At 44.5% G+C, this 144179-nt stretch overlaps 1 protein-coding gene across 1 annotated transcript; it reads left to right on the top strand.

Annotated features, from left to right (window-relative positions):
* The first annotated feature begins 56109 nt into the window (after positions 1 to 56109).
* On the top strand, positions 56110 to 90808 carry LOC308467752 (magnesium transporter NIPA2-like). Its single transcript, XM_080989462.1, has 5 exons — positions 56110 to 56449; positions 87423 to 87479; positions 89253 to 89343; positions 89447 to 89607; positions 90138 to 90808. The coding sequence occupies exons 2-5, from the start codon at positions 87455 to 87457 to the stop codon at positions 90773 to 90775; spliced, it is 915 nt and encodes a 304-aa protein (XP_080845588.1). The 5' UTR covers positions 56110 to 56449; positions 87423 to 87454; the 3' UTR covers positions 90776 to 90808.
* Positions 90809 to 144179: the final 53371 nt, after the last annotated feature.

Here is a 144179-nt window from a genome sequence, read left to right as displayed (position 1 = left end):
TCTGATAATTTGTTTTATGATTTAAAGTCACAGGCACCCGAGGGGAGGTTAGATTCTCTTGAGTTTTCTGCCCGTGAGCTTAGCCAGCAGGCATCTTTTCAGTCTGACAATGATGATTTACAACCTGAAACTAGTATTTCACTTAGTCCCATTAAGTCTGAGGAGTCTGACTCTCCTTCCGGACTGAGACGTTCAGATAGAAAGAGGCAGAAGCCACAACGTTTTGCAGATGAAAATTTTAATACTGTGTATGCCAATAAGGCGGTTTTGGACCAAAAAGCTACAATGATGTTCGGAATTTACCTAAGCACCAAGCTGCAAATTGGTATAAAGCTATGAACTCTGAAATAGCTTCTTTAAAAGAGCATAACACTTGGTCTCTTGTACCACAAACCCCAGATATGAGACTTCTTGATTCAAAATGGGTTTATAGAGTTAAAATGAATGACAAAAATGAAGTTGTAAGGTACATGGCAAGATTAGTTGCTAGGGGTTTTCAACAAATTCCAGGCGAAGATTATGATTTGTGCTATTCACCAAGTGTAAAATATGAAACAGTTAAGCTTTTGTTAAAAGATGCATCACAACGTGGACATTCTGTTTATCACCTAGATATAAAAACTGCAGATTTGTTTGCAGATTTAAAAGAACAAATTTTTATGGGTGTTCCTGAAGGCATAGACGCCGCTGAAGGTTTGGTATGCAAATTAAATAAATCCCTTTATGGTCTGCACCAAAGTGGAAGGAATTGGCACCAAACTTTAGCAAAAGAATTGCTGGATATTGGTTTTTCCACAAGGAAAGGCAGACAATTGTGTGTTTATAAAGGAAAGGGCGAACTCTGTAACAAAAATATGTGTGTATCTAGATGACGTGCTAATTTCTACAAAAACTAAACAGGAATATGAACAGGTAGTATCACAGTTACAGAAGAAATTTGATGTGGTGGAATTAGGCATAGCTAAAAATTACTTATCCATGCAAATTGAGAAAGGCAAAAATTGATCTTTTCTGGTTCATCAAACTGCAAAAATTGATGATCTTGTTGAAATGCTATGTTTAGAAAATGCAAATGGGAAGGAAACGCCTATGGTGTGTGGTTTCACCTTTACAGGTGAAGATAATCCATTTCCTAACAAAACTTTGTATCGTTCTGCTATAGGCAAGCTAAATTTTATTCAAAGAATCTCAAGACCAGATATAACTTATGCCTTTCACTTTGTGGCAAAATTTGTGGAAAAGCCCACTACGCAATGTTTTTCTGCTCTTAAGAGAGTGGTAATGTACCTTAAACATACCAAACATTATAGATTGCAGTTTACATCAAGTATTGACAAAGGTTTTGAAATTTTCTGCGATGCATCTCATGCAGTGGAACAAAATAATTGCAGGGGGGTGTCTGGTATGGTGTTTTGTTATAACGGTTGTCCTTTTGAATGGAAGTCCCAGACACAAACCATTATTTGTCTCTCCACAACAGAGAGTGAATTATGTGCATGCGTTCAGGCCACTCGTGATGTAGAATGGTATCTGCAACTATTTGCAGACCTACAGATGCAAGTAACACTACCAGTAAAAGTTTACCTTGATTCCCAGAGTGGACTCGCTATCCTATGTTCAGAAACCAATACGCAGCGCACTAGAGTCTTAAGATTACGTTTGCAGTTTGTAAAGAAACTAATTGCTGATGAAATGATTGTATTTCAATATGTTCCTGGTGACAATCAAATTGCAGACATTTTTACTAAAGCTCTTCCAAAGGTTACACATGAAAGACATGTACAAAATATGCTTTATGTTTTTGTTCCACAATGATGAACCGCAGGGGAAATGTTGAATGGTTTCTTTAAATGTAAAGGTTCATCATTGTTCCACCTGATGTGTATGTCTTTAAGGGGCCAGAGCAAGGGCCAGAGCAAGATAACGAGACCCAGCTTTACAGCTGTGAAACATAGCAGGTGCTGCTGAGTTGTATTGATTAAGCTGTGTTGGCAATTGGGTGTAGTATATAAGGAGCAGCACCTAGCTCTCCCATTACCCTGGGGGATGGGTCGGGTCATGTTTGTTTGTTTGTTGATGTATTTAGTGTATAAGGAGTTTTTGTTTTTGTAATTAAAACCTTGTTTAAGTTATTTTTGAGTCCCTTTTTAATGCATGGTCTCCCCAGCAAGCTCTCTGCAGCGCTACCATACTGCAAATAGCCAACAGTCCATTTAATAATCATGACGATCCATGAGGATAAAAGTATTTAATATAGTGTTTGTTCCTTGGCTGTCTTTTCTCTGATTTAACAGTTTGCCATACAGTCTTTCTTGAATCTTGATATTAGTTGACAGTATGTAAGCAGTTTCATATTTTTTTCTCCTCTTTAATACTTTGGCATGTATTTGATCTGTTCTTGAAGATGAACCATATTTTGGTACAATATATAGTCATACATTCTCCTCTCGGCTTTAATAATAATGTTCCAGTGGTGACATTAACAGTTCTGGTAAGGGGCTTTTTGTGGTGCAGGCTGTGGCCATGGACATGATGTGTGATTTGACGGTGAGTTTAGGGTGACCGAATGCAAAAACCCTGTGGATCCATGAGATCACATAACATGTCCATGGCCACAGCCTGCACCACAAAAATCATGAATCCACAGCTTCCTGGAGACACCGTGGCCCAAAAATGTGGTTCCAAACCATGGATCCTCATGGAGCCTCAGGGCTTTTGCGTTTGATTTTTGTGGTGCAAGCTGTGCCCATGGACATGATGTGTGATTTGATGTTGAGTTTGGGGTGACCCAGGCCAAAACCCTGAGGATCCATGGTTTGGAACCATGTTTTTAGGCCAATTCTGAACTAGTTCTTCTAACAGTGACAAGTTGGCACAATTCAGGGGAAAGAGGAGCCTTATGGAGGCAGCCCAGCTTCCCTTCTCTCCCATTGAGGCATCTGGGAAGGAGGCTTCCAGGTGACCATTGGGGGAGAGTGGGCTTGGTGGAGCTTACATTTTAGCATGTAAGGGGAATATGAATTATGATGATAGTTTACATTTATGTGTGGGGTATAAAAAGTGGACAGAGAAACACTTTTCTCCCTTTGTCATAACTCCAGATCTTGTGGAAATCAGATCAACCAGAAGGTTGGAAGATTTAGGATAGGCAAAAGAAATGGCTTCTTAACAAAGGACATGAACTCCAGTATTTGCCCCCACAAGAGCCACTGATGGCGTTGAAAGAGGATGAGGCACATTCCTGGAGGATGGGGATTTGGGGGAACTTTGCCCAGGCCCCTTCCCTCCATGTCCGCTTCTGAGAACAGATTGTTTTGGAGGAAAGGGTTGGTGCTGTTACACTTTTATGATTTGTAAATCTAAAACTAAATATGAAGAAGTATTAAAAAATATAAATCTAAACTCTACTAGAGTTTAAATTACTGTTTAAACATTGTTCTCTATGCTTTTAGTTCTTTCTGTCTGATCTGCGTTGACTCCTGGTGTTGGAAAAGGGGACATATAAATATCTGAAATTCTGCGAGTTAAATGTCAAAAGCATTGTTGAAAATAAATATTGTTGCCTCTCTCCTAAAAGTAGCCTCCTGAGGTGATGGTTTCTGGGGTGCCTCCCTGGGCAGAGCATTTCTTAGGTGGGAGCCACCACTAAAAGTCCCATGCTTGTGTTGCCACCCTCTGCACCTCGCTTGGAGGAACGCATAGTGAGAAGGACCTCAGGTGCAGGTTGTGGGCAGATTCCTGAAGGAAGAGAAGACAAGGGAATCAAAGACCAAAACTACCGTAACTGGTTGTCAGTGAAGTCATTTCACATTAGGTTTTATATGCACAGAGCATCATGCACCAACTGGGAATCTGGCTCTCAGTTTCTGCAGCACCTGCGGTTTCTGAGGCTTCTTCACAAAGTGCTCCACGTATAATGCATTGCAGAAATCTAGCCAAGAGGTTGGTAAAAGAACATGAGGTCTCTTGTGGGCATGTGCTTGTCATTGTCATTGTCTGACTACAGCACAATGTATCACCCCTTATACAAGAGTACTACTGAAGCTTCCATGACTTTGACTTTGAGACTCAGTTTGCAAAGCCTTGAATACAGCCCAGAATAACTAAGGAGACAGTACAAGAATACTTGGCTAGTTTAGATGTAATTCAAGTCTCCAGGGCCAGATGAACTGCATCCAAGAGTATTAAAAGAACTGGCAGATGTGATCTCAGAACCACTAGCAGTCATCTTTGAGAATTCCTGGAGAACAGGCAAAGTCCCGGCAGACTGGAGGAGGGCAAATGTTGTCCCTATTTTCAAAAAGGGGAAAAGAGAGGACCCAAATAATTACCGCCCAGTCAGTCTGGCATCAATACCAGGGAAGATTGTGGAGCAGATCATTAAGCAAACAGTCTGTGAGCACCTAGAAAGGAATGCTGTGATCACCAATAGTTAGCATGGATTTCTGAAAAAGAAGTCCTGTCAGACTAACCTGATCTCATTTTTTGACAGAATTACAAGCCTGGTAGATGAAGGGAACGCAGTGGATGTAGCCTACCTTGATTTCAGCAAGGCATTTGACAAGGTGCCCCATGATATTCTTGTAAAGAAGCTGGTAAAATGCGGTCTTGACTATGCTATCACTCAGTGGATTTGTAACTGGCTGACTGACCGAACCCAAAGGGTGCTCATCAATGGTTCCTCTTCATCCTGGAGAAGAGTGACTAATGGGGTACCACAAGGTTCTGTCTTGGGCCCGGTCTTATTCAACATCTTTATCAACGACTTGGATGATGGACTCAAGGGCATCCTGATCAAATTTGCAGATGACACCAAACTGGGAGGGGTGGCTAACACCCCAGAGGACAGGATCACACTTCAAAACGACCTTGACAGATTAGAGAACTGGGCCAAAACAAACAAGATGAATTTTAACAGGGAGAAATGTAAAGTATTGCACTTGGGCAAAAAAAATGAGAGGCACAAATACAAGATGGGGGACACCTGGCTTGAGAGCAGTACATGTGAAAAGGATCTAGGAGTCTTGGTTGACCACAAACTTGACATGAGTCAACAGTGTGACACGGCAGCTAAAAAAGCCAATGCAATTCTGGGCTGCATCAATAGGAGTATAGCATCTAGATCGGGGGCCACCAGGTGGCGCGTTGGAAGATGGCTGACAATAACATCTCTCTGACCCATACGAGGTACTAAGGGGCTGCTATGGGAAGTATGCAGCCTTCCTAACCCCCCCCCCCAGGATGCGGGGGGACACTGTCCTGCCAGCTGTGTTCACAATGCACCCCCTGATACGAGTGATGGGGGTGCTGAACACTTGGCACAGGCCCTCGGTGAAGTCAGATCTTCCTGACGCCGATTCCAATCAGCGCATGCTGGTTGCTTCAGCTCAGAATTATAATTGGAAACATACAATTGGAAATGAAGCACATACATCAAGTAAAGCTCGACTGATAAGACTCCTGATTAATGGATCTCTGCGACCAGGAGTGACGGACGGATAAGTAAATCTTCTGATGAATTACCATAAGGAGACTGTATGTTTGGAACGAAGGGGGGGTGGAGGAAAAAACTTTTTTTTTTCTGCATGATGTGACACTAATAACCCTTCACCCCAGATAGAAACAAGATTGTCGCGTTTTTATGAATCATAAGCAAGATTTTAAGAACTATGTGGGATGGAGTATAACAGGAAAGAAGACTGGAGAACGGTGAGAAAAGAGGAAAATTTTTATGACGCAGTTTAAAAATGGCGTCTCACCAAGACAGGCTTGTCGGAGGAAGGAGGACTGGGGGAGGAGAATCAGGTTTGCTCGAATGAGAAGGAATGCTGGAATGCAAGTTTGACCTGACAGAACCCCCATTTGATTTATTTGGTACAGAACCTGACAGAACCCCCATTTGATTTATTTGGTAAGCCTGAGAAAAATAAAGGACAGATCGGAGATTAATTTTGTTTATGGAAGCGTTGTACAGAGGCTGTGCCTGATCGATAAGATTTTTGGAAGAGTACAAAATCCACATAGAATGCCAGCTTTTAACCTGCCTGTGAAAATCATCAGAGATCGCAAAGAAAGGAATTTATGATAACGACAAGAAAAAGGAAGTAATAAAGGACTATCCAGATCAAACTGGACAGAACTGTCTAATTAAAGCAGTAAGATAAGTGATGCTGTTTTGGACTCGAGCTGAGCTTGATGTATGGGTACCCCCAACAAAATTTAAAATTTGGCTGTATAATTTGGAATTAATGTGATATGGATAATGTGATGTGATTGGCCTGTTAATAAAAAAATTTTTTTTTTAAAAAAGGAGTATAGCATCTAGATCAAGGGAAGTAACAGTGCCACTGTATTCTGCTCTGGTCAGACCTCACCTGGAGTACTGTGTCCAGTTCTGGGCACCACAGTTCAAGAAGGACACTGACAAACTGGAACGTGTCCAGAGGAGGGCAGCCAAAATGGTCAAAGGCCTGGAAACGATGCCTTATGAGGAACGGCTAAGGGAGCTGGGCATGTTTAGCCTGGAGAAGAGGAGGTTAAGGGGTGATATGATAGCCATGTTCAAATATATAAAAGGATGTCACATAGAGGAGGGAGAAAGGTTGTTTTCTGCTGCTCCAGAGAAGCGGACACGGAGCAATGGATCCAAACTACAAGAAAGAAGATTCCACCTAAACATAGGAAGAACTTCCTGACAGTAAGAGCTGTTCGACAGTGGAATTTGCTGCCAAGGAGTGTGGTGGAGTCTCCTTCTTTGGAGGTCTTTAAGCAGAGGCTTGACAACCATATGTCAGGAGTGCTCTGATGGTGTTTCCTGCTTGGCAGGGGGTTGGACTCGATGGCCCTTGTGGTCTCTTCCAACTCTGATTCTATGATTCTACACAACACACAGGGATACTTAACAGTAGTGGCACTTTGCACTACTGGGAGCTGCCTCTGTGTCTTTTTTCTTTTCTTTGGCTGCCACGCTGCTGGGTGAATCAGGTGTTTGGTTAAAGGAACTGCTTGCCCACCAGGTTTCTCTTATGCACAGCAACCCAGCAACGCAGGTCATGTGGGCGGGGAGGGGGGGTTGCAGTGATTTTTAGGAAGTCATTAGTCTGCACCAGGCGTCCTATTGGAAAGACCCAGTTCTCTGAGTGCATGTTCTGGAAGTTGGGCAATAGGGGCAGTATAGGATTCCTATTGGTGTACCAACCTCCCCGCTACACCAAGGATTCCCTGCCCGAGCTGCTTCAGGTTGTGGCGGATATGCTCCTGGAGACACCTAGCTTGGTTGTCCTGGGGGATTTTAACATCCATGCCGACACGACCTTACAAGGGGCAGCTCGGGATTTCGTGGAAAGCATGAATAAGTTTGGCCCAACTCATAGCCACGGACATGCCTTAAACTTGGTGTTTACCTCTACAGATGGTGATCTTACACTAAGTAAAAGCGAAACGAAAGAAGTGCCATGGTCAGATCACTTCCTGGTGCAACTGGACTTATCTGCAACCCTTCCCCTCTGCAGGGAGGTGGGACCGATTCGGATGGTCCGCCCCCGCCACTTAATGGATCCAATTGGCTTCCAGAGAGTGGTAGGGGATGCTTTAGCCCATGTTGATGGCCTTTCAGCTGATTCCCTGGTGGCCCGCTGGAATGCGGAGTTAACCAGGGCTATTGACTGTCTGGCTCCGAAGCGCCCTCTCCGATTGCATGGAGCCCAGACAGCCCCGTGGTTTTCCCCGGAGCTGAGGGCGATGAAACAATCGTTGAGATGGCTAGAGCGCCGGTGGCAAAAAACTCATTCTGAATCAGACCGGACCTTCTTCGCCGCCTCCATTGCATCTGCAGAAAACAGCAGGAGGAGACTTTTTCAGGTGGTTCGCAATCTATCGGAACCACCTGCACCACCGGGGCCTGGTAGGGACCCCAAGATCTCCTGCAATGCTTTTGCAAAGTTTTTTGCAGATAAAGTCGCTCAGATTCAGAAGGAGGTAGACTCCACCGTGGGAGCAGGGCCAGGGCAGGAGACTGCTAGAGTCCTGTCTAGTCAAATTGCGTGGGATCAGTTCCAATCTGTTACCTCCGAGGATGTGGACAGGCTGCTTGGACAAGTGAAACCGACCACCTGTCTCCTTGATCCTTGCCCATCCTGGCTGATAAAAGCGAGCCGGGAAGGGCTGGGCTATGGGCTCTGTGGGATGGTGAATGCTTCCCTCTGTGAGGGAGCCTTCCCAGACCCGCTGAAAGAGGCGGTTATTAAACCGCTTCTTTAAAAAACATCTTAAGACCTGGCCAATTTGGCCAACTATCGCCCAGTCTCAAATCTACCATTCTTGGGCAAGGTGATTGAGCGGGTTCTTCCGTGAGCTGTCCGTTCCAAGGTCGCCTGCACATTCCCTGAGGACTGACTTTGCTGCTCGTCTTCATATACCTGATCGACTGTAATGAGGGAGAGATCCTCAAATGGAGTCTGCTCTTCGTCTTCCATGCTAAGGGAGAGGACCTCAAAGCGATTGTGTATTTCTAAACAATCAGAGCGAACCCTGGGCCTCCTACTTCTTTGAGTCACGTTTCTCCATATATCTGGCTCCTGTGTTGGTGAACTAGCCTCCTCCTCAGGGGAGTCCCCTGTCTCCTCCTTGGTGGAGACGGTGTGCTCTGTTGCTTCCAAGAAGAGCTTCAGCTCTCTAATTCTTTGGAGCGTAGCTACACGTTCCTCCAGTTGCTGGACTTTGTCTTCTAAGAGGGCAATCAACATGCAATTGCTGCAGGTAAAGCTGCCTGCAATCTTTGGCAAGATGGCAAACATTGTGCAGGAACCGCAGGCGACTGCAGCTGTTCCCTCCATCTTGAGAATGTGTCGTTGGGGGTGGCTACAGCGATCCTCCATCATAAAAAGCGTGAAGACAGGACAAATAACTCCCCCCCCAAAAGAACAAAACAAAAAACAAAAAAAACCTAGGTCTCCCCCAACAAACGTTTGAGACTAGCTCCCCTAAATCTAAAAGATGGATCAAACTGCGCGCGCCGCTAGAAAACCCTTTTTGCTCCTTCTTCAGCTGCTGCCCTGCAAGCTCTGACTGCTGTGGTGATATAACTAAATAGTTCGACTGATGATTTCACAGTACAGTAGCTGAAGGAGGCATTCCCAACAGCATAGTTTTGGGGCCCAATGCAAATTTAGGGCATTTTTTTACATTTTTTCATTTCGAAATGAACTTTCCTCCAAAACTTTTTGGTCTTTTCACAGGTCCACCATAAATGGAAGAAGATTCCTCAAGGTCTATCACATTTCCAGCAATGTCCATTCATTGCATTATTCATCTTCTGTATATTTTTAAAAGTTATATACCATTGAAAGAACATTTTTGTACAGTCTTACCTCATGTTACAGCCGCTTCAGGTTACGTGTTTTTGGGTTGCGGACCGCGGGAATCCTGGAAGTACCGGAACGGGTTACTTCCCGGTTTCGCCGCTTTCACATGCGCAGAAGCGCCAAATTGCGCCGGTGCCTGTGCAGACGTGGCGCTTCAGGTTGCGAACGCTGTGGGTTGCAGATGTGCCTCTGTCATGGGTTATGTCTGCAACCCGAGGTTCCACTGTACCAATTTTGTTTTAGGGCTTAACTTGCAGTAAATTTTATTCCTTTATTCATAATTGTTCTCACTGTTCCACTGTGAACTGCGTGGTTGCTGAACAACTCCAGGCACGCCTGGAGGATGCAGACCATTTGGATCGCTTCCAATCGGGATTCAGGCCTCACCATGGGACTGAAACTGCCTTGGTCGCGCTGGTTGATGATCTCCGGCGAGCTAGGGACAAAGGTGAGAGTTGTTTCCTGGTTCTGCTGGATCTCTCAGCGGCCTTTGATACAATCGACCATAACATCCTTCTGGACCGTCTAGAGGGGCTGGGAGCTGGGGGCACTGTAATACAGTGGTTTCGCTCCTTCCTCCTGGGCCATGTTCAGAAAGTGGTGGTGGGGGATGAGTGTTCAGACCCCTGGGCCCTCACTTGTGGGGTGCCTCAGGGTTCCGTCCTCTCCCCCATGCTTTTTAACATCTATATGAAGCCGCTGGGAGAGATCATCAGGGGGTTTGGACTGGGTGTCCATCAATATGCAGATGATACCCAGCTCTACCTCTCTTTCAAATCAGAACCAGTGAAGGCGGTGAAGGTCCTGTGTGAGTGCCTGGAGGCGGTTGGAGGATGGATGGCGGCTAATGGATTGAAGTTGAATCCTGACAAGACAGAAGTATTGTTTTTGGGGGACAGGGGGTGGGTGGGTGTGGGGGATTCCCTGGTCCTGAATGGGGTAACTGTGCCCCTGAAGGACCAGGTGTGCAGCCTGGGAGTCATTTTGGACTCACAGCTGTCCATGGAGGTGCAGGTTAACTCTGTCCAGGGCAGCTGTCTACCATCTCCACCTGGTACGCAGGCTGAGACCCTACCTGCCCGTGGACTGTATCGCCAGAGTGGTGCATGCTCTAGTTATCTCCTGCTTGGACTACTGCAACACGCTCTACGTGGGGCTACCTTTGAAGGTGACCCGGAAACTGCAATTAATCCAGAATGCGGCAGCCAGACTGGTGACTGGGAGTGGCCGCCGGGACCACATAACACCGGTTCTGAGAGATCTGCATTGGCTCCCAGTATGTTTCCGAGCACGATTCAAAGTGCTGGTGTTGACCTTTAAAGCCCTAAATGGCCTCGGTCCTGTATACCTGAAGGAGCGTCTCCACCCCCATCGTTCAGCCCGGACACTGAGATCCAGCGCCGAGGGCCTTCTGGCGGTTCCCTCATTGCGAGAAGTGAGGCTACAGGGAACCAGACAGAGGGTCTTCTTGGTAGTGGCGCCCACCCTGTGGAACACCCTCCCATCAGATGTCAAAGAGATAAACAACTACCTGACATTCAGAAGACATCTTAAGGCAGTCCTGTTCAGGCAAGTTTTTAATATTTAACGCTGTACTGTTTTTAACACTTGATTGGGAGCAGCCCAGAGTGGCTGGGGAAACTCAGCCAGATGGGCAGGGTATAAATAATAAAATTATTATTATTATTATTATTATTATTATTATTATTATTATTTTTGTCTCGAAAGACCCCCTTTTCCCCTCTCGCCCCACAAGGCAGCAGCAGGAGGGCCCCTCTTCTCCTTCCCTCAGTCAGGAGAAGCTTCCCCTCTCCTTCTCCTTCCCCTTTTTTGGAGCAGGAATTCAGCAGAGCCCAGCCAGACCTGAGAAGTAACGGGGGGGGGGGGGGCAGATTTTTTCCAGAAGAACTGAAAGAAGGGTCTGTGTAAAAACAGGCATAGGATCTGTCAAGCTCAAATTAATGTGCAAGGAATAATAAGGAGCTCAAAGGGAAGTGAGGCTACTTTCCCATGTTGTTGTTGTTTAGTCGTTTAGTCATGTCCGACTCTTCGTGACCCCATGGACCAGAGCACGCCAGGCACTCCTGTCTTCCACTGCCTCCCGCAGTTTGGTCAAACTCATGCTGGTAGCTTCGAGAACACTGTCCAACCATCTCGTCCTCTGTTGTCCCCTTCACCTTGTGCCCTCAATCTTTCCCAACATCAGGGTCTTTTCCAGGGAGTCTTCTCTTCTCATACAACTAACTTAAAGGAATGCTATTTCTGTTTATTGTTTCTGAAGCCCTTTCCAAAGAATCATAAGATGGGTGAGTGTGGGTGGGTGAGTATATAGATATCTGGAAGGGACCCCAAGGGTCATCCAGTCCAACCTGCTACAAGGCAGGAATTTGCAGGTGTCCCTTATGGGGATTAACCTCACAACCTTTGAGTCCACAGCACAGCTAGATGTTGCACTCTTAAATGGCACTTTTAAAGCTATTTAGGTATGGCTGAGGGATCCACACCTCTCCTGCAGCTGCAAGTTACGCCATGAAGCACACCTTGCCATACCCTTTTGCTGACTGGAAACAGAGGAAGTGCTGCTTACAGCCTCTCCAGGAGCATTTCAACAGTCAGGAGGGAGGCCTGAAGTCTTCGGGGTGATTGTACATATGCTAACAACAACATTTATACCTCCAGGCAAAGGAAAAAACATGAGCCTACTCTGAAGGCTCATGAATGTAGAAAGTACTTTTCTTTAGAGCACCTCTCTTAACACTGAAAGCTGCTGCTTTCTTAATTATATTTAGTGGTAGTATGGCTGTATTGCTTTTTGTAACATAAAATCATTCAATAAAAAATGATTTAAAAAAACAACAACAACAACATTGAAAGCTGCTGCAAGTGTCCAAAACTGGTGTGAAGTTGCTGGTTTGTAAATATTAATTATTCCTTCTTTATAAATCTTAATTACTCAAATGGCTTTTAGTGCTGGCCACTACAGCAGGGGCTGATCCCCATTTATTCTTGTGGTGTTCAATTCAGAGTCTCTGTTAAAAAAATTAAAGAGAAAGGGTGGAGGGTTGCCATTAAGGCTGGGGGGAGGGAGCAAACTGGGTCTTATAGACTCAAACTGGGTTTTTTGGATGCTTCATTAGACAAATCAGCCAGCTCATTCACTCATTCTAATTCACTTGGCATTCAATTATTTGCTTGCAAATTAATTATCTTTTTAAATTTATGCCTTTTCTAAAACATTTATCTTAAGATGTAACGTGCAAGTGTACCACTTTTGGATGCTAATTGTTTTGTCTCCGCTTGGATTATGTGGATAAATCGATACGTGAAAGAATCCGTACCTCGAGTAATTACCTGGTTAAAGCAATGGTTCATCTGAAGAAATTAAGTTTTCAGCACATTTAGATAGGCTAACAAGAAAAGGGAAAAGGAGACAAACCTTACCAACATGGGTGAAGCCAGGAGGTGCTGCCCCACCCCAATCAAATAAATAAAAATACTTTACTGTATTTTTACTGTACTGTGCTGTACTGTACTGGTTAGGGGGGACGAGGCCAAGCCCCACTTGGGTGGGTGTGATATATCAGGAGTGGGGTTGTTTAAAAATGTTCTAAAGTGTTATATGTTAATTTGTATTTCTATCTTTTCCCCTTTTACCTTTATGCCTGCATCTGACTTTTTCTCCACCTCCTCTTCTCCCTTCATCAGGCAAAGCTTCCTCCTCCTCCTCCTGTTCAGAGCAGGAATTCAGCAGAGCCCATACAGACCTAAGAAATATCAGTAGGGTTGATTATTTTCACAAGGGAAAGAGGGGGTCCATGTAAAAGCAGACATATACAGTCATACCTCGGGTTGCGTTTTTTCAGGTTGCTGACCGCCGAAACCCGGAAGTAGTGGAATGCGTTACTTCCGGGTTTCGGCGGTCGCGCATGCGCAGAAGTGCTAAATCACACTTTGTGCGTGCACAGAAGCGTCAAATCGCAACCCACATGTGTGTGCACACAGACGTGGGTTGCGGATGCTGCGGGTTGTGAACGTGCATCCCGCACAGATCACGTTCGCAACCCGAGTGTCCACTGTGATATGTCAAGCACAGATTGCAGTGCAAGAAATAATAAAGTGGGAAAGGAGCCTGCCTTCCCTATGAGCCATCATACGACTAACTCAAAGAAATGTCCCCCCCCCCCCCCGTTTATGTGAAATAAACTGGACGTTCGGCACGCTTCCACTGTGCCTCTGGACTTCTCCCAGCTGCTAGCAGAGTATCGCGTCAAGCGGTGTGTGCCCTGTGTGGGTGCAAAAATAACAGTCCATACACAGCTTCTTCCTAAATCTAAGAAGCTTTATTTACAGGAAAGAAATAAATCATTCCGGGAGAACAAGCCGGCATGGCAGCCTCCCTCTCAGTGTTAGGATTTTTATCCACCAATGCTGCTCTAGTAGTGGCACAATGTTGTTATCATGTGAGTGTCTGAGAGCGTGAGACAGGAAGTTTCAGTACTGGTTCTCCACAGTTTCCCCATCAATGCCAACACAGATGCAGATTCTGACATTGAGAGTGACACTGAAAGCACCACTGAGAGTTCTAGTACAGATGACATAGTCATTGAGAGAGGTACACAAGCAATGTCCAGGCCATCATCTGAGGCTGAACTGGAATTGCCAGAGCCACTGTTTACTGTTGGTCGTGGTTCTCCCAAAAGCCCCAAGGAAGAACCTGCCAGCAAGGAGGATCTGCACCTGATACACAGATCTGAGAGAGTCACAAAGGGAATTCCACCCAAGAGGTACTCTCAGGAGTTTGCTAACACAGCTGTTGCATGCATAGCTGTGGCTAGCAGCTCAAACCAGGTTTCAGACACTGAGGTCTTGAGTGAGGTACAAGGTTTGTCCACAGGAGAGACAAAGCCACACCTGAAGGTTGCAAGAGTCAACACTGTTTCCTCAGACCAAGATAGAGCAAAAGCTCTAGTCCCATGGAAGACGGGTAATCAGAGTTTTGAACTAGTCAATCCAGTTGCAGATAGTTCCAAAACTGGAACTGGTACAACAGGGGTATACTATGTGTATGACAACTGTTTGTCTATGTCTCTTGATGCTGCACTAGTTTTCGCAGCAAGGGTTACATAAAAATGGGGGAGTGATGTTAGGATTTTTACCCACCTATGCTGCTCCAGTAGTGGCACAATGTTGTTGATAACATGTGAGTGTCTGAGAGCGTGAGACAGGAAGTTTCAGTACTGTTGGAGTATTGTTGGAGTTTAGTTTCACTTCTGTGTGCAATGCTTTTCGGTATTGCTGCTGAGAGAGCACAGACATGCTTATAGATTCTTTGTATATAGACTGTAAAATAAAGTAGTTTAGAACTACTGATTGACTCTTTCTTCTGCAGTGATACGCCAGAAGACAAGTGTGCTCCTCTCAGGAGGGAGGGGTCGCTTATCACCGGTCTCTCTGGACTGAGGGAGATTTACAGCCAGAGAGTGACCATTGGAGAGACTTGGGAAGTTGGTGGCTTTCCCGGGCGTTTTTCCCGACACTCGGAGTAAAACGAAAGTAACTGCCTCACATAACAAAAAACATTCCCCGTATGTGGACACCCCCCCCAGAGGACAGGACGTCATGCAGAGCTATTAACCCTGTAAGCTCTGATTATCCTCACACCCCCTCTCGTCCTGTACACTGGGGTGACTGTAGGTACAACCACTTACCCCAAACACAACCCTTCACAGAACTCCCCATGTCGCTGGAAGCTCACAGGTTTTATGAACCCATCTGCCAGATTTTTCTGGCTTGGACAGTACTTCAGCTTCAACAAGCCTGTCTGGACACTCTGACACACATTCTGGAAATGTATGTCTAAATATTTGGTTCTGGACTGTCCAGACTCTGCCAACTTCAAACAGGATTGATTGTCCTCCCAAGCAGTGATGGGCAAACAATAATCCCCACAGATCTCTTGGACCAAACACCTGTAGAACTCTAGCTCTCTACATAGTTCTGACAACACACTGAACTCAGCTTCAGTAGAGGAAAGAGCAATAAGATTTTGCTTATGGGACTTCCACCCAACTAGAGATTCCCAAACTTCTGCTCTTATGCTTCTGGCAAGTACCTCCAGTACCAGGATGAACAACAATGGTGATAATGGACATCCTTGTCTAGTTCCTTTTTGTATCTTACCTTCATCTGTTATCACCTGATTTATAATTAATTTTGCTTTTTGCTCTGAATAAATTGCTAATATTCCTTTAAAAAAATTAAGACCACATTTAATTTATTCGAGTAACTTTGTCATGAATTTCCAAGAGACGTTGTCAAAAGCTTTTTCAGCATCAATAAACATCATTGCTGCTTTCTTTTCATTTTTAACCTCCAGGTATTCTTTTATATTAAGAATATTCATTATATTCTCCTTCATTTGTCTACCTGGAAGAAATCCTGCCTGATCTTGATGTATATACTCATTTAGTAATTTTTTTCAATCTATTAGCTAACATGTTTGCAAACAATTTGTAATCGTTGTTTAACAAATAGGCCTGTAATTTTTAATTTGCAACAAGTCTGCATCTTGTTTTGGGATTACTGTAATGTAGGCCTCTTTCCATGTTTCTGGGATTTCACCTGTGGTCAATATCTCTGTTGGGTGTAGTGAAGGGTTAACCTTCTGTGTCTCGAGGCTGAGAGGAGGCGCTTACAAGGGAAGTAAGCCAGGACGTGACGAAAGCAGCTTGGAATGCTGTGAGCTGAGTGAAAAGTGAAAGCAGCTTTGCTACGCAGCTGCTGAGAGAGACAGGTCGCAAAATGCAACTTGAATCAGATGGACTGTAAATATGCTATTTCTGAGCAAATAAAGTGCTACTAGGAAAGAAGAAACGTGTGGGACGTCTTTTACTGCCCTTTCTACACAAACTGCTGTGCAATTCTGCTAATTGCTTTACGACCTGCAGAGGTGCAGGGAAGTGTGCCGGACCACAACAATAAAGCAATAAATCTTATCCTAACATGGTTATGGGTCAACGTGAAGCGTGTGAGGAAGGGCTTTGAAGTTTTATCTGCTGATCGTTAGCTTGATCGACTGCCGGAGACTTCAAAGAGGCAGATCGGAGGAGGCTGACGGGAGAGTGGGAGCCAAGAGCCATGACGTCCGGAGTGCCCAGTTTGGCTGAGTGAGTACCTTTTGGGAAAAGCCAACAGAAGGGAGGCAATGGCTCAGCCCCAGGGACAAGTCTTTGAGAGTTTCAATATCCCCTTTGAGAGACTCAATGGGAGTAATTGGGAGGATTGGCTGCAGTGGAGCTTTCAAGTGGAGCTTTTGCTGGTGGGGGAGCAGCTGTGGAATGTAATTCACCCCACACAGAATGCAGCTGGGAAAGCAGAGGCTAATAGGGCTGCAGAGCAAAGTGAAGTGGAGAAGCGTGTGCTTGCTTTTTTGGCAGAAAGTGTGGATGCTCATCTGGTGCCTGTTGTCCTGGGTGCAAGAAAGCCAGAGGCCGCTTGGCTAGCACTCCAAGAAGCTTGTGGAGCTGGAGTGGGAAGCAAGGGCCGAAAAGGGACTGTTGTTGTTGTTGCTAGCACTGCTGCTTGTGCTTTTGCTGAGCCTGGGAGCTGTGTGGATGCTGCAACGTGTCTGTGTGAGGAACCTGAAGAGAGGCCAAGTGTTGGGAGCCCTCCACCCTTCAGAGGGGGTGCAGAAAAACGTTCTGAAGACCCCATGAGCAGTGGGGGGGCAGTGAGCAGTGAAAGCTCAGAGACGCCTCTTTCTCCAAAAGCTGCCAAGAGTTGTTTACGTCGTGAGTCGGAGCCTGGGAAGCTGAAAAGGGCTAGAGGCTTCAAGGTCAGCCACCTGCAGCAAGTAGAGATAAGCGCTTCAGAGTTGTGTGGGAACGCCGAGACAAGTCCAGTCTCCATGGCAACTGAGAGAGTTGCATCTACGGAAGCTGTGAAGGTCGTGGGCAAGTCTTCCTGCCGGGGGGAGTCTGTTGCCGTGACAACCAGAGAGGACATCTGCAGAAGCCCCAAGGAGGGGGGTAGTGAGGAGATTGTTGCCCTGGCGACCCAGGAATGTAAACAACAAGACTTTCTCACTATAATCATAGACTCTGGTGCCTCAAATTCATTAGTGCCATCTGCTGATCTTTTGAGGAATTGCAGGACAGTAAAAACTGAGAAGTATGTTACATTTGCAGGTGGAAGCAGAAAAAAGCTGACAGAGACAGGACTGTTCTTCTGTCCTTTTCTTAAGCATGAAGTCAAAGCTTATGCAGTGCCCGGTTTAACTAACTGTTTGTTAAGTGTGCATGATCTATTGATTGATAATTTTCAAGTTTCTTTTTCAGGTGACAAATGTGAATTTTCCAAGGATGGGAAACACGTGTACACAGTGCAGTCTAAAGATAATTTGTTTGCTGTAAATGTGCCTTTTTCCACAGGAGAGGATGATACCGAAGATGCGAAGGGCCAATGTGTGAATGTAGCACCTCACAATGGTTGTTTACATATTTGGCACAGACGCTCCGCTCATTTAAATTGGAAATTTCTCCAAAAAGCACCAGAGCTGACACAAGGGTGCAAATTTAATATTTGTGACAAATTTCTAGATTGCAATGCATGTAAACAGGCGAAAGTTGTGACATGCTCATATCCAAAGTCAGAGAGGCAGACCACTCAACCCTTTGAATTAATTCATGCAGATTTGTGTGGACCCATGTCTGTTGAGTCACTGGGAGGTTCGAAGTATTCTTTGCTTTTGATTGATGATTTTTCGAGGTCTGCTTGGACCTTCTCTCTGAAAACGAAAGGGGAGGCGGCTAAAATGATCAGGGATTGGATCACCGCAGTTGAGGTAACCTTTTCCACCAAAGTTCGTGGTTTTCAAAGTGACAGAGGTGCTGAATTCACTGGTTCTGCTTTACAGGATTTCTTTAGGGAGAAGGGGATTAGCCACAGACTGACCGCTCCTTACTCTCTGCAACAGAATGGGCTGGCAGAGAGAAAGAACAGGACGGTGCAGGAAGCTGTGTCTGCGATCCTGTGGGACGCAGGGCTACCCCAGAAGTTTTGGTCGGAGGCCTGGAGATATGTGGTCCATACCGAGAACAGAGTGTACAACTCTAGTGTAGGAAATACACCGTATTTCTTACTTCATGGAGAGAAGCCCAAGGTACACTACCTTCGTGTGTTTGGTTGTGAGGCTTGGGTGCTTATTCCAAAGGCTCTACGCAAGAAAGGTGAGCCAAGATCTAAAAGGATGATCTTTGTAGGGTAGGAGCCTGGCTCAAAGGCCTGGAGGTTTGCATACCCAAGTGGAGACCAGTCTAGGTTGGTTATCAGCAATAGCGCTGAGTTCTGTGAGCAAGCTGGTTGGAAGCGTCTGCACGCTAATCCAGACGTGCTTCCACAGCAGTTCTATGACTCAGACGAGGAGGAGGAGGAACTTGGAGCTGGGGACCACGGTCCAGAGGGACAGAGTCCAAGGCAGGGACAGCTCAGGATCCCTCAGAGGGGGGAACCTAAAACACCTCCTCAGGCAAGTGTCAAGTTTGAGCCAAAGAGTGAGCCTTCTTCACCTGCTGGACCAGCTGTAAGGCCCAAGAGGCACAGCAGGTCAGAGGGGGAAGACACTGAAGTTGAGGATGATTCAGCTGGACCCAGTGAAGCGGCAGGGTCACCAGGAGTCACACTGAGGAGATCAGCGAGGACAAGGAGGCCTCCTGATCGGTACGGCGCTTCAGGCGTCTGGGTAGGTTCTGCAAGATGTGAACCTGAATCCTTCGAGGATATTCAGAGTTTACCTGAGGAAGAAGCAGGCAAGTGGCACAGGGCAATGGACAAAGAGATGAAGTCCATGAAAGATCTAGGTGTGTTCTCACTCACAGAGTTGCCACCGGGAAGCAGGCTGTGAGTTCCAGATGGGTTTACCGCTTGAAACCCACTGGTGCTGGAGAGCTGCAGTATAAAGCCAGGTTAGTTGCTCGAGGATTTACTCAGAGGAAGGGAATACACTTCACGGAGGTGTATTCGCCAACGTCACGAGCGGAGACTCTGAGAACGCTTTTAGCTTGTGCAGCACAGAGAGGCTGGAAGGTAAACCACTTTGATGTGGATGTTGCCTACCTTAACTCAGATCTCCAGGAGGAGCTGTACATGATTCCTCCTCCGGGGTTTGAGAACTCAAGGCAGGATGTTGTGTGGAGATTGCACAAATCCATCTATGGATTACGTCAATCTGCTAGAAACTGGAACATGTGCCTGAATGAAGCTTTGGAGAAGCTAGGTTTCAGGAAGAGTCTTGCTGACAGTTGCCTGTTCTTTAGAGGATCAGGAGACTCACAGGAACTGGTGCTGATTTGGGTTGATGACGTGCTTTTCGTCTCAGAAACAGATGAACAGGCGGAGAAGTTTGCCAAAAAGCTAGGTAAACGATTCAAGCTTAAACAGCTTGGTGCTGTCAAAACCTATCTAGGTGTCAATGTTGAGCGTGCACAGGATGGAAGTTTTTTGCTCAGCCAGAGAGGTAAAATTGAGCAACTGCTTCAGAAAATGAGGATGAGTGATTGTGCAGGAGTGAGAAGTCCTATGGAGACTAGTTTTGTGAAGGACAGCCAGCAAGCAGAACGCGCTGCGTTCGAAAATACTGAAGTGTTTCAGTCAGCCCTAGGGAGTTTGTTGTACTTGTCCCAATGGAGTAGACCTGATATAGCGTTTGCTGTCAATCTGCTCAGCAGGGAAGCATCAAACCCTAGTGTGCAAGCCTGGAATGGTATCAAGAGAGTTCTGAGGTATTTGCAGGAGACCAAAGACTTTTGTCTTAGGTTGCCAGCACAAGGAGAAGTGAAACTGACTTGCTTTGTGGACTCAGATTGGGCTAATCTTGAGGATCGCAAATCTGTGTCTGGCCTAGTGGTGAAGTTTGGGAACTCAGTAGTTGGATGGAGGTCCAAGAAGCAAAGTCTGATAGCGCTCTCATCCACTGAGGCTGAGTTCAGTGCTCTTTCAGAGGTGTGCAGAGAAGTAGAGTTCTATGCTTGTTTGGTGCAGGAACTCTGCGAAGTGGATTGTCTGCCGATACGTGTTTTCGAGGACAATCAACCATGCCTGCGTTTGGCAGAGTCAGGTCAGTTCAAGGCCAGAACGAAACACCTAGACATTCGCTTTCGGAACGTGTGCCAGAGTGTTCAGGAGGGATTAGTTGCGCTGAAGTATTGTCCCTCTGCCAAGAACCTAGCTGATGGGTTCACGAAGCCACTCACCTTCCAAAGACATGGGGAGTTTTGTGAAGGTCTGGGTTTGGGACGACCAAGGGTCGATTCTCCCCTCAGGCGCGAGACAAGAGGGGGTGTTGGGTGTAGTGAAGGGTTAACCTTCTGTGTCTCGAGGCTGAGAGGAGGCGCTTACAAGGGAAGTAAGCCAGGACGTGACGAAAGCAGCTTGGAATGCTGTGAGCTGAGTGAAAAGTGAAAGCAGCTTTGCTACGCAGCTGCTGAGAGAGACAGGTCGCAAAATGCAACTTGAATCAGATGGACTGTAAATATGCTATTTCTGAGCAAATAAAGTGCTACTAGGAAAGAAGAAACGTGTGGGACGTCTTTTACTGCCCTTTCTACACAAACTGCTGTGCAATTCTGCTAATTGCTTTACGACCTGCAGAGGTGCAGGGAAGTGTGCCGGACCACAACAATAAAGCAATAAATCTTATCCTAACAATCTCATTCATGACATCTTTCAAGGGATTCACTAGTTGTTCACTTAATTTTTTGTAATATTTTGCCGTAAGTCCATCCAGGCTTGGTGACTTGCCATTTTTTGACCATTTTATTGCCTCTAGCAGTTCTTGCACTGTTATTTGGATATTTAGAATCTTCATTTGTTCTTCTTTTATATTTGGTATATTACTACTTCTGATATACTCTTCTGTCTTGAAGCTTTTTTCTTTCCCTTGCCTGTACAAATCTGAAAAATATTTTACAAATCCTACTCTTATTTCTTTCAACTTATCTGTGATCTTTCCATTTAAAATGATTTTATTTATGGAGTTCTTCTGTTCACTTTTTTTTAACTGCCAGGCTAGCAGTTTTCCTGGTTTGTTTGCATGCTCAAAATATTTTTGTTTCACTCTTTTTATTTTCCAGCTGATTTCCTCATTGACTATCATTGAATATTGAGTTTGTAAAGTTTTTATTGCCTGTTTCACTGCCTCTTTATTTGCTTTGTTTGATAGTTCTTTCTCCTTTTCTGTAATCTCATCTAAAATCTCCTTTTTCTTTTTCTTTCAGTTTCCGTTTATATGAGTTTTGTTGTATAAAGAGTCCTCTCATTACCACTTTACTTGCGTCCCAGACCGTCTGTAATTTTATCTGTCCTTGACTGTTTATGTGCTGGGCTAACCAAGAGGCAAGGTCCAAGTCCAGTCCGAGGTCGAAGGTGCAGTATGGAGGCAGTCCATAAAAGTTGAAGCTGGATGCAGGGCAGGTAGTCAGGTGAGGTCAGGAGCTCCAGCAGGATAGCAGGACAGGGTTCAGGCAGGAACTGTCAACCAACAAAGTTGCTCCCACAACTTGGGACTGGGGCTGGTTGGCTTTTATCCGCCCAGAGGCATAGGGTGGCTCCAATCCTCAGGTGACTCACCTCTCCTGGCCTGGAGGCGAGCACTCCTCCTGTGGGAACTTAGTTCCCGCCGACTCTCTGCCCTGAGTCTCTGCAGCTCAGGAGAAGCTGGAGGGTTACCGGACCCAGAGGCAACCTCAGCTTCCCCTGACAGGGCTGAGAGTGGAGCACCTGCAGGCAATGGGTCCTCCACCCCCTCAGGAGCCAGAGCAGACTCAGCTGGTGCCTGCACCTGAGGATCCAGCACAGGTGAGGACCCTTCAGGCTCATGCCCCAGTCCCGGCTCAGCTGGTTCTGGAGGCATGGAATCCTGTGCAGGCTAGGATTCCTCAGGTTCAGCATCCAAATCCGAATCCCAGGACATCACACCATCCCCCCTCCCAGCCCCCCCCCCAACCGAGGGTCCTGACCCGGCTTGCTGGGGTACGCCGCATGGAAATCACGGAGGCAGGCAGGCGCGTGGACATTGGCCACTGGTTCCAATGAACGATCCTCGGGCCCATACCCCTTCGTCGATGAGGTATTGGAGCTTCCCCTGGCGGTATCGTGAGTCGAGAATGCGCTCCACCTCATACTCAGACTCCCCCTGAACCAAAACTGGCTGCGGTCGTGGTCAGTTAGGGTGGAACTCGTCGGGCGGGGCAACCGGTAGGGACCAGTGGAATACCAGGTGAACCTTCAGGGTTGAGGGTAACTGGAGACGGAATGCCACAGGCGAGACCTGGTCCACGATAGGAAACGGGCCAGTGTAGCGGGCATCCAGCTTCTGCGAAGGTCGAGAGGAGTGAAGGTGGCGAGTAGAGAGCCATATCATAGAATCATAGAATAGAATCATAGAGTTGGAAGAGACCACAAGGGCCATCGAGTCCAACCCCCCCCTGCCAAGCAGGAAACACCATCAGAGCACTCCTGACATATGGTTGTCAAGCCTCTGCTTAAAGACCTCCAAAGAAGGAGACTCCACCACACTCCTTGGCAGCAAATTCCACTGTCGAATAGCTCTTACTGTCAGGAAGTTCATTTGCTCCAAATTCTTCAGGTCGGGCATTGTTTTCTTTATCAGAGAAGACTGAGGCAAAGAAGGCATTGAGGAGTTCAGCCCTTTCTGTGTCCCCTGTTTGCATTTCACCATCTTCTCCTCTGAGTGACCCCACTGTTTCTTTGTTCTTCCTTTTGCTACGAACATACCCATAAAAGCCTTTTTTGTTGCTTTTAACCTCTCTAGCAAGCCTGAGTTCATTCTGTGCTTTAGCTTTTCTGACTTTGTGTCTACACGTGCTGGCTATTTGTTTGAATTCCTCTTTGGTGGTTTCCCCCCTTTTCCATTTTTTGTACACATCCTTTTTTAATCTCAACTCAGTTAAAAGTTCTTTAGATAGCCACCCTGGCTTCTTTAGGCACCTTCCATGTTTCCGTCTCATTGGTATTGCCTGAAGTTGTGCTTTTAGTATCTCCCTCTTAACAAACTCCCAGCCATCATGAACTCCCTTTCCTTTTAGTATTACTGTCCATGGGATCTCACCCAGCACTTCCCTAAGTTTTATGAAGTCAGCTTTCTTAAAGTCAAGAAATTGAGTCCTAGTATGCTTGGCTGCTCTTTTCCGCTCTATAGTAAACTTCAGAAGAGCATGATCACTCGCGCCTAATGATCCTTCCACTTCTACCCCACTAACCAGGTCATCAACATTGGTTAGGACCCGATCGAAAATGGCTGTTTCTCTTGTTGCTTCTCCCACTTTCTGGACAATGAAGTTGTCTGCAAGGCCAGTGAGGAATCTGTTTGACCTTATGCTCTTGGCTGAGTTTGACATCCAACAAATATCCGGGTAATTGAAGTCCCCCATTACTACCATCTCCCTTCCTTTTGCATGCTTGGCCATCTGTTCCAGGAAGGCATCATCTATGTCCTCCGTTTGGCTTGGGGATCTATAGTAAACTCCCACAATGAGGTCACTGTTATTCTTCTCTCCCTTAATTTTGACCCAAATGCTCTCACTTTGGCTTTGAGGTTCTAAATCTTGGATCTCTTCACAGGTATACACATCCCTGACATATAACGCCACTCCTCCTCCTTTCTTGTCTGGTCTGTTTCTCTGAAATAGATTGTATCCCTCCATTATTACATTCCAATCGTGGGACTTATCCCACCAGGTTTCAGTGATGCCCATTATGTCATATTTAGTTTGCTGTACCAAGAGCTCAAGCTCATCTTGTTTATTTCCCATGCTTTGTGCATTAGTGTACAGACATTGAAGTCCATTAATCATTCCCCCGTATCTCTTATTTAAGGATTTTTTCCTCCCACCACTAGGTCTGCGTGCTGTTTGCTCCATTTGGTCTATGACATTTGGATGATCATCTTCATCAATTGATAGACTCCTACCTTCAGGAGCACTGTCTCCCTCCCCCACATTAGTCAGTTTAAAGCCCTCCTGATGAGGTTTCTGAGATTTTTGGCAAAAACATTCCTCCCAACCATTGTGAGGTGCAGCCCATCGCTTGCCAGAATTCCATCTTCAAGAAACTGCAGTCTGTGATCTAAGAATCCAAACCGTTCCTGTTTACACCATTTGCGAAGCCAGCTGTTCACTTCCACTATTTTTCCCTCTCTCCCTGGGCCACGTCGTTCAACTGGGAGGACAGATGAGATCACAATTTGTGCATTTAATTGCTTCAATTTCCTGCCCAGAGCCTCGTAGTCTCTTTTGATCTTCTGGAGCCTATTGCTTGCAGTGTCATTGGTTCCCACATGAACCAAGAGGAAGGGGTATTTGTCAGTGGGTTTCATGATTCCTTGCAGTCGTTCAGTTACATCTTGGATCTTAGCCCCGGGGAGACAGCACACTTCCCGAGACATCTTGTCAGGCCCACAGATCACTGCTTCTGTTCCCCTCAGTAGGGAATCCCCTATCACCACTACACGCCTCCTCTTAGGTTTGGTCGGGGTTCTTCCGTGAGCTGTCCGTTCCAAGGTCGCCTGCACATTCCTTGAGGACTGACTTTGCTGCTCGTCTTCATATACCTGATCGACTGTAATGAGGGAGAGATCCTCAAATGGAGTCTGCTCTTCGTCTTCCATGCTAAGGGAGAGGACCTCAAAGCGATTGTGTATTTCTAAACAATCAGAGCGAACCCTGGGCCTCCTACTTCTTTGAGTCACGTTTCTCCATATATCTGGCTCCTGTGTTGGTGAACTAGCCTCCTCCTCAGGGGAGTCCCCTGTCTCCTCCTTGGTGGAGACGGTGTGCTCTGTTGCTTCCAAGAAGAGCTTCAGCTCTCTAATTCTTTGGAGCGTAGCTACACGTTCCTCCAGTTGCTGGACTTTGTCTTCTAAGAGGGCAATCAACATGCAATTGCTGCAGGTAAAGCTGCCTGCAATCTTTGGCAAGATGGCAAACATTGTGCAGGAACCGCAGGCGACTGCAGCTGTTCCCTCCATCTTGAGAATGTGTCGTTGGGGGTGGCTACAGCGATCCTCCATCATAAAAAGCGTGAAGACAGGACAAATAACTCCCCCCCCAAAAGAACAAAACAAAAAACAAAAAAAACCTAGGTCTCCCCCAACAAACGTTTGAGACTAGCTCCCCTAAATCTAAAAGATGGATCAAACTGCGCGCGCCGCTAGAAAACCCTTTTTGCTCCTTCTTCAGCTGCTGCCCTGCAAGCTCTGACTGCTGTGGTGATATAACTAAATAGTTCGACTGATGATTTCACAGTACAGTAGCTGAAGGAGGCATTCCCAACAGCATAGTTTTGGGGCCCAATGCAAATTTAGGGCATTTTTTTACATTTTTTCATTTCGAAATGAACTTTCCTCCAAAACTTTTTGGTCTTTTCACAGGTCCACCATAAATGGAAGAAGATTCCTCAAGGTCTATCACATTTCCAGCAATGTCCATTCATTGCATTATTCATCTTCTGTATATTTTTAAAAGTTATATACCATTGAAAGAACATTTTTGTACAGTCTTACCTCATGTTACAGCCGCTTCAGGTTACGTGTTTTTGGGTTGCGGACCGCGGGAATCCTGGAAGTACCGGAACGGGTTACTTCCCGGTTTCGCCGCTTTCACATGCGCAGAAGCGCCAAATTGCGCCGGTGCCTGTGCAGACGTGGCGCTTCAGGTTGCGAACGCTGTGGGTTGCAGATGTGCCTCGGTCATGGGTTATGTCTGCAACCCGAGGTTCCACTGTACCAATTTTGTTTTAGGGCTTAACTTGCAGTAAATTTTATTCCTTTATTCATAATTGTTCTCACTGTTCCACTGTGAACTGCGTGGTTGCTGAACAACTCCAGGCACGCCTGGAGGATGCAGACCATTTGGATCGCTTCCAATCGGGATTCAGGCCTCACCATGGGACTGAAACTGCCTTGGTCGCGCTGGTTGATGATCTCCGGCGAGCTAGGGACAAAGGTGAGAGTTGTTTCCTGGTTCTGCTGGATCTCTCAGCGGCCTTTGATACAATCGACCATAACATCCTTCTGGACCGTCTAGAGGGGCTGGGAGCTGGGGGCACTGTAATACAGTGGTTTCGCTCCTTCCTCCTGGGCCATGTTCAGAAAGTGGTGGTGGGGGATGAGTGTTCAGACCCCTGGGCCCTCACTTGTGGGGTGCCTCAGGGTTCCGTCCTCTCCCCCATGCTTTTTAACATCTATATGAAGCCGCTGGGAGAGATCATCAGGGGGTTTGGACTGGGTGTCCATCAATATGCAGATGATACCCAGCTCTACCTCTCTTTCAAATCAGAACCAGTGAAGGCGGTGAAGGTCCTGTGTGAGTGCCTGGAGGCGGTTGGAGGATGGATGGCGGCTAATGGATTGAAGTTGAATCCTGACAAGACAGAAGTATTGTTTTTGGGGGACAGGGGGCGGGCTGGTGTGGAGGACTCCCTGGTCCTGAATAGGGTAACTATGCCCCTGAAGGACCAGATGCGCAGCCTGGGAGTCATTTTGGACTCACAGCTGTCCATGGAGGCGCAGGTCAATTCTGTATCCAGGGCAGCTGTCTACCAACTCCACCTGGTACGCAGGCTGAGACCCTACCTGCCCGCGGACTGTCTCACCAGAGTGGTGCATGCTCTAGTTATCTCCAGCTTGGACTACTGCAATGAGCTCTACGTGGGGCTACCTTTGAAGGTGACTCGGAAACTACAAGTAATCCAGAATGCGGCAGCTAGACTGGTGACTGGGGGCGGCCGCCGAGACCACATAACACCGGTCTTGAAAGACCTACATTGGCTCCCAGTACGTTTCCGAGCACAATTCAAAGTGCTGGTGTTGACCTTTAAAGCCCTAAACGGCCTCGGCCCAGTATACCTGAAGGAGCGTCTCCACCCCCATCGTTCTGCCCGGATGCTGAGGTCCAGCGCCGAGGGCCTTCTGGCTGTTCCCTCATTGCGAGAAGCAAAGCTACAGGGAACCAGGCAGAGGGCCTTCTCGGTAGTGGCGCCCGCCCTGTGGAACGCCCTCCCATCAGATGTCAAAGCGATAAATAACTACCTGACATTTAGAAAACATCTTAAGGCAGCCCTGTTCAGGGAAGTTTTTAATCTGTGATATTTTACTGTATTTTTGGTTTCTATGGAAGCCGCCCAGAGTGGCTGGGGAAACCCAGCCAGATGGGCGGGGTACAAATAATAAATTATTATTATTACTATTATTATTATTATTATAATTAAAATTTTTGCATCCATTTTGTCATATAAGGTTTTGCTTGTTCGGGCTTGGTGTCATATTTGAGTAATAGTTTATAAATTTTACCCAAAAGGTAAAACTCTGTTATGATGGACTCAAATTCTGTCTTTTCACTGATTTAAATGTTTGCCATACAGTCTTTCTTGAATCTGGATATTAGTTTCACTGAAGGGGCGCTGCGCAGAGAGGAAAAACTGTGCAGCGCCTCTCCAGCGAAGCAAAGCCTGGAGAGCAAGAGGGATTGGTGTGCACCGACCCCTCTCGTTCTCCAGGCTTCAGCGAAAGCAACGCGTAGCCTCAGGAGCGTGGAGGGAGCGCTCCCTCTGTGCTTCGGAGGCTTCGTGTTGCTATCGCTGAAGCCAAGGAGCCTGCATTCGCTCCATAGGACGCACACACATTTCCCCTTAATTTTGGAGGGTAAAAAGTGTGTCCTATAGAGCGAAAAATACGGTAGACATATATTCACTTATTGGCTCTAATAATAATATTGCAGTGGTGACATTAACAGTGCAGGTAAGGGCATTTTTGTGATTTTTGTAGTGCAACTCATGATTTTTGTGGTGCAGGCTGTGCCCCTGGACATGATGTGTGATTTGACAGTGAGTTTGGGGTGGCCCAATGCAAAAAGCATTAGGATCCATGAGGATCCGTGCATCAAAACCACGTTTTTGGGCCATGGTATGACCAGGAACCCGTGGATCCGAGTTTTTTGCGGTGCAAGCTGTGCCCCATGGCATGAAGTGTGATTTGACAGCGACTTTGGGTTGGCCCAATGCAAAAAGGGTGAAGATCCATGAGGATCCGTGGTTTGGAACCACGTTTTTGGGCCACGGTATGGCCAGGAAGCCGTGGATCCGTGATTTTTGTGGTGGATGCTGTGCCCCTGGCCATGATGTTTGATCTGATGGTGACTTTGGGCTGGTCTTGTGCAAAAATCATGAGGATCCATGAGGATCCGTGTTTTTTAACCATGTTTTTGCGCCCCTGCGCCCCCCCCGAAACAGTGGATGCGTGATTTTTTTGATGCTGCCTACAGAGTAAGACATGGTCTACAGTATCATGGTGGTTTTATTTAATTTGAATGAAAAAATCATATGAATTCACGAGGATCCGTCTAGATCCGCCTTTTACCTTTTTCCCACTGCAAATAACAAGGCCAGTGGAAGTGATGGTATTCCAGCTGAACTATTTAAAATTTTAAAAGATGATGCTGTTAAGGTGCTACACTCAATATGCCAGCAAGTTTGGAAAACTCAGCAGTGGCCAAAGGATTGGAAAAGATCAGTCTACATCCCAATCCCAAAGAAGGGCAGTGCCAAAGAATGCTCCAACTACCGCACAATTGCACTCATTTCACACACTAGCAAGGTTATGCTTAAAATTCTACAAGGAAGGCTCAAGCAGTATGTGGACTGAGAAATCCCAGAAGTGCAAGCTGGATTTAGAAGAGGCAGAGGAACCAGAGACCAAATTGCAAACATGCGCTGGATTATGGAGAAAGCTAGAGAGTTCCAGAAAGACATCTACTTCTGCTTCATTGACTATGCAAAAGCCTTTGACTGTGTCGACCACAGCAAACTATGGCAAGTTCTTAAAGAAATGGGAGTGCCTGATCACTTCATCTGTCTGCTGAGAAATCTCTACGTGGGACAAGAAGCTACAGTTAGAACTGGATATGGAACAACTGATTGGTTCAAAATTGGGAAAGGAGTACGACAGGGCTATATATCGTCTCCCTGCTTATTTAACTTATATGCAGAATTCATCATGCGAAAGGCTGGGCTGGATGAATCCCTAGCCAGAATTAAGATTGCCGGAAGAAATATCAACATCCTCAGATATGCAGATGACACAACTTTGATGGCAGAAAGTGAGGAGGAATTAAAGAACCTTTTAATTAGGGTGAAAGAGGAGAGCGCAAAATATGGTCTGAAGCTCAACATCAAAAAAACGAAGATCAGGGCCACTGGTCCCGTCACCTCCTGGCAAATAGAAGGGGAAGTGAAATATACTCAGAGTCGCAAAGTGATTTCATGCTCTTTATTCAGCTCATAGTGGTGAGGAGGAATGAATGAATGTCCCCTCACAGTATCTGCTTTATATACATTATTTACACAATGGGCTGCACATGATTGGCTAATTCTGGAATTCTACTGTAAGCCAATCAGGTTGTGGATTCACTTCTATCTGGAGCAGGATTGGGTGGTTCCTGCCAACCAATCATACTGCTGCATTGTTCTAGGACCAATCAGACTGCTGCATTCTGAATCCTATTGTTCTAGGACCAATCAGACTGCTGCCTTTTGGATCCTATTGTTCTAGGACCAATCAGACTGCTACAGTTTGGATCCTATTCAACTCAGTACATAACAGGAAGAAATGGAGGCAGGTAGAGATTTTACTTTCTTGGGCTCCATGATCACTGCAGATGGTGAAAGCAGCCACGAAATTAAAAGACGCCTGCTTCTTGGGAGAAAAGCAATGACAAACCTAGACAGCATCTTCAAAAGCCGAGACATCACCTTGGCAACAAAGGGTTACTCTGCCTACAGAGTAAGACATGGTCTACAGTATCATGGTGGTTTTAATTAATTTGAATGAAAAAATTATATGAATTCATGAGGACCCGTTTAAAATCAGCTGGATCTGCCTTTTATCCTTTTCCATAAAGGATTAAAGGGGGTTACTTTGTTTGGGCGGAAAAGCAGTCACTCCCCTGCTGTTTCCCCAGTCAAGTAACACCCGCCCCTAATTTTTTTTTTTTGGGGGGGGGGGGAATTACAGGTAAAGTAAGATTATAAGGGACCAAGGCCACTCCGGATTTATTAAAACGGATTTTTGAAAGGAAGCTTTCCGCGGTTCCCCTAAGAGCGAGGGGGCCCCCCCTAGGCCTGAGGTGAGCAGGGAGGTAGAGGCCTGCCTAAGGGTGGCGGGTGGGGTGGCGCGCGCCGGTACCTGTTGCTGCCGTCGCTCTCTTCCCTCTCAGCAGCAGCGGCCGGCCGGCCTCCCTCAGTGTCCCTCTCTCCGCCCCGTGGCCGCTTGTTCCGCTTCCGAGGCTTCCGGGGCGGGGAAGGGGTGGCCGGCTTTGGCGTACAGGGCGGTGGCTTGCCGGTGAGTGACGCGGGAAGCGGGAGTGGGCGAGGCGCGCCTCGGGGTGGGGGTAGGCCTCTCCTGAGCACTGCTGTTCCCAAGCCCAGCTCATCGAGGCCTCCGCCGGCCCCAGATCCTTCCCTAGACCCTTCCTCCCTTTCATTTCTCTGGACTTTTCGTCTTTCTCTCTCTCCGCGCCATCTCACCCCCAAAAGACCCCCCCACCCCCAAGGGGGGGAAAAACCACCTTCAAGGCTCCCCATACCCTCGCACCAGCACCTCCGATGAAAATAGGAGCGCCCCGCTATCCCATGATGATGATCACTAGGGACGTCGTAAGGAAAAGCGGGACATTCTGGGCTCAAATCCAGAAACCAGGATGGTTTCTTTGTAAATCTGGGGCTGTCCTTTGAAAATAGGGACACTCGGAGAGTCTGGAAGCCTGCACCCTAAACAGCACCCCAAGACTCGTTCCTTACTCTTCTCCAGGCCCACTGCTATCCCCTGTCTGCTTCAACCCCCCCCCCCAATAACCCTAATGAGCACCTTCAAGAACACATGGAAAGAGATAACCCAGTACTAAAGCAGCCCCCACAACCCAGGTCCCCCCCCCCTTTCTTTTCTTGCAGCTCGGAATTCTTCCTTCCCCCACTTTGCAGTGGACCCAAGCCCCAGGCAGCCTCCTGACAAGGAGGTGTAGGAAAGAACCCCCCCCCCCGCAAGAGTTGCTCTTTTTCTCCAAACCCACAGTTATTTTCTACCGCACCACTTTAGTTTCGTCGATGCCCCCAACCCTAAATGGCACCCCCAAGGAAGCATTGGAAAGAGATTCCCCAACCCTGCAACAGTTCTCCTTCCTTTCTATCTCTCTCTCTCCCTCCCCCACCCCAAACTCATAACTCTTCCTTGATCATCCACACCTGTTGCCTCCACATTTGAGAGCTGTTTTTTCCACCCGGCAGAACGTGGGGTGCATGGTTAAGCCATGGTACTCACTTCTACAGGAGGCTGAAATGGCCACCAAACTGGATGGCTTTAAAAGAGGATTAGACAAATTCATGGAGGGCATGACTATTCATGGATGCTAGCCATGATGGCAATGCTTGATATTTCCAAAACTGGAGGCGGTATTGCTTCTGAATGCCAATTGCTGGAAACTGCAGGAGGGGAGATGTGCTCTCATGCTTGGGTCCTGCTTGTGGGTTTCACACAATATAAATTGAAGCAGAGTTTGTGTACTAATTAAAAATAAAATAAAATGAAGAACTTAAAAGAGGCTTTCTGCAACAGACCAAAAGCCCATCTAATCCTCCATCCTGTTCTCAGTAGTAGCCATCCAGATGCCTGTGGGGAAACCTGCAAGCAGGACCATCAACTGTGGTGAGGACTGCAGGGCCTGCTCCCTTCCAAGGCCTTTTCCAGCTGGCCCAGGGGGCGGGGCCCAGGCCTTCGCACTCCCAGCTACAAAAGGACTCCTGTGGCAGTGTCTAGAGAGTGGGGCTGGACTCATTTGGAACAAACTCTTGGGGAAGTGTGGGGTTGTTCTGCTATTGCTTCCCTGTTCCAAGTGTCTAATGTGTTTTAAAATGTCCTTAAGCAGTGCTCAAATCTCCTGGTAGACAGCTATGTTGACCCTGGAATTAATGAAGCACAGTGGACCAACACCAGCTGATGACATGGCAGTCCTCGTTTTGCTGATTTCATTTAATATTCTAATTTTCTGAGATTGTTAATTTGGGGTTTTCATCAGCTATACACCATAAACACAATTATAACAAATAAAGGCTTGATATATATCGCTTTGCATGTCATGAGTCTATCTCATATGTTAGTTTCACCTTTTAAGTTGAATTACTGAAATAAATGAACTTTTCCACAATATACTAATTTTTTGAGTTTCACCTGTAGAAGCTTTGTGTGTATATGATAAAGAAATATATAGTAGAAGAAATCTTGTCTGTCTGATCTAGAAATGAAATCATATTTCAAAATAATTTTGCTTTAAATGTTTATAATCATATATGGTATTTCTCCAATAGCAAACTACCTAAAATTGGAAATAATATTTAGTACACTAACCTTTGTTTAACTCTTGATAAATGTCAGCTTGCTGAGTTATTTTGTACCATTGTGATTCAATGTTATACAGGTGAAACTTGGAAAATTAGAATATCATGGAAAAGTTCATGGAATATCATGGAAAAGTTCATTTGTTTCAGTAATTCAACTTAAAAGGTGAAATTAATATATGAGAAAATCTCCTGGTAGACGGCTGCGTTGACCCTGGAGTTAATGAATTACAGTGGACCAACACCAGCTGATGACATGGCTCCCCAAATCTCTTTTCTGATGAGAGCAGCTTTTGCATCTCATTTGGAAACCAAGGACCCAGAGTCTGGAAGAAGAATGAGGAGGAACACAATGCCAGATGCTTGAAGTCCAGTGTGAAGTTTCCACATTTTTTGTTGATTTGGGGAGCCATGTCATCAGCTGGTGTTGTTCTACTGTGCTTCATTAAGTCCAGGGTCAACACAGCCGTCTACCAGGAGATTTTGGAGCACTTCATGCTTCCTTCCGCAGACGAACTTTATGGGGATGCTGACTTCATTTTCCAGCAGGACTTTGGCACCTGCCCACACTGCCAAAAGTACCAAAACCTGGTTCAATGCCCATGGGATTACTCTGCTTGATTGGCCAGCAAACTCGCCTGACCTGAACTCCATAGAGAATCTATGGGGCATTGCCAAGAGAAGGATGAGAGACATGAGACCGAGCAATGCGGAAGAGCTGAAGGCTGCTATTGAAGCATCCTGGTCTTCCATAACACCTCAGCAGTGCCACAGGCTGATTGCATCCATGCTATGCCGCATTGAGGCAGTAATTGATGCAAAAGGGGCCCAGACCAAGTACTGAGTACATATGCATGCTTCTGCTTCTGAGAGGTCCAATATTGCTCTATTTGCAGTCCTTGTTTTGCTGATTTCATTTAATATTCTAATTTTCTGAAATTGTTAATTTGGGGTTTTCTTCAGCTGTACGCCATAATATCACAATTAGAACAAATAAAGGCTTGACATATCTCGCTTTGCATGTCATGAGTCTGTCTCATATATTAGTTTCACATTTTAAGTTGAATTACTGAAATAAATGAACTTTTCCATGATGTTCTAATTTTCCGAGTTTCACCTGTATTTGTGCTCAGTACTTTGTAGGATTTGATAATCTGCGAACTGTCATATTCCACAGGTTGGTATAACACAGCAAAATCCAAACACATAGTTTTCATCATCATGGCAGGGATGGTCCTTTCCCATAGAATTCTTATTCATGGAGTTGGTTTTTATATCCTGCTTTTCTCTACTTTAAGGAGTCTCAAAGCGGCTAAAAATCGCCTTTCCCTTCCACCCCCACAACAGACACCTTGTAAAGTAGATCGAGCTGAGAGAGTTCAGAGAGAAGTGTGACTGGCCCAAGGTCACCCAGCAGACTGCATGTGGAGGAGCGGGGAAGCGAACCCAGCTCACCAGATTAGAGTCCACCGCTCTTAACCACTACACCACAGAAACGTACCTCTTAAAACCCTGGAGCAAGCTGTTCAGTTCAGCCTCATAGTGATACTGATTTGTGGAGGGAAGGTTGGTGATGAGCAAGTTTGGTTCCCATTTCCCAACACAGAGACCATAGAGCAGTTTCTTTTGGGGGCTGAACCTGCAGAGTGTTTCTGTTCAGAATTTCCGTGGCAGAATTTGGCTAAGTGCCTTTATAAACATTCAGCTTCTCAAATCGAACCCCATCATGAAACTTTCCGGTGTAGCTGTTGGAGGTGGAGGGCAGAGAAGGTGCTAGTCCTTACCTCCCTCCTCCCAGCCCCATGATCCGTTGCCCAATGGGCTGAATTTCAGGGCTTTTGCATGTAAAGGGCAAGCTTGTTCTTTACTTGTTTAGATCTTTAAACTTGGGAACAGATATTTGGCTCCATGACCAAAATGACCAAAATGGTCAGCTTCTAGAGGACTGGAAAGATCATGATTGTACTTCCCCTACCCTCAGCCCTAACCCCGTTGAGTATTTTTTGTTATGAGACTGAGCGTTTGGGGCTGATGCTGTAGCATTCTTGTCTGGGGGCTTGGTGGAAAAACAGAAAAGTGACCCTCACCTAACTCTCCAATGCCCTTCAACAAGAGTGCTGTAGGAAATATTGCCAAGCCCAAAGGGAGGCAAGCATTTGCTTCAGTTCACCCTGTTAATGGGGGAGGAAAAGCTATGCCTGTGTCATTCTCAATCAGTCTGCTTTCAGGACTGATTTTAGAACCCTCTTACATCAGGCCACATGGTCACTGGAGGTGGCCCCATCATGCAGAATTGACTATCCACACAGGGACCATCCTTTTTCTTTTATTCTTATACTGGATTTTAAGTTGCAGTAACTTCTTTTAAAGCAGCTGTCAGTATATCACACTGTATTCCACTTGCCTTCCAAAGGAACACGTGGCTCTTCCCATGTAGTGGGTTAGGTTGAGACTGCTGAGCCAAAGTGATCAGTAATTTTTACGGTAATTACAATCCTGCTTTCCCTTTTACCAGCTTACCTTGACTTCAATAAGGCCTTTGAAAAGGTCCCCCGTGATATTATTGCAAAAAAGCTAGTAAAATGTGGGCTAGAGAAAGCTACTGTTAGGTGGATTTGTAATTGGTTGACGGACTGAACCCAAAGAGTGCTCATCAGTGGCTCATCTTCATCCTGGAAAAAAATGACGAGTGGGGTTCCACAAGATTCTGTCCTGGGCCTGTTATTCAATATTTTTATAAATGATTTGGATGATGGAATAGATGGCATGCTAATCAAATTTGCAGATGACACCAAACTGGGAGGGGTTGCTAATACCCCAGAGGACAGGGTCAGAATTCAAAATGACCTGAATAGCCTAGAGAGCTGGGCCAAAACCGGGACTTCCGGAGGCGGCGCGAAACAGCAATGGCGGTCCTCTTCGGTCTCTGAAGAGGGGCTCCGCAGAAAAGGGTCGTCCGCTGCGGCACAGCGGTGACCCATCAAGAAAAACCACGGGCAGAGTGAGCCCGTGGCCGTGGGACTCGGCGGGCACCAGGAGCGACCCCAAAAGCGAAGAAGGAACCCTGTAAGGGGCTCCGGAAACGTGGAAGGGGGAGCGGTGCTGTGAGTTCATCGCTCTTTCTGCGGGAGCGAAGCCGCGCGGCTGCTGCTGATGAGCGCCGACCTTTCTTCTTGAAACATCAGGCTCTAAACTACCTACTCGTGAGTAAGGATCAATCATTTTGGGACTAAAAACTTTAAATTTGGCTGAAAGCGGGAGACGATAAACAGGAAGTCCGTCTTCCGGCAGTGCTTTAAAGATCAAAGGCAAAGAGTTTAACAAGCGGGAAGCAGTTTTAAAAGATTATAAATTTGGGACTATCGTGTGCTGACAGAATTGGCTTACAAAAGGAAAAAGTAAAGACTTTTATTTCAAAGTGCATTGGATTTTAAATGGGACTTTCCTCCCCTTTATGGATTATAAAGAATTAAGAACCAAACCTCGGACTGACAGGAGAAAAAGAGAGCTGTCATTGCGGAAACTGTATTTAAAATAGAAACTGTTACAGTTGAGTGTTACTGGCAAGATACAATTAAAGAAACTGTTATTGGCACCTTTTTTCTGAGACTTTGTGGCAGCCTGGGAAGTGCTCTGTAAGTTAAAAAAGTTTATGAAGGACTTTTGGTAAATTAAATTGTTTGGGGCTGCAGGGACTTTAATGGCGGATAAATTTCTTTCCTTTCTATGAACTACAGTAATACTCCCCCTAGTGGAGTTCTGGATTTACAAGTGCCTGGGAACAAATTTTATTTTGACTATCTGCTGCTTTGTTATTTACACTTTGGAACTGTCCTTCCCATGGGACAATATACAATTTGACCTTGACTCATAGACAGGTGTGGAATGAGTGGCCAACCGAAAACAAGATCTGTTAAAACGAAAGCAAGACAAGCCCAACTTGTGCAAACAACTTTGACTACTCAGTCACGTAGATCATCTGTCCCAGCTGTTTTGGGAGTACAAGAAAAGGAAACTGCACAGCCTGCATCAGAGGATATGGCGGAAGGAGGATCGGATACCTTCTTAAAACAAATGCTAGAACAATTTGCAATATTGAACAAGAAGGTGGATGACCAATCGGCAAAAATAGACCAAGCCACATCCTCTATTACTAAATTGTCTGACCAAGTTGCACAACATACACAAGTTATTGGGAATCTTAAGGAAGCAACTGTGGAAAATCGGAGACTGGCTGAAGCAGCCAATGAAAAAGCAGAACAAGCAAACCAGAAAGTTGAGGCTATTAAAGGGGAGGTAAGGCCACTACACAAGCACATTAGTGACCAGCAGGCCTACCTGTCTATGGTGGAATTGAGAAACCGGGAAAATAATCTGAGATTAAGAGCTATCCCAGAGCTTGAACAGGAAGATTTAATTGGTTATCTGACAGCAGAATTCTCTAAGTTCTGGGGTATAGAAGAGGACAAAGACTTCAAGATTACAACTGCGTTTAGATTGGGAAGAGTCGTGAGGAGGGACAGGCCCAGAGACTGTTTGATTATTTTGAGATCCAAGCAGGAGAGAGATAAAATACTAGGCCTCCATTTTAAGAAATCACTTGATATTCAAGGCAAAAGAGCAGAATTTTATAGAGATATTCCTAAACAACTTTTGGACCTCAGAGCCACATATACAGACCTAGCAAGACTACTGAGAGGAAACGCGATTCCGTATAGGTGGGAGTTCCCCCAAGGCTTATCTTTTAATTTTAAAGGAAAGAAAGTTAAAATTAAAACAACAGAAGATAACCAGAAGTTCCTGCACGACCACGGAGAAGACCTTCAGAAGGGAGCAGTAGCCTCTTGGCCACCGCCACTGCCTGGAATAGCACCGACACCTACACCCTCGGGTTCAGAAGAAAAGGAAGACACCCCACTATAGGAACAACAGATTGATTCAGAATGTCCCTGCAGCTGTACAGTTGGAATATAAATGGCGGGAATTCCCCGGAAAAAAGACGAAGGATTTTCCATATCTTGAAAAAAGAACAATTGGATATTATTTGCTTGCAGGAAACGCATGTGACTAGACTCCACAGGAAAGTGCTAATCAACAAAAGACTAGGCCAAGAATTTATTTCATCAGATAGAGTTAAAAAAAGAGGCGTGGTAATCTACGCAAAGGAGAACTTGTCACCGAAATTTTTATTTAAAGATGAGCAAGGAAGAATTTTGGCAATTGAAATACAAACACAGGGAGAAAAATTTTTGATTTTAGGAATTTATGCACCAAATGAGGGGAAATCGGAATTTTACAAGAAGCTGCATGAGATAATGCTGGACTATCTGGATTATACCAACATCATAATGATGGGCGATATGAATGGGGTGGTTTCTACTCACATGGATAAGTCACAAAATCAAAATTTAACCAAAGACGGCAGACTACCTAAAACCTTTTTTGAACTAACTGACAACATGGACTTGATTGACATTTGGAGGACAAGGAACCCCTTAGGTAAAGAAGGAACATTCTTTTCTGAGGCCCACCTGTCATGGACAAGAATCGACCAAATATGGACAACTAGAGGGCTGGCACCCAAGATCAGAAAAGTGGAAATCTGCCCAAAGACTTGCTCCGACCATAACGCTTTGAAAGTGGAATTGAGACTTACTCCAACCGGTTCTTTCAGATGGAAAATGAATGACACCCTATTAAGAGATCAGGAGATTGTGAAGAAGGCCCAAAAAACTTTAAAGGATTATTTTGAAATCAATTTGAACACCTCGGTGGAAAAGAGAACAATCTGGGACGCAAGTAAAGCAGTAATGAGAGGGTTTCTGATACAACAGAACACAATTAGGAAAAAACTTTGGAATGGAAAAAAGGACAGGATATTAGAGAAGATAAGAGAAGGAGAGAAAAAACTGAGACTAAAACCAAAATCAAAAGAGGTTTTAAGAGAAATCAAATTCCACCAAGCTCAATATGCGAAATTGATAAACCAAGAAGTGGAATGGAAAATTAAACAAATGAAACAAAGATCATTTGAATCGGCGAATAAATGTGGAAAACTGCTAGCATGGCAGTTGAAAAAGAGACAAAAATTGAACTTTGTTACTAATCTAGAGGTGGAAGGGAGAAATATTCAGAAACCAGAAGAAATTAGAAAGTGTTTCCAGAAATACTTCAAAAAACTTTATACACAAGGGCCTCAGGAAGTGTCTGAGATAGACCAATTTTTAAAAGTTAATGGTCTACCAAAACTATCTCAGGAGAAGAGGACAATCTTGAATTATAGAATAACACAACAGGAAATAGAGGGTGCCATTCAGAATATGCAACTAGGCAAATCTCCAGGCCCAGATGGACTTACCTCCAAGTACTATAAGACACTAAAAGACTACTTGATACAACCACTAATGGAGGTTTGTAACCAGATTATGGAGGGGAGGAGGGCACCGGAAACGTGGAAAGAAGCCTTCATCACATTGATACCTAAACTGGAATCTGAAAAGACTCAGCTTAAGAACTACCGTCCCATCTCACTCCTAAATGTGGATTACAAAATTTTTGCTGATATTTTGGCAAGTAGACTTAAAAAAATACTTAATGAAGTAATTCACAAGGACCAGGCAGGCTTTCTCCCAGGGAGACATCTGTTTGATAATACCAGGAACATTATTGATATTTTGGAACTTTTACAAACTAATATCAATACGAAAGCTGTGTTAATTTTTATCGACGCGGAGAAGGCCTTTGATAACATTTCTTGGATGTTTATGAAGAGAAACTTGGAAGGGATGGGAGTGGGACAGGGGTTTGAAAATGGAATAGAAGCAATTTATTCTGAGCAAAAAGCTAAGCTGATAGTGAACAATGTGGTGACAGATGAGTTCAAAATTGAAAAAGGGACACGACAAGGGTGCCCCCTATCCCCTCTTTTATTTATTTCAGTCCTGGAGGTGCTATTGAACATGATTAGGGAGGGCCGGTCGATACAAGGAATACAGGTCGGAGTGAAACAATATAAACTGAAAGCTTTTGCAGATGATTTGGTTTTAACATTACAGGAGCCAGAATCTAGTACAAAAAGAGTATTAGAACTGATTCATGAGTTTGGTCGGGTGGCGGGATTTAAGTTGAATAAGCAAAAAACCAAGGTTTTGGGAAAAAACTTGACATCTTCAGAAATAGATGGGTTTCAGAAGGAGACAGAACTAAGTGTGGTAAAAAAAGTGAAATACCTAGGGGTTCACTTGTCTGCTAAAAATTTGAATTTATTTAAAGACAATTATGAAAAATGTTGGTCGGGAATCAAAAAAGATTTGGAAATTTGGTCAAGATTGAAACTTTCCTTGTTGGGTCGAATTGCAGCTATAAAAATGAATGTATTGCCGAAAATGTTATTTCTGTTTCAAACCCTACAGATTGTGGACAGAGTGGAATGTTTTGGAAAGTGGCAGAAGGATATATCCAAGTTTGTTTGGCAGGGCAAAAAGCCCCGGATAAAGTTTAAAATACTAACTGATTCGAAAGAAAGAGGGGGGTTTGCCCTGCCGGACCTGAGATTATATTATGAAGCTGCGGCCTTCTGCTGGATGAAGGATTGGTTACTTCTTGAGAACACTGATGTCCTAGATCTGGAAGGGTTTGATAATGCTTTTGGTTGGCATGCATATTTGTGGTACGACAAGGCAAAGGTTCATAAAATGTTCAAAAATCATATTGTCAGAAAATCAATATTTATGGTCTGGACAAAATACAAGGACTTATTAGAAGGTAAGACTCCGAGGTGGCTATCACCAGCAGAGGCCAAGGCCTGGAAAAAACCCAATATGGAGGTTGGTTGGCCGAAATATGGGGAAATTATAGAAAAAGTAGGAGAAACTTGGAGGCTGCAGAGTTATGAAAAATTAAAGAATAAGGTGCAAAATTGGTTTCACTATGCTCAAATTCAAGAGGTTTTTAAGTTGGACAAAAAAACAGGTTTCCAGGTGGAAAAATCGAAACTAGAGACAGAATTGTTGGAACCAAAGACCAAGGTACTTTCGAGAATGTATAACTTGCTGCTTAAATGGAACACTCAGGATGAGACAGTCAAATCAGCAATGATAAAATGGGCTCAGGACATTGGGTACAACATTATGTTTGAAGACTGGGAAAGGTTATGGACCACTGGCGTGAAATTCACGGCATGTAATGCCTTGAAAGAGAATATTATGAAAATGATATACAGGTGGTACATGACCCCAGTCAAGTTGGCTAAGATATATCATTTGTCTGATAATAAATGTTGGAAATGTAAGGAGGCTGAAGGGACATTCTTTCACCTCTGGTGGACTTGCCCAAAAGTGAAGGCCTTCTGGGAAAGGATCTATAATGAGTTAAAAAAGGTGTTTAAGTACACCTTTCCCAAGAAACCAGAGGCCTTCCTCCTGGGCATTGTCTGCCAGAAGGTGTTAAAGAAGGATAGAACTTTTTTTATGTATGCAACTACAGCAGCAAGAATTCTCATCGCAAAATACTGGAAGACTCAAGATTTACCCACACTGGAAGAGTGGCAGACGCAATTGATGGACTACATGGAACTGGCCGAAATGACTGTCAGGATCCGAGATTTGGGAGAAGAAGCAATGGAGGAGGATTGGAAAAAATTTAAAGATTATTTACAAAAATTTTATAAGTTATATGAATGTTAAGAATTCACATGATTAGGGAAATTCAGCTCCAGCAATAAGATTAAGGTATGGTAAATTAAGTTATATTAATGAAAGGACTAATGTTTAAAAGAATATTATATATGTTATTAGTGTAAATTGACAATAAGTATTTTAAACGTAAATTACAAGTATTTGAAAGAACAAAAGAATACACGAAATAAGGTTATAATTTGCTGAAAAATTTTATTGTAAAGAACGCACGGTGAGGGAGACGTTGGTTATGGAAAAATGCTTTGAAAAGATGATTTTCTTTTTCTTTCTTTTTTCTCTTCTGTTATTTCTTTGTATATCTGATTTTGTATTTCTATCTGGAAAAAATGTAATAAAAAATATTTAAAAAAAAAAAAGAGAGAGCTGGGCCAAAACCAACAAAATGGAGTTCAATGGGGAGAAATGTAAGGTACTACACCTGGGTAGAAAAAATGAAATGCACAGGCGGGGGACACTTGGCTTGACAACAGTACCTGTGAAAGGGATCTGGGAGTCTTAGTCGACCACAAGCTGAACATGAGTCCACAGTGTGATATGGCAGCTAAGAAAGCCAATGCGATTCTGGGCTGCATCTATAGGAGTATAGTGTCTAGATCAAGCGAAGGAATGCTACCACACTATTCTGGTTGGACAGACCACATCTGAAATACTGTGTCCAGTTCTGGGCACCACAGTTGAAGAAGGATATTGTCAAGCTGGAGCATGTCCAGAGGAGGGTGACCAAAATGTAAAAGGTCTGGAATCCAAGCCCTATGAGGAGAGACTTAGGGAGCTGGATTTGTTTAGTCTAGAGAAAAGAAGATTAAGGAGTGACATGATAGCCATGTTTAAATATTTGAAGGGATACATGTCATGTTGAAGAGGGAGCAAGCTTGTTTTCTGCTATTCTAGAGACTAGGATGCAGAATAATGGATTCAAACTATGGGAAAAGAGATTCCACCTAAACATTAAGAAGAACTTTCTGACAGTAAGGGCTGTTGGACAGTGGAATACTCCACCTTGGAGAGTTGTGGAGTCTCCTTCTTTGGAGGTTTTTAAGTGGAGGCTGGCTGGCCATCTGTCAGGAGTGCTTTGCTTGTGTGTTGCAGCATGGCAGGGCGTTGGACTAGATGGCCCTTGTGGTCTCTTCCAGCTCTATGATTTTATGATTCTATGACACTAGCTAGTACACTACACTGTTCCATTAGATAGATATTGTTGCTATTTTTTTAAGCTAAAGGTTATGTATAGCTGGCATCTATTAGTCTTTGAGCCAGCGTGATGTAGTGGTTAAGATTGATGGACTCATAATCTGGTGAGCCGGGTTCGCTTCCCTGCTCCTCCACATGCAGTCTCAAAGCATCTCACAATCTCCTTTCCTTTCCTCCCCCACAACAGACACCCTGTGTGGTGGGTGGGGCTGAGAGACTTCAGAGAGAACTGTGACTAGCCCAAGGTCACCCAGCAGCTGCATGTAGAGGAGCGGGGAAGTGAACCCAGCTCACCAGATTATGAGTCCACTGCTCATAACCACCACACCACAGCTGAAGTGCCTTTTCCAGTTGTCAATAATGCCCTGTTGTTATCATTTTTGAAACATTAGTGTTATGATGGCACCTAAAGCCTGAAATATCTTCCTAAAAGATAGGAAAGGTTGCTAGGAAAAGTTTAGGAAATGTTTAGGAAACTGTTTAGGAAAATGTTTAGGAAAAGTTGTTATGAAAGGAGGAATGAAGAATGTAAATTCAGCATATAATTCTCTGCATTATGCTTTCAGGTCTCCATATGATGAGCATGTGGACAGACAGAGGAGAAGGCGGCATGAGGCTGATAGTTAATTGCAGATCAACCTCTGCAAAAGAAAGTTGTGCATATTTTATCTTTGTGACTGTTAAATAAATGTTTAAATTATAGTTTTTTAATATCCAACCCAAGCTCTGATTTTCTCAGTTCTCCCTTCACCTGTGTGTATCCTGCTAGTTCTATCCATTTCGCCTTTCTCTTGACACAAATGTATATAAAATTATACAGGAAAATGTTAAATGATTGGTTTTAATGCAGTGTCTGTCTCTACCTTTCTGCGCAATTGCTCAATAATGTCACTAAGAAAGCTCTATATATTGGAATGGTCTCTTATTGGAAAAATTTCCCAAAGTTAATTCTAAAGGGGTGCATAAGACCAGTGGGCCAGAATTTTTGTCCCAATAATATTATTATTTTTTTCCTGTGGCCATCACTAAATCTTCATGCAGTTAACTCCACAGTTTAATCTCTCATGGAGTAAAGTGGTACTTCCTTTCGCTGGGTGCCCCTGAGGTCAGTATTATGGGAGAGGGATGAAAAGTTCTCTCTATCCACTTTATCTTCTTAAATTTTTAAACCTCTATCATGTCTGCTCCCCACTTAGTCACCTTTTATAGACTGAACATTTCCAAACTCTTCAGCTTTTTCTCAAAGGAAAAGCACTGTTACCCCTTAATCGTTTGGTTGCCCAATTCTAGCTGTTAAGAGCGATCTGGTTGCCACATCTATCACCCTTTTGATCACCAGGGTTGATTTGGCTGATCAGACTGCCAAGGAATGTGTCTGCTATCTCCATCACCTTGCATCCCTCCCTATGCCACACACTCCATGGAAGAGAATGACCATCCCACACAGAGCGAGAACACCCTCTTCTGCACTTTTCCCAGCTATGCCAAAACTGTACACGGTATTCCAAATGAATGAATGAATTTATTAATACGGTCACAGACCAGCGTCAACACACACAATATCACAGATCATTTAAAAAAAAAAATCAGAAATACAGAGGACAATATGAATATAACAAGGATTTAAATATAAAAAATTAAAGTTAATTATTAGCGTGCCCCCTGTAATTAACATTTGGGGGTTTGGTCATTATGGGATACCACTTGCTTCCTGCGATTAATTGCAGACGCACAGAATTTGGCTACATTTAATGTAGTCTTGGGATTCTTGTCCTCTAACAGTAATTTTAAACTATGGTGTTCCGATTCTTTCCTGGACTTTTGCAAAACAGGTGTAATAAAAGTCAAACGTATATCCTCATAAAGACGACAACGTAATAGTACATGTGAAGCAGTTTCAACTTCCAACGAGCCACAAGGGCAGACCCGTGCTGTGTATGGTTTACCCTCAAATCTGCCCTGAAGTAAGGCAGAAGGGAGAACGTTGAATCTGGCGAGGGTAAAAGACCGTCTGTATTTGGGTACCTGAAGACCTGACAGATAGTTAGCTGGAGAGAAACCTCTCCCATGGTCCCTTATTGCTGGATGATTGATCATTTCGCTCATGTGGCATTGTAATTCTACGTCCCAGATACGCTGGCGAATTATAGTCCTAGCTTTCTCGAAGCCTGTCGCTATCAGGGTCTGCTGTGGGATCCCCAAGCCTTTAAGCTTTTCCAGCAGTGTAGCTTTCCATTTGGATTGGTAGGTATCTAATAAGGTTAAAGGTGCCAGCCCAACCGGGAAGAAAATAAGCTTTAGCCAATAATGGATCTTCAATATCCATATCCGAGTACTGATAGGAATTTGCCCAACCTCCAAACGGACCGCTATGTTGGATACGCAAGAGGGGATCCCCAGCAGGCAGCGGAAAAACTTAGTTTGGAATGCCTCTAAGAGAGTAAGGTTTTTAAAGCTGCAGATCTGGGATCCATATAACAATTGTGATAGTATTTTGGCAGCAAAAACCTGGGAGGCTGCCGGTATGTGTTGGCCCCCTTTCCCATAGAAGAATCTTATTAACGCTTTGGTAGATCTTTCTGCATTTGCAATAGTATTATTAATCTGAAAGCGCCAGGAGCCCCTTTCCTGGAAGGTTACACCCAGGTATTTAAAGGTTGCTGCCTGTTCTATTGAGCGATTGTCTATTCTCCATTTGTGCCTCCTCCTTTTTTTAGAGAACACCATGACTTTGGATTTGTTGTAGTTAATTGTTAGTTGTTCGATGCTGCAGTATTTGGTAAGAGATCTCAAAAGTTTTCTTAATCCAACACAAGAAAAAGAAATTAAAACTGTGTCATCCGCATATAAAAGGACTGGGAGGGGCGTACCAGCCAATTTGGGGGGGATGGGCATTTTCTTTCTCCATATTTCCTACTAGCGAGTTGATATAGAAGTTAAATAAAGTAGGCGCAAGGACACACCCTTGCCTGACCCCCTGATGGATTTGGATTTCCTTGGATAGGTGGCCCTGTCGGTCACACCTTACCCGGATCCGTGTATTTTCATATAGACTGTGGATGAGATACAGTAGGCGTTTGTTTATATTTGCGGCGCTTAGCTTTCCCCAAAGCCTGTCCCTCGGTATTAAATCAAAAGCAGATTTGAAATCTATAAAGGCCACGTATAGGGAACCTCCTTTTCTTGATGTATATTTCTCCGCAAGATGTTGGAGAACAAGGCCCTGGTCTAAGGTTGACCGATTTGCCCTAAAACCAGCCTGTGCTTCTGAAAGAATGTGGTCTTGTTCCAACCAGTCCACTAATTTGCCGCATAGGTGGGCAGCGTACAATTTGCTAATGATACTTAGGAGGCTGATTGGCCTGTAATTAGCCGGATCTGATCGGCTCCCTTTCTTGAATAAAGGGATGATGATTGCTAATCCCCAGTCCTCAGGGATAGTGGCCGATTGATCTATGCTGGTAAATAGGGCAGCTAGCACAGGGGCCCACCATTCAACATTAGCCTTAAGGAGTTCCAGTGTAATGTTGTCTACGCATTACAATGTAATGTTGGTAATAACAAGGTTGTGTTGGGATACTGCCAGGGAGACAGTCCATCATGACCCCACGTCGTCTCCGTTGCGATCCATCGACCTCCCGTAGACACGCAGTATCATTCAATTAGCGACACGAGCTCCAGAAATAGCTTGCCACATTCCAGAGCTGATGCACGCTCCATCAGCAGAGTTCGCATAGCGAAAGATGCACTCAAGAGAGCATATTTACAACTTTATTCAGCGTTGGTCAGAACAAAGAGAAAACATGACTGCCTGCTTCAGTGTCTCAGACACACAGAGAGAAACGAAAGCAATAGACAAAACAAACTTCCTGTGAACAGGAAATACGCAGACTTTGTGACTCACAAAGCCTGCTCCCTTTTAAGCTGGAATGGAAATATCGTAACAGGTTGTGCGCTGCACATATCGTCAAAAGTAAGATTCTGTTCTGGTTGCTGTTGCCAACTCCTTCTTTCCAAATAGTCCCAGGCCACACATCAAAATCTCACCCAACTCTTGCATTAAAATCACCCAGGAGGATAATTTTATCTTCCTTAGGAATCTCTGATAGGATGGTATCCAGCTGAGAGTAATTTTTTTCTTTAATGTCTTCATCGGCATCCAGTGTTGGTGCATAAGCGCTTATAATAGTAGCCTGTTGGTTTTTTGTGAGCTTTATTTGAAGGGTTGAGTGTCGCTCATTAATGCCAGTAGGGACTTCTGACAGGAGCTTCACAAGGTCATTTTTGATAGTGAAGCCTACCCCATGTATCCAATGTTCTTGTTCAGATAGACCTTTCCAGAAGAATGTGTAGCCTCCTTTTTCTTCCTTCAGTTGTCCCTCACCTGCTCTTTGAGAGTCTTGAAGCGCTGCAATATCGATGTTAAAACGTCGCAGCTCTCTTGCAATGATGGCAGTTCTGCATTTAGGACGTTTGCTGTCTGTGTTATCTGACAAAGTCCATATATTCCATGTTCCAAAGTTCAATTGTCTTTTACAGCCCCTGGGTGGTGACCCCACTGGGCATGGTAATCCAGTCAGGGGAAAAGGGAGGCAGACTATGCTTAGGGCACCTTTTCTAGCCCCTCCCCCTTTTGGGGGTGAGCAGAGTGGTGTTGGCTATTTGCAGTATAGTAACGCTGCAGAGAGCTTGCTGGGGAGACCATGCATTAAAAAGGGACTCAAAAAGTACTTAAAGGAGGTTTTAATAAAAACAAAAACTCCATTTACACTAAATACATCAACAAACCAGACCCAACCACCAACCCATCCCCCAGGGTAAGGGGAGAGCTAGATGCTGCTTCTTATATACTACACCCAATTGCTGACACAGCTTAATCAATACAACTCAGCAGCACCTGCTATGTTTCACAGCTGTAAAGCTGGGTCTCGTTATTTTGCTCTGGCCCTTGCTCTGGCCCCTTAAAGACATACACATCAGGTGGAACAATGATGAACCTTTACATTTAAAGAAACCATTCAACAAGTGGATCCTAAAAAGGGCTGCTCAGTCATGGATACAGCTGCTGAGTTGCTCAACTGCCTCGTTCCTTGAGTCAGAACTACTAAATCTGTATCCACCGCCCATGTGCCGGTTCATGACTAGGGGCTTCCAGATTTCATGATCCTGCCCCTGTAACCATTTGCCGATCGCCATGGGACTATTGAGGTTTGGGTTGGGTTTTTGGAAGATGCCTGTGCGTGAATTTGTTTTATGTGTGTAGATCAGTGCATGCTGACCAACGCACAGTCTTCGCAGTAAGGCTCTGTTCCGATGGCATGAGTAGTCACGACAAACTGGTAGATCCTATCTGCTGCAGCCTTCATCCTTCTTCACAGCCGTTGTAACATACCGCTTGTTATCATCCGCCTGTTCTGCCGTTGATGACTTCTTGGAACATTCTTTGTCTAGCTCCTTCCCTGTTATGTACTAAGCTTGGATCCTAGGACAATAGGCAAGTAGGATCCTAGAATGCAACAACTGATTGGCTTGCAGGAAAAGACCAATCAGGCTCCAGGATCAAAGCAGAATCAGAAAATCACACGGGACTCATTGTGTAAATAATGTATATAAAAGCCTGAGGTTTGGGGGGCAATTCAATCACTGTTTTACAAGCTGCAATAAAGAGCATGAAATCACTACAGGACTCCAAGTATATTTCATTCCCTTTGACCTTACTGCCTTGGGTGACCCTGCTGAGAGTACGAGATTCCCAACGGCTTCACTCACAAGGTTCATAGGAATGTGCAAGCTCACTCACCATGACAAGGTGATGATCCAGCGAGTGAGAGAACTGACTTAGATTGCACTGAGCCCTAGTCTCATTCGACAAAGCGTTCCACCCAAAAGGCTCTGGCTCTGGTTGAGGACAGCTGGATATGTTTTGGGCCAGGGAACACCAGTAGGTTGCTGTAAGATGAGCATCACGCTCTTTGGGGGGTGTATTGAAAGATACGGTAATTCCCACAGATAAGAAAGGTCACAGGCAGTTTAGGGCTTTAAAGGTTAGCACCAAAACCTTGAACCTGATTCGATACTCCATCTGGAGCCAGTCCAGCTGATGAACAACCAGCTGAATGTGGGATCTCCACAAAGTCCCAGGAATAATAATAATAATAATAATAATAATAATAATAATAATAATTATTTACCGTATTTTTCGCACCATAGGACGCAGTTTTTCCGTCTTAAAAACTAAGGGGAAAAGTCTGTGCATCCTATGGAGTGAATGCAGGGGGGGAGGCAGGCAGGAAAAGCCCCCAAGAGCCACACACAAGCTTCGTGCGGCTCTTGTGGGCTTTTCCCCAGGAGGGAGAAGCGACTGACATGGTCAGTCAGTCCCTTCTCCCTCCTCTAGAAAAGCTTTGCACAATCTCTCCAGCCACGGGGAGGCTGTGCAAGGCTAAAGAGGAAGCCCGGGCAGCAAGCGCGATCCATCCCGCTTGCTGCCCGGGCTTCCTCTTTAGCCTTGCGCGCCTCTTCAGCCGCGGGAGGCTTAGCAAGGCTAAAGAGGAAGCCAGGGCAGCGAGCGCGATCCATCCCCTCGCTGCCCGGGCTTCCTCCTTAGCCTTGCGTGCCTCTCCAGCCGCGGGAGGCTGCACAAGGCTAAAGAAGCCAACTTTTAAAAAATCTCTCAATCTCTACCTCTTTTTCTTTTTTCGTCCTTTCTCCACCCCCTTCTTTTCCTCTGGATCAGTGTTTTTATCTAGATTAACGTTTTAGTTTGGAGGGGGGGATATTATAAAAAAGGAAACTTTGCAGCTTTTATTTTAGTATACAATAAAAACAGATTAAACAAAACACAAAAGAAGGAAATAGCACAGAAGAAGAAGAGAAAAGGGAAAGCCATTTACCAGAGGTAGATCTTAACCCTTGCCTCACCTGGGAGCTTCTCTGGGCAGGAATTCCCTTGGCTTAAGTGGGGTGGGGGGAGAAGAAGAAGAAGAAGAGTTTGGATTTGATATCCCGCCTTTCACTCCCTTTAAGGAGTCTCAAAGCGGCTAACATTCTCCTTTCCCTTCCTCCCTCACAACAAACACTCTGTGAGGTGAGCGGGGCTGAGAGACTTCAAAGAAGTGTGACTGGCCCAAGGTCACCCAGCAGCTGCACGTGGAGGAGCGGAGACGCGAACCCGGTTTCCCAGATTACGAGACTACCACTCTTAACCACTACACCACACTGGCAGGTAGGGGGGTACCTATCTAGACACTGAAGCCACATGTCTCTCCAATGAAAATTGGGAGTGGGCATTGTGTGAAGTGGCTGTGGATCTCCTGCCGCAGACGTGTAGGACTGTATAGAGTTGGGAGGGCCACCCGAGGGTCATCCAGCCCAGCCCCCTCACAATGTAGGAATTACAGCTAAAGAACGCCAGGCATATGGTCCCCCAACTGCTGCTTAAAAGCCTCCAGTGGTGGAGACCCCCAACACCTTCCAAGGTCATAGAATTGCAGGGTTGGAAGGGAACCCCAGGAGTCATCTAGTCCAGCCCCGGTGGACAGCGGGCACGATCCATCCTGTTGCGCAAGGCTAAAGATGCTGCTCAAGGCTAAAGAGGAAGCCAAGGCAGTGAGCGGGATGGATCGCGCTCGCTGCCTTGTCTTCTTCTTTAGCTGCGCTGGAGGGGTTGCGCGGCTATGGATCCCGCTCGCTGTCTTGGCTTCTTTGCTCTTTGGGGCTGGGGGGGGGGGAACCCAGGCTTCCCCCGCAGCCCCGAGAAGCTCTGGGAGAAGCGGACAGGCTGCACGCAGCCTGTCCCTTGCTCTTTGGGGCTGGGGGGGGGGAATAATATTTTCCCCCTTGATTTCCCCCTCTAAAAACTAGGTGCGTCCTGTGGTCCGGTGCGTCCAATAGCGCAAAAAATACGGTATTATTTATACCCCACCCATCTGGCTGGGTTTTCCCAGCCACTCTGGGCGGCTTCCAACAAAAGATTAAAAATACATTAAAATATAGAAATTTAAATAATAATCATCAGGCCAATGGCCCACCTGGTCCAGCATCCTGTTCTTGAAGCTGCTGACCAGATGCCCCAATACAGGCCTAGGCAAACTCGGCCCTCCAGATGCCCCGGGACCACAACTCCCACCATCCCTAGCCAACAGGACCAGTGGTCAGGGATGACGGGAGCTGCAGTCCCAAAACATGCCTGCCCCAATGCAGATAATTACAATGAATCTGCATTTTAGACCATTTGGAGTTTCTGGAGCAGTTTCAAGGGTAGCCCTGTCTGTCTGTCTGTCTGTCTGTCTGTCTGTCTATCTATCTATCTATCTGTCTATCTATTTGTGGCATTTATACCCTGCCTTCCCCAGCTCAGGTGTAGAGCAAGTTAAAGTAGTCTAGTCTGCAGGTGACTGCTGCATGGATCACCATGGCTAGGTTGGAAAGTGACAGGTACGGTACCAATCGCCTAACCTGGCATAGATTAAAAAATGCCAGTTTGGCTATATTTGTGACCAATGCCTCCATAGAGACAGAAGTGTCCAGGATCACACTGGGACTCCTGATGGCGGCTACAGGTGACTATTGCGCCCCATGAAGAGCTGGGAGCTGGCAAACCGAACCGAAATCATTCCAGCCCAGCCATTGGACCCCCCTCTTTAATGGATAGAGATTCAGCCGACTCTGTTTCCTCCAACCCATCACACCCACCTAAAAATTGGCCAACATATCCAGGGTAGCATCTGGCCAGGGCCATGAGGCAGTAGATCCATGATGTTTGTGGTCAGATCTGTGGTTTGAATAAACGGTGAATTTGGGGTTCCCCAGTGCAAAAACACTGAGCATCCATGAGGATCCGTGCTTCGGAACCACAGTTTTGGGCTATGGAGTGGCCAGGAAGCCGTGGATCCGAGGTTTTATTTGCTGCAGGCTGTGTCCCTGGCTATGATGTGTGATTTGACAGTGAATTTGGGTTGGCCCAATGCAAAAAGTGTGAGGATCCATGAGGCTCCGTGCTTCAAAACCATGGCCCAGTTGGTTGGTTTCACACGTGCAAGCAGCCTGTCCACATCCTCGGGTAACGGATTAAAATTGATCCCATGCAACTTGACCAGACAGGGCTCTAGCACTCTCCCGCCACAGCCCTGCTTCTATGGTGGTGTCTACCTCCTTCCGAATCTAAGCGACTTTATCTGCAAAAAAACTTTGCAAAATCATTGCAGGAGATTTTGGGGTCTTTACAAGAGTCTCCTGCTACTATTTTCTGCAGATGCAATAGAGGCGGTGAAGAAAGTCTTCTTCGCTGACGCTGTCACCACTTGGTAGGCTCGACGTTCAGCTCTAACCCATGAGTTTTCTGCCACCGGTGCTCTAGCCGTCTCAGCGACTGTTTCCTCGCCCTCAGCTCCAGAGAAAACCACGGGGCTGTCCAGGCTCCATGCAATCGGAGAAGGCGCATCGGAGCCAGACAGTCGATAGCCATGGTTAACTCCACATTCCAGTGGGCCACCAGGGAATCAGCTGGAACCCATTTGGATCCATTAAGTGGCGGGGGCAGAGCATCCAAATCAGTCCCACCTCTCTGCAGAGGGGAAGGGTTGCGGAGAAGTCCACTTGCACCAGGAAGTGATCTGACCATGGCACTTCTTTTGTTTCACTTTTACTTAGTGTCAGATCACCCACGTCACTAGAGGTGAAAACCAGGTCTAAGGCATGTCCATGACTATGAGTTGGGCCAAACTTATTCAGGGACAGCTCCATGGAGGCCATGCTTTCCATGAAGTCCCGAGCAGCCCCTTGTAAGGTCGTGTTGGCATGGAGGTTAAAATCCCCATGGACAACCAAACTAGGTGTCTCCAGGAGAACATCCGCCACGACCTGAAGCAGCTCGGGCAAGGAATCCTTGGTGCAGCGGGGAGGTCAGTACACCAAAAGGAATCCTGTACTGCCCCTGCTGCCCAACTTCCAGAACATGCATTCAGAGAACTGGGTCTTCCCAGTAGGACGCCTGATGCAAGCTAGTGACTTCCTAAAAATCACTGCAAACCCCTCCCCCCGCCCACATGACCTGGGTTGCTATATGTAAGAGAAACCTGGTGGACAAGCAGCAGCTAGGACAGGCCCATCTGCTTCATCCAACCAAGTCTCTGTTACACATGCCAGGTCAAATCCTCCATCCACGATCAAGTCATGGATGGCAGTGGTCTTATGAGTCATTGACCTAGCATTGCACAGCAACAACTTCAGGTCATGTGGGTTTCCCTTGTTGAGCACAAATATAACATTGAATCACAATGGTACAAAATAACTCAGCAAGCTGACATTTATCAAGAGTTAAACAAAGATTAGTGTACTAAATATTATTTCCAATTCTAGGTAGTTTGCTATTGGAGAAATACCATATATGATTATAAACATCTGAAACAAAAATTATTTAAAAATATGATTTCCTTTCTAGATCAGACAGACAAGATTTCTTCTACTATATATTTCTTTCTTTATCATATACACACAAAGCTTCTATTTTTAAACAGGAAATATTTTTGTAACTAAGGTCTATTATACAAATCCATACAGATGTTCATTTTGTTACAGTTCTGTTAAGTTGTATACAAATTATAAAGATGAGTCATTTATTTACTAATTTGGCGAGTTTTGCCATTACTGCATATTCTGATAGTTTCTCTTTCCATGCATCTATTTCAGGACATATGTCAGATTTCCATATGTTAGCCAACACCACTCTGACTGCTGTGGTCATATAACTAAATCGTTCCACTGATGATTTCACAATACAGTAGCTGAAGGAGTCGTTCCCAATGGCATAGTTTTGGGATCCAATGCAAATGTAGGGTGTTTTTTTTACATTTTTTGCATTTCAAAATGAATTTTCCTCCAAAACTTTTTGGTCTTTTCACAGGTCCACCATAAATGGAAGAAGGTTCCTTGAGGTCTATGACATTTCCAGCAATGTCCATTCATTTCATTATTCATCTTCTGTATATCTTTCAAAGTTATATACCATTGAAAGAACATTTTTGTACAGTCATACATCATGTTACGGCCACTTCAGGTTACGTGTTTTTGGGGTGTGGACCACAGGAAACCTGCAAGTACCGGAACGGGTTACTTCCGGGTTTCGCCGCTCACGCATGTGCAGAAGCGCCAAATTGCGCCAGCGCCTGCGCAGACACAGCGCTTCAACATGCGAACGCTGTGGGTTGCGGACGTGCCTCCATCACGGGTTATGTCTGCAACCCGAGGTTCCACTGTACCAATTTTGTTTTAGGGCTTAACTTGCAGTAAATTTTATTCCTTTATTCATAATTGCTCTCATTGTTCCACTGTAAACTGCTCTTAAAATTTTTGCATCCATTTTGTCATATAAGGTTTTGCTTGTTCGGGCTCGGTGTCATATTTGAGTAATAGTTTGTAAATTTTACCCAAAAGGTAAAACTCTGTTATGATGGACTCAAATTCTGTCTTTTCACTGATTTAACTGTTTGCCATACAGTCTTTTTTGAATCTGGATATTAGTTGACAGTATGTAAGCAGTTTCTTATTTTTTCTCCTCTTTCATACTTCAGCATGTATTTGATCTGTTCTTGAAGATGAACCATATCTTGGTACAATATATAGTCATACATTCTCCTATCGGATCTAATAATAATGTTCCAGTGGTGACATTAACAGTGCAGGTAAGGGCATTTTTGTGATTTTTGTAGTGCAAAAATCCTCATGATTTTTGTGTGTGATTTGATGGTGAGTTTGGGTTGGTCAAATGTGAAAAGTGTGAGGATCCATGAGGATCCGTGCTTCAAAACCACGTTTTTGGGCCATGGAGTGGCCAGGAAGCCATGGATCTGTGATTTTTCTGATGCAGGCTGTGCCCCTGGCTATGATGTGTGATTTGACAGTGAGTTTGGCTTGGCCAAATGTGAAACGTGTGAGGATCTGTGCTTCAAAACCACCTTTTTGGGCCATGGAGTGGCCAGGAAGCCGTGGATCTGAGTTTTTTGTGGTGCAGGCTGTGCCCCTGGCTATGATGTGTGATTTGACAGTGAGTTTGGCTTGGCCAAATGTGAAACGTGTGAGAATCTGTGCTTCAAAACCACGTTTTTGGGCCAGGGTGTCACCAGGAAGCCGTGGATCCGTGATTTTTGTGGTGCATCCTGTGACCATGGCCATGATATTTGATCTGATGGTGACTTTGGGCTGATCTAGTGCAAAAACCATGAGGATCCATTAGGATCCATATTTTTTAACCATGTTTTTGCACCAATGCGGCACCACGAAACAGTGGATGCGTGATTTGTTTGGTTCTGCCTACAGACTAAGATGTAGTCTAGAGCATCATGGTGTTTTCATTTTGTTTCAATATAAAAATCATGAATTCATGAGGATCCATGCCTCGGATCCATGTTTTTGTGGTGCTGCAGCACAGCAAAGTGTTGGATCCACGTTTTTTATTGTCTAGTCTGTAGGCGTGCCTTGCAGGTGTGTTTTGACACTGGATTTGTTGGAGTTATTTTTTAAAAAGGGGAGGATCCATGAGGATCCGTGTAGATCCGCCTTTAACCCAGACCCATGTTTTATGTTAGCTTGCTGGTTTGTGGTTGGCAGGTGCTGGCTCGTGTATCTAAAGTAAAATTTGCCGCCTGTCTACTCCGGAGCTTTCAAGGCAGCCTACAAAACAGCTAAGAGTATATGGGTATATGGAGACTTACTGGCATTTTGTATTTTTTGTGTTTAATTGCAAATACGCAGGTTGAGTTTAGGGGCTGAACACTCGCCATAAAGTTTGCTGCTCCAGGCAACCTGTTTATTGAACATTCATCCTGATTGGTTTGTGGAGATGTTATTTAATGTCCAGTTTTTTCTGCTGCCGCCGCCCCCAGATTTCCAGTGCATTTATATCCCAAAAGTCCCAGGCTTGGGGTTTTTTGTTTTAAGTGGGTGTCAAATCAACTTTTAATTGTGCACCCCGAATTTTTTAATATGCATTTGACGCAACTCCAGATTTCCAGAGAGACACAGCCAACACCCAAAATTCTGCTAGCTTACAAATGCCCCAAAGTCAGCTGAGTCTTGGCCTCACAGACACCTAAATATTACAACATCACCTCGAAGGGAGAGGGGGATAAATATAGGTCCTTTTTCAGGTATTCACTTGCCATTCAAAAGACTTATGGAAGATCATTAACAAGTAGTTCCCACAACACCTGTAGTACAAGAGAGGTAAATAGTCCCCATAAGGTTATGATTATACCAGTGTACCCGTAGAGTATTTGAGGCCTGAAGGAGAAAAAAATCATTTTTTTCCTTCTGTCAAAAGAAGCAAAGGGAAGCTAGTTATGTTTACCCTATTAGTGAACATCGGGCCACTTCACAGAAAAATCACTTCTACTTAAAGGACACTGTGTCCATTGGAAGCATGTAGGTAGAACATGAGTTGCTTGTATGACAGAATGCTTATTTAGTGAACCTTTCATAGGACGTAACCTGCCAGTGTTGCATCACTGTATTTTTGGCTTCCTGCTATTGCAGACTCAACATGGCTGTTCTTCTGGAACAGACATTTACACTCTGATCTTTCTCTCTCAAAACTTGAGGTGATTGAAATGGAGGACTCGATGGGGCGTTATGACTTCTACAGCGGACTGGGCTTGGCTCTCAGCTCTAGCCTGTTCATTGGAGGAAGTTTTATCCTAAAGAAGAAGGGACTTCTCAAGCTCAGTAGCAGAGGTGCTCTCAGAGCAGGTAATAATATTGAATAGGAGCTCACAGAGTTACCATGCCATCTGTTGTGGATGGGAAAAATCCCAGAAACCAGGCTGTCCATGAATGAATGGATTTTATTATTTTGGTCACAGACCAGTTCCAGTCCACATACAATATCAAGGAAGTCATAAAACACGATAGGGATACATTTGAATTTGCAATTAGGTATAACAGGGACGCGGGTGGCGCTGTGGGTAAAACCTCAGTGCCTAGGGCTTGCCGATCGTATGGTCGGCGGTTCGAATCCCCGCGGCGGGGTGAGCTCCCGTCTTTCGGTCCCTGCTCCTGCCCACCTAGCAGTTCGAAAGCACCCCTAAGTGCAAGTAGATAAATAGGTACCGCTTTATAGCGGGAAGGTAAACGGCGTTTCCGTGTGCTGCGCTGGTGCTGGCTCGCCAGAGCAGCTTCATCACGCTTGCCACGTGACCCGGAAGTGTCTCCGGACAGCGCTGTCCCCCGGCCTCTTAAGTGAGATGGGCGCACAACCCTAGAGTCGGACACGACTGGCCCGTACGGGCAGGGGTACCTTTACCTATAACAGGGACAATACAGATATGGCAACAGTTTAAAAATATATAAATTAAAACTTAGTCACTAACATACAACCTGAAATTATCATTTAAAACCTTAATAATGATGATAACACAGCTTGTTCCCTAAGTTTTATGGCAATCGCACAGAATTTGGCTACTCTTAACGTGATCTCAGGATCCTTGTCCTCTACCAGGGATTTTAGACACTGACGTTCGGATTCATTTGGAGATTTTTGCATAGCAGGGGTAATAAATACGGAGCATATATCCCCATAGAAATGGCAGCGTAACAAGGCATGAGAGACAGTTTCTACCTCCATCAAGCCGCAGGCACAGACTCGTTCAGCGTATGGTTTACCCTCAAATCTGCCCTGCAATAAGGCAGATGGCAGCACGTTGAATCTAGCGAGGGTAAATGACCATCTGTATTTAGGTATTTGTAATTTTGACAAATAATTTGCCAGGGTAAATCCTCTCCCATTATCTTTTATTGCTGGGTGTTTATTCATCTCACTCACGTGGCATTTCAGTTCCACATCCCAAATTCGTTGGTGGATTATTGCTCTAGCTTTCGCATAACCTACAGCTATCAGAGCCTGTGGGGAAAACCCCAAGCCTCTTAGCTTTTCATGCAGTGTAGCTTTCCATTTAGATTGGTAGGAATCCAGTAGGGTTAAGGGTGCCAACCCAACAGGGAAAAAGATAAGTTTTAACCAATAATGGATCTTCAGAATCCATATCTGAGCGCTAACAGGGATTTGCCCAACCTCCAGGTGGACAGCTATGTTAGACACACAAGAAGGGATCCCTAGCAGGCAGCAATAGAACTCAGTTTGGAATGATTCTAAGGAAGCAAGGTTTAAGAAGCTGCAGATCTGAGAGCCATATGTCAGTTGTGTTAATATTTTTGCAGCAAAGACCTGGGAGGCTGCCGGAATATATTGGCCCCCTTTTCCATAGAAAAACCTTATAATAGCTTTGGTAGATCTTTGGGCATTTGCAATTGTCAGGGATGATTGGTGGGTGCTAGAAGAGATAAGAGCCCGGGACTCCAGCCAGCTTTCCAGGATTTATTAGGTCTATTTTACTATTTACACTACAGAGCTCTCAAAAGCATGTCTGGCTCATTCGGTCTCAGTTGCCGAGACTGACCCCTCCTTTCGTTTTCTCCAGCATAACCATTTCCGGAGCCCTCCCCTCTTCCTTCCTCTTTTACATGAAGAGCTAAACCCCAGAAGTTGCTCCCCCCTCCCTGATTCATTGCTTCCTGACAACCCTTCGTCATCCTCCCCCTCTGACAAGGTGCAGCTGCTTACGATTGGAGGCTTCTCTCTGTATTTCCCCAGCTTTCCCCCCTTCTCAGCCCCCAGTTCCCTGACAGCAATAGTATTTTTAACCTGATAATGCCACAAACCCTTTTCCTGGAAGGTTATACCCAGGTATTTAAAAGATGAAACCTGTTCAATCAGATCAGAAAGTCGGCGGTTCGAATCCCTGTGAGCTCCTGTTGCTCGGTCCCTGCTCCTGCCAACCTAGCAGTTCGAAAGCATGTCAAAGTGCAAGTAGCATGTCAAAGTGCAAGTAGATAAATAGGTACCGCTCCGGTGGGAAGGTAAACGGCATTTCCGTGCGCTGCTTTGGTTCGCCAGAGGCAGGTTTGTCATGTTGGCCACATGACCTGGAAGCTGTATGCCAGCTCCCTCGGCCAATAAAGCGATATGAGCGCCACAACCCCAGAGTCGGTCATGACTGGACCTAATGTTCAGGGGTCCCTTTACCTTTACCTGTTCAATAGGTCGATTGTCAATTCTCCATTTGTGTCTCATTCTTTTTTTAGAGAACACCATAACTTTGGATTTGCTATAGTTAATTGTTAATTGTTCGGCATTACAATAAACAGTGAAAAAATCTTAGAAGTTTTCTTAGGCCTATACAGGAGAAGGAAATTAGAACTGTGTCATCCTCATATAAGAGAACCGGGAGGGGTGTACCAGCCAATTTCTTTCTCCATGTTTCCTACTAAGGAGTTAATATAGAAGCTGAATAAAGTAGGCGCAAGGATGCAGCCTTGTTTAACACCATGGTAGATTTGGATTTCCTTAGATAAATGGCCCTGTCTGTCACACCTAACCTGTACCCGAGTGTTTTCGTATAAACTGCGGATGAGACACAGTAGACGTCTGTCTATGTTTGAGGCGCTTAGTGTTTCCCAAAGCCTATCTCGTGATATTAAATCGAAGGCAGATTTAAAGTCTATGAAAGCTGTGTAGAGAGATCCTCCTTTTCTTGAGGTATATTTTTCCGCAAGATGTTGAAGTACTAGGCCTTGGACTAAAGTTGACCGGTTTGCCCTGAAACCAGCTTGTGCTTCTGTAAGGACATGTTCTCGCTCCATCCAATCCTCAAGTTTATTACATAAGTGGGCAGCATATAGTTTACTGATAATGCTTAGGAGACTAATTGGCCTGTAATTAGCAGGGTCCGATCTGCTCCCTTTCTTGTGTAATGGGATGATGATTGCTAGTCCCCAATCCTCTGGGATGGTAGCCGATTGATCTATGCTGGTGAACAAGGCAGCAAGCAGTGGGGCCCACCAATCAACATTGGCCTTAAGAAGCTCAGGTGAAATATTGTCTGCACCAAGAGCTTTGCCAGGTTTAAGAGATTGAATGAGCCTGCGAGCTTCTTCAGTTGACACCAGGGGCCACTCAGCACCAGTATCACTCAGAGTTAGGGACAGAGCCTGTAGATGTTGGTTAGTTGTGTATAAGGATTGGAAGTATGACTCCCAAACCCCAACAGAGATGGTATATTCCACTTCGGAAGGGGAATCTTGCCATCCTTTTGCAACTATTTCCCAAAAGGTGACTGATTCTCTCCTTTGAGGGGCCTCTATTAAACATTGCCACTCTCCCCTTTGGGCCTGAAGCTTTTTCTCTTTAATCAAAGCTTTATAATTTCGTTTAGCTTCAAACCACTCTGCAGGGAGTGAGGGTAGATTGGCAGACCTATAGTTCCTGTATTTTCCCAACAAAGAGCGCTTCATAGCGAGGCATTCCTGATCAAACCAGGGTTTAGATTTGTTGGAGTGTAATGGCCATCGCATTGCCTTTTGGGGGGTCAAATAGGGTTGAAGAAGTGAAATCAAATCCTGAAACAAGTTTTTTCTAGTTTCAGGGCATGAGGAGTTTAAGAGGTTGTCTCTCCTAATGAGGAATATATCTGAGCGTAACCTCCCAGATACTTCCTCATCCAGTTCATCAGACTTTCTAATGCGTTAGAACCTCAACTCCATGTCAGTGGACCTGGGGAATTCAAGTTTGTCGGTACAAAATAGATCCTTTCTTGCATCGAGTAGGAGACAGAGAGGTAAGTGGTCGCTATCGACCAGCTCCTCCACTTTGCACTCAAGAGCTCTATTCAGAAGGTTATATGACACCATAATATAGTCAATTATAGAGGCTCCTACATTTGATATGAACGTGAATTCCCCAATCTTCTCCCCTTTGGCGCGACCATTCAATATGACCAGGTCCAGCTTGTTAGACAAGCGCAATAGGCACAGGCCTGCATAGTTGCAACCCTTATGTTTTGAGTGCCTGATTGGTATAGAATGGGCTTCCTCTAAGATGGGTGGCGATTCGTGGAAGTGAGCATATAAATCATTGTCAGACTGGCCAATTCTAGCATTTAAGTTGCCTGCCACTATCACTGAGGCTACAGGGAACTGATATTGGCAAAACCTATTGGTGTTTTGCAACTTTCTGACTAGTTGCAGGACCTTAACCAGACCTAGCAGAGCAAACGCAGAATCCACTGAAGCAATTGGTGACTTGGCTGCAGACAGGATAGACGAAGCAGGAATCAGGAACTTGTAGTTAGGTGTTTATTATATACAGTGGACTATTTACAGGAACAGAACACGGATCTTTAGCTTGCTCTCTCATACACGACTCACAACTCCTACAATGACACACAGAACTCTGAACCTCTGAACTAACACATTCCAGTTAGTAGGCCATTAATTATCACTCCTTTGAGAGAGCTTGACCAATCATGGAGCTGTCTCCATGTCTCTGTTATCACCAAGCAGACTTCCTCCTTCACATGACCTTTTGGCTGTCTGCCAAACCTTAATTGACTCTGTGTGAGTAGCTGCACGTACACAGTTTCCCAACAACTGATTCATCATTTTGTCAGTGTACGATTCCAGCCTGGACCAGATGTTTTTTATCAGAAAACAGACCACCTTTTACTCGGCCCCCTTGCTTGGTGATCCTGAGAGGCAGAACGAGGAAAAATTGTTGACATCTATTTCGCTTGTACTCCATGTCTCCTGTAAAAATACAATGTCATAACCTTGAATGAATTTAACAAAGGACGGGTCAGATGCCTTTTTAGGCCAGCCTGCGATATTCCATGTTAGAAGGCTAAAGTCGGCTTTGGCTTTGCTGAAGTCTAGAGAGAAGAAGAGAGCCAGTGTGGTGTAGTGGTTAAGAGCGGTAGTCTTGCAATCTGGTGAACCGGGTTCGCGTCCCCGCTCCTCCACATGCAGCTGCTGGGTGACCTTGGGCTAGTCACGCTTCTTTGAAGTCTCTCAGCCCCACTCACCTCACAGAGTGTTTGTTGTGGGGGAGGAAGGGAAAGGAGATTGTTAGCCGCTTTGAGACTCCTTAGGGTAGTGATAAAGTGGGATATCAAATCCAAACTCTTCTTCTTCTTCTTTGTCAGTTGTCTTCTGGATAACTTTTGGAGTTTGCCATTTTTTGTGGCAACTGACTGTCATTTGTTCTGGTGGTATCCTTACACGGGGAGCTGCCCAGGCATTCAATGATTTTGGACGGTGGATGTAAGATGCTCACATTAGTAGTCATAGGACCTTTGTTTTGCGAGGCCTCCTCCGGAGGATGTTCTGTCTGCTTGAAACCTACTTCCTCCTCATCTAGATATCTCATTTTAGTTCAAAAGCCCAGAGAGATCTCCTTGGGGGTGGTTTTTCTTTTAGGGGGCGATATACTGCCCTCCCTTATGTGTTGTGCTTTCATAATTAAAGGCGGGTTTATCTCTGCCTTTACCTGGAGGTTATGTGGATAACAATCTGCTGAGTTATATTCCTGTGTAGGAATCATTTTGGAGGAAATCTGGCCCTTTTTCAGGTCATCCTCCTTGGAATCATTATATGCGTCTTTCCCAGCCAGTCTGTTTCTTAATGTCTTTCTAGAATTTCAGCTTGGATTGAGGACGGAAATGACCAGAATTGACTTATTAGAGTGTTTTCTTCTGTAGAGAAATTGTCCTTTCGCTCGCTCACAGGGCATTGCAAATCATGTAAGGGTATGCTTTTCCTTTTTAATTTTGGGGTCTCTTGTTTATGATGATCAGACCAGACCTTTTGGGGTTGGCTCTCCTTTTTGGATTTTTCCTGGTCCTCTTCTACCATTGGCTTATCACACTTGGCATCAAATGGTACCCTATTTTCAAAGAATCTTAGTATTGCTATCCTTTCCTTTAAGAATAAATGTCTTGATCTGTGGATAAGTTTGGCCAAATTTTGATCTTGAAAGGTGATCATTGCTCATACAGAGTAACCATCATAATGTAAGTACTCTATAGAAACAATATTGTTTGGCTTTACTACTCCTGGTAACGTATCATTCAGGATGTTCAGGAAATGCAATATGCGATCTATCCGTGAGAGGAAGCCCTTCAGTTTTGGGTAGTTAACATATACAAGTTTTTGAGGGATTAGTATCAGATTCCAACCTTTTTTCTAGATTGGAACTTGCCAGTCCTGTAGTATGTCACCATCAATATTGTGGGCCATGTCCTCTTTAATACCCGTATTTCTAATTGGTTTCCTTCCAGGGCTCTGAGATGTTACTTCTGTTATTACGTTTGTTTCAGGGCTCTGATTCGGGATTTCCTCCTCAGGTGTTAACTGGGGTTTTGCCTTGTTTAATCCCAACTTTGTCTTTCTCTTTACTGCCCCGTGGGGCAGATTTATTTAAGCCTGGTGTAGAGGATGGTGGAAGTAGGTTGTAAAGTTTCTGCCACTGTTTTTTGCGAGTGCGATGGGTTATCTTTGATTTCCTTAGTGTTTTGATATTTTTGCTTTTCTTTTTTTTTTTTTGCTTCTGGTTTATGTCTTTGTGACTTCTTGCTGGTTATTGGGTGATTCATATGTGCTGGTTCGGGTAGGTTGCTCATTTGGTCAGTGTCATTTGGCTCTGTGCCTCTTTCTTGAGGTGTAAAATTTTCCACTAGAGTCAGAAGTAGCCCATTTGTTACTGTTATAAATTTTTTCATGCTGGAGGGTCCGTGCATATCAAGTGGAACTGGTCCTGAAGATAGCCGTCTCTCTCCTCTGTTTGAGTACATTTGGAAGTAACCAGTTGGTTTTTTCCAAGCTCAGAAGGTGGCCTCTGGGTTATATTTGCCTTATAGGATTTCTCAGCTAAGGTCAGTTCTTGAGCCAGGCTTGTTGGGTAGTTAATATTTTCGGAATCTTGTCGGAGCCCTTTAAGATGAGTTGACCAGTCCAGAACAGTGGAAGGAGGAGGAATGGCCTCATTTAGAATTAATTCATTCAGCTCCCTCTTACTCTCCTCCTTTTGGAGAAAATAATGTGTGATTTTGCTCTGTCTCCTTCGGGGTTCTGGGAAGCTGATTAACGTATCTGGCATGATTCCCAGATCTTTGCAGTTCTTTCTAGTAAGTACCATAATAATTATGATTATTTGTTGGCAGTTTTCAGAAATCAATTATCTCCAAATGTGGCGGCCTTGAATTTACGAGTCCGGTGTCAGTGCCATCCAGTAGAAGGGAGCATTTTGGAGACTCTCTGCAGCTGCCACCTGGGGTCGCTCGTCAACAGTTCTGATAATCAAGATGTTTCTCTTCTTCAATTTATAACTAGTATCTTGCAAACTTTGGCTTGACCTTGTGTTTGGCTCTGCCTAGCAAAGTGCTCAGCCCAGCCCAGCCCAGCTTCATGCAGTCTCAGTTTAGGGGAATTAGGAGAATAAAACAATGAGATAAAACATTAAATTAAAATAACAAAATGAAGCACTAAAATGAGTTAAGAAATAGACTTCTGGGTTGGCGCCTCCAGGCAATGGCAGAGTTCCTCCGATCGGGAGGAATTTGCTCCGCGGAAATTAGGGTCTGACCGCCACGGCGAAGGCGGAGACCCACTGAAATCACAGGCGGGAGAAGCCTGTGAACTTGGGATTCGGCTGGCACCCTTTGCGCCTCCCCTACTCGTGGGGAAACCCTGATTTGGGGATCCGGAGCAAAGTGGGGTGAGTGGCGCGGTGCTTCGAATTGACTGCTTCTTTCACGGAGTGAAGCCGCATCGCTGTTGCCGGAGAGCGCTGACTTTTTCCTGTGGACAATTGGATTTTAAACAACTACCCGTGAGTAGAACGGAAAATTAGATCCTTAAATTCATTAATTTGGCATCGAAATGGGAAGGTTCTAAACAGGAAGTCCGCCTTCCTTTTTTGTAAACAGATTGAAGCAAAGAAGGTGCAAGTTAAAGCCTTGGAAAGTTTATTTTTGTAAAGGATTAAATCTCCATCAGTTAAAACTATTAAACTCCTCTTGGAAGCAGGAGAAGAGGGGGGAAATTTTGGACCTAGTGAGCCTGCAGGAGAGAGTGAAAAACCAAATTACCACTGCTCTGAACCTGGAAACGGGCTGCCAGAAAGAGTGACGTTTTTTGACAGCTAGCAATAAGAGAAATATATTGTTTCCATTGTACTCATCTGCGTTTAAAAAGTAGGAAAAGAAACTATCTTTATAACTTCCGGAGGTGGCGCCATCGGTTAATGGCGGATTCCCTCTAACTCGGAGGGAACCCGCTCCACGGAAATAGGGTCAAATTCCGCTTCGGCGCAGCGGGGACCCCTGAAATCACAGGCGGGTGAAGCCTGTGAACTTGGGACTCGGCGGGCACTGTTTGCGCCCCCCCAATCCATGAAGGAACCCGGCAACGGGCTCCGGAACGGAATGGGGGAAGTAGCGCTGTGCTGTGAGTCGTCTGCTTCTTCTGTGGAGTGAAGCCACGTAGCTGTTGCCGGAGAGCGCTGCCTTTCTTCCTTGAAAATCTGGCTTTGAAAACAACGATCCGTGAGTAGGATTTCTACGTAATTAAGGAACTGTACAAAATCTGAAAGAATTTGGCCGAAGCGGAGAGGTATAAAAGGGAAGTCTGCCTCCCGCTTGTGTAGATAAAACAAAGCATTGAACTTGAAAGCGGAAGCTTTAAAAGACGCATAAAAGGACTACAATCCAACCATCTAACCAGGACTTTCCCCCCCTCAACTTGAGGGAAGAGGGGGGGAAGCTTTGAATGTTATTTCTTTAAGAAGAAGTGAGAAAGAGGAGATAAAAACCACCACTCAAACCCCCTGGAACGGGTTCCCAGTGACAGTAAAAAGTTGGAGAAAAGGTACTGTCTTTGAACATATTTTGACAGCTAGTCCTGCATTTGAAATACAAATTGGATACAATATTGCTGACAGGTACCTCCTGGTCTCAAAGTAACTGTTTAAGATAGACTGTTATCTTTCTGGTGAATTGGGGGGACTTAAGGAAGAAGTAAATTATTTAAGAACTTTATGACTGTTACAGTGTCCCCCTAGTGGAATTTGGAACTTGTTACAACTAGTTACAATTGCAGCTGGCCTGAGGAATTTCTCACACTGCCTTCTTGGAACTTTCCACTTCAAAACAATTTTGAATCTAACCGTGTGACTGACCTTGAGTTTTATCTAGAGGGGTATGGCAGATGGAAAAGAGAAGCTAGAGTCGTTACAAGCAACAAGGTCGGGCAGATGATTGCGAACAGACGGTGGACTGCAAAGGAGAACCTTGACTTCTGGCCCCTCTGGGGTTCCAATAGCAGCCTCATCGGCACAACCTAAAACTAAAGGTATGGCAAGTGACGATGCCTTTGCTCAGGTTTTGGCTAAAATTAATGAATCTTTGGATAGAATAAGCAAACAAGTAGCAGAGGCATCAGATAAGATTGATCAAAATACAACAAGTATTAATCAAAATACAGTAAGTTTAAATAATTTGGGACAGAAAGTAAATACTAATACAGAGACTATTCAGAAACTATTAGAGGAATCGGCCTCAACACGTCAGATTGCCGAAGAGGCTAAAGAAATTGCTACAGCTACTGTTGCAGAGGTTCAAGAGAAGATACCACCGTTACATAAACAACTTGAAGACCATAAGTTAACTCTGTCTATGATTGAGTTGAAGGAGAAACAAGTGAACTTAAGGGTCAGAGCCGTACCTGAAGTGGAGAAAGACAATTTAGTTGATTTTCTTACACAGGAATTCTTAGATTTTTGGAATTCAGAATTGGTAAAAGACAGTTTCAAAATAGTGAATGCTTTTAGACTTGGAAAAGGAGGAGGAAAGAAGGTGAGAGATTGTTAAAATAGAAAAAGGGACACGACAAGGTTGCCCAATTTCCCCACTTCTTTTCATTTCGGTCCTGGAGGTTTTGCTGAACATGATTAGAAGGGACCAGTTGGTTAAAGGTATACAGGTCGGAGCTAAACAGTACAAATTGAGAGCATTTGCAGATGATTTAGTATTGACGTTACAGGAGCCAGAATCTAGTACTAAAAGGGTTTTAGAATTGATTCAAGAATTTGGCCAAGTTGCAGGATTTAAATTGAACGAGTTAAAAACTAAGGTTTTAGAGAAAAATCTAACACCAATGGAGAGAGAGAGGTTTCAGAATGCGACAGGTTTAACATGACAGCAAAAAATGGGAATTTATTTAAAGATAACTATGAAAAATGTTGGGCTGAAGTGAAAAAAGATTTAGAAATTTGGTCAATAGATAATACTTTATTCGGCTATAAGCCCACAAGGTAAAACAAATCAATAGATAAAAATCAATAGATAAAATCAATAGCATTTTACAATCTAAAATATCAACTAAAATATTTCAACGCATAATCTCTAAATGTACCGTGTTATGGCCTTGAAGATAAAGATGGTGCATAGAGTTTACTGAATTTTTAATAGTCATGCAGCATTCCATGAAGTCTTTTATATGACAGAACTGAGATCAGGAATCTAGCAACCTGTAAAGTTCTATAAGAGTCAATGTCCTGGAGTAGATAAGCTAGATGTAATTCAGGTGGTTTAGCAGCAATTTCCAGAATGATTGAACTCAGGATCCTTGATCGGGGAACATTGTATAAGGGGCAATTAAACAAGATATGATAAAGGGATTCTATCGATTTGTTGTCACATGCGCACAAAACAGAGATTTTACCGTTAGAAAATCTATTGCTCAGCACATTTGAGGGGAACACATTAAATCTGGCTCTAACAAATGCGAATCTATGCGACGCAGCCGATAAAGTAGACAGATATCGAGGTATCTGGGACATAGATGTAATGCCCTGATATATCGGGGAACATGTACCTCCACCTGTGGTAAGATTTTGTTGTAAATCTACCTCCTCCAGTCTTTGTTTGATGACCTTTTTAGCTGTAATTAGATCTAAATTAAGTATATCGGAAGGAGAGATTCCATAAGACAACAGTTTGGAATGGATTTTTGTTGCCCATGGGCTGGTGAATTCATCTCTCCAAAGGCACTGAATAAGATGGTAGTTTGGCAATTTATGCCAAAGGGACAGCCAATAATTAAAGGCATGTCTCCACATCAGAATCTCAAGGGAGGGGGTCTTAAGTTCTAAGCGAATGGCAGAGTTGCTTACACAGGAGGGTAGTTTCAAAAGGCGTCTTAGAAAAAGATTTTGCAATGTCACCAGAGGCAAGAGGTTTACAAAGGCGCCCCATAAAGGGACCGCATAGGCCATAGTTGCAACCACTTTTGCACTATAAACTTTTAAGGCGGATGGAACATGCATAGCCCCCTCAGTAAAGAAGAAGCGTAGTAGAGCGTAGATAAGGGCTTTCACCTTGTTTTGTAAATATGTGATATGCGCTTTCCATCCCATATTATACTGGAAGTAAATTCCTAGATATTGAAATTTGTAAACTTGTTCAATTGGCTTCCCCTCAAGTTCCCATCTATACAGTTTACGACTCCTGGAAAAAATTAGGACTTTAGATTTGGAATGGTTAATAGTAAGTAAATTTGTTTGGCAATATGATGCAAAAATCTTAAGGGCCCTCCTCAAACCGATTCGAGAATAAGAGAGGATCACCGCATCGTCAGCGTACAATAATAAGGGGCAGCGATAGTCTGCAAGCCTGGGTGCATGAATGGAGGTTTGGGCCTCAGCTAGGGGCGTCCTCATGTCACTAATATAAAGGTTAAAAAGATAGGGGGCAAGGATACACCCTTGTCGTACCCCCTTGTTTATTGGAACTGAGTTTGTGAGATCGCCCTCAGGTGTTAACCTCACCCTAGCGGCCGTCCCTTCATGTAATTTAATCAATAGCCACAACAGCCTTTTTTCTATGCCCCACTTTGCCAGTTTTTCCCATAACAGCTCTCTAGAGATACTGTCAAAAGCCGCCTTCAGGTCTATAAAAGCGGCACATAGAAGACCATGAGTAGGGGAAGAATACTTCCGCGCCAAATGATATAGAATTATAGCATGGTCAATAGAAGCGCAATTTGGTCTAAACCCGACCTGTTCATGGCCTATCAGATTGGAATCTTCGGCCCATTGGGTTAGTCTGGTTAGCAAGAAGCGAGTGTAGATTTTTCCGATGATTGATAATAAACTGATATTACGATAGTTTCCTGGGTCCTCTGGTGGTCCTTTTTTATATATAGGAATTATGATGGACTCCTTCCATGATGTAGGTATCTGGCCCGTGGCATTGATTGCATCAAAGATTTTTGCAAGAATTTTAGCCCACCATATTGGGTGTTGTTTAATAGCTTCCGCCGGGATCAGATCGGGCCCTGGGGCTTTATCAGTTTTCAGTTTAGCAATTAAATCTACTATTTCCTCCGGGTCAGTATCTGGCCATATGGGCAAGTGACTTGAGAGAGTATCAGATTGGATGTTAGAGATGTCTGTCTGGGAGAAATATTTTCTTAGAAATTGTTCCCATGTCGGGGCTGGGATAATCGTCAATGGGTATTTCCTCGATCTTTTGTTGATTAAATTCCAAAAACCGCGAGAGCTGCGAAGCTTAGAGGCAGCAATCAGCGCTTGCCAACGTCTTAGCTGCCACTCGTGCTTGGCTGACTTCTGTGCCTGTTTGTAAGCAATTTTGGCCTGCAAGTACTCTGGGGGGAGAGTTTCAGCTCCAGAGGCTTTATATCTGTCGTAGATACAACAGAGAGAGAGTCTAGCTTGCTTACATTTGGCATCAAACCAAGGTGCACCGAACCTGGGTTGATCTCGGTTAGCCAGGTGAGCCGGCATCGTAAAGAAGCTAGTTAAATCTGCAGAGAAGTGGAAGAACCACTCCAGTATCCTATTTGGTTCAGACAGCTCCGCCAATGAAACAATAAGGGATTCGGAGCTATTCCTCTGGAAGAATTCTGCATATTTTTGGGCCTGTTTCATGGACCATTTAATGCCTCTTACTTGAGCTGTGGCATTTAAACCTACATGAATTGGGTGTGTTCCGCTAACCGGGTGCCAGTCAAGCGTTAGCTTGGCCGCTAGAGGTAGGTGATCACTGGATTGTACATTATCTACTTTGAGATAAAAGAAGTTTGAAAATAGGTCTTCTGAGACTAGAAGATAATCTAGGACACTATTTGATGTTGTGCCCAAATGAGTGAATTCACCTGGCACGTCCGGAGGGCAGTTGCCATTTAGAATGTTCAAATTCATACGAATGGCCAATTGATAAAGAAGGACTCCCGCCTCATTCACTCTGTTGTCCTTAGATCTTCTTGATGTGAAAGAGATTAAATCAGATTTTGGGTAGGGGGGAGATACCCACCACTTGGCCTTAATTATCCCATTCCAGTTGGCAGCTGTACGTGCATTGAAGTCACCACCCATTATCGATGGAATATTAGGGTACTTAACATAGCATGCCAATAAATGATCTTCCAGAGAATCCCATCTATAATGAAGGTCTGATATCAGACCACCTGGAGGAAGATAAACATTGGTGATTAATAGTGAGAATTTTTCACTTGAAATCAGACCAGTAAAAGCAAAAGGAGGAAAGGTATGAACTAGCGAGAGTTTAGCTCTCATTTTAAGCGATATGGCGATTGCAAGACCGCCTCTGGACCGGCCACCTTTCTGGGAGGGGATAGCTGGAAGTGATATCAGTTCAAAGCCATTTATATCTATTTTATCTTCTTCCCATGTTTCTTGCAAAAGGATTATCTGGAAAGAGTTTATATAGGACAGAAATTCGGGATCTAATCTTTTCCTTTTCCAGCCAGCAATGTTCCAACTTAGGACTGCTAGCTGGGGACTTCTATGTTGTTCTTTTAACAGTCAAAACGGAGGGGGGGCAGACTCTCTGTTAAAGACAGAAGATGTAACAAAAAAGTCAGTTATTTTACTTTGGGAAGATGGTAACTGTGAGGCGCCCTGCAAATTAAAGTTTTTAACAATTTGGTTCGACTGTTGGCACACCGTGGATGATCCACTGAAAGTAGATCTCTGAACAGGAAGTCTCTTCATTTCGAAATTCTTGGTACAACTTGACAGAGAAATACCCAGGTAGGGGGAAATTGAGTCCGTCGGGGTAAACCCTCTCGCAGATTTATCATCCGACATTCGGATTATTTTATTGATGCGTCCCATCGGGTCTTCAATCGTTTCTGACGGCGGGTCCCGAGGTGTAACATTCGCAGTTTCCTTTGAAGGAGGTAATTGAGGGGGCATCACGGGGGTGGAAATTGCGGAAGACTCTCTCAGGGGCATCACTTGTGGACTACTTCTATATCTGGACGAAACTGGAGAAGATTCTAGCTCTGGCATAGATGAGTGAGTTAAAGAGGGATTTGAGTCAAGCAGGGAAATCAGAATTTCGTCCTTAGGTATGTTGGTTGATGAATATAGATGAAGGTTCAGTGAGGATGGCAGAGCCTGGTCGTCTCGTGATGTAGCGCACGCTGCAGAAGCAACTTGAAGATTTGAGTCTTGTCGGATGGTTTTTGAATTCAGAGTGGGGCTGAGCTGAAGAAGGTCAACCACTTCTGTCCGGTGAGCCCAAGTGGGATTATTTGAGACATTGTTAGTATCTTCCCCTCTATGTTGGACTTGCAAAAGCTGAGATTTAAGCGTGTCAAATCTTTGCATCATCACCGACTGTTCTTTCGGAGGGAGGGCTCTGAATGAATCAATAAGTTCCCTTTCGTCGAGGGCAGTCTGCAGATTATCATCCTCATATATAGCAGTTTGAGAGGGTATCGAGTTTGGTCGCGGATGGCACGCTGCAGAGTCATCGCGGTTGGGCCTGACAGTATTTTGAAGTAAGGCAGAGTCTCTTGTCCTAATGTCCTCACCGCCAGGGCACCTATTTAGAAGGGGTTTGATCTTGCTGTCTGTAAAAACCCTCGTTGCTACAATGTCGGCCATGGACAAAAGCGTTTTCCTCCTAACAATAATAGATGGTATCTTTTCAGAGTGGAACGCAAGTATCACCTTCAAGAAGTTGGTCTGCCGGGGAAGGGGCATCACAGCATATAGGTCAATCTGATGTTTCTTAATTTTTAAAAGTTTGCTTAAGCAGTCTTTAGCTCCTTCTAGCGTTGACCATCTTCCTATTTCCGACCTGACAGAAAGGCAACTTTTCTTGGGTTGCAAAGTTAACATCTGATTGTTCAGTTGGGAATTTAAGACATATTTAGTTTTAGTCTCCAGTATTTTATCTGAATGGGGGTGAGGCAATAAGTTTTTGACCTCACAAACTGAAGATTGTGTTGTTGATTCAAGTTTTCCGATTTTCAGCAGGATATTGGATAATTGTGAAGATACCTCGTCCAGCCTTTTAAAAATACAGTGAAGGGTCTTAATTACTAAGTGTAACTGCTCACAACTGGGGAACTCCCCCATAACAGATGCCAAACCATCTTCCTGCGATGAGAGTTTTTCTTTCGTATTCTCCTTTACAGGCTTTACATTTGAAACATTTTGAGTCATCGGAATCGGAGTAGCTTCTAAATCAATTAGAGGTTGGAAGCGATTTTGGGTTTCCACAGCAAAGCATTGCTCGGCATGGTCACTCCCTCCTCCATTCCGGTGTGGCACCAACCTTGATAGTTTTGGTTTAGGGGATGATAGGGGCTCGTCAAAGTCTCTCAAGCGTTTTTTCTGACCCATGCTTTCCTCAGGCCAGAGATTATACGATTCTTAAAATAACATAACACTTGACACGCAATTAAGATAATGGCGTTCTCAACTCCTTTAGCAGCTAAAGCCAGCCCGCTGATACGAGAGAAACAAAGAGCAGCTTGCAGCAGTCTGGAGCAGGGCCAAATCTCTCAAAGAGTTTCCATAGTATGCGGCTGCAGCAATTATAAAATACTTCAAAAACTGACTGAGTCAGTTGAGATAAAAGTATAAAAGATTAAAAGAAGATTAAAAGAAGTCCGAAGAGCACCGGTAAGCGCGTCTTACCTCGGCGCCATGTTGGCTCCTCCTCCAAAATTTGGTCAAATTTGAAGCTTTCACTGCTGGGCCGTATTGCTGCGATAAAAATGAATGTATTGCCTAGAATGTTGTTTTTGTTTCAAACTTTGCAAATTGTGGACAAAATGGATTGTTTCAAGAGGTGGCGGAAAGATATTTCTAGATTTGTCTGGCAGGGCAAGAAGCCCAGAATAAAATTGAAAATACTAACGGATGCAAAGGAAAGAGGTGGATTTGCCCTGCCAGACCTTAAACTTTATTATGAATCAGCAGCTTTTTGCTGGCTGAAAGAATGGCTGCTTCTTGAAAACACTGATATTTTGGATTTAGAAGGTTTCAACAATGTATTTGGATGGCATGCATATCTGTGGTATGATAAGGTCAAAGCACATAAAGCATTTAAAAATCACATTGTCAGGAAAGCATTGTTTAATGTTTGGATAAGATACAAGGATTTATTAGAAAACAAAACTCCAAGGTGGCTGTCACCAATGGAAGCGAAAGCCTTGAAAAAGCTCAATATGGAGGTCAAATGGCCGAAATATTGGGAAATTTTGGAACAAGATGGAGATAGACTGAAATTGCAGAGTTTTGAAAAATTAAAAAACAAAGTGCGAGACTGGCTTCATTATTTTCAGATAATGGAGGCATTTAATTTGGACAAGAACTATTTCTTGGAGTTAAGAATAGGACTGGGATAAATTGTGTTCGCTGAGCCCGTATTTTATACAGTCTGTATATGATGTTTGTTTGTTAGTGTGTGGTGTGCTATGCCTAATAAAGGATGATGATTGATTGATTGATTGATTGATTGATTGAATTTGGACAAGAAAATTGGCTTCCAGGTGGAAAAATCAAAATTAGAAACTGAACTGTTAGAACCCAAAACTAAGAATTTGTCAAAGATGTATAACTTGCTGTTGAAATGGAACACTCAGGATGAAACGGTGAAATCTGTTATGATTAAATGGGCACAAGACGTTGGACACAACATTATGTTTGCTGACTGGGAGCAGTTATGGACCACAGGTATGAAATTTACGGCATGTAATGCCTTAAGAGAGAATATTATGAAAATGATATACAGGTGGTACATAACCCCAGTCAAGCTTGCAAAAATCTACCATTTGCCCGATTATAAATGTTGGAAATGTAAAGAAACTGAAGGTACATTTTTTCACCTTTGGTGGACGTGCCCAAAGATTAAGGCTTTCTGGGAAATGATATATAATGAATTAAAAAAGGTATTTAAAAATACCTTCTTGAAGAAACCAGAGGCCTTTCTCCTGGGCATAGTCGGCCAATCGGTGTTAAAAAAGGATAGAACTTTCTTTATGTACGCAACAACAGCAGCAAGAATACTCATAGCAAAGTATTGGAAGACACAAGAGCTACCCACACTGGAGGAATGGCAAATGAAACTGATGGACTATATGGAACTGGCGGAAATGACTGGTAGAATCCGTGACCAGGGAGAAGAGTCGGTGGAAGAAGATTGGAAGAAATTTAAAGATTACCTACAGAAACATTGCAAAATTAAAGAATGTTAGAGTGATGATGGATTGAAACTAAGTGGTTTCTAGCTGCACAGGTGTTAAAGTTATATACAGACTAAGATTAAGGATTAGGCATAAAAAGGTTAAACGGAAAATTGGCTATTAATAGATAAGAATTTAATGTTATACCATATTAAGATTAAGGATTGGGATTAAAAAAGAGGGAAAGAAATTGCTGGACAAACAAATTGAACTGGAATACAAAAGAGGGAGGTATGAGGAGGTCCAGAAAATAAGTAAATTCAAAAGTGGTGATGAAAAGATGGTATTGTTTTTAACTGTTTTTTCTTTTGTCTTTTTTTTTTTTGTATTTTGTATTGTCTATTTTTGTATTGTGTATTTTTCTTTTTACTTTTAAATTCTTTTTTACTGATGTGTCTTTTTTTTATTGGAAACTTTAATAAATATCATTTGGGGGGGGGGAAAGAAACTATCTTTATAGTTTAAACTGTGTTTGAAAGGATTGATACAAGTGGAGACTGTTTCCCTCTAGAGGGAGCTTTTGAAACTGTTACAAGAGTGGAGCTGGGATTTTTCCAGTTGCAAGATAAGAACTGTGTGAAATAGAGATTGACCTTCGACTTTAAGAATGTTGACAGAAGGAGCCTTAGTGACTGTATTATGTAAGATAAGCTATTCGTTGGAACAGCTCCACAAGAAGACGGACGCTATGAATACCAAACTTGAGAACTTGGGACAAAAAGTGACTAATTTGGAACAAAAAGTGACCATTAATAAAGAAATTGTTCAGGATTTGACACAGGAACCTACCTTGACAGGACAAACTGGGGAGAAGATGTTGGGTGTAGTGAAGGGTTAACTTTCTGTGTCTCGAGGCTGAGAGGAGGCGCTTACAAGGGAATTAAGCCAGGACGTGACGAAAGCAGCTTAGCTACGCAGCTGCAAACAGGGAGAAGATGCAGCTTGAATCAGATGGTGTTTATGAATTATAAATATGCTACTTTTGAGCAAATAAAGTGATATTAGGAGAGAAGAAACGTGTGGGACTTGTTTTACTGCCCTTTCAACACGGACGCTGTGCAATTCTGCTAATTGCTTTACGACCTGCAGAGGCGTGCAGGGGAAGCGTGCCGGACGCCGAAAAATAAAGCAATAAATCTACCTAACAAGGTTATGGGTCAACGTGAAGCATGTGAGAAAGGGCTTTGAAGCTTTATTTGCTGATCGTCAGTTTGATCGACTGCCGGAGACTTCAGAGGGCAGATCGGAGGAGGCTGACGGAGTGGGAGCTGAGAGCCATGACGTCCGGAGTTCCCAGTTTGGCTGCTGAGTGAGTACCTTTGGAAAAAGCCAACAGAAGGGAGGCAATGGCTCAGCCCTGTGAACATGGCTTTGAGTTTAAACTGCCATGTCAGAAACTGACTAGCCAAAATTGGCTGCAGTGGAGCTTTCAAGTAGAGCTTTTGCTAGTTGGGGAGCAGCTGTGGAATGTAATTCACCCCACACAGAATGCAGCTGGGAAAGCAGAGGCTAAGAGGGCTGCAGAGCAAAGTGAAGTTGAGAAGCGTGTGCTTGCTTTTTTGGCAGAAAGTGTGGATGCTCATCTGGTGCCTGTTGTCCTGAGTGCATGAAGGCCAGAGGCCGCTTGGCTAGCACTCCAAGAAGCTTGTGGAGCTGGAGTGGGAAGCAAGGGCCGAGAAGTGGCTGTATCCGAAAGGGAGAGGCAAGATGGCGCCGGCCACATTCTTGAGAGTCGATACACAGCTGGGAGGAGCTGGGAGCCCCCACAGGGGGGCGAAGGGACTGTTGCTGTTGTTGTTGCTAGCAATGCTGCTTGTGCTTTTGCTGAGCCTGGGAGCTGTGTGGATGCTGCAACATGTCTGTGTGAGAAACCTGGAGAGAGGCCAAGTGTTGGGAGCCCTTCACCCATCAGAGGGGGTGCAGGAAAACGTCCTGGAGGCCCCGTGAGCAGTGGGGGGGCAGTGAGCAGTGAAAGCTCAGAGACGCCTCATTTTCCAAAAGCTGCCAAGAGTTGTTTACGTTGTGAGTCGGAGCCTGGGAAGCTGAAAAGAGCTAGAGGCTTCAAGGTCGGCCACCTGCAGCAAGTAGAGATAAGAGCTTCAGAGTTGTGTGGGAACGTCGAGACAAGTCCAGTCTCCATGGCAACTGAGAGAGTTGCATCTACGGAAGCTGTGAAGGTCGTGGGCAAGTCTTCCTGCCGGGGGGAGTCTGTTGCCGTGACAACCAGAGAGGACATCTGCAGAAGCCCCAAGAAGGGGGGTAGTGAGGAGATTGTTGCCCTGGCGACCCAGGAATGTAAACAACAAGACTTTCTCACTGTAATAATAGACTCTGGTGCCTCAAATTCGTTGGTACCATCTCCTGATCTTTTGAGGAATTGCAGGACAGTAAAAACTGAGAAATATGTTACGATTGCAGATGGAAGCAGAAAAAGGCTAACAGAGACAGGACTGTTCTTCTGTCCTTTTCTTAAGCATGAAGTCAAAGCTTATGCAGTGCCCGGTTTAACTAACTGTTTGTTAAGTGTGCATGAGCTACTTATCGATGGTTTTCAAATTTCTTTTGCAGGTGACAAATGTGAATTCTCCAAGGATGGGAAACACGTGTACACAGTGCAGTCTAAAGATAATTTGTTTGCGACTTCCGGTTAGCGCCAGCAGCAATGGCTGACCTCCTTTGATTTTCGGAGGGGGTAGCTCAGTGGGAGATCGGGTCCTGTGCGCTCCGGCGAAGCGGGGACCCTTAGAAATCGCAGGCGCGGACGCCTGCGAACGTGGAGGCTCGGCGGGCACCTTGGAGCGCCCCCCCAACCCGAAAGGAAGCCTTTTTTTGAGGCTTCAGAAGGGAGCGGGGGAGAAGCGCGGTGCTGCGAGCGGATCGCTGCTTTCACTGAGCGAAGCCGTGTTGCCGTTGCTGGAAAGCGCTGACTTATTCCTGGGACATTTGGACTCAAAATTTAACCGTGAGTAGAAGAATTGGATAAAAGAGCATTATTTGGATTAATTGGACTACTTGCGTAAAAGCGGAAAAGTTTTAAGCCGTTTAAAAACGTCTGAATTGGCTACCGCGGTGGAAGCGTAAACAGGAAGTCCGCTTCCCTGCACTGTATGTGGAATAAAGCATAGAGATTTGGAGCTAAACGTGGGAAAATTGAACTGAAATAAGTGTTTCTTTCTGACCTGAGAACTTTAGAGGGATCTACCCTTTGGAGGGATAAGGGAAAGACTCTTGATTCTACCGGATTGCTTAAATTTAAGGATTTAAAGAGTGACCTGTCAGTGGGACGTCTCAGCTGTCAAAGATGTTAAAGCTGCTTGTTGGCTGCAAAGAAGATACACTGTGGCCAATTTCGTTGGGAAAAGATTGGAAAGAACTGGAAAGCTACATTGTGTTCTATATTTTTGTCTTTGTACTTAGTATCTTTCTCCTGTTATTTTAAAAGGACAGTAACTGGCTAGGTGGTAACAGTGTCCACCTAGTGGGACTCCCTGCAATTACAGGAAAGGAAAGGAATTTTCCACTTGTAAACAGGAACACCAGACGTGGGAAAGGAATTTGACCTTCACTTTGTTATGGCTGATGGTCAAAAAGACCAGTCAACTTTGAGATCAGGGAAACCTTGGACACATAGAAGGCAATCATCTGCTGGCTTGCCTGTATCGGCAATACAATCTAAGTCTGGTGGAATGTCTGATGAATTTTTAGCTAGTGCTCTGGCTAAGATTAATGAATCAATACAACAATTAAGTACAAAGGTGGGGGAGACGAATAGGAAGGTGGAAGAGACGAACCAGAAAGTGGACACTGCAAACAGGAAAATTGATTTAAATACAGAAACATTAGGCAATTTGGAGAAAAAAGTAAACAGCAATACGGAATCTATTCAGAGACTACTGCAAGACTCAAAGTCTATACAGGAAAAGACTGCTGCTGTAGAATTTAAATTGGGGCAATTGGAAACTGAAAAAGTACCAGACTTGCAGAAAGAGATTGCAGAACATAAGTTAACGTTGTCTATGATTGACCTTAAAGACAAACAAACGAATCTTAGAATTAGAGCTGTTCCTGAGTTGGAGAAAGGTACCCTGATAGACTTCTTGACACAAGAATTTTTGGACTTTTGGAAATCGGAATTGAAACAAGAGGATTTTAAGATTGTGAGGGCTTTTCGACTGGGGAAAGGAGGAAGAAAGATTAAAATAAGGGACTGTTTGATTACCCTCCGATCCAAAGAAGAAAGGGACAAAATTTTGGGCCTGCATTACGAAAAACCCTTGACAATTATACAATCAAAAGTGGAAATCTTTAAAGATATACCAAAACATCTTCTTGACTTAAGAAAGGATTTTGGAGACTTGGTGGACTTGTTGAGAAAAAATAAAATCCTTTTCAGGTGGGAATTCCCTCAAGGTCTATCCTTTAGTTTTAAAGGAAGAAAGACCAAGATTAGATCAGTGGAGGAAAAGAACAAGTTTTTGAGTGCATACGAAGAAGATCTACAGAAAGGATTGGGAAAAGACATTGCGATATCGGATAAGAGTCTGCAAAAAAAAGGGAAACCAACGCCACCGACAGACATAGACAATCTTCTTGGGGCTGTTGGAGGAGAAGGAGAGTAACTACAAAATGACACTACAAATTTTAAGCTGGAATACTAACGGTCTAAATTCGTCGGCAAAAAGGGGGAGAGTATTCCATACATTGAAAAAAGAACATTTGGACTTGATTTGCCTACAAGAGACTCATGTGACAAGGCTACATCGGAAAATTTTGATAAATAAAAGATTGGGAGAAGAATTTATTTCATCGGATAATGTTAAAAAAAGAGGGGTAGTACTTTATGCGAAGGAAAGCCTGTCACCAAAATTTATATTTAAAGATGATCAAGGAAGATATATAGCAATTGAAATTCAATTCCAAGGACAGAAATTTTTGATAATAGGCGTATATGCACCAAATGAGGGAAAATCAGAATTCTTTAAGAAACTGCATGAAACTCTCCTGGATTATTTGGATTACAACATTATTTTGATGGGAGATATGAATGGAGTAGTGTCTACAAATATGGATAAAGCCCAAAGACAAACAGTGACAAAAGATGGAAGACTGCCAAGGACATTTTTTGAAATGACGGACAATATGGATCTTGTGGATATTTGGCGAATAAAGAACCCCTTGGAAAGAGAAGGAACCTTCTTCTCTGAAGCAAATATGACATGGACAAGAATAGACCAAATCTGGATAACTAGAGGACTGGCCCCTAAAATTAAAGAAGGGGTGATCTGCCCGAAAATTTGCTCTGATCACAACCCAGTAAAGATTGAAATGATATCAACGCCAATTGGAGCTTTTAGATGGAGGATGAATGACTCCTTATTTAGGAATGAGGAAATTATTAAAAAGGCTCAGAAGAATTTGAGAGACTATTTTGAGATAAACTTGAATACTACAACAGAAAAAAGAGTGATTTGGGATGCTAGCAAAGCGGTGATGAGAGGATTTTTGATACAAAAAAATGCAATTAGGAAAAGAGATCAAAATGAGAAGAGAGAAAAAATTTTGGAGAAAATTAAGGATGGAGAAAAAAGACTGAGGGCGAAACCGAACTCACAGGAGATTTTAAAAGAGATAAAGCTATACCAAGTACAATATATGAAATTGATGAACCAGGAGATAGAATGGAAGATCAAACAGATGAAACAAAAGACTTTCGAATCGGCAAATAAATGTGGGAAATTACTGGCCTGGCAAATGAAAAAAAGACAAAAGCTGAATACGATTACGAACTTGGTAGTAGAAGGGAAGAACATACAGAATCTTGGAGAGATTCGGAAGTGCTTTCAGAATTATTTTAAACAGTTATATACGCAGGAGACTCAGAAAGAATTAGACATTGACCGATTTTTGAAAAACAATGGATTACAAAAAGTATCTCAAGAGAGTAAATCAATATTAAACTCTACAATATCTGATCAAGAGGTGGAAGGAGCCATTCAGAATATGAAACTGGGCAAATCTCCAGGGCCGGATGGACTAACTGCAAAGTACTACAAAACTTTGAAAGAATGGTTATTGCAACCGTTGAAAGAACTTTGTAATGAAATACTATGGGGAGGAAAAGCACCCGAGTCGTGGAAAGAAGCATACATTACACTTATACCAAAAACCGAAGTGGAGAAGACACAGCTGAAGAACTACCGTCCCATATCCCTATTAAATGTGGATTACAAAATTTTTGCGGAAATTATGGCTAAAAGATTAAAAAATGTATTGGTAAAAGAGATTCATAAAGACCAGGCGGGCTTTCTCCCTGGGAGACATTTGTCAGATAATACTAGGAATATTATTAATATTTTGGAAAAATTGCAAGTTAATATCAATACTAAAGCTGTTTTAATATTTGTAGATGCAGAGAAAGCGTTTGACAATATTTCTTGGAGTTTTATGAAGAAAAATTTGCAGGGGATGGGGGTAGGCCAAAGTTTTGAAAATGGTATAGGTGCAATTTATTCGGAACAAAAAGCTAAGCTTATTGTGAACAATGTAGTTACAGAAGAATTTAAGATAGAGAAAGGAACAAGACAGGGTTGCCCAATCTCCCCATTGCTTTTTATATCGGTCCTGGAGGTTTTGCTCAATATGATTAGAAAAGACCAATTGGTTAAAGGTATACAACTCGTAGCTAAACAGTACAAATTGAAAGCTTTTGCTGATGACTTAGTTTTGACATTACAGGAGCCAGAAGCTAGTACAAAAAGAGTATTACAATTAATCCAAGAATTTGGTCAAGTAGCAGGTTTCAAATTAAACAAGATGAAAACTAAGGTATTAGAGAAAAACCTTACAGAGATTGAGAAGGAGAGGTTTCAGAAAGAGACAGGATTAACAATTGTTAATAAAGTGAAATATCTAGGGGTGAATATGACCGCCAAAAATGTGAATTTGTTTAAAGATAATTATGAAAAATGTTGGTCAGAAGTGAAGAAGGATTTAGAAATATGGTCAAAATTGAAGTTATCATTGTTGGGCCGAATTGCAGCGATAAAGATGAATGTATTGCCTAGAATGTTGTTTTTGTTTCAAACATTACAAATTGTGGATAAAATGGACTGTTTCAAGAGGTGGCAAAGAGATATTTCCAAATTTATCTGGCAGGGCAAAAAGCCTAGAATAAAACTTAAGATACTAACAGACGCGAAGGAAAGAGGGGGATTTGCCCTGCCAGATCTTAAACTTTACTATGAATCAGCCGCTTTTTGTTGGCTGAAAGATTGGCTACTTCTTGAAAATGTGGACATTTTAGATCTAGAAGGTTTTGATAATGTGTTTGGATGGCATGCATATTTATGGTATGACAAAGTCAAAGCGCATAAGGCCTTCAAGAATCATATTGTCAGGAAAGCATTATTCAATGTTTGGGTGAGATACAAGGATTTGTTGGAAAGTAAAACACCAAGGTGGCTGTCACCAATGGAGGCAAAGGCATTGAAAAAAACAAATATGGAGACAAATTGGCCAAAATATTGTGAAATTTTAGAACAAGTTGGAGATAAATTAAAATTGCAGAGCTTTGATAAATTAAAAACTAAAGTTCGAGATTGGCTTCACTACTATCAAATAAGGGAGGTTTTTAACCTAGATAAAAAGATTGGTTTCCAGGAGGAAAAATCTAAACTGGAAACGGAATTGTTAGAACCTAAAACTAAAAATCTGTCAAGAATGTATAATCTGCTGTTGAAATGGAATACACAGGATGAAATGGTTAAATCTGCTATGATTAAATGGGCGCAAGATGTTGGGCATAATATCATGTTTGCTGACTGGGAACGGTTATGGACCACAGGTATGAAATTTACGGCCTGTAACGCCTTAAAAGAAAACATAATGAAAATGATTTATAGGTGGTACTTAACCCCAGTCAAGCTAGCAAAAATCTATCATCTGCCTGATAATAAATGTTGGAAATGTAAAGAAAATGAAGGTACTTTTTTTCACCTTTGGTGGACGTGCCCAAAGATCAAGGCCTTCTGGGAAATGATTTATAATGAATTAAAAAAGGTATTGAAATATACTTTCTTGAAGAAACCAGAGGCCTTCCTCTTGGGCATGGTCGGCCAATTGGTGCGAAGGGAAGACAGGAATTTTTTTATGTATGCGACAGCAGTGGCAAGAATACTTATTGGGAAATACTGGAAGACACAAGAATTGCCTACCCGAGAAGAATGGCAGAGGAAAGTAATAGACTATATGGAACTGGCTGAGATGACCGGCAGAATTCGAGATCAGGAAGAAGGGTCGATGGAAGAAGACTGGAAAAAATTTAAAATATATCTTCAGAAACACTGTAATATAAAAGAATGTTAGAAAAGGTTGGAGAAGAATATTAGATCGTATTGGCAGACAGGGTATAATGGAATAAGTAAATATGAAGTGTAAAATAAAGATAGAGGAGAATTAACTACTTTCGAATGTTAAAATAAGTAAATGAAAAGAAGGCTAGAAGGATTTGCTGGAGATACGATTCAAATTAGAATACAAAGCAGGGAGGTGAGAGGAAGTCATGGAAACAAGTAAATGGGAAGACGGTTGTAATGGTTTAATTTGATTTTTGTTATTTTTTATTGTGATTTTTTGTCTTTTGTATTTCTCTTTTTACTGTTTGTCTTTTATAAGATGTATGTGATTTGTTTTTTTTCTGTTTTTTACTTTCTTTTTTTGTAATTTTAAAATTGGAATAAATATTTTTTTTAAAAAAAAATAAATAAAGATAATTTGTTTGCTGTAAATGTGCCTTTTTCCACAGGAGAGGATGACACCGAAGATGCGAAGGGCCAATGTGTGAATGTAGCACCCCACCATGGTTGTTCACATATTTGGCACCGACGCTTCGCCCATTTGAATTGGAAATATCTCCAGAAAGCACCAGAGCTGACACAAGGGTGCAAATTTAATGTTTGTGACAAATTTCTAGATTGCAATGCATGTAAACAGGCGAAAATTGTGACATGCTCATATCCAAAGTCAGAGAGGCAGACCACACAACCCTTTGAATTAATTCATGCAGATTTGTGTGGACCCATGTCTGTTGAGTCACTGGGAGGTTCGAAGTATTCTCTGCTTTTGATTGATGATTTTTCGAGGTCTGCTTGGACCTTCTCTCTGAAAACAATAGGGGAGGCGGCTAAAATGATCAGGGATTGGATCACCGCAGTTGAGGTAACCTTTTCCACCAAAGTTCGTGGTTTTCAAAGTGACAGAGGTTCTGAATTCACTGGTTCTGCTTTACAGGATTTCTTTAGGGAGAAGGGGATTAGCCACAGACTGACCGCTCCTTACTCTCCGCAACAGAATGGGCTGGCAGAGAGAAAGAACAGGACGGTGCAGGAAGCTGTGTCTGCGGTCCTGTGGGACACAGGGCTACCCCAGAAATATTAGTCTGAGGCCTGGCGCTATGTGGTCCATACGCAGAACAGAGTGTACAACTCTAGTGTAGGAAATACACCGTATTTCTTACTGCATGGGAAAAAGCCTAAGGTACACTACCTTCGTGTGTTTGGTTGTGAGGCTTGGGTGCTTATTCCAAAGGCTCTACGCAAGAAAGGTGAGCCAAGATCTAAAAGAATGATCTTTGTAGGGTATGAGCCTGGCTCAAAGGCCTGGCGGTTTGCGTACCCAAGTGGAGACCAGTCTTGGTTGGTTATCAGCAATAGCGCTGAGTTCTGTGAGCAAGCTGGTTGGAAACGTCTGCACGCTAATCCAGACGTGCTTCCACAGCAGTTCTATGACTCAGATGTTGAGGAGGAAGAGGAACTTGGTGCTGGGGACCACGGTCCAGAGGGACAGAGTCCAAGGCAGGGACAGCTCAGGATCCCTCAGAGGGGGGAACCTAGAACACCTCCTCAGGCAAGTGTCAAGTTTGAGCCAAAGAGTGAGCCTTCCTCACCTGCTGGACCAGCTGTAAGGCCCAAGAGGCGCAGCAGGTCAGAGGGGGAAGACGCTAAAGATGAGGATGATTTAGCTGGACCCAGTGAAGCAGCAGGGTCACCAGGATTCACACTGAGGAGATCAGCGAGGACAAGGAGGCCTCCTGATTGGTACGACGCTTCAGGCGTCTGGGTAGGTGCTGCAAGATGTGAACCTGAATCCTTCGAGGATATTCAGGGTTTACCTGAGGAAGAAGCAGGCAAGTGGCACAGGGCAATGGACAAAGAGATGAAGTCCATGAAAGATCTAGGTGTGTTCTCACTCACAGAGTTGCCACCAGGCAAGCAGGCTGTGAATTCCAGGTGGGTTTACCGCTTGAAACCCACTGACGCTGGAGAGCCGCAGTATAAAGCCAGGTTAGTTGCTCGAGGATTTACTCAGAGGAAGGGAATACACTTCACGGAGGTGTATTCGCCAACGTCACGAGCGGAGACTCTGAGAACGCTTTTAGCTTGTGCAGCACAGAGAGGCTGGAAAGTAAACCACTTTGATGTGGATGTTGCCTACCTTAACTCAGATCTCCAGGAGGAGCTGTACATGATTCCTCCTCCGGGGTTTGAGAATTTAAGGCAGGATGTTGTGTGGAGATTGCACAAATCCATCTATGGATTACGTCAATCTGCTAGAAACTGGAACATGTGCCTGAATGAAGCCTTAGGGGAGCTAGATTTCAGGAGAAGTGTTGCTGATAGTTGCTTTTATCTGAGAGGTTCAGGAGCAACACAAGAGTATTTGCTGATTTATGTTGATGACGTGCTATTCTTCTCAGAAACAGATGAACAGGCGGAGAAGTTTGCCAAAGAGCTAGGTAAACGATTCAAGCTTAAACAGCTTGGTGCTGTCAAAACCTATCTAGGTGTCAATGTTGAGCGTGCACAGGATGGAAGTTTTTTGCTCAGCCAGAGAGGTAAAATTGAGCAATTGCTTCAGAAAATGAGGATGAGTGATTGTGCAGGAGTGAGAAGTCCTATGGAGACTAGTTTTGTGAAGGACAGCCAGCAAGTAGAACGCGCTGCGTTCGAAAATATTGAAGTGTTTCAGTCAGCCCTAGGGAGTTTGTTGTACTTGTCCCAGTGGAGCAGACCTGATATAGCGTTTGCTGTCAATCTGCTCAGCAGGGAGGCATCAAACCCTAGTGTGCAAGCCTGGAATGGCATCAAGAGAGTTCTGAGGTATTTGCAGGAGACCAAAGACTTTTGTCTTAGGTTGCCAGCACAAGGAGAAGTCAAACTGACTTGCTTTGTGGACTCGGATTGGGCTAATCTTGAGGATCGCAAGTCTGTGTCTGGCCTAGTGGTGAAGTTTGGGAACTCAGTAGTTGGATGGAGGTCCAAGAAGCAAAGTCTTATAGCGCTCTCATCCACTGAGGCTGAGTTCAGTGCTCTTTCAGAGGTGTGCAGAGAAGTAGAGTTCTATACTTGTTTGGTGCAGGAACTCTGCAAAGTGGATTGTCTGCCGATACGTGTTTTCAAGGACAATCAACCATGCCTGCGTTTGGCAGAGTCAGGTCAGTTCAAGGCCAGAACTAAACACCTAGACATTCGCTTTCGGAATGCGTGCCAGAGTGTTCAGGAGGGATTAGTTGCGCTGAAGTATTGTCCCTCTGCCGAGAACCTAGCTGATGGGTTCACGAAGCCACTCACCTTCCAAAGACATGGGGAGTTTTGTGAAGGTCTGGGTTTGGGACGACCAAGGGTCGATTCTCCCCTCAGGCGCGAGACAAGTGTTGGGTGTAGTGAAGGGTTAACCTTCTGTGTCTCGAGGCTGAGAGGAGGCGCTTACAAGGGAAGTAAGCCAGGACGTGACGAAAGCAGCTTAGCTACGCAGCTGCAAACAGGGAGAAGATGCAGCTTGAATCAGATGGTGTTTATGAATTGTAAATATGCTACTTTTGAGCAAATAAAGTGATATTAGGAGAGAAGAAACGTGTGGGACTTGTTTTACTGCCCTTTCAACACGGATGCTGTGCAATTCTGCTAATTGCTTTACGACCTGCAGAGGCGTGCAGGGGAAGCGTGCCGGACGCCGAACAATAAAGCAATAAATCTACCTAACAGAAGACGAAGGAGAATGTTGGTGTTGTTAAACCTAAAATAATACAAGTGGAAGCCCCAGTTTTACAGAGGCAAACTGAGGACTGTAAGTGGAGGCCTTTTATGAATGAATATAGAAAAAGTCAGAATTTGAAGATTGGAGCCCTGTTTGGATTGAAGAAGGAAGGTTGGATAGACTCTTTCATGCAGAGATTTACTGACCTTTGGGTCCTGAGTTGTGGGGGCCTTTGGATCTGGAGGAGCCTTGAAACATGATTTGAGATATTGTATGGACACTGGTTTTAGCTGTGGAGAGTTGGTTGGTCTGTCGAGAGGGAATGGGGGCATGGTTGGGTCGGGGCCCCCCCAAGACCTGCGCTTCAGCACCCTCAGCATCAAAGAATATGAAGAAAAACTACAGAAGGGACTTGGAAAAGATTTAAGAGCCTCGGACAGAAGATCTCCAGGTTGATGAACTATATGGAATGGACGGAAATGACTGGCAGAATCTGAGACCAGGGAGAAGAGATGGTGGTAGAAGATTGGGAAAGTTTAAAGTTTATATATAGAAATATTGTAAATTTAATGAGTGTTAGAAAATTGTTGGAATAAAATTTTATGGCTTTAGCAGAAATGTTATAAGGAGTTAGGTATAAATAAGTATTTCAGTATTAATGGAAAATAAGGTACAAAATATGGTAAGATATTCATAATGATAAAAATAGAGAAAGATGGAAAGGAATTGCTGAAACAAGTAATAGAAGTGGAATACAAAAAGGGAGGTGAGAGGAGGTCGATGAAATAAGGGAATGAAAGATAGAGTAATGAAATGGTATGATATATGTTTTTAAATTGTTGTTCTTTTGCTTTATTTAGTTTAGTGTGTTAAGGTTGTGTTTTGTATTGTTTATTGTATTGTATTGTATTGTTTTTTCTTTTCTTTCTCTTTTTTTTTCCTCTGCTCTATTTTGTCTTTTTCTTTCGCCTATTTTCTTCTTTCTTCTTTTCTTGTAAGTTTTAAAAGCAATAAAGATAATTTAAAAAATAAAGAAAGAAAAGGAGTTAAGAAATAAAATGGAAGAGAGGATAAAACCAAATGCTAAGGGTTGGTTATAGAGCAGAAACTTGCCTTAGAGTTGGCCTTAGAGCTCAAAACCCTACTTCAAACATTTGGCAGTCATCTTCCCCTCCCTTCATCGCTGTCCATGCTTCTTAAGAGTTTGAAAAAGTTTTCCATGCCAGCTTCTGTTTTCATTTAAACTTCACCTTTGGTTTCTTTTCTCTCTTCACAGGTCTATAGGGTCATGCATATCTGAAGGAATGGATGTGGTGGGCAGGGCTGTTAACTAGTAAGTACTGCCCATGCAAGATTTTACCATCTTCACCTACATTTCAACAACTTTAATTATTCCCTTTGCCTTCTTACATGACCTCCAATAGCTCCCAATGAGTTCCTTGGTATTTGTTGTTGTTTAGTCGTTTCATAGAATCATAGAGTTGGAAGAGACCACAAGGGCCATCGAGTCCAACCCCCTGCCAAGCAGGAAACACCATTAGAGCACTCCTGACATATGGTTGTCAAGCCTCTGCTTAAAGACCTCCAAAGAAGGAGACTCCACCACACTCCTTGGCAGCAAATTCCACTGTCGAACAGCTCTTACTGTCAGGAAGTTCTTCCTAATGTTTAGGTGGAATCTTCTTTCTTGTAGTTTGGATCCATTGCTCTGTGTCCGCTTCTCTGGAGCAGCAGAAAACAACCTTTCTCCCTCCTCTATGTGACATCCTTTTATATATTTGAACATGGCTATCATATCACCCCTTAACCTCCTCTTCTCCAGGCTAAACATGCCCAGCTCCCTTAGCCGTTCCTCATAAGGCATCGTTTCCAGGCCTTTGACCATTTTGGTTGCCCTCCTCTGGACACGTTCCAGTTTGTCAGTGTCCTTCTTGAACTGTGGTGCCCAGAACTGGACACAGTACTCCAGGTGAGGTCTGACCAGAGCAGAATACAGTGGCACTATTACTTCCCTTGATCTAGATGCTATACTCCTATTGATGCGGCCCAGAACTGCATTGGCTTTTTTAGCTGCCGCGTCACACTGTTGGCTCATGTCAAGTTTGTGGTCAACCAAGACTCCTAGATCCTTTTCACATGTACTGCTCTCAAGCCAGGTGTCCCCCATCTTGTATTTGTGCCTCTCATTTTTTTTGCCCAAGTGCAATACTTTACATTTCTCCCTGTTAAAATTCATCTTGTTTGTTTTGGCCCAGTTCTCTAATCTGTCAAGGTCGTTTAGTCGTGTCCGACTCTCTGTGACCCCATGGACCAGAGCACGCCAGGCACTCCTGTCTTCCACTGCCTCCCGCAGTTTGGTCAAACTCATGCTGGTAGCTTCGAGAACACTATCCAACCATCTCGTCCTCTGTCGTCCCCTTCTCCTTGTGCCCTCTATCTTTCCCAACATCAGGGTCTTTTCCAGGGAGTCTTCTATTCTCATGAGGTGGCCAAAGTACTGGAGCCTCAGCTTCACGATCTGTCCTTCCAGTGAGCACTCAGGGCTGATTTCCTTCAGAATGGAGAGGTTTGATCTTCTTGCAGTCCATGGGACTCTCAAGAGTCTCCTCCAGCACCATAATTCAAAAGCATCAATTCTTCGGCGATCAGCCTTCTTTATGGTCCAGCTCTCACTTCCATACATCACTACTGGGAAAACCATAGCTTTTACTATACGGACCTTTGTTGGCAAGGTGATGTCTCTACTTTTTAAGATGCTGTCTAGGTTTGTCATTGCTCCTTGATATAAGGAGCTTTATCATAAAGCAGCCTTGCAAATTAAACCACCAGAGTGGCTGGGGCATCTACAAATGGATGGGGTACATCATCATCATCATCATCATCATCATTTAAAATCATTACTAGCCTGCCTAATAACCTAGTCATTTGTAGATTACTGACAGGTGGTGGAGGGGATAATGTTGAATTTAGAAGACTTCTCCTGCTGGTCACCTGATTTTCTTACCCACCATAAGGGAGTAGTCAGGTGTGAACCTGTTTCAAAGGAAGATGAAATTTGCTCTTTGTTAACAGTTTTTGTGCCAGTGGCAAACTGCTTCTCTTGCAGTGGGAATTGGAGAAGTTGCCAACTTTGCTGCATATGCTTTTGCCCCAGCAACACTGGTCACTCCTCTAGAAGCATTAAGTGTTTTAGTCAGGTAAGCACAACATGATCAGATGTTTCCCAATCCGTAAGCCCTTTTCTGGAGACAAACATGCCAGTCTCAGGTCCTTTCTTAACACAGTTGTATCTTCCTATAGTGCAGTTTTAGCCTCCTACTTCCTGAACGAGCACCTAAACATCCATGGGAAGATCGGCTGTATCCTTAGCATTTTAGGCTCCACTGTGATGGTCATCCATGCCCCACAGGAGGAAGAGGTCTGCAGCCTGGAGTCAATGGCGGAGAAACTAAAGGATCCAGGCATTAACTGCTCCTCTTCATTTACCTATTGTACACCAACAGAATACCATTTTGGGGGAGGGGGACTTGACAGAAATTGAGTGTTTTTCTTAATTTCATTGAATGAAAACTCATGTTGATAATCAGTAACCTGTGAGTGAATAATTTTTATAGCACCTATTTTATTCTCTTTATTCCCCCACTGATGACATTTAGTTGGCTTTGAACCATAACAGTGAGATAATAATTCTAAAGCACACTGTGCTCTGAAAAACTGTACAAGCAACTGAAGGAGGAAGGTCTTAGTTCTAGTCAAGCCCAGTGCAAAAAAAATTATAAGCTGGGGGCTATGTGTCTTATCCTTTGAGCCACTGTCTAAGCTCTGCTGCTTATACTTTTTCCTCTCTGTATTTTACTCACCAGATTCTACTAATTGAATCTAGCTTGTGCACTCATTGATCTGAACAAAACTGTCTACATCCTGCAGAAGTAAGCTACACCTAAAAGATTCAGATTGTCCTTAGCAATTTCTCCTCTATCCTCCTCCACAGGATTTATAGTGTTTGCTGTGTGCATGCTGATGAGTTCAGCTCTTCTCATCTTTGTGGCTGGGCCTCGCTATGGACAATACAATGTCTTAGTGTATGTTTTGATCTGCTCTGCCATTGGTTCGCTCTCTGTCTCGTCTGCAAAAGGCTTGGGTATTGCCCTGAAAGAACTGTTTGCTGGGAAGCCTGTCTGGAAGGAACCATTGAGCTATTTGCTTTTTATTTGCCTTGTGATCTCCATCAGCATCCAGATCAACTACCTGAACAAGGCCTTGGATATCTTCAACACATCTGTAGTCACCCCCATCTATTACGTCCTCTTCACCACAGCAGTTATGACTTGCTCTGCCATTCTGTTCAAGGAGTGGCATCATCTGGTTCTGATGCACATCATTGGCACCATCAGTGGCTTCCTCACCACTGACCTTGGCATCTTCCTACTGCATGCTTTCAGAGACATCCCCTTCACTGCCGACCTGCTGCCTCTTATCCTGAAGGATAACCAAACAAATGTGCAAGCAGCTTCTTGGAGAAAGGGGGGCAAGCATCAGTCCTGTCTTCACCAGCCCCTTTTGGATTCTGAGGATACCCACAAAGAGGGGACAAAGAAAGCAGAGGATCAATATGGCCAAAGTTTATGAAAGCTTGCACATTATACATAGCCTTTTGGCTTAAAAAAAGATGTATCCCAATCCATTTTTAAGCTGTTCTAAAGAGCTTCTTAAGACTGCTGCTGTTTTCCACTAGACAAGAATCAGATTCTAAATAAGCAACACTGAACTATTTGAAATGCTTTTATGTGCAAGTCCTTTCACTGGTAACATACTTGAACCAAATTAGAGACCCAATCAGGTCAAGCTAGAGCTCAGCAAGTGGCAGCCCTAGAGCTGAACTTGCTGTCTCCTGCATTCCCTCCCATGCAGCTAGAAGTGATGTGGAGGACAAGAAAGAAAACCAGGGACAAAAATCTGTGCACCTGAGGGTTTTTTGGACCAGCCTCTACACAAAAAACGAGTTTCCAATGTAATGGGTGATGTGGCATTGGTAAGGAGGGTGTGAATTGCTCAGGGAGTGTTGCAAAGTAAGCAGAAGCAACGTAAGCAGAAGCAAAATACTTCAGTCAGAGGCAGGAATGCACAGCAGAATTCCTCTTTCTCTTGTAATCTGCTGAAGGTAACTCAAATCTCGGGGAATGGGAGAAGTAGAGAAATACAGGTGAAACTCGGAAAATTAGAATATCATGGAAAATCAACACAGACTGTGGAAACTTCGCATTGGACTTCGAGCATCTGGCATTGTGTTCCTCCCCATTCTTCCTCCAGACTCTGGGTCCTTGGTTTCCAAATGAGATCCAAAAGCTGCTCTCAGCAGAAAAGAGATTTGGGGAGCCATGTCATCAGCTGGTGTTGGTCCACTGTGCTTCATTAAATCCAGGGTCAACGCAGCAGTCTACCAGGAGATTTTGGAGCACTTCATGCTTCCTTCCGCAGAGGAGCTTTATGGGGATGCTGACTTCATTTTCCAGCAGGACTTGGCACCTGCCCACACTGCCAAAAGTACCAAAACCTGGTTCAATGCCCATGGGATAATATTTCTAAACCTTTGAGTACATCTCTTATTCATATTTATTTATTTTTTTTAGAGAAACTAAGATCCCTAATGTGTGGGCTCTCAGGCTGGGCTATTATTATATCTACTGCCTTCTGAGCACCATCAAGTTTACGGTTTCATGTTCTAGCTTTAGGTTATTGTTTAACAACACAATGAACGTGCCAACATCATCACCAACCAGTGAACGTGCCAACATCATCCCCAACAGAAGAGGAGCAAGCTTTGGGGGCAGTTGGGGGGGCACAAAAGTAATCATAAGATGGCACTGCAGGTCTTGACTTGGAATGTTAATGGACTCAACAGCCCGGAAAAAAGGCGGAGAGTATTTCATTTGTTGAAAAAAGAGCATTTGGACTTGATTTGCTTACAAGAAACACATGTGACACGGTTACATAGGAAGTTATTGAACAATAAAAGATTAGGCCAAGAATTTATCTCATCGGATAAAGTTAAAAAAAGAGGAGTGGTTCTCTACGCAAAGGAGAGTCTAGCACCAAAATTTATATTTAAAGATGACCATGGAAGATTTGTAGCAATTGAAATTCAAACGCAAGGAGAAAAATTATGGTAATAGGCATTTATGCACCAAATGAAGGAAAATCGGAATTTTTTAAAAAATTACATGAGACTCTGATGGACTATATGGATTATAATATGATTTTGATGGGAGATATGAATGGCGTAGTGTCTACAAACATGGATAAGGCACAAAGACAGTCAGTTACCAAGGATGGAAGACTACCAAAAACTTTTTTTGACATGACTGAAAATCTGGATTTAGTTGATATCTGGAGAACGAAGAACCCTCTGGGAAGAGAGGGAACTTTCTTCTCCGAGGCTAAAATGACATGGACAAGAATTGACCAAATTTGGGTAACTAGAGGACTGGCCCCGAAGACTAGTAAAGTTGAAATTTGTCCTAAGACCTGCTCCGATCATAATGCTGTGAAGATGGAAATGAAACTGTCGCCAATTGGTTCCTTTAGATGGAGGATGAATGACTCTTTGTTTAGGAATGAAGAATTTACTAAGAAGGCCCAAAAATTTTTGAGAGACTATTTTGAGATAAATATGAACACTACTGTGGAAAAAAGAGTAATCTGGGATGCAAGTAAAGCAGCTATGAGAGGATTTTTGATACAACAGAATGCAATTAAGAAGAGAATGCAAAATGAGAAAAAAGATAAAATTCTGGAAAAAATAAAGGAAGGAGAGAAGAAATTGAGGGTGAAACCAAAGTCCCAGGAGATTTTGAAAGAAATAAAGTTATATCAAGTACAATACATGAAAATGATGAATCAGGAAATAGAATGGAAGATCAAACAGATGAGACAAAAGACATTTGAATCGGCAAATAAGTGCGGGAAACTGTTGGCCTGGCAAATGAAAAAAAGACAAAAACTTAATACCATCACGAATTTGGAAGTAGAAGGAAAGAATATACAGAACCCAGTGGATATTAGAAAGTGCTTCCAGAGGTATTTTAAACAACTTTATACACAGGAGAAGCAGAAATAAATGGATATTGACAAATTTTTGAAAATGAATGGACTACAAAAAATTTCTCAAGAGAATAAATTAGTGCTGAACTACAAAATAACGGAACAGGAAGTAGAAGGGGCCATTCAGAATATGCAATTAGGTAAATCTCCAGGACCGGATGGACTGACTTCAATATATTATAGATCTCTGAAAGAATGGGTAATACAAACTTTAAAGGAAGTCTGTAATGAAATACTGGAAGGGAAAAGGGCACCAGAGTCGTGGAAGGAAGCTTACATCACACTTATACCGAAAACAGAGACTGAAAAGACACAACTCAAGAATTACCGCCCCATATCATTGCTTAATGTGGATTATAATTTTTTTGCAGATATTTTGGCTAAAAGATTAAAAAAGGTGTTAACGGAAGAAATTCATAAAGATCAAGCGGGCTTTCTCCCGGGCAGACACTTATCTGACAATACGAGGATTATAATTAATATTTTAGAAAAATTACAAGTGAAGATTAATACTAAAGCAGTTTTGATATTTGTGGATGCGGAGAAAGCTTTTGACAACATTTCTTGGAGTTTTATGAAGAAGAATTTATTGGGGATGGGGGTGGGTCAAGGTTTTGGAAACGGTATAAGTGCAATTTATTCAGAACAGAAGGCCAAATTAATTGTGAACAATGTAGTGACGGAAGAATTTAAGATTGAGAAAGGAACATGACAAGGTTGCCCAATCTCTCCATTGCTTTTTATATCGGTCTTGGAGGTTTTGTTAAATATGATTAGAAGGGACCAATTGGTAAAAGGTATACAAGTGGGAGCGAAACAGTACAAATTGAAAGCATTTGCTGATGATTTACTATTGACTTTACAGGAGCCAGAATCTAGCACTAAAAGAGTATTAGAATTAATTCAAGAATTTGGTCAGGTGGCAGGTTTTAAGTTGAATAAGATGAAAACTAAGGTATTAGAAAAGAACCTAACAGAGATTGAGAGAGAGAAGTTTCAGAAGGAGACAGGATTGACACTGGTTAAGAAAGTGAAATATTTAGGGGTTAATATGACTGCTAAGAATGTGAATTTATTTAAGGATAATTATGAAAAATGTTGGACTGAAGTGAAAAAAGATTTAGAAATATGGTCAAATTTGAAGTTATCGTTGTTAGGCCGAATTGCTGTGATAAAAATGAATGTATTGCCAAGAATGCTGTTTTTGTTTCAAACACTGCAAATTTTGGATAAAATGGACTGTTTCAAGAAGTGGCAGAGAGATATCTCCAGATTTGTCTGGCAGGGCAAGAAGCCTCGTATAAAATTTAAGATATTAACTGATGCTAAAGAAAGAGGTGGATTTGCCCTGCCAGACTTAAAACTTTATTATGAATCAGCCGCTTTTTGTTGGCTGAGAGAATGGATGCTTCTTGAAAACACGGATGTTTTGGATTTGGAAGGTTTCAATAAGGTATTTGGTTGGCATGCATATTTGTGGTATGATAAGGTTAAAGCACACAAAGTGTTCAAAAACCATATTGTAAGAAAAGCACTGTTTAATCTCTGGACATGAGCAGGTCTGTCATGAAGTCTATGGACACCACCTCCCATGGCCTCCTGGGTGTTGGGGGGAAGAATTCTCTCTCTCTTTCTCTCTCTCTCTGGCCAAGCATCTGTTTCTTTTTACACGAGTGTTTTTCTTCCTCTTGAGTTTTTAAAGAAACTCCATTTTTTTTAGAGCCAGTGTGGTGTAGTGGTGAAGAGCGGTAGACTTGTAATCTGGTGAACCGGGTTTGCGTCTCCGCTCCTCCACATGCAGCTGCTGGGTGACCTTGGGCTAGTCACACTTCTTTGAAGTCTCTCAGCCCCACTCACCTCACAGAGTGTTTGTTGTGGGGGAGGAAGGGAAAGGAGAATGTTAGCCGCTTTGAGACTCCTTCAGGTAGTGATAAAGTGGGATATCAAATCCAAACTATTCTTCTTCTTTTGAGTGTTTAGTGTCACCCTCCTCATCAATACAGCTTACTCTGTTAACTTGGCTTCTGCCTGATTGGACATACAAACAGATCTTGCCTGTTGTGCTGCTTTGATCTTCAAGTTCTGTGACTCTAGTTTCTTCCTGAGCACCATCTTTCTCAGCTATAATTCCACCCAGCAAAGCATCATAAGAAAAAGATTCACTGGACCACCTGTTTGATCCCGCTCTCTTACTCCTTTCTCTTACCCTCTCTGGATGATATTGTGGTCTGGCTTTGCCTGCTGATTTTGAAACTGCAGTCGAGCAGATAGTGGCCGTGTACCATTCCGCATCCAAACAAAAGGCTTGGGACCATTTCATGAAAGCACAACGTAAGAACATCAGCATATGGTGCAAGCAAGCTGAGGTTGGTACTTCCTTTTACTTTTTGTTAGCTCTTTTTGGCCTATAGGCTTGCTTATAAAAGGATGGATTTTTCCAGCCTTGCCCTGGAAGGTAAGTAGCAACGCACATGGAGCTAGGTTCATAGCAAAACACAGCACGAGGAAGTTCAGGAGAGGAAGAGAACAGCCATTGGTGAACACTATTAAGATGAAGGACAGAATTATAGTGGGATATGAATGAAGCTCCTTAGAATTATTTTTACTTGCATTTTTGGGCAGCATTATGCCCATGACCTGCTCTCTTCAGTTCTGAGGGCAGCCCTGTATAGGGAAGCTTTTTAATGTTTAACATTTTATTATGTTTTATATATGTTGAAAACCACCCAGAGAGGCTAGGGCGACCCAGTCAGATGGGCGCGGTATAATAATAATAATAAATTAATTACTATTATACTAGGGTGGATTCAGGTGCTTTAAGACACACACAATAGTCATATAAAAACTTAGGTAGCTAGAACCATGGCAAGGAGGTCATCATCTGTAGCCTCCAATCACCTGAATGTCAGCTGTTTGGGAACATGGGGGGGTGTCTTGCTGGTGGGCTTCCCATAAGCTTCTGGTTGACCACTGTGGGGACAGAATGTTGTTCTAGGTGGGCCTTCAATCTGATCTGCCAGGGCTCTTCTTAGGTTAAATGGCTGGAAAGATGTGGCAGTGCTAGCATTAGCCATGAGGCTGTAACAAGGCTACAAATGTCCCACGTGGGACAGACACTATGGAGAAAAGAGCAGTTGCGCTGGGTTCAAGTTGCAGATGAGATTGGGTTCATGTGAATAAGTATTCTTAGCTGTAATAGTTGAACAAAGGAGTATGGATTCTCTCCACACATTTGATGAGACCAGATGAACTACTGTCAGGTATGATTTAAAGAAGTTCTGCTATTGCAAGGATTTGACTCTTTGACCTATTCTGACTCTAAATTCTGGGCAACCATGCAGTCTGTCTGCTACTGAAGCTCACAGCAGAAACGGTGAATGTGCCAGGCATAATTTGAAGGAAGCTCCTAAGTGGTGGTGCAGTATAGAATTATGAAGAGGCTAAGTATTCTATATGATTTAGAAAGGGCTGGGGATTGACAGGCTTGTTTAAGAAGATCCAAAGAAGCTTTAAAAATGTTCAGTCATGCATTCAGTTGTCAGGCATGCAGAACTGAGAACATAGGAAACATGGAAATGAAGACAGTCCAAGTTCTTCCCCAGAAACTTCTGGTGTTGGACTCAAACTCCTATCAGCACCAGCCAGCATGGCCAATGGTCAGAAATGATAGAAGTTTTCATCCAACAACAACTGGAGGGCCATAACTTTGCCATAATGCCTTACAGTAAGACATACTTGCAAATGATTTAAGGATTCACATGAGACTGTGATATAGCTTAGTACTCAAACAGGCCATAACCAATATTGATATTGTCAGGTGCTGGTGGTGGTTGCTTGTGACTAACCGGTTTCTCCCCCAGCATAAGAACTTAGACATCCCAAATCTCCACCTCCCCTCCTTACGTTTCACCCCTCTGCGCAAGCAGGGCGACGGAAGCGGCATGTGTGCCTCCTGGCCAGCCAGGCTAGGTGAGGCGCTTGGGCTCTCCGTAGCATCTTCGATCCTTCCCTTCACCCGGCTACCCCCTTCCCCCTCTGCTCCACTGGAGGTGTGGCTTTCTCCACTGCCGGATGAGGAGCTGCTTCTCAGAAGCGCTGGAGGCTCTCTGTATCCCCCTGCCTCCTTCCCCCATTCCGATGGCAGTCCCCTGACATCCACCCCTCTTCAAAAAAACCCTCCCCGTCGGTGGGGTCCAGAGCTGCTCCCTCCTCACTGGCGTCGGGAGGAGAAGGTGGGAAGCCGAGAAAGAAATCGTCGTCCTCTTCTGTGTCCTCAAAAACTGCTTCCCAACCCCCCCCCCATCCCAGCTCTGGCAGGGAGTCCTTGGAAAGTTCCTCCTCATCAGAGATCTCGGCAACTTCACCCCCAATTCCCTCCCCTGAGGGTAGGAATCCCTCGAAGTCCCCCTCATCCTCTGTGGGTTCGAACACTTCTCCAAAAAACCTCCTGGGGGGTGGGGCTTGTGGGGGAAGAGAGCGTGGAACTCCTCTACAAGGTACTCCTCTGTCACGTGCCCTGCAGGAATCCACACGTTTTCCGAACTGGGAGCACCCTCCCAGGCAACTAGATATTCTAGTTGAAGTCCGTTCCACCTGGAGTCCAGTATCTCTGTCACTTCATTACATCGTTCCCTTTCTTTTACGTTTGGCGAGGTGGGCACCTCCTGCTCCCTTCCTGGGAAGCCGTGCCCCTCCCTGTAAGGCGACAGCACTGACCTGTGAAACACCGGGTGCATCCTCATGTTATCTGGCAACTTCAGCCTAAATGCTACTGGGTTGACCTGCTGGGTCACCTCAAAGGGACCCAGTCTCCTGGGCTGCAGTTTCTTGCACCCCCCCTTCAGGGGCAGCCCCTGAGATGACAACCACACCTTGTCCCCCACCCGGATGACTTCCCCTGGCCTCCTATGCTTGTCTGCCTCTCTCTTGTAAGCCTCTTTGGCTCTCTCCAGATTCATCTTGAGCTGTTGGTGTCATGGCCTCCATCACTTCTGCAAATTGTTCTATGGCTGGTACACTCCATTCCTCCTCCTCTGGCCCTGGAAAGGCCCTGGGATGACACCCGTAATTGGCAAGAAAGGGACTCATCCCTGTGGACATGTGTTCAGCATCATTGTATGCAAACTCTGCCAGTGCTAGCTTCTCCACCCAATCATTCTGCCTCTGATTGACGTAACAGCGCAAGTACTGCTGTAAAATGGCATTTGCTCTCTCCGCCTGCCCATTAGTTTGTGGGTGCCTTGCTGTCGAGAAGCTCACCTCCACCTGCAACAAACTCATGAGCTTGTGCCAGAAACGCAAGGGGAACTGTCTTTCACAATCAGAAATTACCCTAGAAGGGACCCCATGCAGCCGAAAGATGTGATCCACAAACAACTTGGTGGTTTCCTCTGCTGTCGCTGCATGAGAACATGCCACAAAGTGACACATCTTGGTGAACAGATCCTCCACCACCATGACCGCCGTCTTACTTCTGGACATGAGCAGGTCTGTCATGAAGTCTATGGACACCACCTCCCATGGCCTCCTGGGTGTTGGCAAGGGTTCTAGCAACCCCGCTGGAGCCTCCCTTTCTCTCTTTGCCCTCTGACACATGTCACATCCTCGTACATAGTCCCGCACATCCTCCCTTACCTTGGGCCACCAAAAATCCGCATAACTAACAACATAGTCTTATGTTGCCCAAAGTGCCCAGCTTTAGGGTTGTCATGGAGCTGCTTAAGGACTCTGACCCTTAAGGGCTCCCCAGTACATACAGTGCCCCTTTGTAGAACAACAGCCCCCCTTTCTCCTCAAAGCCCCCATCTACTCCCAGCCCCTCCCTGAGCTCACCGAATTTCCTTTGCGCAAAGTCATTGTCTCTGGTGAGTTTCACCAGTTCTGCCTCCCCTGCCAGTGCTCCCCCACAGGTCCATTTGTCCTCCTGGAACATATGTCTGGCCACGGGGGGACCTTCATCTTCCATGTACTCAGGCTTCTGGGATAGTGCATCTGCCCTCACGTTCTGTGCATTTATCGGTGCCCATAACTGATTGTCTGATTGGGACGTATTGAATCTTAAAGTTAAAATTGGCAAAAAACTGCGCCCAACAGATATGCCTCTGGCAGAGCACATGCGCAGTGCACCAATATTCCAAGTTCTTACGGTCTGTCTGCACCTGTATCTGCTGCTGTGCCCCAATCAGGAAGTGTCTCCACTGCTTAAAAGCCACCTAAATGGCCAGCAATTCTTTGTCATAAATGGTGTAATTTTGCTGCGATTTGTTCAGCTTCCGGGAGAAAAAGGCACAAGGTCTCCAATCTCCTCCTGCATCTTGTTGCAACAGGACTGCGCCGATGGTCCGGTCTGAAGCGTCGGTCTCCACCCGCAAGGGCTTGTCAGGATCCACGTGCAGGAGCTGTTCCTCTGACGCAAATACCTTCTTTAAGCTTTCAAAGCCCTTCTGCACCTCCTTAGTCCACAGAAACCTTTTCTTCCCACTGAGACAATCAGTTATGGGCACCGATAAATGCGCAAAGTTCTTGATACACTTTCGGTAGAAGTTGCTGAAGCCCAGGAATCTCTACACATCCTTCTTCATCTTGGGGCTTTCCCAGTCTAATACAGCCTTCACACTTCCGGGGTGGCGCCATCGGTAATGGCTGCTTCTCTCTAACTCGGAGGGAACCGGCTCTACGGAATCTGGGTCTTACCGCTATGGCGCAGCGGGGACCCCTTAAAAAATCACAGGCGGGTGAAGCCTGTGACCGTGGGACTCAGCGGGCACCGTTTGCACCCCCCCAATTGCTAAAGGAGCTCGGCAACGGGCTCCGGAGCGGAGCGGGGGTGGCGTGGTGCTGTGAGCAAATTGCTTCTTCCGTGGAGCGAAGCCGCGAAGCTGTTACCGGAGAGCGCTGCCTTTTTCCTGGGATAATTGGACTTTGAAAACAACTACCCGTGAGTAGGATTAAATTGGACTTAAAAGAAAAGCGTTTAATTTGGTACTGAGCGGGAAAGGTACAACCAGGAAGTCTGCCTTCCTTGCATTGTAAATAGATCAAAGCAAAGAGACTCTAAAGCGGAAACACAGAAAGTTACCCGAAAAAAGAGCTAAATCCTAACATCTTGAAAGTGGTTCCCCCTCCGGATTGCAGAAGAGGAGGGGGGAAAAAGACTGAGCTGAATTTTCCTGCAAAAAAGAAGGGGGAAAGGAAGATAAAATTTACTGTTTAAGACTTGGAACGGACTGCCTTGAGATAAGGGTTGCATAGTGGAAAGTTTATTTCTGACAGCTAATCCTGCAAAAGGGATACAGTGTTTCTGGACTGCTCCTGTTTTGAAAGTAACTGTTTAAGTGCACTGAGACTGTTCTTTTTAAAGTGAATTTGGGGGACCTATAAAAACTATTTTTGTTTCAAAAAGTTGCAAGTTCTGGCTGTTACTGTGTCCCCCTAGAGGAAGCCGGACATTGCTACAATAACAACTGGCTTAGAGGAAAATGCCACTCTATTTCAAAACAACTGTTTAACTGTGGGAGCGACCTTGAAGTTCTATGAGACTGTTATGGCAGATGGCAAAGGGAAGATAGAGCCGCAGAAGATAGAGCCGCAGGAAAAAACTACTAGGTCTGGCAGACATTATCGGATAGACACTGCGCAGCCACGAAGGGGTTCAACATCTGGAGCATCTGGAACATCAGGGGCCGCACTCCCACAGGTTAAACCAAAAGTTATGTCGTCGGAAGAAGTTTTGGCACAGGCACTGGCAAAAATTAATGAATCTTTGGAAAGTTTAAATAAACAGGTAGCTGAGACAAACAGACAAGTAGCTGAGACAAATAGACAAGTTGCGGAAGCATCAAGCAAAATTGATTTAAACACTGTAAGTATTAATACCTTGGGGCAGAAGGTGAATGCTAACACAGAGACCATCGAAAAATTACTACAGGAATCTGCCTCGACTCGAAAGACAGCAGAGGAAGCAAAAGATATTGCAACTGCTACTCAAGAGAAAATTCCACCAGTATATAAGAAATTGGAGGACCATGACGTGACATTTTCTATGATTGAACTGAAAGATAGACAAAGAAATTTAAGAATCAGGGCTGTTCCAGAACGGGAGAAAGATAACTTGGCTGACTTCCTTACACAGGAATTTATAGATTTTTGGCAATTGGATTCGGGGAAGGAAGAATTCAAGATAGTGAATGCATTTAGACTCGGAAGAAGACAAGGCAAGGACAAGGTGAGAGACTGTTTGATTACCTTTCGAACAAAAGAAGAGAGAGATAAAATTCTGAATATGCACTATCAAAAAACTTTGGAAATTGACGATTCAAGTGTGGTGATTTTTAAGGACATCCCAAAGCATCTGTTGGACTTAAGGTCTAAATACGGAGATCTAGTGACCTTGTTGAAAAGAAATAGAATTCTTTTCAGGTGGGAATTTCCTCAAGGCCTGTCCTTTAAATATAAAGGAAGAAAGATAAAAATAAAATCAGTTGAGGAAAAAGACAGGTTCTTGAAAGACCACGAGGAAGATCTACTGAAAGAAGTGGAATCTGAAGAAGAGCCAAAAGGTATATTAGACATATCAAATCTATCTTTTGGACTGCACGGTCCAGAAAAAGTGACACTACCCACAGAACAAGAACTGACACTCGGAGCAGTTGGAGGTAAAGTGAAGTAGCCCCATCATGGCTCTGCAACTATTAAGCTGGAATTGTAACGGTTTGAACTCTCCTCGAAAGAGAAAAAGTGTGTTCCATCTATTAAAAAAAGAACAATTGGACTTGATTTGTTTACAAGAAACACATATAACAAGGGTACATAGGAAGTTATTGATTAATAAAAGATTGGGACAGGAGTTTGTATCATCTGACAAAGTAAAAAAAAGAGGAGTTGTGATTTATGTAAAGGAGAGACTCTTACCGAAATTTATTTTTAAAGATGACCAAGGAAGACTTCTGGCAATTGAAATTCAAGTACAAGGAGAGAAATTTTTGATTGTGGGAATCTATGCACCAAATGAGGGGAAATCTGAATTTTATAAAAAGTTGCATGAGACTCTACTGGATTATATGGATTACAATTTGATCTTGATGGGGGACATGAATGGAGTAGTATCTACAAATATGGACAAGGCACAAAGACAGGTAGTTACCAAGGATGGTAGATTACCGAAAACTTTTTTTGAGATGACAGACAACATGGACTTAGTGGATATTTGGAGGGTAAAGAACCCCCTGGGAAGAGAGGGAACCTTCTTTTCTGAAGCCAAGATGACATGGACTAGAATTGACCAAATATGGATAACTAGAGGAATGGCACCAAAGATAAAGAAAGTAGAAATCTGCCCAAAAACCTGCTCTGACCATAACGCTGTAAGGATGGAGATGAAACAAATAACAACCGGATCCTTTAGATGGAGGATGAATGACACCTTATTTAGAGATGAAGAAGTATATAAAAAGGCCCAAAAAACCTTGAAAGACTATTTTGAAATAAACATGAACACCAATGTAGAAAAAAGAGTAATCTGGGACGCAAGCAAAGCTGTTATGAGAGGGTTTTTGATACAACAGAATGCAATAAAGAAGAGAAGTCAAAATGGAAAGAAAGACAAAATCTTGGACAAAATAAAAGAGGGTGAGAAGAAATTGAGAGCAAAACCAAAGTCCCAGGAGATTTTGAGAGAAATAAAATTATATCAAGTACAATATATGGAAATGATGAATCAGGAAATAGAATGGAAAATTAAACAAATGAGACAAAAAACATTTGAATCAGCTAATAAATGTGGGAAATTGTTGGCCTGGCAAATGAAAAAAAGACATAAATTAAATACCATTACAAGCTTAGAAGTGGAAGAAAAGAGTATACATAACCCAATTGAGATTAGAAATTGCTTCCAGAGGTACTTTAAACAACTATACACACAAGGGCCACAGAAGGAAATGGATATAGATCAATTTTTGAAGACAAATGGACTACAAAAAATCTCTCAAGAAAGTAAATTAATGTTGAACTATAAAATATCTGAACAGGAAGTAGAAGGTGCCATACAAAATATGCAATTGGGCAAACCTCCAGGACCGGATGGGCTGACTTCCAGATACTACAGATCTTTGAAAGAGTGGTTATTGCAACCTTTGAAGGAAGTCTGCAATGAAATATTGGAAGGGAAAAGGGCGCCAGAGTCGTGGAAAGAGGCGTATATTACACTTATACCGAAAACAGAGACTGAAAAGACCCAGCTTAAGAACTACCGCCCTATATCGTTACTCAATGTGGATTATAAAATTTTTGCAGATATTTTGGCCAAGAGACTGAAAAAAGTATTGATGGATGAGATCCATAAAGACCAAGCGGGCTTTCTCCCGGGAAGACACTTGTCTGATAATCTGAGGAATATAATTGATATCTTGGAAAAATTAGAAGTGAATATAAACACTAAAGCAGTTTTGATATTTGTGGACGCGGAGAAAGCTTTTGACAATATCTCTTGGAGTTTTATGAAGAAGAACTTACATGGGATGGGGGTAGGCCAAGGTTTTGAAAATGGTATAGGTGCAATATATTCTGAACAAAAGGCCAAATTAATTGTAAATAATGTGGTTACAGAAGAATTTAAGATAGAAAAAGGGACACGACAGGGGTGCCCAATTTCCCCACTGCTTTTTATATAGGTCCTGGAGGTCCTGCTAAACATGATTAGAAAAGACCGGTTGGTTAAAGGTATACAGGTAGGAGCGAAACAGTACAAATTGAGAGCATTTGCAGATGACTTAGTATTGACGTTACAGGAGCCAGAATCTAGCACTAAAAGAGTTTTAGAATTAATTCAAGAATTTGGTCAAGTGGCAGGTTTTAAATTGAACAAGCTAAAAACTAAGGTTTTAGAGAAAAATTTAACATCGATTGAAAGAGATAGGTTTCAGAATGAGACAGGATTGACTGTGGTAAAGAAAGTGAAATATTTGGGGATTAATATGACAGCCAAAAATGGGAACCTATTTAAAGATAATTATGAAAAATGTTGGACGGAAGTGAAAAAAGATTTAGAAATCTGGTCAAATTTGAAGCTTTCACTGCTGGGCCATATTGCTGCGATAAAAATGAATGTATTGCCTAGAATGTTGTTTTTGTTTCAGACACTGCAAATTGTGGACAAGATGGACTGTTTCAAGAAGTGGCAGAGAGACATTTCTAGATTTGTCTGGCAGGGCAAGAAGCCCAGAATAAAATTTAAGATATTAACTGATGCAAAGGAAAGAGGTGGATTTGCCCTGCCAGACTTTAAACTTTATTATGAATCAGCAGCTTTATGCTGGTTGAAATAATGGCTACTTCTTGAAAATACAGACATTTTGGATTTAGAAGGTTTTAACAACGTATTTGGATGGCATGCATACTTATGGTATGATAAGGTCAAAGCACATAAAGTATTTAAAAATCATATTGTCAGGAAAGCACTGTTTAATGTTTGGATAAGATACAAGGATTTATTGGAAAATAAAACCTCAAGGTGGTTGTCACCGATGGAAGCGAAAGCTCTGAAAAGGCTCAATATGGAGGCCAAATGGCCGAAATATTGGGAAATTTTGGAACAAGAAGGAGACAAATTGAAATTGCAGAGTTTCGAGAAACTAAAAAATAAAGTGAGAGATTGGCTTCATTATTATCAGATAATGGAGGCATATAATTTGGATAAGAAAATTGGCTTCCCGGTGGAAAAATCAAAACTAGAAACAACTGTTAGAACCCAAAACTAAGAATTTGTCAAGAATGTATAACTTGCTGCTGAAATGGAACACTCAGGATGAAACGGTGAAATCTGCTATGATTAAATGGGCACAAGATGTTGGACATAATATTATGTTTGCTGACTGGGAACAGTTATGGACCACAGGTATGAAGTTTACGGCATGTAATGCCTTAAGAGAGAATATTATGAAAATGATATACAGGTGGTACATGACCCCAGTCAAGCTTGCAAAAATCTATCATTTGCCTGATAATAAATGTTGGAAATGTAAAGAAACTGAAGGTACATTCTTTCACCTTTGGTGGACGTGCCCAAGGATTAAAGCTTTCTGGGAGATGATTTATAATGAAATAAAAAAGGTATTTAAATATACCTTTCTGAAGAAACCAGAGGCCTTTCTTCTGGGCATTGTCGGCCAATTGGTGCCAAAGAAGGACAGAATTTTTTTTATGTATGCCACAACAGCAGCAAGAATACTTATTGCAAAGTATTGGAAGACACAAGATTTACCCACTCTGGAAGAATGGCAGATGAAGGTGATTGACTACATGGAATTAGCAGAAATGACTGGCAGAATCCGAGACCAGGGAGAAGAGTCGGTGAAAGAAGACTGGAAGAAATTTAAAGACTATTTACAGAAATATTGTAAAATTAATGAATCTTAGAAGGATGTTAGATAGAAACTAAGTGGTTTCCAGCTGCAATGCTTTAAGAGATATGAAAAAAAGTTTACAAATGGGTAAAAGCTTAATGGTAAGGATTTGCTGAACTAACAAACCAAACTGGAATACAAAAAAGGGAGGTATGAGGAGGTCCGGGGAAATAAGGCTAGGGAAGGTATACTATGGAAAGTTAATGTGTTTTTAACTGTATCTTGTATGTTTTCCTTTATTTATTTATTTATTTTTTTATGTTATACTTTAAAAATCTTATTCTTTTTTTCTGTATTTTGTACTTTCTTGTATTTTTACTTTTCTGTTTTTGTATTTGTTGAAACTTTAATAAATATCATTTACAAAATAAAAAATCTAATACAGCCTTCACCTTCTCCTGATCCATGGCAAGTCCCCTATCCGACAGCCAGTACCCCAGGAATTCAACCTCATGAGCATGAAACTGGCCTTTCTCCAGTTTCACCCATAACTGATGCTCTTTGAGATTTTCCAACAGTTGCCGGACGTCCTTCACATGCTGCTCCTCATTCTCTGAAAAGACCAAGATGTCATACAAGAAGCAGACGCAGTTCCAGTACAGTAGGGAGCCCAGCATGAGATGCATGAAGGCCTGGAAACAGGGACTTCCGCTTTGTAGTCTGAAGGGCATAACGAGATACTCAAATGCCCCTAACGGCGTAAACATGGTTGTCTTCTATTCGTCTCCTTCCCCCACCCTGATCTGGTTGTAGGCTCCTCTGAGGTCAAGTTTGGTAAAAATTCTGCCCTGCCGTACTCTCGCCAATACGTCGTTGATGCGAGGCATGGGGAACGCAAGAGGTTCCGTCAAGGAGTTGACAATCCTAAAGTCCACCACTAGGCGGTGCTCTTTTGTCCCCTTTTTGTTCACAAAGAACACTGGACTTCCCCCACCTCCTTAGATTCTTGCATGAAACCTCTTCTCAAGTTCTAGTCAATAAACTCCTTCAGATCCTGTATCTCTTGCCCGCCGGCAGTCTGGCCCCTGGGACTAAATTGATCTGACAATCGTACGGCCTGTGTGGGGGTAACTTGTCAGCCTCCCGCTAGCTGAAAACTTCCTCAAAATCTGCATACTGTTGAGGAATTCCCTTCTTTTCCCCCAGACTCGCCGTAGCGATCTTGGCTTTCCTCTCCCGTGGCTCCTCCCCCCCAGACAGTGTTCCACACAGTGTGTCAACCCGAAGGTGAAGGATTGCTGGTGCCACGACACCACCGGATCATGGAGAGCCAGCCAACTCATTCCCAGAATGATGGGAAGCCCTGCCAAGGTGACCACATGAAAAGCAATGGTCTCGGTGTGTTTGGAGACCCTCATTCTCATGGGGGGTGTCTGGTGTGTCCCTCCCTCCCCCAGCAACTCTCTCCCATCAATGGTGGTGACTTGCAAGGGAAAGTCTAGTGGGAGTAGGTGCAACTGGTGCTCCAAGGCAAAGTCTCTGCTGAAGAAATTCGCACTGGCTCCTGAATCAATCAAGGCCTGCAGTTCCACTGGGTGGCCATTAGGGAGCTCCAGCACTACCTTGACTACTATGCCCGCCTGGGGAGGGCACGGTCGGGGCCCTTCTACTGCGCGCCTGCCTGGCTGCTGCCCCTGTTTACTGGCAGCCAGGCACTGTCATTTCCCTGCTGCTTGGGCTCCCCTCCTTCCTCCTTAGCTGCTGCCCCCATCATTCCTTACCAGCCTTTACACTGTGGGCAAGCCTTGGCAAAGTGTCCCAGCCGTTGGCAGAGGAAGCACTTCTTGGCTGACTTACAACCCCTTCCCTCCTTTTTTCTTGGAACCTCAGTGTTTGAATTTTCCTGCGCATGGGCTCCGACAATTTCCATGTGCTCTGCCTGAGGCAGCCTGTGTGGAGTCCCAGCTGGCGTCTCAGGAATGCGGTTGCCATAGAAATGGTCCCCTCTGGCCTCTCGCCTTTCTTGTGTGCGCGCCTCCTGCCGAACACCAATAGCTAACACTGCTTTGGTCAGCTCATCCATCGATTTCAGCCGGCGTCCCCTGGAGAGCTCATCTTTCAAGTCCGAATTTAAGCCCGCCTTAAAAAGCACTTGCATGGGTTCGGACAACAAATCCCAGCCCAGCTTATGCACCCGCATCGCGAAACGGGACCAGTAGCTATGAACAGTCAGGGATCCCTGTTTGAGTGTAAGAAGCTCCTGCTGCGTGACATTCCCCTGAATTTCGCTGATAAACATTGCATCCATCGCCTCATAAAATTTCCCTAAGTCCTGGAGGGCATTGTTTCCTGCCGCTATTAGGGGCCTCATCCATTCCCGAGCTGTGCCTTCAAAGTGGGAAACTACGAATGCCACCCTCTCCTCATCATTGGCAAATTCCCTCCTTTGCAAGTCCAAGGCGTATTTAATCTCAGTCTTAAAGACAAGGTATTCTTGAGGGTTCCCACCAAAATTGCTCACCAGTGATGGTACTTTTCTCCCCAATGGAATGGCCGTGATATGCTGGTCCTGCACTCTCCGCTCCTCCAGCCTCGTTGCGAGCTGAGCCACGTGTGCTTCCAGCTCCGTATTCCTCTGCCTCAGGGCCGCCACATTCCGAGCCGCCTCTTCCCCAGTGCCTCTGCCTGCAGCCCCTCTGCCCGCTGCTCTTTGCTCCTCCCGCTTCCCTGTATCCTCTTGATCCATCGTACCGCTCTTCACCGCTACACGCGAGCAACCGCAAAGACTCCCGGATTGCTGTCAGACGCGGGTGGTGGTTGCTCGTGCGTAACCAGGCAGGACTCTGACCTGTTTTTAACAGCTTTTATTGGTGCAAACTATTTGTAGTGCAGAACCACAAAGTTCATGTCCATCTTAGTCACTTGTAGAATCCAGGAGTGGCCTCTTCCGGCTTCTCCCCCAACATAGGAACTTAGACACCCCAAATCTCTGCCTCCCCTCCTTGCGTTTCACCCTTCTGTGACGGAAGTGGCGTGTGCACCTCCTGGCCAGCCAGGTTAGGTGAGGCGCTTGGGCTCTCAGCAGCATCTTCGAGCCCTCTCCTCGTCTGGCTGCCCCCTTCCCTTGTTGGATAATGCTCAAGGTAAAGGTCCGGCAGGCTTCCGATGCGTATCTCTGCTTCTTTGGACCTCTGAACACAGCAGAGTAAACACAGCGAATTGGCCTTCTGCCCTCTGTGCATGCATAATGTGCATAAATCAAAGACTCCACTCAGCTTCTTTCTAAGCTAGAAGCACTTATTTACAGCAGTATAAATCAGCCAGTGTCCGGCAGGAAAAACATCCTCCGTCTCGGACGAAAGCAGAATACAGAACAAAGAAACAGATCCCGGATGTGGATCTCTCCGCCCCCTCAGAGGAAGGACGAAGGAACTGAGCTGTTTAACCCTGTGAGCTCTGGTTCCCCTCACACCCCCTCTCGTCCTGCTCTGCGGGGGGATTGTAAGTATCACCACTTACCCAAAATCAAACCTTCACAGAACTCCCCATGATGCAGGAAGCTCAAAGGTTTCGTGAACCCATCTGCCAGGCTCTTGTGGCTTGGACAGTACTGCAATTTCACCAAGCCTGATTGGACACTCTGACACACATTCTGAAAACGTATGTGTCAAGGCTGCCTCAGGTCTCAGCTCACAAAAGACCAACGCCAATCTCTTCTTATATACAAAAGTGTTTATTGCAGTTCATTGTTTGCTTTATATCCGAGGCGCGCAGCCCCACGTCTGTACGCTTAGACCATTGAAGTCCCCTCTGAGTCAGTCCCTCCCCTGCACCAGTTTAAGAGCCTTGCGCTGCTCCACCTCTTTCTCTCTTTCCTTTTCCTCAGGGTCTTCCTGCCCGCTGGGGTTTCGCCCCTCCTGGATTCCCCTGACGTGCTATCCCCCGACTGCTCTTCCCCCCTCCTGCGGGCTTTAGGACCTGGCCCTTCCTCCGGGCTCCCTGTACTTCCGCGCGCCTCTACATTTGAACTTGGCGCGCGCGCCCAACCTCTAACTTTCCTTTTGACAGTTACACTACTCCCTTCACTACTCCCCTCCCCTTCCGGGAGGGTGGCTTGCTCCGACCTCCCTCCCTTCTCTGCTGCCGGAGCTGCTTCCCCTGATACACTGGAACCTCCACCCCCTTCGCTGCACTCTGGCGGGGAGGCTGGTCCTGACGCCCAGCTGCCACTTTGGGATCCCCCGCTGGCCCCCTGTTCCTGACACGTCCCCCCTGGGGCTCCCCTGGCCTTGACCACTGGCGCCCCCTCCTGGGAATCCTCTGATTCGCTGGAAAGACTCATGGAATCTCTAGAGTCATTGTCATCCTCTTCCTCGCTGTCTTGGGATTCATCCCCATCGCTCTCCATCTCCTCCCTACCCTGTGCCTCTGTCCCTGAACCCCTGACATCCATCCCCCCCTCGAAGCCCCCCCTTCCCCCCTCCCGCTGCTCGGGCGCAGGTTCCGGGAGCTCCGTTGTAGCGGGGGTAGATGCTGGATACAGTTCGTCAACGTCGATCTCCTCTGCTTCCAGTTCAGTGTATGAGTGCTCGAAACCGGGGTCCTCCCCCAACACATCCAAACCCTTCCCTCCCCCTGTTACTTCAGGCGATGCTGCTTGCCAAGGCCCCCTTCGCCACCCCACTTCTGGTTGATCGTCCCACCAATAAGAGCGGTCCGTGTCCACCCCCGAGCACGATCCCCTTGGAGGGCTCGATTCCGGCGTGGTCTCCTCTGCGGAGGAGAACCCCCGGAAGGTGCTGCCTGAAAGTGTGGGCGTAAAAAGCCAGTCGTCAAAATACTCCGCTGGCATGGGCCTGTGTGGGAAGAGTGCATGGAACTCGTCTTTAAGAAGAGGTTCCTCCAGAGCATAATCTGGCACCCAACTGTTGGCGCTGGCCGGGGTACCTTCCCTGGCGAGGAGGTATTCCACTCCCTCCTCCCCCCATCTCGAGTCCAGAATTTCCGTGACCTCGTTGAGTGTCGGGGTCCTCGGTGACTTCCCCCCCCGGTGACTTTCTACGTGGGTCTGGTGCCGTCCCTGGCTCCTGAAATCTGTGTGGGGCCTTGTAGGGTGTAAGCACCGACCTATGAAAGACCGGGTGCATTTGGGAACCTTCTGGGAGGGTCAACCGAAAAGCTACGGGATTGATCCTGCCCTCAACTTGGTATGGCCCTAGCTGTTTGTGTCCTAGCTTCTTCTTAGCTAACGACTTGGCCGGCACCGCCTGGGCTGCTAACCATACCCAGTCCCCCACCTGGATGTCTTCTCCTGCCCTCCTGTGCCTGTCTGCCTGCACTTTGTAGGCGTGTTTAGCTAGTTCCAAGTGCCGTCGTAGCTCCTCGTGGACCTCCTGCAATTCTGCTGCTAAATGCTCAGCTCCCTGCGACTCCCCCTGCGTCGTTGTCTCCAACGCCGGGAAGGTTCTGGGATGTCGCCCATTGTTGGCGAAGAACGGTGTCACCCCCGTTGACGCGTGCTTCGTGTTGTTGTAGGCAAACTCTGCCATCGGCAAGTAGTCCACCCAAGTTGCAGGCTTTTGATTGGCGTAACATCGCAGGTACTGCTGCATGATGGCGTTGACCCTCTCCGCTTGGCCGTTGGTTTGCGGGTGTCTCGCCGACGCTAAGTTGATCTTGACATTCAGGATGCCCAGGAGTTTCTGCCAGAAACTGGAAATGAATTGGCGACCCCGGTCGGACAGGATGGACCGCGGTAAGCCGTGCACCCGGAACACGTGGTCTATGAACAGCTTGGCGGTCTGTTCCGCTGTTGCCACCTTCGCGCAAGGAATGAAGTGCGCCATCTTGGTGAACAGATCTACAACCACAAGCACCGCCGTCTTGCCCCGCGAACTGGGCAGATCAGTAACAAAGTCCAGCGCCACCCTATCCCACGGCTGTAGTGGCGTCTCCAGCGGTTCCAGCAATCCCGCTGGCTTCTTGTGCACTGGCTTGGACCTCTGACAAGTGTCACACCTGGCGACGTAATCCGCGACCTCTCCCCGCATCTGGGGCCACCAAAAGTCTCTGGCTACTAAGTCCGCTGTCTTTTCTTTGCCGAAGTGACCCGCGCTGGGTGCGTCGTGTAACTGCTGTAGAACCTTCGCGCGGAGATCGTCTCCGGGCACGTAGAGAGCACCTTTGCGGGTCAGCAGGCCGTCGCGTATCTGGAATTCGCCGTCCTTTGCTGTCCCTCTTCGCACCTCCTCCATCTTGGATTGTGCGAACGGATCCGTCTGCAGCGCGTGTCGTACCACGTCCAGGTCCACGGCGGCGGAAGCGCATGCCCACGCTTGCGGTGCGAAAATGTGCCTGGCTGCCACTGGTGCCGCTTCCTCGAGATACTGCGGTTTCCTGGAGAGCGCATCCGCTATGACGTTGTTGTCTCCCGGGATATACTCTATCCTGAAATCGAAATCTGCAAAGAACTCCGCCCATCTTATGTGCCTCTGGCTCTGGAGCTTCGCCGTGCGCCAATACTCTAGGTTCTTGTGGTCCGTGCGGACCTGCACGGTGTGCTTGGCTCCGATGAGGAAGTGCCGCCACGCCTTGAAAGCCGCGTGGATGGCCAACAACTCCCTGTCCCAGATGGTGTAGTTCTGTTCCGACTTGCTGAGCTTCCGGGAATAGAAAGCGCAGGGCCTCCAGTTCCCTTGCGGATCTTCCTGCAAGAGGACGGCCCCCACTGCTCTGTCAGATGCGTCAGTCTCAACCCGCATGGGCCTGCCGGGATTCACGTGTAGCAGCTGTTCTTCGGACGCAAAGAGGCTTTTAAGTCTCCTGAAGGACTGCTCCGCCTGGTCCGTCCAGGTGAACTTTTTCTTCTTGGAACTGAGGGTGTCCGTGATAGCTGCCGTCTCTTTCGCGAAACCCCTGATGAACTTGCGGTAAAAGTTGGCGAAGCCGACGAACCTCTGGACCTCCTTCCGATTGCGCGGGCTATTCCAGTCCAACACCGCGCGGACTTTGGCGCTGTCCATGGCTAGTCCCTTGTCGGACAGCCGGTAGCCCAGGAAATCCACCTCCGTCACGTCGAACTGGCACTTCTCCAGTTTGGCGTAGAGTCTGTGTTCCCGTAGCCTCTGCAGGACCTCCTTTACGTCTCTCTCGTGAGTCTCCTGCGATTCTGAGAAGATCAGAATGTCGTCGAGGAAGCATACGCACTTCTTGTAGAGGAGTCCTGCTAGCACGTGGTGCATGAATGCTTGGAAACAGTGGGAGCCATTTTGGAGACCAAACGGCATAACTCTGTATTCATAGGTGCCCAGCGGCGTGAACATGGCCGTCTTCCACTCGTCACCTTCCCTCATGCGTATTAGATTGTATGCTCCGCGTAGATCCAACTTGGTGAAGATCCTCCCCTTCCTCACCGTCGCGAGCAGGTCGTCAATCTTGGGCATGGGGAAGGCCTTGGGCTTTGTCATCGAGTTTATGGCCCTATAGTCCACAATGAGCTGTTTTTGGGGCGTGTCCTTCTTCTTCACGAAAAACACAGGACTGCCCCCCACTGCCTTGGATTCTCGGATGAATCCCCGCTTCAAATTGTGATCTATGAACTCCCTGAGTTCCTGCATCTCATCTTCAGACATGGAATACAGCTTCGCAGTCGGCAGCGTCGCCCCTGGTAGGAGGTCAATTGCACAGTCGTAGGGCCTGTGGGGTGGTAATTGGTCAGCTTCCTTTTCGCAGAAGACCTCCAAAAACCCCTTGTACTTGTGGGGCACCGCCTGCACCATGCCGAGATGCAACTGCTGCCCCTCCTCCTGGCCCTCCTCCTCCTGGCCAGTCTGGATGCAATGTTGTGCGCAGTAGGACGAGCCAAAGGTGAGCTGCCGCTGGTACCACGCTAATGATGGGCTGTGTCTATCCAGCCAACTCATGCCTAACACTATAGGCGTGTCTGACAGGCGGGTGACGTTGAAACTGATGACCTCGCGATGATTCCCGATCTGCATCACCATGGGTGGCGACTGCTGTACCACTTGCCCGCCCAGCAACTTCCTGCCATCTACGGTGACTACGTTCAGAGGCAGCGTGGCTGGTAGAAGCGCTATGCGATGCTGCTTGATGAACTGCTTCCCCATGAAGTCTGCGTTGCTCCCTGAGTCAATTGTAATGGGGACTTCCAGGGTGAGTCCATTAGGAAGCTGGAGAGTAGCAGTGAGCTGTACCACTGGCTTGGGTGGTAAGGGATCTGTAGGCTGCAAAAGCGCTGGGGACTGCTTTACTGACTCGCCTGGCTGTGCCCCAGCCTTCCTGCTTCCAGCCAGGCATTGTCGTTTCCCTGAAACTGCTCTCCCTGTAGCGCTGCTTCTGTTACTGTTGCTAAGGCTGCAGTGTGCTTCTGGAGCCTCTGGGGACACTCTTTAGCCATGTGCTGTGCACTGTCACAGATGTAACACTTCCTGGTCCCTCTAGGAGGCTTCGCCTTGACTGCTCCGGACGCTGAGGCTCCGGCAGCTGTCTGAGCCTTTGCACCACCCGGCTCCATTGGTTCCTCCCCCTCCCTCAGCATAGGCGAGGGATTCGTACGTCCCAGGTCCCTGGGAAGAAAAGGAGGCGCTCTAGCTGGTGTGTGGACGTGACGCCCCTCCTCACTGTGCCAAGGGCGTTCTTCGTGGCGCACCCCTATCGTGAGTGCCCTCTGCACGACGTCTGCTAGGGTTTGAGGTCTGTCCCCCCTGGCCAACTCATCTTTTACGGAGCCATGAAGCCCCTCCCAGAACAAGTCTCTCACTGCCAGGGAGTCCTTTTCCCAGCCCAGCACATTCAGCAATGCAAAAAAGCGAGAATGGTACTGACGCACTGTAGCCTTGCCCTGCCGCAAGCCATGCATCTCCTGGCACGCCACATCAACGTCAACGGTAGATTGGAAGCAAGCGTCCATGGCTTTGATAAATTCGTCAGAGTCCCTGCGGGCAAGACCATCTTCGCGCCACAAATTGCGTAACCAGGTTCTAGCTTCCCCATGCAAATGGGACACAATAAAGCCTACTTTCTCCTCCTCATCTTTGAAGTCTTTCCGAAGCAAATGCAGCGCGTATACGACGTCTGCTCTGAAATTGGGATAATGCTTCAGGTTCCCATCGAAGTGGGCTACTAAATTGCCCCCCCTCCGTCCGAGTCCGATTCCTTCTGATCTGGACCCCGGGAACCCCTCTTTGCACGCATGATCCCACCTGGCTTGCAGATCCTGGCATCGCGCTTCTGCTTCGGCAACTGTCTTCTGAGAGACCACTACCGCAGTGGAGAGCTTGGCGACTGCGTTTTGCAAGGACGCTATCTGCTCCTCAGTAGTCATGTCTGCCAAACTTCGTGAGCTTTGCAAAAAAAAAATTTTGCGGTTTCTGTTGAGAGGGGACTTACTGTCAAGGCTGCCTCAGGTCTCAGCTCACAAAAGACCAACGCCAATCTCTTCTTATATACAAAAGTGTTTATTGCAGTTCATTGTTTGCTTCACATCCGAGGCGCGCAGCCCCACGTCTGTACGCTTAGACCATTGAAGTCCCCTCTGAGTCAGTCCCTCCCCTGCACCAGTTTAAGAGCCTTGCGCTGCTCCACCTCTTTCTCTCTTTCCTTTTCCTCAGGGTCTTCCTGCCCGCTGGGGTTTCGCCCCTCCTGGATTCCCCTGACGCGCTATCCCCCGACTGCTCTTCCCCCCTCCTGCGGGCTTTAGGACCTGGCCCTTCCCCCGGGCTCCCTGTACTTCCGCGCGCCTCTACATTTGAACTTGGCGCGCGCGCCCAACCTCTAACTTTCCTTTTGACAGTTACACTACTCCCTTCACTACTCCCCTCCCCTTCCGGGAGGGTGGCTTGCTCCGACCTCCCTCCCTTCTCTGCTGCCGGAGCTGCTTCCCCTGATACACTGGAACCTCCACCCCCTTCGCTGCACTCTGGCGGGGAGGCTGGTCCTGACGCCCAGCTGCCACTTTGGGATCCCCCGCTGGCCCCCTGTTCCTGACACGTCCCCCCTGGGGCTCCCCTGGCCTTGACCACTGGCGCCCCCTTCTGGGAATCCTCTGATTCGCTGGAAAGACTCATGGAATCTCTTGAGTCATTGTCATCCTCTTCCTCGCTGTCCTGGGATTCATCCCCATCGCTCTCCATCTCCTCCCTACCCTGTGCCTCTGTCCCTGAACCCCTGACAGTATGTCTAGATGTTTGGTTCTGGCCTTAAACTGCCCAGACTCTGCCAACTTCAGACAGGGTTGATTGTCCTCCCAAACAGTGATGGGCAAGCAACAATCCCCATAGATTTCTTGAACCAGACACCTATAGAACTCCAGTTTCCGGTACAGCTCTGACAGTGCGCTGAACTCAGCCTCAGTAGAGGATAGCGCGATGAGACTTTGCTTCCGGGACTTCCACCCAACTAGAGATTCCCCAAACTTTATTACCATCCCAGACACAGACTTCCTGTCATCCAGATTTGCCCAGTCGCTATCTGTCAAACAAGTGAGCTTGGCGTCACCTGCAGCTGGCAGTTTGAGATGGAAGTCTTTGGTATCCTGCAGGTAACGCAGCACCTGCTTAATACCATTTCAGGCACTCACACTGGGCTCTGTAGTTTCCCTACTGAGCAGATTGGTAGCAAAAGCAATGTCTGGTCTGCTCCATTGGGACAGATACAACAGACTACCCAGAGCTGACTGAAAGATCTCAGCGTTCTTGAACTCAGCACATTCTGCTAACTGACTGTCTTTCTCGTAGCTTATCTCCATGGGTGTTCTAACCCCTGCACAATCAGACATTCTGAACTTCTCAAGCAACTGCTCAATCTTGCCTTTCTGACTGAGCAAGAAGCTTCCATCTTCAGACCTGTCTATCTGTACACCTAGGTAGACCTTCACTGAACCCAGGTTCTTGAGTTGGAAACGCTTTCCAAGCTCTTTGGCAAACCTCTGCACCTGTTTGTTTGCCCTTGAGATGTGAATGATGTCGTTTACAAAAATCAAGACCATTTCTTGTGACTCTCCTGACCCTTTGAGGTACAGGCAGCTGTCAGCAAGATTCTTCTTGAAACCTAACTTCTCTAAGGCTTCATTCAGGCACAAGTTCCAATTTCTGGCTGACTGTTTCAAGCCATAAATGGACTTGTGAAGTTTCCACACAGCATCTGGCCTTTCGCCCTCAAACCCTGGAGGAGGAAGCATGTACAGATCCGACTTCTGGTTGGCTCGCCCGATTATGGCGGACAGGAGCTCTTTCGCAGAAAGGGCGCCGGTGCTTTGAAGGCAGGGGAGAACCGCTAGAGTGCTGCGGTACCCCAAAAAACCCTCAGATCGAGCGTTCTGAGGACCTGGTGTTCCTGCGGGTGCCTGGAACGACTCCCGTGCTCCCCGGTAAGCTCTAAAAAGAGCGCTGAGTGCGAGTTGGGTTGGAGACGGTGGCACTTGGGAATTGACTAGCTTCCTTCAATGCACGAAGCTCTGAGTCCGGAGATCGTGAGCGGCCAATTCCTCCAAAGAAAATTTGATTCGAAACTTGTGAGTAAAAGGATACAAATTTGATCTGTCAATTGGGAAGGAAACGGGTTAAAAAACGGAGGTCGATCCCTTCCGCTGAATGAAAACTGAAAGCAGCTAACGTAACCAAAACCCGCAACTTTAATCTCCTTGCTTTTGAAAACTTTCAAGTAAACTCAGATCCCCCCTTCTAGCAGGGGGAAGGGGGTAAAAAGATTAAAAATTAATTTCCCTGCAGAAGACTATCTGAACTGTTTGAACTGTTGTATCTTCTTTGTGGAAGTGGACCACCCGGTGGAGGAAGGCTAGACTCCATTGTGACGTCATAAAGGAATCGGATACTTTCAACTTTGGTTTTCCCCTTTGGGAAAAACAAAATAACTCCAGCTGCCAGAACTCTAAAAACTATTATTAACTGTATCTTTATCCTTGGACACAAATTATATCTTTGAAACTAAACTCTTGGGAATTTAGCTAGAGGAGTAAAAAGAAAGGATTACAAGATCAAAAAATTGAGGAAAGGAGAGACTGCTATTTTGTTGTGGGGACTTTTGGAGGCTGGGAAGAGAATTTGTTTGCTTCACTATCTCCCCCTTGTGACTGAGGTTGACCTGGGGGGGGGGAGCATGGAAGGGGGAGACAAAGGAGAAAAGGCAGAAAGACCAGAGAAAGCAAAAATTAAGGCAAGAAGGGACTCTAGGTCACCAACATTTGAGTCTGTGATGCAACTTCTTCAGGAAATTAAAGCAGAAGTAAGAGGTAATCAAAAATCTATTCAAGATCTAAAAAATGACTTTGTTGAATTGAAGAAAGATTTTAAAGTCGTTAAGACAGATGTAACTGCACATGAAGCAAGACTGTCACAATGGGAAACTGTAAGAGTTCCGGATTTGGAAACCAGCAGGAAACTCAGAATTCAATTGCATTTCTTCAAATGAAAGAGAGGGAGACCCATTTGAGATTGAGAGGAGCACCTCAGAAGGAGCATGATAATATGAAGGACTGGCTTATTAATAAATTTTCAGCCTATTGGGATCTTTCAAAAGAAGAACTAAATTCGTGGATTGACAAGGCATATAAGTTTGGACCAAAAAGGACTCTAAGATCATACATGATTGTATGGTGATATTTAAAACAAAAGATCAAAGAGATATTATTTTAGGATATTATTTTAGGACATCAGTACAAAAAAAGCTTAAAGATAGACAGGAAGGGGATAATTTTATTTAAAGAGGTCCCGAGATGATCCAAGCAGTATAAATAGTAAATAAATAGTAGTATCCAAGCAGTATAAATTAAAAGCTTTTGCTGACGATTTGGTTTTAACTTTACAGGACCCAGAAACCAGTGCATTAAAAGATTCAGGAGTTTGGGCAGCTGGCAGAATTTAAATTAAATAAGAGCAAAACCAAAGTTTTGGATAAAAACTTAGATAAGGGTGAAAGAAAAACCCGCATAGAAAAAACAGGCCTGGCCTTTACGAAAAAGGTTAAATATCTGGGTGTGAATTTAACGGCGAAGAATTTGAATTTATATAAGGATAACTATGAAAAAGTATGGAATGAAATAAAAAGAGATTTAGCAATATGGTGAAATTTAAAATTTTCACTTATGGGCCGAATATCGGTGGTTAAGATGAATGTATTGCCGAAAATGTTGTTCTTGTTTCAAACTTTACCTATCATTGACAATGTTAAATGTTTTAAAGAATGGCAGAAGGCACTGTCTAAATTTATCTGGCCGGGGGGGGAACCTAGAATTAAATATAAATTACTTACGGATGTAAAAGAAAGAGGGGGCTTTCCCCTGCCTGATTTGAAGATATATTTTGAAGCTGCGGCCTTCTGCTGGATTAAAGTTTGGATTAAATTAGATAATGAAGATATTTTGGATTTGGAGGGACTGGACAATCGATTTGGTTGGCATGCATATTTATGGTATGATAAGATAAAGGCCCATAGTGGCTTCAAGAAACATATACCTAATTAGAAAAGCGCTTTCTAATGTATGGAACAGATATAAGGATCTCCTGGTACGAAAAACACCTAAATGGATTTCGCCAATTGAAGCACAGGCCCCAAAAAAGTTAAATATGGAAAACAAGTGGTTGAGGTACTCAGATTTATTATTAGAAGATTGTGAAGGATTTAAATTAAAACCGTTTGAACAAATTAAGGATAAAGTGAATTGGCTTCAATACTATCAAATTAATGAACTATTTAAGATGCATAAGAGAAATGGTTTTGCAACAGAAAAAACAAATTGAAAACGGAGTTGTTAGATACTAATGTTAAGAATATGTCTAAAATGTATAATCTGTTATTAGAGTGGCACACAAAAGATGAACAAGTTAAATCGGTTATGATTGATTGGGCACAAGATGTGGGACATAACATAATGATGGAAGATTGGGAGAGGCTATGGAAGAAAGGGGTTAAGTTTACTGCATGTATGATGTTAAAGGAAAATATTATGAAAATGATGTATAGGTGGTAATTGACCCCTGTTAAACTAGCCAAGATTTATCATAACTGTGATAACTTATGCTGGAAATGTAAAGAAAAGGAAGGTACTTTTTATCATATGTGGTGGACTTGTCCCAAGGTGAAAGACTTCTGGGAAAAGATTTATAATGAATTTTTAAAAAATGATGAAATATACATTTATAAAGAAACCAGAGGCTTTTCTCCTTGGAATATTAGGTCCTGAACTGCCCAAGAAAGATGTAAAGGTATTTTTGTATGCCACAACTGCTGCACGAATTTTAATAGCCAAAAGGTGGAAAACACAAGAATTACCAACTGTGGAAGAATGGCAGATGAAGATGATGGATTTTATGGAGCTGGCTGATCTCACTGGGAGAATCAGTGACCAGAAAGAAGAGGAACATCAAGAAGACTGGAAGAAATTTAAAGATTATTTGAATAAATATTGTAATATTAAAGATTAGTAGTTACTTGAAGGTACTAAATAGGCCTAGGACTAAATTAGGATTAAATAAATAAATATGACAGAGAACTTTAAGAAAAGTTAAGAAATTTGATTATAATCGTAATATTGTTTTTTGAATTATGATATTGGAAAACTGCTATATTCAGTTACAAGGAAATTCAGATGGAAGAGATTAGAGGAAGTCAAGTAATATGTTTATGAAGTTGGAAGTTTAATTAATTAATTAATATTTCTTCTTTTATGTTTATTTCATTGATTGTATAGTATGTGTTGCATTTGTATGAAATTTAATAAATATTATGGGGGGGGAAGCATGTACAGATCCTCCTGGAGTTCTGAGTTCAAACAGGCCACATCCACATCAAAGTGATGCACCTGAAAACATCTTTGTGCAGCAATGGCTAAGAGCATGCGCAGAGTTTCACTTCTGGAAGTGGGAGCATATACCTCAGTGTAATGCAGCCCCTTTCGCTGCATGAAACCTCTGGCTACTAGCCTAGCCTTGTACTGTGGTTCCCCAGTTGCTGTGGGTTTAAGACAGTAAACCCAGCAACTGCTCATGGCCCGCTTGCCTGCTGGCAACGTCGTGAGGGAGAACACACCTAGAGACTCCATTGAGCTCATCTCCTTCTGCCTCATGCCTCATTGCCTCATGCCATTTCCTGGCTTCTTCCTGAGGCAGTTTCTGAACATCCTCAAAACTCTCAGGTTCACACTGAGCCATACCAACCCACACGTTTGTGACTGCAAACCTGTCGGGAGGTTTACCTTTTGTTGTGCGAGCTGAACGTCTCAGCATAGATTTAGGTATCTCCTCTGACCCGCTAGGACCAGCTAGAATGTCCTCACTGTCAGAGAATTCCCCCTCTGACTTACTGCGCCTTCTGGACTTCTCAGCTGGACCTGTGGGTGAGGAAGGAGAATTTCTCTGCTCAAGCTTCACTGCTTTTAACAGCCTGCGGAGAAGCCCTTCCCTGTTCCTGCTCTGGGTCGGGACTCTGTGCCTCAGCAGCAGGTTTAGCCTCTACCTCTTCCTCACCAGCAGAGTCAAGCAGACTCTCTGAAAGAATGTCAGGGTTCCCATGTATGCGTGTCCACCCACTCTGTTCACAGAACTCAGCACTCCTGCTGATTAGAACCGTGGACTGATTGCCAGTTGGACAGACAAATCTCCACCCCTTGGTTTCAGGCTCATACCCACAGAAAATCATCTTTTGGGACCTAAGACCACCCTTTCTGTGCTTGGCCTTTGGCACAAGGACCCAAGCCTCGCAGCGAAACACACGGAAGAAATGCACCTTGGGCTTCTTGCCATGCAGCAGAAAATAGGGTGTGTCCCCTACAACAGAACAGCAAGAACGATTCAGAGTGAACGAAGCATTTCGCTATGCTTCTCCCCAAAAGTGCTGGGGGAGCCCAGCATCAAAAAGCAAAGCTCCTGTCGTCTCCTGAAGCATTATGTTCCTGCGTTCTGCAATGCCATTCTGCTGGGGAGAGTGGGGAACCGTCATCCTGTGACGTATTCCCTTCTGGCGGAAGAAACTCTGCAGCGCAGACCCGGTGAACTCTCCTCCGTGATATTTCTGAAAGCTCTTAACGTGCAATGAGTATTGCAACTTAACTGCCGCTATCCAGTCTCTTATTATTGATGAAGCCTCACTCTTGTGTTTGATTGTGAAAATCCAGCCATTCTGCGAAAAATCATCCACCAGAGAAAGAGCGAATTTGGCCCCGCCCAGACTGGCTACTGGGATACGGCCACACAAATCTGCGTGCACCAGTTCAAAGGGTTTGGTGGTTACCCTGTCAGACCTAGGATAAGAGCACGTTTTCACTTTTGCCTGTTTGCAGGCTCTGCAATAAATCAATCTTTATTACAGTCCAGAAACCCAACAAATTGTTACAAAGCAATGCACAATTCAGACAGCCTACCTCCAGGTTAAACAAGCATTTTGTTCAGACTTAAAGATAGGGATCATTGGTTCTTGCAACAACTGATAAAACTTTGCCACTGCTAATGTTCTAGCGTTTGCAGCACACGCAGAGTTTCACTCCGGGAAGTAGGAGCATACACCTCGGTGTAATGCAGCCCCTTCCACTGTGTGAACCCTCTGGCTACCAGCCTAGCCTTGTACTGTGGTTCACCAGACGCTGTGGGCTTAATCCTGTAAACCCAACGACAGCTCACGGCCTGCTTGCCTGCTGGCAGCTTCGTGGTTGAGAACACACCTAAAGACGTCACTGAGTTCAACTCCTTTCCCATTGCCTCTTGTCATTTCCTGGCTTCTGCTTCAGGCAACTGTTGAACTTCCTCAAAACTCTCTAGTTCGCACTGCGCTAAACCAACCCACACGCTAGTGACCTCAAACCTCTCAGGAGGTACCCCTTTCGTTGTGCGTGTGGAACGTCTGAGCACTTCCACAGGTGCCCCCTCTGACCCACTGGGGCCAGTTAGTGTGTCCTTCTCATCAGAAGACTCCCCCTCTGACTTTCTGCGTCTCTTGACCTTCTGCACCGGACTGATGGGAGATGAAGGTGCACTCTTTTGCTCTAGCTGAATAGCCTGTGGAGATGCCCTTTCCTGTTCCTGCTCCTGGTCAGAGACCTGATCCTCAGCATCAGGTTCAGCGTCTATCTCTCCCTCCTCAGCAGAATCAGACAGACTCTCTGAGAGAACATCAGGATTCCCATGGATCCGTGTCCACCCACTCTGCTCACAGAACTCAGCACTCCTGCTGAGTGTCCTGCTGACACTCTCCTGTGTGAGTGTCTGAGGGCCTTGCTCTTGCCGCTTACCACCTACCTGGCCCAGGGCGGGGCCTGAGGCCTCACAGGGACTGCTGCGCTCTGCTGAGCTCTGCTGCCCAGGAGGACTCTCCTGTGTGAGTGTCTGAGGGCCCTGCTCTTGCCACTTACCACCTACCTGGCCCAGGGCGGGGCCTGAAGCCTCACAGGGACTGCTGCGCTCTGCTGCCCAGGAGGACTCTCCTGTGTGAGTGTCTGAGGGCCCTGCTCCTTCCTGCCACTCACCATCTGGCCTGGGGCGGGGCCTGAAGCCTCACAGGGACTGCTGCGCTCTGCTGCCCAGGAGGACTCTCCTGTGTGAGTGTCTGAGGGCCCTGCTCTTGCCGCTTACCACCTGGCCCAGGGCGGGGCCTGAAGCCTCACAGGGACTGCTGTGCTCTGCTGCCCAGGAGGACTCTCCTGTGTGAGTGTCTGGGGGCCCTGCTCCTTCCTGCCACTTACCACCTGGCCCAGGGCAGGGCCTGACGGGCCTCACTAGGACAGTTGCTGTTACTGCTGGAGGGGTGCAGAGTGCTTTTAAAATGTTTTAAAATTTTTCTTTTGATTTTTTTGTATGTGGGGGGGTGGGGGTGGGATGGATGTTTATTGGGCCTGGGAATTTGTTTGATTTTATGTTTTTGTAATTTTTACTGTTTTTTGTTTGTATTGTTTTATTGGTGTGTTTTTTTTAAGGTGTTATTTTGTTCTTAAGGGGAGGGGTCAGGGCTGCCAGGGAGTAGGTCCCAGCCAACAAAAAGGCTGGGGCATGTTCCACAGGTGGGTGCCTCAGGGTTCTGTCCTCTCCCCCATGCTTTTCAACATTTACATGCAGCCACTGAGAGAGATCATTAGGAGGTTTGGGCTGGGTGTTCATCAGTATGCGGATGATACCCAGCTCTACCTCTCTTTCAAATCAGAACCAGTGAAGGCAGTGAAGGTCCTGTGTGAGTGTCTGGAGGCGGTTGGAGGATGGATGGCGGCTAACAGATTGAGGTTGAATCCTGACAAGACAGAAGTACTGTTTTTGGGGGACAGGAGGCGGGCAGGTGTGGAGGATTCCCTGGTCCTGAATGGGGTAACTGTGCCCCTGAAGGACCAGGTGCGCAGCCTGGGAGTCATTTTGGACTCACAGCTGTCCATGGAGGCACAGGTCAAATCTGTATCCAGGGCAGCTGTTTACCAGCTCCATCTGGTACGTAGGCTGAGACCCTATCTGCCTGCAGACTGTCTCGCCAGAGTGGTGCATGCTCTGGTTATCTCCCGCTTGGACTACTGCAACACGCTCTACGTGGGGCTACCTTTGAAGGTGACCCGGAAACTACAACTAATCCAGAACGCGGCAGCTAGACTGGTGACTGGGAGCGGCTGCCGAGACCATATAACACCGGTCTTGAAAGACCTACATTGGCTCCCAGTACGTTTCCGAGCACAATTCAAAGTGTTGGTGCTGACCTTTAAAGCCCTAAACGGCCTTGGTCCAGTATATCTGAAGGAGCGTCTCCTCCCTCATCGTTCTGCCCGGACACTGAGGTCTAGTTCCGAGGGCCTTCTGGCGGTTCCCTCACTGCGAGAGGCCAAGTTACAGGGAACCAGGCAGAGGGCCTTCTCGGTAGTGGCGCCCGCCTTGTGGAACGCCCTCCCATCAGATTTCAAAGTGATAAACAACTACCTGACATTCAGAAGACATCTGTTCAGGGAAGTTTTTAATATGTGACATTTTAGTGTATTTTTCATCTTTGTTGGAAGCCGCCCAGAGTGACTGGGGAAACCCAGCCAGATGGGCAGGGTACAAATAATAAATTATTATTATTATTATTATTATTATTATTATTATTATTATCCTTGACTGATCGCCTTCTGGATAGGCAAACCTCCACCCCTTTGTCTCAGGCTCATACCCACAAAAGATCATTTTCTGGGACCTTGGATCACCCTTCCTGCGTTGGGCCTTTGGCACAAGAACCCAAGCCTCGCACCCAAACACACAGAAGAAATGCACCTTGGGCTTCTTACCGTGCAGCAGGAAATAGGGCGTGTTCCCTACAACAGAGCTATAAGACCTGTTAATTGTGAAGCTGGCAGCTTTCCAAGCTTCAGCCCAAAAGCACTGAGGCAGGCCAGGATCAAACAGTAGCACTTCAGCTGCCTCTTGTAGCATTCTGTTCCTATGTTCTGCAATGTCATTCTCCTGGGAAGAATAAGCAACCGTCAACCTGTGACGTATCCCCTTCTAGCGGAAGAAACTCTGCAAAGCAGACCGGGTGAATTCCCTGCCTCAGTCGCTTTGAAAGCACTGCGCCCTTGTGGAAAACTGTAGTTCCACTGCTGCAACCCAGTCTTTGATCAGCGGCGCTGCCTCACTCTTGTGTTTCAGCGAGAAGACCCACCCATTTCTAGAGAAATCATCTGTTAGCGTGAGAGCAAACTTGGCTCCGCCCAGACTGGCTACTGTCTTGGGTCCACATAGGTCTGCATGTACCAGCTCAAAAGGTTTTGTGGTTACCCTCTCCGACCTCGGATAACTGCACCTTTTAACCTTCGCTCTTTTGCACACTCTGCAATCCAAGAACTTACCACATGCCTTTATTTTGTTGGTTTCTATTTCCCTCACTGAGCAGCAACTGCATGTCACAAGACATTGTTTGCATTCCACAGTCAGAGTTACTGTTGGGTTCCCACAGGAATGGGAGACTGGATGTGACGTACACTGGTTTCCTGTTTTTCAGGGTTCTCTCGGTTTCTTTGTGTCGAGAGGAGTTGCTTCTCTGCTCTCACAGAGGCAAGATGTATGTTTGTATGCTCTCAGCATAGCTTGTAAATAAACTTCAGCATGTAGCACATTACCTGCTTATCCTTTTGTTGCGGGACTACACTCTGCTTGGGCTCAAGATAAGACGAGCCTGTACCAGCTCCAGATATTTTACACCCCTCAGTGCACTCTGGAAGCTTCTGGATGTATTTTCAGCAGCTGTGAGACATTCTCCTGTGCCACAGATGTGCACACATATTGTGTGTGGGAACGTTAGCACATTGCGCCTGTGCTGCCTCAGCCTCCCCCTTACCTTCCAGAGGTGTCTCCAGAACATAGAGCCTGTTCTGACATTCAACACTGACCAGTTGTTTCCCACCCCTGGAAATGGAACAGACATCATTTTCAAAGCAAAACGTATAGCCATCTTTTACAAGAGCAGAAACAGATAAAAGACAACACTGCATTCCTGGCACACCGTAGGCTTCCAGCTCTGCCTGTAGAAACGAAACAAACACATTCCCAACAGTAGTTAACTGTCTCTGTGTCCCATCTGCAAGAGTGACTGCTTTTCCAGTTGAAACAGCCCTGAAATTCCACATTTCGCCACTAGATGGCATCAGATGGTGACTGGCTCCTGAGTCTATAATCCAACGTAGCATGCTGCCTTCACTGGAGTTATCCTTAACCGTTGCCATGGAAGCAGCAAGATGATAAGAAGTGCTGTCCTTCTCACTTCCTCTGTCATGTCCTCCTTTCGCGTTCCAACGCTGGCCTCCTCTCCTAGACTGGCTGCCATGGAAACCTGGCTGGCTGCCACGAGGATTTGGCTGGCTGCCATGAGAAGCAAGCTTGGAGACATCCTGCCCAGCTCTCCTCGGGCAAAAACGACGCAGGTGTTCAACAGAACCACATACAAAACAACGAAGAAAGGAAAACTTCTGCAGCTTGCCTTTGGCATTCACTGCCCCCCCCCAACCTTGCCAGCAGCTCTCCTTGAGGCTGTACTGCTTCTGGGGACATGGCTTTTGGCTTCTTCTGAGGTTCCTCGGTGAACCCTCTCCAGCTCCTGCCAAACAGCCTGGGCATTTTCAAGACCCTCCACAAGTGGCAACTGTGAGCCCTCCAAACTGAGCACTATAGCTCCCAGGGCTTCCTGATCCTTCCACTGTGAAGCATGGGCAGCTTCAACGATTGCTGTTGCAGCCCCAGCTGGTGCTTGCAATGGGGCTCCTTGCGTGGCCTCCCACAGACCTTTGGCTACAAGCCAGGCCTTCACTTTCTTGGACCACTCCTCCCAGTTATGTCCATTTAATCTCTCAAAGGGAACTGTGAATGATTCCTGGCCATCTGCCATCTTCTCCCCCGGGGCTGAGCCTACTCACGTTCCAGCAGCTCCTCTTGGCACCCGGTCCTGAAGATGATGTCTTCCCCAGCGAGCTTCGCTGCCTCAAACGTTAGGCAGGAGCTCCAGCTGGTCCTGCTTCTCTCCTCCCCCCCACAGGCACGACATGGCAAAAGCTTCCATAACCTGCTGGAATGTAATGGAGCCCGGCACACTTCCCTGTGCCGATCTGAGCCTCAAGCTCTCTTTCTGGCTCTCAGCAGAGTATTGCAGCAGCAGAAAGGTGCCTTGTGTGGGTGATAAATCAAAGACTGTATGCAGTCTTTGATGCTGTATGTATTCTTGCTAATCTAAACAGTCTTTAATGAGTAGAAAAACATCATAAATCAACCCGGAAATCGAGCGAACATCTTCTCCGGCTGAACAGCCAAAACGAAAGTAACTCACACAAAGGAAAAATTCCCGGATGGGAACAAAACCACGCCTCAGAATATGAGACATCACACAGAACTGTTTAACCCTGTAAGTTCTGATTCTCCTCACATGTAAGCCTCAATTGACGCCTGTAAGAAAGAACAAAACAGTGAGCCAGACATAGTCAAAGCACATCTGCTTCCATGTGCAAGACAAACTCTTTTTCCAGATTTTACAGAGGTGCAGTTACGCAAAAAACCACCAGAGGGCACTAGGTGGTGCGATGCTCCACTGTCGATCACAAAGATCAGCATGTTGCCCTGGTTACAGTCCTTGACTGTTGCCATGGAAGCTGCCAAGTGCCTTTGCTCTGAACCATCTCTGCCAGTTCCCCTTTTCTTCGGCTTCTCCTGCTTCGCAGATGTGTTAATCTGTTGGTTTCCACAGGAGATGACCTTGGATCCTTCCGACGCCTCTACAGGACAGTCTCACGAGATGGGAGAGGGACCCACATCTGTAGCAACGTCTGGAGGAAAAAGCTCTTACATTATCTCCACTCCTTCCTGCACCCCCACTCCTGGGTGCAGGACAGCCTGGGTCTGCAGCTTGAACCCCGGCTCTCTGTCTATGGGCCTCTTCATCACATAGTCTCCCCGAGACAAAAAAGCAGCTCCCAGCTGTGGTTTCAGGAACATGGCCTTCAGCCCCCACGTGGCCCTCGGCTCCCGCTGTGGTGTCACAAACCCTCTCCAGCATCTGCCAAGCAGCCTGGGCCATCTTGAGACCCTCAAGGGGGGTAACAGCAAAGCGTCCACGTTAGCCCTCAACATACACAGCACTCCCTGATCTCTTCCCAGAGCAGCCTCCACGTTTGCTGCAGCAGCTCCAGCAGCAGCCTGGATTGGTGGGGCTTGCGTGCAGTGCCAGAGCCCTTAGGTCAAAAGCCATACCCTCGCTCTTCTGGACCAGTCCTCCCAGTTCTGCCCATTGAGCCTTTCAAATGGGACATTAAAAGTCTCCTGAAGCTCTGCCATCTCCTCCTCCCCTGGGGTTTAGTACTCACTCTTGCCAGCCGGCTTCCAAGGAGATGCTTCCTTCAGCCAGATCCTTTCTTCCCAGCGAGCTCTGCCTTGCTTTAAGCACGCAGCATAGCAGCAGCTCCAGCTGGCTTTCTCTGCAGCTCTTCAGGCAAACAGGCACAGCACAGGCTTTGCAGAAAGCTTCCTTGCCTTTGAAGCGTGACTAGTCGTCCACAACCTGTTGGATAATGCTCAGGGGTAAAGGTCCGGCAGGCTTCCAACGCGTATCTCTGCTTCTTTGGACCTCTGAGCACAGCAGAGTAAACACAGCGAATTGGCCTTCTGCCCTCTGTGCATGCATAGTGTGCATAAATCAAAGACTCCACTCAGCTTCTTTCTAAGCCAGAAACATTTATTTACAGCAGTATAAATCAGCCAGTGTCCGGCAGGAAAAATATCCTCCGTCTCGGACGAAAACGAAAGCAGAATACAGAACAAAGAAACAGATCCCGGATGTGGATCTCTCCGCCCCCTCAGAGGCAGGACGAAGGAACTGAGCTGTTTAACACTATAAGCTCTGGTTCTCCTCACATCCCTCTCTGCTCCACTGGAGGTGTGACTTTCCCCACCGCTGGACAAGGAGCTGCTCCTCAGAAGCGTCGGAGGCTCTCTGTATTCCCCTGCCTCCCTCCCCTGTTCCGATGGCAGTCCCCTGACAATATGTTTCTAAATTCTGTTCTGCTTCTGAATTTGGTAGGCCTTGTATTGTCACTGTTTTTTCTCTCTCTCTCAACTGCAAGAGGAGGATTTGATCTTCCAAGTCATTTTTTTCTCTCTTGTAGACCTCCCACCATCCCCATAACAGCTTTCTGTTCTTCCTTCAAATGTCCTAACTCCTCACTGGTTTTTTTTCCAACTTATCAATTTTAGTTTCTCAATTATTGACTTTCTCACCTAATTTTCCAAATTGTTCTGCCAGTAATTTATTAGATTTTACCATATCCAAATGCACTTGTTGAGGCAAGTTTTTCATTGACTGAGCCATCTCCTATCTAAATTCCATAAGTTGCTGTGTGAGAAGGTCAGTATGTTTTATTTTCCCTATTTTTTCCATTGTCTCTTCCTACACACTTGCACGTCTCCTATCAATAGCAGATTTCCTTGTGACAGTTCCTGTATCTTGTTTGCCAGCCATATCTACATCAGGAAGTTTTCCCACAGTTGAGTGCTTTTATTTTGATCTGTTCAAGGTCACACCTGTGTTTCTTAGTTCAGCCCAGAAGTGAAAATATTTTCCCACTCCCAAGCTGAATCATAAAATTTTCCCTTTACCCTTTAAGTGTCCCCTCCCCTCCTGCCAGTCCTTGCAAAAGAGTAAGAAAAAAGCAGACAGAGGAAAGAGCATAAAATACCCAATAGAATCTATAAAAAACTGAAAATGTTTTCACTCTCAGGCCCCTTACCTCCCAACCAAGTCAAAATTACATGTCATATATCAAATAGGACAGTTCCCCAAACAAACCGGCACAAACTGTTAATATGAAGTTAATATAAAGATGTATACTTCTCTTCAATGGTTCTTTTCCTTTTCAAGAAAGTGGTGGCAAATAAGAGTTAGTCCAACTTTATATTTGTAATCCAAGATGTAAACGCGAAATGTAAGTCCAAATGTACTGTTCTGCAATATATTGTAATCCAAATCTTCCAACTTTTAGACTTAAAGTGTACGTCCAGAATGTCCAAAGATATTAAAATTATTTATTGGCAGGTAGTGTTGCGTAAATCCCCTGGTCTTCAGTAAGCACTAAGTGTTAATTCCAAAACTATTCCAGGTTCTCCTTCCTTCTTGGGGAATTTCTCCCCCAATGTGATGGAGAGTTCTCCTGTTTAGCTTCAGTTTTGTGCCACCAAGTTCCAGGGTTTAAAATTAAGGCTTGTATTTCCACAGCACTTTTTAACAGGTCTTTTTACTTTCTACTCTGCCAAAGTATCCATCTGTCAAATTCTATCCAGCTGTCAATTTGTATCCTTCTTTTATCCAAAGGACAACTTGACACAGCTGTAACCAGTATGTATCCAAAAGAAAGAGTCTCTCAGAAATCCAAAGTCAAATTGTTACTAAATCTCCATAGCTGCACTTACCATGCTCTGCTCCCCATTCACAAAAAGTCCCCTTGCAGAGCCTGTCCACAGAAATCGGAAGCTGACTTCCTTTTTTGCTTCCGTTTCACTAAATCAGTCAATTTATGCCTAATTCTTCTTTAAATGCTTTATTTGGCTTTTACCTCTAATTGGAAAATGCGCTGCTTGTGGTGGCGGTGTGTGGCTTCGGCAGCAGAGTGTGGTGGAGCTGTGAGGGACTCAAGCCTCTTCCTCTTCCCTGCGCAAAAACAGCAGCCGGGGGGCTCAGGAGGGTGAGTTCTCACGCTCTGCTGGACCGCTAGGACCCCCCACTCCTCCATGGGTTTTTTTGGGGGGGAGCGCCTAGCCTCTAGCCAGCAGAACCATGCCATCCCTTAAGCGGACGACACGGAGTGCACTGCCATTGCCTCCACAGCGAATCGGAAATCTTTTTTTTTTTTTTTTTAATGATATTTATTAAAGTTTCAAAGAAAAAATTACATAGATAAAAAGAAAAGAAAAAGAGAAAGAAATGAAAAAGTAAAAATACAAAATACAGAAAAAAGATAAAAAACACTTAAAAAACACATCAATCTTTCCATACCTTACATTTCATTTCCTTGCTTCCCTGACCTCCTCACACCTCCCTTTTTTGTATTCCAGTTCTATTAGTTAATTCAGCAATTCCTTTCCCTCTTTGTTTTTGTCTTAATCCTTTAACTTAATATATTATAACTTTGGATTCTCACCTGTTAACAATCCATTTTTACACACACCTTTATAACATTGCTGCTAAAACCACTTAACTTCATTCTGATATCATTCTAACATTCATTAATTTTGCAGTATTTCTGTAAATAGTCTTTAAATTTCTCCCAATCTTCTTCCACCGACTCTTCTCACTGGTCTCGGATTCTGCCAGTCATTTCCGCCAGTTCCATGTAGTCCATCACCTTCATCTGCCATTCTTCCAGAGTGGGTAAATCTTGTGTCTTCCAATACTTTGCAATAAGTATTCTTGCTGCTGTTGTGGCATACATAAAGAAAGTTCTGTCCTTCTTTGGCACCAATTGGCCGACCATGCCCAGGAGAAAGGCCTCTGGTTTCTTCAAGAAGGTATATTTATATACCTTTTTCATTTCATTATAGATCATCTCCCAGAAAGCCTTAATCCTTGGGCACGTCCACCATAGGTGAAAGAATGTACCTTCAGTTTCTTTACATTTCCAACATTTATTATCGGGCAAGTGATAGATTTTTGCAAGCTTGACTGGTGTCATGTACCACCTGTATATCATTTTCATAATATTCTCTCTTAAGGCATTACATGCCGTAAACTTCATACCTGTGGTCCATAACTGTTCCCAGTCAGCCATCATTATGTTATGTCCAACATCTTGTGCCCATTTAATCATAGCAGATTTCACCATTTCATCCTGAGTATTCCATTTCAACAGCAAGTTATACATCTTTGACAAAATCTTAGTTTTGGGTTCTAACAGTTCTGTTTCTAATTTTGATTTTTCCACCTGGAAGCGAATCGGAAATCTAATTGGCAGTTCTTTTAAGGAAGTACATTTCAAGTTTCTTAAGAGCCGGTGTTTTGCAGCATTAAGAGTGTGAGCTGGGAAGTCTCCTTTCAATTTGCCTCTGATGTGAGCTTATAGGGCGGCTGCTTTTATTTATTTTAGTTTAGTTATTTTTATTTTTTTGAATTTACATTTTATTGATTTGTTAACATTCTTATATTACATCGTTAAACGTTGTCATATTACATTACAGGACATACTATAATATAATTTCCAACATGTATACAAAAATTATATAAAATTTTTATATACCTAGAAAGAAAATGAAACAAAAAAAGAACAAAGAGAAAAAACAAAAACAATTTCCCCCCAAAATCATATACATACCAACACACTAGACTTCCTGTCTTTCCCGTTGTATATTCCTTTTTTACAAATGAATGTACTCTTATTATTGTATATTTCTTTACATATTATCTAATACATTCCTATATCAATATGTGCTCTTAGTCTTTTTTTCAACTCCTCGTAAATTAAGCCCCAGAACAATTTGATCTTCCTACATGTCCACCACATATGATACATGTCGCCATTACTCCCACCACACCTCCAACAAGTATTCGGTAAATTTTTATACATCTTCGATAGTCTTGAGGGAGTGAGATACCGTCTGTGCTGCATCTTTAGCATATTTTCTTTGATGTTATAACATGCCGTAAATTTCATATTTATTCTCCAAAGCTCTTCCCATTCTGCCATCATTATTGGACGTCCACAGTCCTGTGCCCATCTAATCATTGTTGCCTTAACCTCCTCCTCCTTAACTTCCCATTCCAGGAGGAGTCGAAATATTCTCGAAATTACCCTGATTTTATTACTTATTAATTCTGTTTCGAGTTTAGTGGGCTGATTATCAAATCCAATCTTTTTATCTTGTTTAAATATTTCGTATATTTGATGGTATTCCAACCAACCAGAAAGCTGGTCTTCTATCTCCTCATATTTTCTAAATTTAATTTGGCTGTCCTCTTCTAACAATAAAGCATTATATGTTATCCATTCTCCTTTCATGTTCTTCTTTTTTACCGCGTTAGCTTCAACTGGCGAAATCCATCTTGGGGTCTTTGGTTCTAAGAGTCTTCTATATTTTTCCCAAACTCTAAACAGGGCATTTCTTACTATGTGGTTTGTAAAGCTCTTATGTACTCTATACTTATCATAATTTAAGTACGCATGCCACCCGTACCGGATGTCATACCCTTCTATATCTAGTACATCTGTATTACTAAGAAGGAACCATTCCCTCATCCACGAAAAGCAGGCAGCCTCATAGTATAATTTTTAACTGGGGGGGGGGGGCAAAGCCTCCCCTTTCATTAGTATCTATTAAGACCTTATGTTTTATTCTTGGTCTTCTCCCTGACCAAATGAATTTAGATATTTCTTTCTGCCAGCAGTTGATGCAACCTGTTTTCCCAATAACCGGAATAGTCTAAAACAAGAAAAGTATCTTTGGCAAAATGTTTAATTTCACTGCAGATCTATGGCCCCAAAATGATATTTTTAACTTACTCCACCTCTCCATATCTCTTTTGATTCCTGCCCAGCACTTAACATAATTCTCTTCATAAAGATTTATATTTTTAGATGTCAGCCAAATTCCCAAATATTTGATTTTTGAATATATTTTTAATTCTGTTAATTTCTCAATTTCCTCCTTTTCCATTGGTGATAGATTTTTTACTAATAATTTGGTTTTATTGATATTCAATTTAAATCCAGAAACCTTTCCATATTCTTGAATGATTTTCAGCCCTTTAGTAAGACTCTCTTTTGGATCCTCAGTTGTTATAATAAGATCGTCAGCAAACGCCCTCAGTTTATAACTACTACTCCCCAGCTTTATCCCTTTAATATTTTTTTCCTCTCTGATTTGTTTATTTAGAATTTCCATTGTTTAGATAAATATTAACGGAGAGAGCGGACAACCCTGTCTCGTCCCCTTGTCAATTTCGCATTCCTGAGTTATATTCCCATTTATTATAATTTTAGCTTTTTGTTTGGTATATATTGCTTGAATACCTTTACAATATTGATCTCCAAATTCCATCTGTTGCAACATACCCTTCATAAACTTCAAGGATACGTTGTCAAAGGCTTTCTCCACGTCCACTGCCATTAAAATGGCTGGTTTATCTATTCTTAAATCCAGGTATTCCAGCAGATTTATAATATTTCTTGTATTGTTCTGAATCTGTCTACCGGGGAGAAAGCCTGCTTGATCACTATGGATAATCTTCTAGAGGCTTCTTTTTGTTGTTTCAGCCAAAATATACACGTATAATTTATAATCATTATTAAGGAGCGATATGGGTCTAAAGCTAGTTATTGCTTGCTGATCTGTTTCCTGTTTCGGAATTAGCGTAATAAAACTTTCTTTCCATGACTCGGGCATCTCGCCCTCTTTCAGAATGTTATTCATAATATTTTTGAGAGGTTCAGAGAGAACATCCTCTAATTTTTTATAATAAATGGCCGGGAGGCCATCCAGCCCTGGTGTCTTTCCAGTCTTAGATTCCTTAATGGCCCAAACCATTTACATTCCAAGTTATTATTTTTAAATCCATACGATATACAATATCTTTATTGTCATTGTCCCATACAGAACAATGAAATTGAAAAACTACATAAAACATTCAAAAACCCCTAAAAACTCTGAAACCCCATTTTAAAATACACTATACTATACTATAAAATACACTATACTAAAAAATACACTATACTATAGAGACTCCTTATACTGCGTTTAAAACCAGAATTGCATTTGCGTAGAAACTGTTTCTCAGGCGGCTAGTCCTGGCCTTTATAACCCTATACCTTCTTCCAGAAGGCAGAAGCTGAAAGAGATCATTTCCGGGGTGTGTACTATCCTGCGCTATCTCTGCCGCTTTCTTATGGCACCTGGCAGCATAGATTTGATCTAAGGTGCGAAGAGTGCACCCAATTATTCTCTCTGCAGTCTTTACTTTAAATCCATAATTTACTTTATTAGTTTAACGATCAGCAAATTGAAATTAACTGTAAAAATACGACTGCTCTCAGTCAGTATAAATTGTTCATGATATAGTTTTGAACCTTTATGTTTTCCTTAACCCTGCTTCCTAGCCTTCCTCCTCTTCTGATTGTTTTCCTGTATCCTCCGCTCCTCCACCCAGCTGTTTTTTACCTCCCAATTCCTCTCTATACCTTCTCCAGAATTTATCTGCGTCTTCCCATGAAGTAAATCTTCTTTTTCCTTTGGAAAAAAAAGGAAATTCCCTCTGGAAATTCCCACCTGTGTACATTTGCTTTTCCTCTTAGGGCCGCTACTAACGGTTTGTACTTATCTCTTTTTCTTAGAAGCCTGGATGGAATACTTTTATGTGTAATAATATCTGTCTGCTGGATTCTAAGTTTTTTCTTACTGCTAGTTTGTAGAATTTTATCTCTCATTTTCATATTTACAAAAGTTACGAGGCAGTCTCCTGGCCAATTATTTGTTCTAGCTATGCTGGATCTGACTCTAAAGATTCTCTCTATATTATGTGCCATCTCTTGCTCTTCTCTTTCAAGCCACTTTGCTAATTCTGAAACTATTTTCTTATCTATCTGTTCATCCGGCTCCTCCGGAATTGATCTTAATCTTAACGTTTTCTCTCTTCTGTGCATCTCGATCATAGATATTGCGTCTAAGACTGCCTCGTGTGTCCCTTTCATTTCTACAATTTCTTTATTTTATCTGTTTCTCCCTTCCGCTCTCTATTCTCTTTCTGTACCTTCCTCACCCCCTCCTCCAAGTTAATTGTTCTGCCCTTCAGTTCTTGTACGGTTTTTGACATCTCCATATTTTTTACAACTAACTCATTCATTCACCATCTTTGCATTTTCGTCAATTTTCATTCCCATCCTATCCAGTTTTTGGTCTGCAGTCCTAGCATTTTCATTCATCTCTTTCTTCATTTCTAAGATATCTCTTTTCAATCCCAAAATTCTTTCATATCCATATTTATATCTGAATCAACAGTTGAGTTTCTTCTGCTAGGACTGGTAACAGGACTTGATGTCACTGTATTTGCAGATTTCTTATTTGTATTGGACATATCAAACCCAGTTTTTTTAAGTTCAGTGTCAGTGATTGTTTTAGCAAATTAAACTGATAAACCAATTATATGGTTCAGTTTCACCTCTTACTATCCTAGTGGTAATAATCTGACAATCACACCCCTAATCAAATTACCTTGTACCCTTAGATATCTAAGGAGTGTTTAAGATTTTAACCACTGAAAAGGTTCAATAACCACTAGGCAATGATCTTAGTAGAATCGAAAAAAGGAGGAGAGGGGGAAAAAGAAGAAAGAAAAACAAAACCCAAAAAAACCAGCCGAGCAAAAACAGAAACAAACAAACAAAAAAACCAAACAAAAGAAGGTAATAATAATAATAGGAAGGGAAAAGGGGGGGGAGGGGGAGCGGTCGGTGGAAGAAGACTGGAAGAAATTTAAAGACTATTTACAGAAATACTGTAAAATTAATGAATGTTAGAATGATGTTGGATTGAAGTTAAGTGGTTTTTAGCTGTAATGGTATAAAGGAATATGAAAAAATGGATTTTTAACAGGTAAAAATTTAACGCTATAAGATACTAAGATTAAAGATCAGGATAAAACAAAGAGGGAAAGGATTTGCTGAACTAATAAATTGAACTGGAATACAAAAAAGGGAGGTATGAGGAGGTCCGGGAAACAAGCAAATGAAAGATAAGTAATGGAAAGATTGAATTGTTTTTAACTATTTTTATTTTGTATTTTTTCTTTTTTCATTTTTCATTTTGTAATACTGTGAAAACCTTAATAAATATTTTTTTTTAAAAAAAGAGAGGGGGAGCGGAAAGAAGAAGAACAAGACAGAAAAGAAAAAGAAAGAAAAAAGAAAAAGGGGGGAGGGGGGGAGGGGAAAAAACAACCCCAAAGAAGGAGGACTTCCGGGTTAGCGCCATTGGTGAATGGCGGAGTTCCTCCGACCGGAGGAACTGGCTCCGTGGAAACTGGGTCTTCCCGCCGCGGCGAAGGCGGGGACCCGCTAGAAATCCCAGGCGGAGGAAGCCTGGGAACATGGGGTTCGGCAGGGCACCAGGAGCGCCCCCCCCCCACTCACGGGGAACCCCTTTTTGGGATTCCGGAGTGAAGTGGGGTGAGCGGCGCGGTGCTGCGAACTGACTGCTACTTTCATGGAGTGAAGCCGCACAGCCATCGCCAGAGAGCGCTGACTTTTTCCTGTGGACAATTGGATTTAAAACAAGCACCCGTGAGAAACGGAAAATTGGATCAAGAAATATCTTAATTTGACATCAAAGCGGGAAGGTTCAAAACAGGAAGTCCGCCTTCCGCTTTTTGTATATAGACTGAAGCAAAAACCTTGTAAGCTAAAGCCTGGAAAGTCATTAAAAAAGCCTAAATTTCCCACATTTATAACTACTGAAACCCCCTTGGAAGCAGGAGAAAAGGGGGGGGGGACTTTGTGTAACGCCTGCAGGAGAGGGAGTGAAGAAAGATAAGTTTCCACCGTCTCTAACCTGGGAACGGGGTGTCAGAGACAGAAATTGTTGGAGAGGTTCATTGACTGTGAATGGAATACTTTGACAGATAGCTAAAGAAGAGAAATAAACTGATTCCAATGTTGCCTTTTGCATTCTAAAGAAACAAAATATCTGAAAAATGAAAGTAATTTTCCTTTGTTGGACTTGCCTTAAAAAGATGGATACAGATAGAAATTGTCTCCTCTAGAGGGAGCTTGCTAAATTGTTGCTGCAGTCTACTTGAGGACTCCACAGCTGTGAGATTAGGATCGTGGGATTAGTCCTTTTGACCTTGACTAAATATGAGCTGGGAGGAAGTTTTGGTGCTTGCTTTATGCAAGACAAGTGCCTTGTTGGAACAGATGCATGAGAAGATGGATTTGATGAATGAGAAAATGGATTTGATGACTGTTGTGGCCAATAACCGTGGGCAAATAGTGAATAGTGATACAGAAACTACCCAGGGACCAACTCAGGAACCTGTATTGATTGGGCAAGTGCAGAAGATAATGGAGGAGGCTGCGGTTGCACCTCAAATAATACAAATGGAGAGACCCAAGGCCCTACAGGAGCATAAGCCGCTGTTTTTGAAGATTGAAGTTGGAGTGGGCCAGGGGGAGTCTGGAGCTGAGGAGGCTCTTAACTTTGGAGAGACTTTGAAATATGCTCGTAAATATTTTTTGGATTATATTGATGACTGTGGGGAGTGGGACTGTGGAGAATGGGCTGGTTTGATGAAGGGAGACGGAGATAATTTTGGGTTGGAACCCCCCAGGGACCTACTCCTCAATGAGAAAGGAAAGAAATTAAGAAAGAGACCAACAAAAGACAAGGAAAAGTGCAAGTATAAACAACAAGAAGAAGATCTGCAGAAGGGACATGGAAGAGACTTAAGGGCCTCGGATATAAGACTTCCAGGTTGATGGACTAGATGGAATGGACAGTAAGGACTGACACGACCCGAGACCAGGAAGAAGAGACGTTGGATGAAGATTGGAAGAAAATTTATAAAGAAAATTTTTATTTAGGGAATTAGTTTAAAATTAATGAATATTAGGGGAAATGTTGGAATGAAACTATATGACTCTAGTAGAAATGATATCAGGAGCTATGTATAACTGAGTATAAGTTTCAAGTTTTAAGGTATTTTATGGTAAGATAAGGTTAAATAAATTAAGGTAATTTGAATAACAGAATATGGGGAAAGATGGAAAGGATCTGTCGAGTTAATTAATAGGTTAAATTGTTAAGATAAATTATTTAATCAAAAATTGAGAAAGATGGAAAGAATTTGCTGAAATAACTAACTAAACTAGAATACAAAATGGGAGGTGTGAGGAGGTCAACGAAACAAGCAAATGGAAGTTAAAGATATGTAATATGGGATTTGTGTCTCCCCCCCCCTCTTTTTTATTTTCTTTTTGCTGTATTGTTGTATTGGTTTTTAAGTTTTGCGTTTTTTCTTCTTTTTATGTATTGTAGTGTTGTTTTTTATTTTTATTTTTTTTGTAATTCTGAAATTATTAGTAAATATTATTTAAACAAAAAACAAAAAACAACCCCAAAGAAGAAGGGAAGAAAGAACAGATAGCAACCCCAAAATAAACTTAAGGCACTTTTCACTTAAAAATATAAAGACCGGGAGAGAATTTAAATCGAAGGAAGAGATAGATGTAATGTTATAACAACAAATCCTCATTAATTTGTTTCCATTTTTTTCCAAAGGGGGAGCTGCTTGCAACCTTAGCTCCAATTTTCCCCTTTTAAATTCTCTTTAATGTCTTTTAATTCTTTTTGACAAAGATGCCTCTTTATCTTTATCTCCAATCTCAATACGTAACTCAAAAAGTATATCTGTCAGTGTATTTCATCAACACTCATGTTAGCAAGTTAACAAGAGGAGTCAGAGAGAGACCTTTTCCAAAGGTTTCCAGCAAAACCACAGTTTAAAAGCTATTCCAGTTTTGTCCTCCAGATGTCAGTATTCCGTTGTATGTTGTTTCCTTCTTTCTGTCTCTCTTGGTCTCCTCGTCTCTATTTCCTCTTCTGTCTCTCTGTCTCTCTGCTCGTTATTCTGTAGCCAATTGTTTCCCAGGAGGAAGAAACAGCTTACAAAAATGGCCCCCAGAGAGGGAGCAGCTTGCAACAATGATTCAGCTGTTTCCCCTTTCACATTCTCCTTAGCGTCTTTTGAATATGCTCTCTAAAACAACCCCTTTGTCTCCAGTCTCAATACGTAGTTCAAAAGGGAAGTACCTTAAACCTTTTTCAGAAGATTTTCAGCAGAGACGCACACATTCCTCTCACCAGGTGGTCTCATAATTCACTGTGAATGATTTGCTTCTTTCTAAGTAGAGTCTGGTTGGTCGCCAGACTCCAGCACTGGGTTTTGGAGCGGTGATAATGTCTTTAAACTTTGTCGCTTCTCCCCTCCATTTCAGCTTTTCTCCACTTTCACTGACAAACACCCGGTAAGCTTCTGTTACCGGGGGTTGGGGGGGATATTCCTTACTCCAATCTCTTTTGTTTCTTATCCGATAATGTTTTAATCTATACTGTCACTTCCAACCTCCAGTAAATAAAAGTTCTTTTCCTGACATTGGCTTTTTTCAGGCACTGTTTTCTATATACCTCGGGACTGACCTCCTCTTTCACTTGTGTCAACTACCCGACTGTATGGTTAAACAAAGCTCTTCCTGTTAGTTTTCCCAGCCGGTTTATATGAGCTGGGAGCTTGTGTAAGCAGAGTTTGCGTAAATTTAATTAATATAGAAAGTCATTAATGCCGTTTTTCAAAGTTGTAGTCATACTAACCGGGTATCTAAACTCGTCATTGTTGTTCTGTGGAAGTTCTGCTGCCAGGACGCCCTGAAAATCAGGCTTTCTCACCGGTGGGAGGGAAAACTGTTACCGACGCCTGTGGTCTCCTTCTCAAACCTCTAGGTCCGTTTTTGGAGACCTTCCCATGTCACAGCGAATCCTTCTAGGTTCTGGAAGCCCTCCTGAACCTTCTGAGGGGTCATAAAGCCTTACAACCCCCGTTTCACCCCCTTTGGTTTGTGCGCGTCTCCCAGAGCCCAAGAAACACGCGTCTGGAGTCAAGCTGCAGCAAGCCATCTTTCTCCCTTCCTTAGATGATCCATTTAAATAAGAGGTGGATGGTCCTTTTCAGCTTGAGGGCCACATTCAGTTAGGGGAAACCTGAAGGCTGCATTCTGTGCAAAATTCCCAAGTTTATTCACACATACACCCACCCACACCCTTTCCATCCAGGCAAGCGAAAGGCAGCATCACAGTTCCAAGATAGTTACAGCTGGACGATACCACTCAAGGAAAGCATGGAACAGGACTGGAGAGACAGAGATAGAGGTCTGGAGGTTTTCATTTGGCCCCTGCATCCAAAATTCCCTGCTCCCAATTTAAATGAAGTTTCCCATTTTGAATAGATATATAAATATCCTGAGTGCAGTCCAGAAACATCTGGAGAGCAAGAGGTTCCTAGCTCTGCTTTAGAGCAATAAATAACATTGCATCAGGGTTATCACAGGATTGCTTCCTCCAGTATGAAGCTGCTGAAATCTTAAGATCTCCATCAGAGGCCTCCTGGTGCTCCTGCTAGAGGAATTTAGATAGGGAGACAGCCTCGTCGGTGGTGGCCCCTTGTTTATGGAACACCCTTCCCTGAAGAGGAAGAGTCCCCAACACAATCTTTTACTGTTCTGTCCTTGAAGCCCTTTTAGTAATTTTTTAAGGGTTCGCCATATAAGGTTTCGTAAACTTTATGTGATGGCCTGGGAATCTGATTCAGAGGCTGAACCGGAGGAATCCCAGCCTGCACAGGAGTCCCCGCCTCCAGGGCCGTCTGAGCCGGGGCAGGGCCTTGAATCTGAAGGGCCCACACCTGTGCGGGATCCTCAGGAGCAGACACCAGATGAATCCACTCTGGCTCTGGGGGTCATTGAGGACCCATTGCCTGCAGGTGCTCCTCTCCCAGCCCTGTCAGGGGAAGGTGAGGCGGCCTCTGGGTCCAGTAACCCTCCAGCCTCTCCTGAGCTGCAGAGGCTCAGGGCAGAGAGGCGGAGGGAACTAAGTTCTATCAGGAGGAGTGCTCACCTTAAGGCCAGGAGAGGTGAGTCACCTGTGGGCCAGGACTGCCCTAGGCCCCAGAGGAGATAAAGCCCAGTCAGCCCAGTCCCAGGTTGCGGGAGCAATGTCGTTGGAAACCTGTTTCTGCCAGCACCCAGACCTGTTTTTCTGGAGTTCCCAACCACGCCCGGCTCCTTGCCTTGGACCCTGCTTCGCCCTTGACAGACAGTCTCCAGACCCCCAAACCAGGACCGGACTCTGACCACGCCGCACGGTAACCCCCCCGGGACCAGCACACTTTACTTGTCGTCTTTGCTGTTTTGTTTGTAAGCAGTTTTGTATGTCTACAGAGCAGGGATGGGGAGACTGTGTCCTTCCAGATGCTGATGGACTACAGCTCCCATTATCCCTGGCTATTGGGCTGGTTGGCTGTGGCCAATGGGAGTTAGCAGCCCAACATCTGGAGGGCCACAGCTTCCCCATCCCTGGTGATTGTTACTGCAGCTGGATGTTGTGTCTTTCCAGGAAAGCAACTTTGAGCTGTGGGAGCAGCCCCTGTCAGGCAGAGCCTTTACCATTTCTGTGCTGAACCATAAGGAGATTGGTGGACCACAGGCTTTTGTCTTCTCTACTGCTTTCCTTGGCAATGGCTTAGCTTGTAACCCTGCCTGCTCCATCCAGCAGATCCTTCCCACCAGCGTGGATTTGGGGCTGCACAGCTGGGTTTCACCTTTGAAGGTGGTAGTGAACCCAATTGGCACAGTGCTGTTGAAGACGGTGGTGACTGAGGAGAAACTGTTTGATAATGGAAACAAGCACTTTCCAGAGTTCTTGTAACATAGCATATTCTTTTCCCCCTCATTTTTTTTCTCCCAAGGAGGACTTTTAAGCAGAAGCAGGTAACCTTCCTAAATGTCTGGGAAAGGTTGCTACAATATCAACTCCTTAGTTCAGTGCCACATTCCTAATCCTGCAGTGACTTCTAAATTTCCTTTAAAGTGTAAGAAACTGCATTGCTGGAGAGTGCCTGAAGAACTATGGATGGAGGCTCACAACATTATACAGGAGGCAGCAACGAAAACCATCCCAATGAAAAGGAAATGCAAGAAAGCAAAGTGGCTGTCCAACGAGGCCTTGCAAATAGCGGAGGAGAGAAAGCAAGCAAAATGTGAGGGAGAAAGGGAAAGATACAGGAAATTGAATGCAGATTTCCAAAAAATAGCAAGGAGAGACAAGAAGGCCTTCTTAAATGAGCAATGCAAAGAAATAGAGGAAAACAACAGAATGGGACGAACCAGAGATCTGTTCAAGAAAATTGGATATATGAAAGGAACATTTTGTACAAAGATTACCATAATAAAGGACAAAAGTGGTAAGGACCTAACAGAAGCAGAAGACATCAAGAAGAGGTGGCAAGAATACACAGAGGAATTATACCAGAAAGATATGGATGGCTCGTACACCCCAGGTAGTGTGGTTGCTGACCTAGAGCCAGACATCCTGGAGAGTGAAGTCAAATGGGCCTTAGAAAGCACTGCAAATAACAAGGCCAGTGGAAGTGATGGTATTCCAGCTGAACTATTTAAAATTTTAAAAGATGATGCTGTTAAGGTGCTACACTCAATATGCCAGCAAGTTTGGAAAACTCAGCAGTGGCCAGAGGACTGGAGAAGATCAGTCTACATCCCAAAGAAGGGCAGTGCCAAAGAATGCTCCAACCACTGCACAATTGCACTCATTTCACACGCTAGCAAGGTTATGCTTAAAATTCTACAAGGAAGGCTCAAGCAGTATGTGGACCGAGAACTCCCAGAAGTGCAAGCTGGATTTCGAAGGGGCAGAGGAACCAGAGACCAAATTGCAAACATGAGCTGGATTATGGAGAAAGCTAGAGAGTTCCAGAAAGACATCTACTTCTGCTTCATTGACTATGAAAAAGCCTTTGACTGTGTCGACCACAGCAAACTATGGCAAGCTCTTAAAGAAATGGGAGTGCCTGATCACCTTATCTGTCTTCTGAGAAATCTCTATGTGGGACAAGAAGCTACAGTTAGAACTGGATATGGAACAACTGATTGGTTCAAAATTGGGAAAGGAGTATGACAAGGCTGTATATTGTCTCGATGCTTATTTAACTTATATGCAGAATTCATCATGCGAAAGGCTGGGCTGGATGAATCCCTAGCTGGAATTAAGATTGCCGGAAGAAATATCAACAACCTCAGATATGCAGATGACACAACCTTGATGGCAGAAAGTGAGGAGGAATTAAAGAACCTTTTAATGAGGGTGAAAGAGGAGAGCGCAAAATATGGTCTGAAGCTCAACATCAAAAAAACGAAGATCATGGCCACTGGTCCCATCACCTCCTGACAAATAGAAGGGGAAGAAATGGAGGAAGTGAGAGATTTTACTTTCTTGGGCTCCATGATCACTGCAGATGGTGACAGCAGCCACGAAATTAAAAGACGC

Source organism: Podarcis pityusensis, assembly GCF_964106645.2.
Source record: "Podarcis pityusensis genome assembly, chromosome: W".
Lineage (NCBI taxonomy): Eukaryota > Metazoa > Chordata > Lepidosauria > Squamata > Lacertidae > Podarcis > Podarcis pityusensis.
Note: the sequence above shows the minus strand (reverse complement) of the source record. Positions and strands in the feature narration are given on the sequence as shown.

Coding starts and splice junctions, on each gene's coding strand:
- LOC308467752 (XM_080989462.1), top strand. CDS start 87,455: ATGTGGTGGGCAGGGCTGTTAACTA. Junction 87,480..89,252: donor GTGGGCAGGGCTGTTAACTA/GTAAGTACTGCC, acceptor CTTCTCTTGCAG/TGGGAATTGGAGAAGTTGCC. Junction 89,608..90,137: donor GGAGAAACTAAAGGATCCAG/GCATTAACTGCT, acceptor CCTCCTCCACAG/GATTTATAGTGTTTGCTGTG.